We start from the raw sequence: 142,950 nt of genomic DNA, 5'->3' as shown, positions 1-142,950 counted from the left end.
AGTTAAGATGTGATTGACTTTAGCCATGTTAATACAGTTGATTCAGCCCCTGCACGCTCATTTCATTTGGGAAAGACGCAGAGGTGAATTCCCCCGCCGCACCCCTCCCCTTCCTGTTCTTCATAGACACACGGTGCACGTGAACGTTCTCAGTCAGCATGAGCGCCTGCAGCTGCAGGGGGCGCCAACTTGCTGTTTCCAATCCAGACACTGTCATATGACAGATAATAGAAAACCTCGGTGCGGCGCAGATTTCCTTTTTTTTTTTTTTTTACTCAGCGCTTGTGCGCCCCTTTTGTGTCATGAAAAAATGCCGCCCCGGGCAACTGCCCTGTCTGCCCGTGCCTAAAACCGCTACTGTTGTGCTTCATAATCAGAGTCAGTCATTACCAAAGTGATCAGTCAACAAAGACCAGACCTGCCGGCAATTATACGTTTTATCTAAAACTTGCGTTCTTCATGTAGCGCGCATCTCCTCCTCTTTCCGACTGGGACAGGGCTGGATTTAGCCAGCCCTACAAAGGGGGGCAGGTAGATTATCAGGGGGTGTGTCAGAGTCCAAGCCCCCAGGCCGGGCTCTCCCAGCTGACCGGCTTCTGTCTCAGACCATTACCCAGCATGCCCCTCGCGGGGATTCCCTCCACGTTGCACCTGCGTCATCCATGTCTATATATGGAAGACGCCACACCGGCTCTTCACTCAGTCATCGTTCCACCGTGTTCCATGATCAGAGTATTCAGAAGCTAAGACAGTTAAACCTCCATCTTTCTAACTCAGACCTCATCCTTCCGTCAGCCTTTTCAGCACCGCTTGCAGCCAGCAGTCTCTAATAAAAGCTCTTACTCCCGAACCCAGTCTTCGAGTCTGACAGGATGACTGAGTCCATTAATCCAGCGGAGTTCCAGCAGATGAAGAGGAAGTTGGAGCAGGTTGTTAGCGAGAACGTTCAGCTCCACGCCCTGGTCGACCAGCTTAACACCAGGCTGAACTCCCAGACCGATCTCTCCCTGCAGATGTCTACTGCCGTCACGGCTCTCCAGCAGCAGGTTCATGCGCTCCAGTTGCAAGCCCTCACTCCACCAACGGGAGAGCCACACTTCAGTCTCCCGGAGAAGTGGAACGGAGAGACGGGGAGTCCAGACGGTCTGCTTGCTACCCTCGACATGCAGTTCGAGTGCCACCCAGGACGCTTCCCCACTGCGCGCTCTCGGGTGGCACAGCTCACCTCCCTACTCTCCGGACGCGCGGCAGAGTGGGCTGCTGCGCTCTACAACTCCAAATCACCGGAGTGCAGCGACTACGCTGCATTCGTGGCCGCTCTCAGAAAGACTTTTGTTCCACCCAGCAGCGAAATGGGGGCAGAGACACGACTCCTAAAACTCCGCCAGAAGGAGCGCTCTGTGTGCGCATATGCGTCGGAGTTCCGCACCATCTCCGCCAAGCTGCAGTGGGATGACTCTGCCCTCCGAGCCGTCTTCTTGGAGGGACTGGCAACCTACATCCGGGATGAGATGGCGGGAAAGGAGCTACCCCAGACCCTGGATGAAGTTGTGGATCTGGCGTTGCGCATGGATCAGCGGGTTTTGGTTCGGCCCAAGCCTCTCATTCGCCCATCCAGGGCGCCTGGACTTTTTCCTCGTCCCCCCACGCCTACTCCCGGACCCGTTGCCACTGAGGAGCCCATGCAACTGGGCCACCTTCCTCCGGAGGAGAGACAGCGAAGGTGGCGCGAGGGCCTCTGCGCCTATTGTGGTTCCCCCGACCACAGACGCATGAACTGCCCCCTCCGTTCGGGAAACGAAGGAACCCACTGAGTCTCGGGGTCGCTCAGCCTGGGTCACCTCCAACCCCTGCCCTTTCCAGTCGGCTCCTTCTGCACGTCACCCTCCAATATGGCGAGACCTCGCTCCAGATGCACGCGCTGGTGGACTCGGGGGCCGCTGACAATTTTATGGATGTGGATCTGGCTGAACGCCTACGGATCCCCACTACCCCCTTGGAGAGGGTTGTACCAGTGACCACGGTGGACGGCAGGCCCCTCCAGCCTTACCCTGTCAAAAACCGAACGCAGTCTCTCCAGATGACAGTCCAGGGCCACCGGGAGACCCTCCATTTCCTGATTATCCGTGCTCCCTCCTCTCCTCTAATCCTAGGGTTTCCCTGGCTCCGCCTCCACGACCCACGTATCTCCTGGTCCCAAGCTCGCCTTCTGGAATGGGGGGCCCAGTGCCGGACCCACCTCTCTCCTCCTCCACCTCGACCTGACTGCCCGGAAGGTGGCTCCGGTTCAGCGCCACCCAATCTGCCACCGCCCTATCGGGATCTGGCCGCAGTGTTCGATAAGCAGCGAGCCACCGCACTGCCGCCTCACCGTCCATACGACATGGAGATCAAGCTCCAGCCAGGAACCATTCCACCCCGGGGGCGCCTTTTTTCTCTCTCCCCCGCCGAGTCCAGAGCTATGGAGGACTATATCGACCAGGCCCTCCAGCAGGGTTTCATCCGACCCTCGTCATCCCCAGGTGCTGCAGGCTTCTTCTTTGTGAGGAAAAAGGAGGGTGATCTCCGCCCCTGTATTGACTACAGAGGACTGAACAAGATCACAGTCAGAGATCGCCATCCTCTGCCGCTCCTCACGTCCGCCCTGGATGCCATCTCCCAGGCGCGGATTTTCACCAAGCTGGACCTCCGGAGCGCCTACAACCTGGTCCGTATCAAAGCTGGAGATGAGTGGAAGACGGCGTTCATCACCCCCACCGGTCACTGGGAGTACCAGGTCATGCCCTTCGGACTGTGCAATAGCCCCGCCGTTTTCCAACGCTTCATCAATGATGTCCTCCGTGACATGTTGGGACGGTGGGTGTTTGCCTACCTGGACGACATCCTGATATACTCCAAGTCAGAGGCTGAACACCACCACCATGTTCGCGCGGTCCTGACCCGGCTCCTGGACAACAACCTGTTCTGCAAGCCCGAGAAGTGCTCCTTCCACCAGAGGTCAGTTTCATTCCTGGGCTACCTGATCTCAGATCAGGGTCTAACCATGGACCCTCAGAAAGTCCAGGCGGTTAAGGACTGGCCCCTACCTACCAGCCTAAAGCAACTGCAGAGTTTTCTGGGTTTCTGCAACTTCTACCGTCGATTTATCAAAGACTTTAGCACCATTGTAGCACCTCTCACTTCTCTCACCCGACCGAGCCCTCCTGGTCAACCGTTCCGGCTCACCCCAGACGCCGTTCGGGCCTTCCACTACCTAGTCGCTCGTTTCACATCGGCTCCTATCCTGCGCCACCCGGACCAGGCAGTCCCTTTTGTGGTCGAGGTCGACGCCTCGGATGTCGGCGCCGGTGCCATCCTGTCCCAAGGCGGCCCCGACGACAGGCTACATCCCTGCGCCTACTTCTCCAGGAAGTTTTCCACCACCCAGCAGAAGTACGGCGTGGGGGATCGTGAACTGCTAGCCATAAAATGGGCGTTGGAGGAATGGAGGCAGTGGCTTCTGGGCACCACTCAGCCGTTCACCATCTGGACTGACCACCAGAACCTAACCCACATACGGTCCGCCAAGCAGTTAAATCCTCGCCAGGCACGCTGGGCCCTCTTCTTCGAACCCTACGAGTTCCATCTCGCTTATCGCCCCGGGACAAAGAACCAGAAGGCGGACGCCCTCTCCCGCCAGTTCACCCATTCAGCGCCCACGTCCGAGCCGGCGCCCATCCTCCCGGAGCACCGTTTTGTGGCCCACCTTGGGTGGCCGTTGGAGGAGGCCATCCAAAACGCCCTCCAGGGTGACCCAGCGCCACCAGAGACCCCCGCCGGTCGGCTCTACGTCCCCTCGGCCTGTCGCAGTGAAGCGTTGTCCTGGGCCCACTCATCACGCCTGTCTGGTCACGCAGGCTTCTCTCGGACTCTCAGGTTCCTTAAACGGGCTCTCTGGTGGCCACGTATGGAGAGGGATGTTAAGGAATACACGAGCGCTTGTGACGTCTGCGCCCGCTCTAAGGCATCCACCCAGGCTCCGGTTGGCACCCTCAGACCTCTTCCGGTGCCCAGCCGCCCCTGGTCCCATGTGGGGCTGGACTTTGTCACGGGACTCCCGCCGGTCAACGACCTCGACACCATCCTGACGGTCACTGACCGGTTTTCCAAGGCTGTTCACTTCATCGCCCTCCCAGGCCTCTCCTCGGCCCGACGCACTGCAGAACTGTTTCTGGAGAACGTGGTGCGCCTCCACGGGTTCCCGGTAGACGTGGTCTTGGATCGTGGTCCCCAGTTCACGGCCCATTTCTGGAAAGCCTTCTGCCATCTAGTGGGAGCCTCTGTCAGTCTGTCTTCGGGCTACCACCCACAGACCAATGGTCAAACGGAGCGGGCAAACCAACAGTTGGGCCGGTACCTCCGCTGCTTTGTTTCGGCGCAGCCCTCGCAGTGGCCTAAGTACCTCCTCTGGGCGGAGCTGTCTCATAATCTCCACACCTCCTCGGCCACTAAGATGTCCCCTTTCGAGGTCTGCTATGGCTATCAGCCCCCGGTCTTTGCCCACCAGGAACCTGAAGTCGCGGTGCCGGCCGCTCAATCCCTGGTGAGGCGCTGCAAAAATGCATGGATCAAGGCGCGGGCCTCCATCACCCGGGCCAACGCCCGTTACTCCCACCAACACCTCCGCAGGCACCGCCCGGGCCCCTCCTATGCTCCAGGGGACAGGGTCTGGGTGTCCACGGCAGGCCTCCGGGTCCGCGCCGGTTCCAGGAAGCTCGCTCCCCGGTTCCTCGGACCCTACCCCGTGCAGAAGGTAATCAACCCAGACACGTACCGGCTGCGGCTGCCTACAAGCCTTCGCATACATCCCACCTTCCACACCTCCCGGCTCAAACCTTATGTGGAATCCTCACTCCTGCCGCCTCGGGCTCCGGCGCCTCCGCCGGCCCGCTTCCTTGACGGTGAGCCCATCTACACCGTCCGGCGCATTCTGGATGCTCGCCGCCGGGGTCGGGTTGGCAGTACCTTGTGGATTGGGCGGACTACGGCCCAGAGGAACGCTCCTGGGAGCCGGCCCGCTCCATCTTGGACCCTGGCCTCATCTCGGACTTCTGGGCTCACCGAGGTGGCCCGGGGACTTCTGGAGCCGTCCCTCGACCGGGGGGTCCTGTCAGAGTCCAAGCCCCCAGGCCGGGCTCTGACAGCTGACCGGCTTCTGTCTCGGACCATTACCCAGCATGCCCCTCGCGGGGATTCCCTCCACGTTGCACCTGCGTCATCCATGTCTATAATGGAAGACGCCACACCGGCTCTTCACTCAGTCATCGTTCCACCGTGTTCCATGATCAGAGTATTCAGAAGCTAAGACAGTTAAACCTCCATCTTTCTAACTCAGACCTCATCCTTCCGTCAGCCTTTTCAGCACCGCTTGCAGCCAGCAGTCTCTAATAAAAGCTCTTACTCCCGAACCCAGTCTTCGAGTCTGACAGGGTGCAGGTCTGGGAAATAATTTTTCAGAGTGTTACATACCCCCAAATCCCTAAAATGCACAGAAAACTATGCTATCATAATTGCAGTCCTTCTATCCATATATCTATCTTTTCCTTTGACCCATTCCTTACACTACCCTTTACATTTACCCAGGCTTGTTCCCTATTGGGGCTGCATTAATCTTTTTCTATCTATCTATCTATCTATCTATCTATCTATCTATCTATCTATCTATCTATCTATCTATCTATCTATCTATCTATCTATCTATCTATCTATCTATCTATCTATCTATCTATCTATCTATCTATCTATCTATCTATCTATCTATCTATCTATCTCTATCTATCTATCTATCTATCTCTATCTATCTATCTATCTATCTCTATCTATCTATCTATCTCTATCTATCTATCTCTATCTATCTATCTATCTATCTATCTATCGTCTGTCCGTCCGTCCATCTACCTTTTAATTTTTTTATGTTTTTTTTATCTTTTTTATGTCTTTAATCTATTTTATCTATCTTATCTGTCTATCTTTCCATTTTTGTTATTTTACTTATATATATATATATATATATATATATATATATATATATATATATATATATATATATATAATCTTATTTTTTATTTCTTTTTCAGAATTGTTGCTGTTTTGATTTCTTCATGGCTTTTACAGTTTTTCTCAGTTGCTTTGGTACATTTCTCACAACAGAATAGATCTCTGCACCACTACTAAGGCTATTCTCAAAACAGTTAGTGCAAACTGCAAAACATGGTGGATAACTTGCAAACGTGAGTCACTTCATCAAAAAAAAAAAGTCAGTTGTTCAAAATAAGTAGTCAATGCTTCAAAGGCAAGTCCCTTAATCAAAACAGATAATAAATTCATCAAAAGCAAGAACTTATATCAAAGTGTCAGGGCTGTCACAATTACAAGCCATTACACCGGCACCTTTGGTCACAAAATCAAATGGTTTGAACATATTCTCATTGTGACAGATTTCTTTGTCGCTGCTTCCCAATAACATGTCATGTCTGGACAGCATGCATGGCATGTTGAAAACCATAAATTGTAAAGGGAAATCAAGACACTTTGTCACGTTTTGCGGGTGGAGATGGTGGACCATGTGTGGTGGTGGGTTCCGGAGGCAGAAGAGCAGGCACGGATAACGTAAAAACGAATTTAATTACTGAATGGGAACGGCAGGAACAAACACAAAGGTGACAACAAACAACAATGATCTGACAAAGGACAGGGGCAAAACAGGTGGTATAAATACACAGGGGTAATTAGGAAAACATGGGCAGGTTAACGAGGGACAGGTGAGAACAATATGGACTAATCAGGGCAGGACAGAGACACAGTCAGGAGGGCAGGGGCAGATCGTGACAGTACCCCCCCCCCCCCCCCCCCTAAGGGGCGGATACCAGACGCCCACAAGGCCACACAACACTGGGGACAGGAAGACTTGACTGGGGACTCGAAGACTTGACTGGGGACACTTGACTTGACTCGGGACAGGGACTCGAAGACTTGACTGGAAAACTTGAGACTGGAACACTTGACTCTGGGACACACTCGAACACTTGACTCGGGACACACTCGACGCAGGAACACTTGAAGACTTGGGACAGGAACATGAAGACTTGGGACAGGAACATGAAGACTTGACTCGGGGACACACTCGAACTCGGGACACACTCGAACTCTTGACTCGGGACACACTCGAACTCTTGACTCGGGACACACTCAAACTCTTGACTCGGGACACACTCGAACTCTTGACACACTCAAACTCTTGACTCAGGACACACTCGAACTCTTGACTTGGGACACACTCGAACTCTTGACTCGGGACACACTCGAACTCTTGACACACTCGAACTCTTGACTCGGGACACATGAACTCTTGACTCTGGACACACTCAAACTCTTGACACACTCAAACTCTTGACTCGGGACACACTCGAACTCTTGACTTGGGACACACTCGAACTCTTGACTCGGGACACACTCGAACTCTTGACTCGGGACACACTCGAACTCTTGACACACTCGAACACCTGTCTCGGGACACACAGGAACTCTTGACTCGGGACACACTCGAACTCTTGACTCGGGACACACAGGTCCAGGTGTGGTCAGATCATTCTGTCACGTTTTGCGGGTGGAGATGGTGGACCATGTGTGGGTTCCGGAGGCAGAAGAGCAGGCACGGATAACGTAAAAACGAATTTAATTACTGAACGAGAACGGCAGGAACAAACACAAAGGTGACAACAAACAACAATGATCTGACAAAGGACAGGAGCAAGACAGGTGGTATAAATACACAAGGCTAATTAGGAAAACATGGGCAGGTTAACGAGGGACAGGTGAGAACAATAAGGACTAATCAGGGCAGGAGAGAGACACATTCAGGAGGGCAGGGGCAGACCGTGACACACTTCATATGCACTCTTGAAAATATTTAATTTAAACTGTTCACAGCATTGTGCAACTGGAGAAATACAGTAAAACAAACATTTGACAGCAAACATAAACTCACTTAGACAGTAAACCTTACTGCAGTAGTTATGAAACAAACAAAAAAAAACCTGAAAAGACACTGCTGCATATCAGTCATTGATATCTACACGCTCCCGTCTGTCTGCCCACATATTTTCATCAACATCACAGGGAACGTCATCTCTATCGATGCATCGGGGAAAGTATCTTCCGGAGTGGCGAATCCACCCTCTGCAGGACTCTGCTGTGATGTCATCACAAGCTGCATCCATAGCTGCTAGCAGGGCCATTTGGGTATGTGGATGACTGTCATATACCTTCCAACTCCAGGAAGAGAAAAACCCCTCAATTGGATTTAGGAATGGAGTCTAAGGAGGAAGAAACTCCATTAGCATCCTGTCGTGTGCTGCAAACCACTGCCTGACTACAGCAGAGTGATGGAAGCTAACATTATCCCAAACCACTACATGCACTGTCTGATTGTCACCAGGACACACGCCAATTTTCATTAGTGTGAGATAAGGTTCATCTGAGAACAGTAATTTATGGAGATTTCCTTGGAAACTCCTTAAAAATAGGGTTTTCAAAATGGGTGTACACATTATTTGACAAGATGTTCAACAATTTTGAGTACAATGACACAAGCAATGAAATGAAGACTATTAGTTGTAAGGACCATGACTATTCAGCCGGTACAAGTATAAAGAATTGTGACATTCATGATAAAAGCAAGGAGATAGTGATGAATAGCAAGTCAAAAGTGACCATTCTTTAGACATTTGTACTTACTCAACTGCTTCATGTCCAAAGGCATTTGCCTTTAGATAAAATGAACATGAAACCGCCACTAGGTTGAGCCAAAATGACTACATGTTGTGGAGGTTGAACTAACTGTTGTGCAAAGTTTAATTCTGTTGTGAGAAATGCACCAAAGCAACTGAGAAAAATTGTATCAGTCATTACAGCATCAGCCGTCTGCTTTTCTGTGCAAAAGTCCTAACAAATCCATCCATGTCTAGGCCTGTTATGGCCTTCTCGTGAGCCAGAATGACTACATTTCTTTTCTCTCATGTAGCGTAGTTCAGCAGAACGGGGTAAGAACACGAGACAAAGTGGAGAAAGAGCTCTCGCATGATGCTGCTGATATTCCAATCACAAGGGAGGTCACATACATGCGATGGAGCTGAGGAAAGGCATTCTTATACCCATGGAGATATTTGCAAACGGTGAAGTCTACAAACTCTTCACTGTTATCATCATCAGTCTTTTTGAATTCTTTCTCCAACATTATTTTTGCAACAAGAATCTCATTGGAAAGTTTGTCACTGTCACTTCCTGTCATTTTCTGCAGAGGACTAAACATGTCAGGATCCAGAAGAGAGGGAGACTGAGGTTGAAGGCAGTTAACTGCTTTTGTGAGGTCAAGATTGCTTTTGGAGATTCTTGTCTCCATCTCTACAATGACTTTGTCCAAAATGTTGAGAAGAGCTCTCTTCAGAGCCTGGCTAGGAGTTGTGGAGTCTTCTGCGTGGCCCACAGTGGACATTACAACACTACCTGTTAGCAGTGAGCTTGTTTTGTTTTTCTGTCTTTTAGCAGCTGGTGCAGGTGTGCTGGTTAATGTCTCACTTTCCTCCTCTCTCATCTGCTTCAAAGCCTGCAGAGATGCACTGACTACTTCTGAAGCACAGCACAGGTCAACAGAGTGAGCCTGCAGCATAGAATTTGCAGACTTCAAGGAACCCAGAACTTTTAGGAGGAAATTTCCTATTTCAAAGAAATTGTGCCTCCTTAACATCATCAACAGCCCTGATGCCTCTGTACAGATATCAACAGCAGCAGCTCTGTCCTCTGTAACCTCTGACAGGATACTCATAATAGCATCCTGATTCTCCACAAGGCACTTGGTCACTTCATGGTGGCTTGTCCACCTGATCTCCAACATTCGTTTCAGGGAGGGAACGTCATAGTTCTGTGAAACATAATGACGGTGGAAAAATGAGTGTAGAGATCCTGATAGATCAAAAAAGGTTTTTGCACATGGCTCTGCCTGCATTGCATGGACCACTGCCAAGTGCAGCTGGTGGTTGTAGCAGTGGATGTGGGGAATATCCTTCCCTACCATCTTCTGCAGTAAGGCCTGAACCCCACCCCTGACCCCACTCATGACAGAAGCTCCATCATATCACTGACTGATCATTTCAGCTGCAAGCCTGAGTCAGAGATGCTCAAGAATTTGGGTGGTAATAAAATCAGCATCTAACTGACTGAGGTCAAGCAGACCGATCAGGTGTTCTTCTGGAATGCCATCACAGACAAATCTAACCATGACTGACTGATTCTCCACATCTGTCCCTAGTTCCATCAATTTTAATGCAAAACCCAGCAAAAGCTGCTTTGTCAAGATTATCTTTGATCTTTTTTAACACCATTTTGCCAGTTTTGCAATAATTTGTTTTGTATGTTGTGAGATGTGTATTTTGCATTTTCTGGGATGTGTTTGTTTATTTCATTAAATTTGGAGTCTTTGGACCAACAGACCCACTCTTTTATGGCCCCCAGCTCGCCTAGGAGATAATGTTATGAGAGGGCATAAAGAAAGATGTGTGAATGACCGGACAAACCAAGAATTACTCTCTTAAAGGAGTTTATTAACCAAAAATCACTGCTTTATGCAGGTAAAGACTAAAATGATACAAAACCAAAAGGATGTCCAACAGTGGGGAATTGACAATAATAATACTAAACACAAGGATCATCCAATACTGGGTAAACAACACTAAGTTCAATAAACACAAAACGCCGAGACTAAACCGGGAAAAAGGAAGGAATTGAATGAACACAAAAAGCTCCACCAAAAGGGTGAGCTGAACTCTTTAACAAGTATTTTAATCAAAACACAAAACGAGCTCTGGAAACTAGGAAGTGTTTTACAATACCACACAGGAAATCAAAACGAAGACTTTAACACCTGGGTCTCTAGGAGGGAAAAAGAGGAACACTCGCTCTAACACCAGGCCTCTTCTAAGTGTGGTCAACCATTTGTAAGAACTGAGCACATGTTCTTCCCAAAATGGTGCTTGGGGAAAACAAGAGCGGTGGGTTGGGACGGTGCCCTACTGTTCAGGCCTGTGTCACCCACAGCAACAGCTGGGTTGGTAGCGATGTGGGACAGCAGGAGGGACTGCGGTGCTTGTGCAACTGGTTGTTCCAATACTGCCCTGAACACGGGGGGTTGTGGCGAGTTGAGAAGCACCGGCCAGCTGGCTTCTGCCGCTAGTGCCCTAGCACTGTTGCAAGGTTTAGAAACCAGAAACCTACGCATGTCGACTCAGTTCTCTTCAAAAACCAATGAAAGAAGAGAACGAGGCAATCTAAAACCATGAGAAAGAGTAACCAAATTATTCCAGTGACCAACAGCAGAAGAAAACCAACCAGTGGCTGCTGAGCTCAGATAACAATGGTGCGCCTCTGTGTTCTGCTGCTGACTGTCTGGAAGCGTGTGAACTGTGAAGCAAGTGACACAACAGAGAACGAAGTGCAGTGGCTGGCCACACCCTCCCTTTGCATCTACCAATCAGATGCTACTTTGAATGAGAGAGATAGAGAGAGAGAGAGAGAGAGAGAGAGAGAGAGAGAGAGAGAGAGAGAGAGAGAGAGAGAGAGAGAGAGAGAGAGAGAGAGAGAGAGAGAGAGAAGAGAGAGAGATCTGACCCTTTCTCATCAAATCTTTTCAAATTTGGGATTTCTACATGTCATCGCATTTGGAGGGGCAGTCAGTAGTTTTAGGGGGGCATTGCCCCTCCTTGCCCATGCCTACATCCGGGCCGGTCTGGGAGAATCTCGGCGGGAGGCGTTTTTCAAGCGCGAAAAACTCCAAAACTTTGCTGAGCCTGAAGATTCCACATCTCCACTATCTTCTGATGTAAAGTAGTAACTTCATGAGGGATCATATTTGTAGATGAGACTTGTTAAAGTCAGCAATGAGGCTTTGGCGCTTTTAACGAGTAAGTCCCAACACTGACAATGATGTACAGAAACTGGAACCAACATGCATAAACAAACAGATCGGTCCCGCCTACTTACACTGTTGGTCTTTTTTAAATTCGCAGTAATTGTTGCTTGCTTTTTTCGCTTCATCCTGCATCCTAGCAGCAACCACTTTTGTGCCTCTGGAGTCGGTATTTGTTTACGCCATGCTGCATTCAATGTAAGTGGAAAAAGGAGCTTCAAGTGTTTATAACCTCCGATTTTGTTTTCTTTCTGGCCTTAGTGCGGGGGACGGATCGGGGTCGATCTGAATCTGGGGGGGACAAATTCCCACCGCCCCCCACCCTATCTGCGCGCCTGGGGTCAAGGCAACCTGCAGCCAGCAGGCGGTGCTGTTGGTAGAGAAGTTATGAACAAACAAAGATTATTTTCTTTTTTATACATTGTTTGTACATCTTTGAACCTTCATACATCTGTGGCGGCCTGGGTGCTTTCCATGTGTGCCTGGGTGGTGGTGGGGGTCTTTGCCCTCCCTGCCCTGGGCGCCCGGTGTCAGTGCCTCGGCTGCTGCTGTGGATCTGCTGCTGTCAGGGTGGATGGCTCTCCTGATGGTGTTTCCTTATCCTTATCTTAGCTGGTCTGGCTCATCTGATCTCAGCCAATCGTGTTTTTTTTTACCATGGGGAAGGGGGCGTGTGTGTGTGTGTGTGTGTGTGTGTGTGTGTGTGTGTGTGTGTGTGTGTGTGTGTGTGTGTGTGTGTGTGTGTGTGTGTGTGTGTGTCGGTGGAGGAGTGTTGTGAAGGGTTTTTTATTTTCAGACTGTTTTTAAAATTCTGGGGATGGGAGGGTATGTGGGGCCTTTTTAATTTGTTAAGCACTTTGAGTTGCATGTATTGTAGGATTAAGTGCTATATAAATAAAGTTGATTGATTGATTGATTGATTGATTGATTGATTGATTGATTGGTTGATTGATTGATTGATTGATGGGATAGATCCTGATTGGAGGTTAAAAAGGTTAGAGCAACGAAGACGGTTGATTCTCCAGGCAACTTCGATGGAACAAAACACGTTGGCTCAGATGGAAAAATATAACCAGTCAATTTATGAAAAATTGGCACAAAGTGAAGCTTTCTGTGAACGATTAACAGATAAGCTAGAACAGCTCAATACAGCTTTAGCAGATACAAAACAATTGTTATCTTATTATAAGCAGGAAGCTCCAAATCAGGACAAGGATGAGAGAATGGCAACCTTAGTGGAGGGGCTAAGTATAAAACGTTCTCAGCATCCATTTCCCTGGGGTCAAAATTCTGAAGTAAGTTATAATGAGCCAGAAATTAGTCAAGACTTACAAACAGCAGGGGAAACCTAACTCTGCTCTGCCAGTGAGGCCCTTATTGTTCTCCACTGGAGGATTTGTTCTCTTTATTCTTATTTTTCAAAGGAATATGGCAGCACTAAGGGATGGCAACATCAGGAATAAGGAACACGAGAAACTAGATAAGTACCTGGGCCTCAAAGAACTTGAGAAACCTAGAGAGTGAAGACATCGGTGGTGCCTGTGGTCATCGGGGCACTCAGAGCAGTAACCCCCAAACTGGAGGAGTGGCTAACGCAGATCAGTGAACACATCAGACATCTCAAACAAGAAAAGTGAAGTTCTAGGGACAGCTAAGATACTGTGCAGAATGTTCAAGCTCCCAGGACTCTGGTAGAGGACCCAAGCTTGTAAAGGATAAGATCACCCATGGAGGGCGAGGTGGGAATCTTTTAGGTATGTATTTATTATTAAGAAAAAAATATATAAATAAATTATATATATATGTTTTTTTAAATAATATATATCTAAATGTCAAAAATGCTTTTATTTTAAAAATTATACATATAATATGTCGCCGTCGTCTTCCTCCGCTTATCCGGGTCCGGGTCGCGGGGGCAGCATCCCAACTAGGGAGCTCCAGACCGTCCTCTCCCCAGCCTTCTCCACCAGCTCCTACGGCAGGACCCCAAGACGTTCCCGGACCAGATTGGAGATGTAACCTCTCCAACGTGTCCTGGGTCGACCCGGGGGCCTCCTGCCGGCAGGACATGCCCGAAACACCTCCCCGGGGAGGCGTCCAGGAGGCATCCTGACCAGATGCCCAAACCACCTCAACTGGCTCCTTTCGATCCGGAGGAGCAGCGGTTCTACTCCGAGTCCCTCCTGATTGTCCGAGCTCCTCACCCTATCTCTAAGGCTGAGCCCGGCCACCCTACGGAGGAAACTCTATTCTGACTCAGCTCCCTCTTCACCACGACAGATCGGCTCAGCGTCCGCATCACTGCAGATGCTGAACCAATCCGCCTGTCGATCTCCCGATCCCTCCTACCCTCACTCAATTCAATTCAATTCAAGTTTATTTATATAGCGCCAAATCACGACAAGAGTCGTCTCAAGGCACTTCACACAATAAACATTCCAATTCACAGTTCATTAAGCCAATCAGAAATAATGTTTCCTATATAAGGAACCCAGCAAATTGCATCAAGTCACTGACTAGTGTCAGTGACTATACAGCAATCCTCATACTAAGCAAGCATGCAGTGACAGTGGAGAGGAAAACTCCCTTTTAACAGGAAAAAACCTCCAGAGAATCCTGGCTCAGTATAAGCAGCCATCCACCACGACTCACTGGGGATCGAGAAGACAGAGCAGGCAGGCACACACACGCACGCGCACACACACACACACACACACACACACACACACACACACACACACACACACACACACACACACACACACACACACACACACACACACACACACACACACGAAATGTGTCTATAGTTATATTGTGATGTCCTAGTAAATATTGTATTGGGTGAAAGATAAACTTTATTGTATTTATTCTAGTGGATCTACAATTAAACGGATAAACTAGTACTAGCACATCAAAAGTCAATGAAAACAAAAAGTTATTATCAGGAGAGAGAGAATGTATTAGTGGTTAGCAGCAGTGTGCTAGACGATGGCCCCCTCCATGAGGCCACCACAGCTCAGCAGAACGTCATTGTAGCTTCTTCTGGGGAGAGAAACACTTACAGAGAAAATAAAGTTAACAGCTGAAATTGCACAAAATAGTACATTTAAAGAGCAGACAGTAAAAGAAAGCAGTAGAGTGTGAAAAGTGGTCAGTGTGTCCTCCAGCAGTCTAAGCCTATAGCAGCATAACTACAGAGATAACTCTGGATAATCTATCCTATTTAGATGTAGGCATGTTGGAGGCAGGGCAAGGGAGAGCCGTCTTTACCGACTGTACACTCCACCTCCCTGTAATCCCCCACTTATCCAGATTTAGGCTAACATTAGATTTTAACCATAGGCCCTATCAAATAAAAATGTTTTAAGCCTATTCTTAAAAGTAGACAAATTGTCTGCCTCACGGATTAAAGCTGGGAGCTGGTTCCACAGGAGAGGAGCCTGATAACTAAAAGATCTGCCTCCCATCCTAAGTTTAGATATTCTTGGAACCACCAGTAGACCTGCAGTCTGAGAGCGAAGTGCTCGGTTAGGAACATATGGAACAATCAGATTACTGATGTATGATGGACCTTGATTATTAAGAGCTTTATATGTGAGAAGAAGAATCTTAAAATCTATTCTGAATTTAACAGGTAGCCAATGTAGGGAAGCTAAGACAGGAGAGATATGATCTCTCTTTTTAATTCTCATCAGAACTCTAGCTGCAGCATTTTGGACAAGCTGAAGACTTTTAACTACATTCTGTGGACTTCCTGAGAGTAATGAATTACAGTAATCCAGTCTTGATGTAATAAATGCATGAACTAGTTTTTCAGCATCACTCCTGGAAAGTATGCTTCTAATCTTAGCAATATTCCGAAGGTGGAAAAAGGAAATCCGACAAACTTGTGAAACCTGGGATTTGAATGACATGTCCTGGTCAAAGATAACACCAAGGTTCCTTGCTTTGTTCTCGGAGATTAATGTAATGCCATTAAGGTCAGGCGATTGGCTAAGCAATTTCCTTTTCTGGATTTCTGGTCCAAAGATGAGAACTTCCGTCTTGTCTTGATTTAAAAGCAAGAAGTTTAGAGTCATCCAATTTTTTATGTCCTCAAGACAAGCCTGTAATCTACCCAACCGATTAGGTTCATCAGGGTTAATGGATAAATATAACTGAGTATCGTCAGCATAACAGTGGAAGTTTATCCCATGCTGTCTAATGATTTTACCAATTGGGAGCATATATATAGTAAAAAGAATTGGTCCAAGCACTGAACCCTGTGGTACTCCGCAAGTAACCCTGGAGTATGAAGAAGATTTGTCATGTACATTTACAAAATGAAATCTGTCAGACAGGTAGGACTTAAACCAGCCTAACGCTGTTCCTTTGATCCCTACAACATGTTCAAGTCTTTCTAAAAGAACATTGTGATCAACTGTGTCAAAGGCAGCACTGAGATCTAACAAGACTAGAACAGACACAAGATTCTTATCTGAGGCTATGAGAATATCATTTGTAACTCTCACTAATGCAGTTTCAGTGCTGTGATACTCTCTAAAACCAGACTGAAATTCCTCAAACAGAGAATTAGTGTTTAAATGCTCACATACTTGGATGGCCACTATTTTCTCCAGGACTTTGGATAAAAATGGAAGGTTAGATATTGGTCTATAATTCATTAGGTCATCTGGATCCAGAGAAGACTTCTTAAGTGAAGGTTTGATTACAGCAACCTTAAAATCTTGTGGTACATACCCATTTACTAAGGATAGATTGATTATATCTAGAATGGGGGCAGTAACCAAAGGAAATGCATCTTTAAATAATTTGGTTGGGATTGGATCCAAAATGCAAGTTGAAGGTTTAGATGAAGCTAATATTTTTGATAACTCTGAAAGCTCAACTGGATCAAAACGGTTCAAGCACAGATGAGGTTCTACAGTCACCTCTGAAGCTGCCTCACTTACCGAGGAAGAAGAAATTGCATTAGGGAGGATGCTAAAGATTTTGTTTCTAATAGAATTAATTTTACTTGTAAAAAATCCCATGAAGTCATTGCTGCTGAGGGCTAAGGGAATAGATGGCTCAGAGCTATGATTCCGCGTAAGTTTAGCAACTGTAGTGAAAAGAAATTTAGGATTATGCTTATTCTCCTCAATTAATGCTGAAAAATAAGCAGTTCTAGTTTGTTGAAGCTTATTTTTATAAAGGATCACAAGGATACTTGTGAACAAGACCCCGAGATACTTAAACTCCTCCACTTGAGGTAGGACCGCTCCCCCGACCCGGAGTTGGCAAGCCACCCTTTTCCGGTCGAGAACCATGGTCTCAGATTTGGAGGTGCTGATCCTCATCCCAGCCGCTTCACACTCGGCCGCGAACCTACCCAGCAAGAGCTGAAGGTCAGAGCTGGATGAAGCTAGGAGGACCACATCATCCATTAAAAGCAGAGACGAGATTCTCCTGCCACCAAACTCACACACTCCACACCACGGCTGCGCCTAGAAATTCTGTCTATAAAGGTAGTGAACAGAACCGGTGACAAAGGGCAGCCCTGGCGGAGTCCAACCCTCACCGGGAACAGGTCCGACTTACTACTGGCTATGCGGACCAAACTCACGCTCCTCTGGTAAAGGGACTGAGTGGCCCTTAACAGAAAGCCACCCACCCCATACTCCTGGAGCGTCCCCCACAGGGTGCCCCTGGGGACACGGTCATAAGCCTTCTCCAAATCCACAAAACACATGTGGATTGGTTGGGCAAACTCCCATGCCCCCTCCATCACCCTTGCAAGGGTATAGAGCTGGTCCACAGTTCCACGGCCAGGACGAAAACCACATTGCTCCACCTCAATCTGAGATTCAACTATCGATCGGACTCTCCTCTCCAGTACCTTGGAGTAGAGGCTGAGGAGTGTGATCCCCCTATAGTTGGAACACACCCTCAGGTCACCCTTCTTAAAGATGGGGACCACCACCCCGGTCTGCCACTCCACAGGAACTGCCCCCGAAGACCACGCAATGTTGCAGAGACGTGTCAACCATGACAGCCCTACAACATCCATAGCCTTGAGATACCCATGACGAATGTCATCCGCCCCCGGGGCTCCGCCGCTGTGTAGTTGTTTGACTACCTCAGCAACTTCTGCCCCCAAGATTGGACAGTCCATCCCCAGGTCTCCCGGCTCTGGTTCCTCCTCAGAATGCGCATAGGTGGGATTGAGGAGCTCCTCAAAGTATTCCTTCCACCGTCCAACTATAGCCTCAGTTTACGTCAGCAGCTCCCCATCCCCACTGTAAACAGTGTGCGCGAGTTGCTGGCTTCCTCTCCTGAGGCGCCGGACAGTTTGCCAGAACCTCTTAGGAGCCGATCGATAGTCTTTCTCCATGGCCTCACCAAACTCCTCCCATGCCCGAGATTTTGCCTCAGCAACTGCCACTGCTGCACCCCGCTAGGTCATCCGGTACCTGTCTGCTGCCTCCGGAGACCCACAGACCAGCCACGCCTTGTAGGCCTCCTCCTTCAGCCTGACGGCTCCCCGAACCTCTGGTGTCCACCAGCGGGTACGGGGGTTGCCACCACGACTGGTACCGGCCACCTTGTGACCTCAGCTAGCAACAGCCGCCTCAACAATTGCAGAGTGGAACAAGGCCCACTCGGAGTCAATGTCCCCCACTGCTCTCGGGACGCGGTCAAAGCTCTGCCGGAGGTGGGAGTTGAAGGCCGTCTTAACAGGTTCTTCTGCCAGGCGTTCCCAGCAGACCCTCACTATGCGTTTGGGTCTGCCAGGTCTACGCGGCATCTTCCCCTGCCATCTGATCCACCTCACCACCAGGTGGTGATCAGTTGACAGCTCCGCTCCTCTCTTCACTCGGGTGTCCAAAACATACGGCCCCAGGTCAGATGATACGACTACAAAGTCCATCATTGACCTGCGACCTAGGCTGCCCTGGTACCAAGTGTACCGATGGGCATCCTTATGTTCAAACATGGTGTTCGTTATGGCCAAACTGCGGCTTGCACAGAAGTCCAATAACGAAACACCACTCGAGTTCAGATCCGGCGGGCCATTCCTCCCAATCACACCCCTCCAGGTCAAGCTGTCATTGCCCACGTGAGCATTTAAGTCCCCCAGCAGGACAATGGAGTCCCCTGATGGAGTACTATCTAGCACTCATCCCAGGTACTCCAAAAAGGGTGGGTTCTCTGAACTGATATTTGGCCCATAAGCACAAACAACAGTCAGGACCAGTTCCCCGACCCGAAGGCGCAGGGAAGCTACCCTCCCGTCCCCCGGGGTAAACCCCAACACACAGGCAGAGAGTCTTGGGGCTAACAAAAAGCCAACCCCAGCCCTCCGCCTCTCACCCGGAGCAACTCCAGCAAAGGAGAGTGTCCAACCCCTCTCAAGGACTTGGGTTCCAGAACCAATGCTGTGTGTCGAGGTGAGTCCGACTATATCTAGCCGGTACCGCTCAACCTCTGCCACAAGCTCCTGCTCCTTCCCCGCCAGCGAGGTGACGTTCCATGTCCCAAAAACCAGTTTTCTTGTCTGGTGATCGGACCGCCAAGGCTCTCGCCTTGGCCTGCCACCCGATCCACACTGCACCGGACCCTTCATAATCCTCCTGCGGGTGGTGGGTCCATAGTTGGATGAGCCCATGTATCCAGTTCGGGCTGGGCCCAGCCGGGCCCCATGGGCGAAAGCCCGGCCACCAGGCGCTCGCTCAAGGGCCCCAACCCCAGGCATGGCTCCAGGGTGGGACCTCGGTAACCCTCCGGGCTGGGTACTCCGACTCTTTGACTTTACCTCCATGAAAGATCCTGTGAACCGTTCTTTGTCTCGCCCTTCACCTACGACCAATTTGTCATGGGAGACCCTACCAGGGGCACAAAGTGCCCCAGACAACATAGCTCCTAAGATCATTAGGGCACTCAAACTCCTCCACCACGATAAGGTGACAGTTCAAGGAGGAGTATATAATATGTATATATAAAAATGTATATATATATATATATATATATATATATATATATATATATATATATATATATATATATATATATATATATACATAATTATACATGTCAAATAAATGTGTATAAAATATAAATATGTGTGTTATATGTATATATAAAAATTTTAATAAAAAAAAATACATATATTTCACCGACTATTTTCTATAAACAGCTAGTGCTGTAGAAATGTGTAGTCAATAATTTGGCACTTTAGCGCATCTTAGTTAAAATTTTAATTGTCTGCATAAAACTGTCATTGTGCCGTTTTCAAGTAAAAACTCTGTACTGCATTTGAGCAGCACTAACTGAACAGAATCCCTGTTTAGGTAGTTGTAGTCAGTGCTTCTGCCTACTGTTCCTATTCTAGAAGCTTCTTGCACCTACCCTAAGAACACACTGTTAGCACTGATCAGCCCTTTGTGTTTGTCCCTTTAATGACATCATGAATGGCTTTGTTGTGTCATTGAGAAGACATCTTCAACTCTAGTACCAGTAACATCAGACTAGTCACTCAGTCCACACGTTTACAGCGAGACAAACAGACCTACACTTTACTTTCAACATGTCATCACCTTTTAGAATGGATTTAGTTCATCTGAACAGAAAATTAAATATGGAGAGGTTTAAACTACAAAAGAAATATGAAGATTTAGGAAAGCAAATTCTGAGAGAGCAAGAAGACATTTCTGCAGAGAAACTCAGGTTAAAAGAAGCATTCTGCAGAACTGTCGTGGTCTGCGTCTGCCCTTTCCTGCATGTGTCTCCTGGTGTTTCTCCATCCCAAGGGCGTCAGTTTGTTTTCAGAATTGCTGGGGACAATAACCATACACTTGAGTGGGGTTTAAAAATTGCTGGGGACAATAAAGTAGGCTAGCACAGGGGTCGGCAACCCGCGGCTCCTCCATCCATCTGATGCGGCTCTCTGTGCTTGTAAAATAATGAATGGATATTTAAATAAAATGCTTTATATTTTACTGCATTAATTTTACATCTGTAAGCTAATTCTAAATGTAAAGATTGTCTGCGTAAACCTGAACAGTTCCAACCTGGTCTTACTGTGAGACCGGGTTGACGCGTCACGCTTGTGCGTAATCATATGCGCTTCTGAGCTGCTTTCTGACCTTCCCCACCTACAAATTTTAATTACAACAATCAAACGTGACAGAGCCTGGCTTTGTATTCTGAACAGTCTGAACATGTTTTAAAAAGAAACGTGTGACAAAAGGGGCACCTGCTCAGTAAAACCACCAACAGGGTGAAAAATATCAAAATATAGAAGCAGAGACGGGCTACAACTTCTGGATCCACTTTATATAAATCGTTTTATTGATTATCGTCTTATGAAAGATAACTTTGACGTACATGAGCGATCAGGCACGTTGCAATCTTTTCAAAAGTGTGGGGGATGTTGTCTGTGCCTAAAATAATTTCATGTTATTCATCTTGTTAGTTTAATTTGCATAATAGCCGAGCAGGTGCGAATTTTAGACGCGTCACGCATGTCTCCGTTTTAAACATGTTTGAACTGTTCAGAATACAAATCCAGGCTCTGTCTCGTTAGATTGGTGTAACTAAAGTTTGTACTGAATGAAACTACATTAAACGATGTTGAAAAGAAAAAGATCCGATTAAATCGTGTCCCCCTCATTTACAGTCACGAAGTACAGTGCAGTGCGCACGGCTCTGGGATTAATCAAGTTTAATTGTAACATTAATATGTTACTGGACACGCTGGTCTGGTTGGTTAGACCAGTGTTTGAAGTGGAAAACACACACACACACACACACACACACACACACACACACACACACACACACACCAATTAAAATAATGCTGATAGCGTGGACTAGAAGACAGGTGATGGTTTACGTATTTAAATGATGATCAGGCTGATGTAAAATGTAATCTCCATCCACATCCAGACACAATTATTCTCTATTCTGTCTCTATTTGCTCTGCTCTTGTCTGGGCTGACGTAGCTGATGGTGCGCGCGACGTGCCTAACTAGCGGCTGATGCACATTTTACGCATTTGGAGAGGTGGGCTGGATGCTTTGCTTTTACTGAAAGATGGTCCACTTAACGCACGGGTGTAGACTAAATATTAATGACAAATGAATGAAAATTAAATTGGGAGTTTTTACTTCATATTTTAGAAATAAAAATGATGGGGGAACACATTTATGACGTCTTTTTAAACTAAATTTTCTAGCGCAACCTGCCTGCTTCACTTAAGTCACTGCTTATTAAGGTCCGTCCAAAATTACCGTGGCCCACCCAAAAATGTAAACCTGGCACCGCGCCTGTTATAAACCTCTGCAAATAGTTGTTCTTCACTTTATCAAACTCAGACTTTGTACAGTAATGTCAAGATGTAAAATTATGAATTCAGTCGAGCTCTTCCGTCCCTCTCCTGTTTCTCCTTGAACCCGACATCAGCTGTCAGAAGCGGGAGGTGAAGAAGGAGATGAGGCAAACAGAGCGAGTGCGACCTAAAAAAACCACAGTGGTGTGGAGGTGAGCAAAACATTTGGAAAAGTGTGGGTGTTGAATCCCCCACGGGTGCGACGCCCATGCGAGCGACCGGTACCGGCTGCTGTCACCTGTTGTGAGCAGCTCTCTGCTGTCTGAGGGTAGGCCCCGCCCACAACGCTGCGGCTGCTGCGGTGTTTTCTTTACTGTGGGAAATGGGTAATAATGGCTGTTTGATGGGAACAGGTTGCCGACCCCTGGTATAAGATCTGAGCTGGTAAAACAAAAATCCTCATCAGCAGGCTTTTTTGAAAGTGGGTGGGGACACAGCTGCCAATCACAAATTTTGCCGGGGACATGTCCCCGGCGTCCCCGGTTAAAATGACGCCTATGCTCCATCCTCTCTGGGTGCTCCTTTTGTGTCTTCTAGCGCCCTCATGTGTCATGTCTGCGTCTTCCTCATGTGTCTCCTGGTGTTCCACATTTGCCCTTTAGGTTTTCCCCCTCAGACATCCCTTTCCCAGGTCCTGTACTCTCTTGGCCCCCTCTTAGCCACGCCCCTGTTGTTTCTTTCTATAGTGTTTTCCTTTAGTGTCAGCTTCCCCTTAGAATATTAGTCATGGTTCATGCTTTCTGGTCTTTTGTTTTTCTCTTAGGTAATTTTTCTTTGTTCTTCTTCTTCTTCTTTTGGAGTTTTAATGGCGGTTGGCAAACAACCAATGGTGTATTACCGCCACCAACTAGTGTGGAGTGTGGTCTGGAACAGCAGCCTCAAAACAAAACCAAACAGGGAAAGAAAGAAAGAAAAAGAAAAAACCTCAAAGTCTCCCAAACACCCTTGTCTCTCTCAAAAACCGAAATAAAATCTGAAAACAGTCACTCCCTGAATTTTGTCCCAATAAATCAACAAGATCCAGTCTCACTTTCAGCTGACCAAGAGTGTGAACCATTGTCCTCCTTTCCGCCTGCTATTTCTGGCATTGTAATATAACATGACCTATTGTTTTGTCTTCTCCACAATAATCACATTTCCCTGTATCATGTTTCCCAATCATGAATTATGTTTTATTTAACCCAGAATGTCCAAACCTCAGCCTAGCAATGATCACCTCCTCTCTCCTACTCCGTCCAGTGTTTCTCATTTCTCCCAATCTTTTTTGAATGTCATACAACCATCTTCCCCTCCTTTCCTCCTCCCAATGTTTTTGCCATTTCATCTTCATTTCTTGCCTTATTATGCTCTTGACCTCTCTTTGACAACAGTGAGTATCCAACTGAACCATGGTTGCTTCCTTAGCCAACCCATCGACCTCTTCATTACCTCCGACTCCACAATGAGCCGGAATCCATAAAAAATGTATTACAAGTCCCATCATGCTTATCCTATAAAGTGTGAGCTGAATCTCTAGTAGTATGTCTGGTCTGCTTTCTGAATGGCAGTACTTTAAACTGGTCAATGATGAGCTGGAGTCTGAACAAATAACTGAGAATAATGGTCTGTTCTCTTCCACCCATTGAACAGCTAACAGTATCGCGAGCATTTCACCTGTGTATACCGATAATCCATCACTCACCCTCTTTTTTACTCTAACATGAAACTCAGGAACAATAAAAGCTATGCCAATATGATCTGCAGTATTCTTTGATGCATCTGTATGTATTTTTACAAAGTTATAATAGTGATCGATATAATCCTGTGCTGTATGTGAGTTTAGTATGAACGACCCATCCTTATTTTTTCTCCCCAACAAAGTTAAATCAACAGACGCCTCAGGAAGAATCCATGGTGGAACAGCAGGTAATGGAACTCTTTGACTGATTTTAAACTGATCTAATTTAAGTTCTACTGGTTTTTTGATCATCATCCATCCAAAACTTGTTGTTTCCTTCTTTTCTTTCTCCCAGCAAGGTTTCAGTATGACTCGAGTTGGATGATCATCCTTCTGACCCTGAAGATTTGCCCAATAATTTAAAGCTATTTGTTCTCGTCTGATTTCTATTGGCATCTCACCCATCTCTACCTGTAACGCTGCTACTGGGATTGTTTTAAATGCTCCTGTACAGAGTCTCAGTGCCTGATTCTGGATAGAATTTAATTTCAAAAGAGTAGTCTGTGCTGCTGAATTATATGCTACACACCCATAATCTAATACTGATCTGATCAATCCATTATATATGGCCTTCATAGACTTCCTGTCAGCACCCCAGTCTCACCCAACTAAACACCTCATTATATTCAGAACCGTTTTACTCTTATCTATTATACTCTGAATATGAACACCCCAAGTCAACCTTTCATCAAACCAAACACCTATGTTTATGTTTATGTGCTTAGCAGACGCTTTTACCCAAAGCGACTTACAATTTATTTTTATTTTTTTAACCTATAGGGCATGTTGTGACCTGTGGGGGAAACCGGAGTACCCGGAGAAAACCCACGCATGCATGGGGAGAACACGCAACTCCACGCAGAAAGGCGAGTTTTGAACCTGCGACCTTCGTGCTGCGAGGCAACAGTGCTAACCACTGCGCCACCATTGAAGAATTTAAATTTATTTACCCTTTCTAACTCTTGACTATATAATTTAAGTTTAAGATCCTCTCTTACTTTTTTCCTAGTAAAGAACATCGTCTTAGTTTTATCTACATAGAATTTAGAACCCCATTTGTACGACCACTCCTCCACCTTGCCTATTGCTTCTTGAAGTTTCTTTACAATAAACTCTACATTTTTCCCTCTTTTCCATATTGCCCCATCATCTGCAAAAAGAGAAAACCCCATCCCATCTTTCACACCATTAAAAACATCATTTATCATTAGAGAAAACAACAACGGGCTCACAATACTACCTTGCGGTGTACCATTTTCCACAGGAAACTTTTCCGACAAAACCTTCCCAATCCTCACTTGAATTTGTCCTCCCATTAAAAAGTTCTTGATCCATTCAAACATTCGTCCAGTAATACCCATTTTTCTGATTTTAATTAAAAGGCCTTCTCTCCACAACGTATCATAAGCTTTTTCAATATCAAAAAAGACAACAACTACACTCTCTTTGTTTATTTGTGCTCTCCTAACTTCATGTTCTAAACATAAAACAGGATCCATTGTATTCCTTCCTCTTCTAAAACCACTTTGATAGTTACACAAGTAACCCTTACTTTCAATGTAGTACATTAATCTTTCATTTATCATGCACTCCATAATCTTACAAACATTAGATGTTAACGCTATAGGTCTATAGTTTCCTGGATCGGTACTATCTGTTCCTGGTCTTCTTATGGGTACAACCACTGCTTCCTTCCAGCTTTGTGGCAATATCCCACCCTCCCAAACTCTATTATATAATTCTAACAAAATTTCTTTAGCTTGATCACTAAAATGGCTTATCATAATATAACAAATCTGATCCTTACCTGGAGCTGATACCTTGGATTTTTGTAAAACCCGATTTAATTCTGCTTTTGCAAATAAAACATTTAACAAGATATCGTTATCTTCACCCTGTTCCAATAACTCTATATTCCAGAAATGTACGCTCTCTGCCTCTTTGATCTTCTACACTAACATTATCTAAACTATGAATTTTAACAAATGTCTTAGCTAACAAATTTGCCTTCTCGTCGTCTTTTACTGCTGTTACTTCACCATCATTTAATATCGGATAACCATACTCTTTTCTTATGCCATTCATTCTCTTAATCATTGACCAAACATTTTGTATTTTTGTCTCCCTCCCCACTGAAGTACAAAAGCCCCTCCAATACTCCTTCTTTGCATTTTAACAGTTCTTCTTACCTTAGCCTGTAATTTCTTATATTCCATATGATTAACAAAACTTTGATTCCTCTTTAAAATCTTAAAGCTTTATTTCGATCTTTAATAATTTCATCACAATCCTTCGTCCACCAGGGTACTATCTTCCTTTTTCCCTTACCTACCTTCTTCCTTATTGCCTGGTCAGCTGCCTTCGAAACTGCAGTACAAACAGAAAAATTTAATGCATCAACATCAACATTCATATCTATTTTTCCACTTCCTGGTCACAAATAATTTTAAATTTTTCCCAATCTGCCTTACTAAAACACCAACTTTGTACATTCCCTGTATCATATTGTTCTAAATTCATCTTGAGTTCAGTCAGTATAGGATAATGGTCTCTATCAATAGTTGTTTCTTTAATTACCTGCCACGAACAAAAACCCGCTAATGAATCCGACACTAATGTGAGGTCAATTGCTGATTCTGTACCAGCTCTAATATTTAATCTTGTACCACTTCCATCATTCAAACATACATCATTTTTCGTTTCCATCAGTTCCTCAATAACTTCCCCATTCCTATCATTGCTATTGCCCCATAAGGAACTGTGCGCATTGAAGTCCCCACACCAAATTACTTTTCCATCTAAACGTGTATCTAGTTCATCCATATTTAATATTCTGTTGCCTGGACTATAAAAATTGATTACTTCAATTTCTTGACCAGATTTCAATTACTATGAACTCTAACTGTGATCCTATATGTACAGTTCTATACTGAGTTCCTCGTTTCACAAATGTCATACATCCTCCTCCATTACCTTCCTTTCTGTCTCTACGGATACCATCATAACCTGCAATAACAAAATCTAAATTAGGTTTTAGCCATGTCTCCTGAATACATACTATATCTGGTTTTATTTTGCATTTATTGATAAATCCCTTAAATTCCTGTCCATTTGCAATCAAACTTCTGGCATTCCATTGTAATATAGTCATGCTGTCCTGTCACCAGGACCTCCCGCTTTCCCTTCCTCCCCAAGTCTTTTACTGATACGTTCCCATGAAATGTCTTTAATGCCAAAAAATCTCTCTGCTCCTTTCACAATTATTTTTATCTTCTCTGTTCTGTGTTTCACTTGATCTGTACATTTTATGACATACGCCATAAACAAAATCATCTTCTCCACTGTCAATCCTGCGTGAGTTTCCTGTATTTGCACAAAATCTGATGGCGACTCTGTATGAACTTTTCTAGCCTCATCCTTTCCATTCTGTGCCCTTTTCAGAGCCTCTGCGTAGCTGATGTTATGAACCACCTTTATTTGTTCAACCTGCACTGCCTTCTTTCTGACCTCACAGCCCCCTTAACTCACTCTGTGCTGCCCCCCACAGTTGCAGCATTTGTCTTGTACATGTTCTCCACATTCCTCATGCCTATGTTCACCTCCACACTTAGGGCACCTCTGTTTCCCTTTGCACACTGCTGCAATATGTCCATACCTCTGGCATTTATAACATCTGATGGGTGGAGGGATATAAGCTCTAACAGGGAAGCTCATGCACCCTATTCTAACCCTCTCCGGAAGGACATCCTCCTGAAACTCCAAAAGTATGGATAAACTCTCCTTCCCTCCATCTATTGTCTTTAACAGTCTTTTCACCCTGCTCACTTCACCACCCCGAATACTCAGCTTAAGTTTTTCCAGATCTTCCTCCACTGGTATACTAGTAATCACCCCCCGTGTCACTTTATTTTCTCCGAGTACCCTTTTTTCACTAACTATCTTCTTACAAATACTTTCAACGTCCAGTACTTTCTTTTTCTGTTCTTCAGTCTTCACTTCTATCAGCAGGTTCCCATCCCTTAGAATTTTAGCCAGCTGAACCTCCCCAAACTTTTTTTTCAATTCTCTTGACAAAGCAATTGGGCTCAACTGAACTTTCTCATCTTCCTTTCTGACCCTCACGATTATTTTGAATCCTTCTCTAACAATCTTTTTCCGGACAACACTTGTACCTTCATCAGAACTGATCTAATCTAAACCCTGTTTACTGGTCTGTAATCCAAACACACTTTCCCCACCACTCCTGTTTCCCCCTCTACCTGATCTCCCGCCATTAGAAACTCGCGTCCATGCACCAAAATCCATTTCGTCCTCATCCTCTTCCTGAGACGCCATTCCAGCCATTCACACACCAGCGAATGCCAACCGCCAAAGTCCGTGATCCAAAATCCTTCTCCAAAATCCAGAAACAAATCGCAATCTTTCAAATTTCGCTCCACTCGTTTTCCTTCCGCCTCCGATAACCCACGTTTTCCGGCCGACAGACCGACCCATTTTTCTTTGTTCCAGCCTTTCAGTATTTAGTGTGTTTCTCCCACCAGTGTTTTCTTCCTCCTCCCTGATTAGTCATTGCCTTCACCTGGTCCTCCTCCCACACCCCACACACCTGCAGCTCATCTCCCTCTCATTGTCCATGTGTATTTAAGCCCTGTCTTGTCTCTGTGTCTTGTCGGCCCATTGTGTTTGTATTCTGTCAGCGTTTGTTCGTGCTCTTGGTGAGCTTTGTTTCTCCACCGTTGGAGTTTTGGACTTTAGGCTCGCTGCCTGGATTTATTTTGTTCATCCTTCAAAAATAGGAAAGAAAGGATTTTACCTTACATCATCTCCTGCCTCATGTCATCCTGGGTTGCTGCATATTTGGGTCCTAAATATCCCCAAAACGTGACAGGAACAGAAAAAGCAACATCTTGATCTAATTCTTAAATTAAGACGCGAAAAAGACGCGGTTTCTGCTAATGATAAAACAATATCTGAACAGGATTTTTTAATTACGGAGCTCCAAGATTAGATCAAAACCCTAAAGGATTATAAATTAGGGTGTGATAAGCAGGTAGTCAATATGTGGTCTGTCTAAATTGTCCTTAGCTGTGAGTGTGTGTGTGCATGGTTGCTTGCCCTGTCCTGACAAGCGGGTTCAGAAAATGGATGGATGATTTAAACCTGTAAATTTAAGGGGTTAATAATCCCCGCCTCTTTATTAATCATCCATATCGTTAGTTATCCTACAGCTCTAAGTTGTGCTACAAATAAATCCTTTCTCTCATCCAGGAGGACTAACCCTCCTCTGTTTTTGTAGATCAAAGCATCCTAAATATAATTCTGGGTTTTGTTTTGCCAGATAAAGCGTAATATGTTTTGTCTAATGCTTCTGAGATTTCTTCTTCTCGTTTGGTTAACGCGAGGGACATTGGTCTATGAAACCAAATTGGTTATCACTAAATTTCTTCTTTCGTTCTATGGACTCAGCTCGTTTTTTTAAACATATCTTTGTGATTTTCTTCAGTCACGTAAAAGGGGCCTCTAAGTAACAAGTGTGTGGTTAAATAGCTAAAGAGAATAGTTAGTTTCTACTAGTTGAGACGGTCTTTGCTGTTCAATGCTAAACTGACAACAGCCGTCTGCGAAAGTCAAGATGGGTAAGTCCTTTACCGTTAAGCGAACTGTGACGTAGATCCGTCAGGCTTTTCTAATCCTAGAGTTTCACCGTCTATTGTCTATCAAAAGCTAATGCAGGAGATAGGTGTAGGAGACTATTTTCAGTCTCTAACCTGCATGAAATCTTTAGAGTTCCTGATTATATTCAGAAATAAGCAGGTCCCTTAAACATTTTGTCAGTAAGTGTGCCTGACAAACCTAGAAGTGTTCTTACGGAGGATGTGTCTACATCGATTTAAAGTCTTTGAGATCCTCTTGTAAGTGGTTCTCACCAGTAAACTGAACTTGACAACTGGATTAGCTTTAATGAGTTGATTTGTTTTCAAATACTCACATAAAGCTGAAGAAAACTTAGTAGTCCCTGGTGTAGTTGCAGATAGTAACATTATTTTAGGTCTGTGGAATTTCTGGCACAAATCTTTCACCATTTTATCAATGTAGACTTTCATGTCTTCATCGTCCAGTATGACGGAGATGTGTTTAAAATAAGGCAAAACCTTCTTTTTCAGGCTGTCCATAACCTTATTTAGTCTTTCTTTGTCCAATGTTCCTACGTAGTCGTCTGGAGATTTCAATAAAAGCGTCACAAATAGAGATACGATGAAGGTGTCGGCCATTTTCTCGGGGATCGAGGTGGGTTTACGTAACTTGTAGTCCGTTGCTTTATTGTACGTGACTTTGATCGGGTCCTCGGACTGGACTTTGTTCTGGTCACCAGAATCTGCTGGCAATTCTAAAACAATTTCTTCATTGCTTTGCAAATTACAATGTACATTTTCTGATATGCTGACAGTAGATACGTTTTCTGTCAGACAACGTTGAGTCAAATCTTCCTCGACAGGATTTTTATTAGAGAATGTGATCTGTACATCCTCAGGTTTAAGAGACAATAACGGTTCATCAAATATTTGTCCGATGTCCGGTTTAGGCAACCTATAATTCGTCGTCACCTCCTTAACTCCATCCACAGCGACGTTCCAATTAAAACATTTGTCCTGTGGTATTTCCCAACAGGGAACAAATGGTTCTTTCATTTTCAGAGCATATTTTCGAAGAACCATATATAGAAGAAGCGCCATGAATCGTAGCGTGCCAGAACAGAGCGTGGAGTCTCTGACATAATCTGTTGGCACTGTTGGAACTGTCTTGCTCTTCAAAATAGACAATACAATCTTATTTACATTTTGAGAGACTTCTTTATCCAGAACTCCTTTCAAAGTCGTACCACTGCTGGATTTTTCATACGGCATTCTTAAAACATTTGCTATACACTCACTTAAAACGTCTTCTATCCTAGCAGACACTATGCACTTATAATCTCCTACGATGTGCATATATGCACAAAGTTTAGGCAGTATGATGCATAAAACCTGTGCTGAAGCTACCCGATACATTTCTGTAGCCATTGTTTTAAAGATGCCTTCAAGTTCTGTGCCTGCCACACCAGAAATCAGTATTTGCCACTGATCTGCTGTGATGTCAGATATATATTCTAGCAGTATTGGTGTGAAAACATTCCTCCCGAGGGAAACTGTTTTTTCAAAAACAACTTTCTTCAACGAGTTCATTTTCGGTTTCTAAAACAGCTCCTAGTCCTTAAGGTGTTAACAGCTGTTGCTCTTAAGGCCGCCTCTTTGATTATGACGTCACAAAGGAACGCGGTTCTATTCATACGCAGCAACGCAGACGGCAGCCTCTTTGATTATGACGTCACAAAGGAAGCGTTCCAGATAAAGTACACTAGCAGTGGTCGTGTTGGTATCGTGGTTGTTATCATCTCACGCACGCAGGCACGCTCTCACGCAGCAACGCAGATCTCACGTACGCAGACATCTCAATAAATTCAAAAAAAGGTTTTCCTGTTGTTGCCTCGTGCTCGGTCTACCGTGCACGCGCAGCGCAGATGGCCCAGGTTAAGAGCAGAAGACGTTTATTTTTTTTCCTTCTTCAATAATTCTTTAACTCACACAAACATTTAACAAAAACACTAAAATGCAGCTAAATGCAGGCCATTAGAGCAACATGATTAGTACACTGCTGTTTTGATTTTTGCAAAAAAAAAGTATTAGTAAAAAAATCATCGATTTTTTTTCATTTTGAGTGTGTGCCACTGTAAAATTGCATGACATTTGAATAATAATCAATTAAATATGTACAGGTTCTCTAAAGAGTCCTTTTTTACATATGCATGATCATTTTATTGTGCCAGGTGGCAGGTCCCAAATTTCTTCAGGAATTTTATAGTTATTATTATTATTGTGATGCGATGTGGGGCGGGGCTTGCAGCCCCGGTGTGCAGTTGGACCCAGGTGCAGACAATGATTGCAGCGATGAGGACACGGTGGAGCTTAAAATGGGTTGTGAGTCAGTCTTTGGATGACAGAGGGAGTGACTGTCTCGAGCTGCTGGACGTGGTACACAGGTGACGGGGGTCGATCGCAGCTGGTTAGGGCCGCCGGTGTTATGCCGAGAACAGCCTGCCTGCCGAGGATTTGCATCCCCTGCCGCGGGAGCGCGCGTTGTTGTAAACTCGCTGATAACGATGAGGAAACAGCTTAAAATATCAGCAACGCGACGGCTATAAGATATACTCCTGCTATTACCATGCTACTTATGCATGTGCATCCTGAAAACGTAATATGCTGTCACAGCTTGTGTGTGTGTGTGTGTGTGTGTGTGTGTGTGTGTGTGTGTGTGTGTGTGTGTGTGTCAATATTTGTGATGATTTATGCAAAATGTGGAATTCAAGCAAATTTTATCTAAAGTTAAAAAGAGAGGGTTAGACAAATGTTTATGTTGTTACTTATACATTTTTGTAAAACAGTCCTACCGTAAATCCTCGAATACAGGCCCGGGCCTGTATTTGACTCAAGCTCATCAAGCTCCAGGCCTTTATTGGAAGGAGGGCCAGAATTAGAGGCAGGCCTCTATTTCTATTTGAGCAAAATGAACTAATGGTTCGCTGGAGTTTTTGACAATTAAAATTGCACCCACATTTTCAAAGTTAAACACATTTCTTTTAACAACGGTAGTTTCTGCTTCAACCCTCTCCCCCCTCCCCCTGCGCAGCGGCTGCAAACTCACTGATGCGCCTGCAGCCTCTCAGAGTTCCTGCTGCTCTAAACATTAAAATAATTATTTCATTTTCTGTTCCTCACTTCTGATTACCTTCAGTGGTGTCTGTTTGTTGCAACCACCAGGTACAAAAACTAACTTGTTTTTATTTGACTATTTTTCTGTCCTGCCTGTTTATTATCTTCCTGCATCTCCTCTCAATCCTAAAGAAAAACTGCTACCTGGGTTCATTCATATTCACCTTATGAGTTACCTTTGAACTGCAGTTCTAAAAGATCTACCGACCACAAAAACAGCGGAGTGCTCGCTGCTTGCCGGCCGCATCAGTGAAACGCATCAGGCGCAAATAAAAGGCAGAAAACATTAAAGGAAATGAACCGACATGAACGATCAGGTGTTAAATTAGTTTTTGAGGTGGCGACACCTGATTTGATAATGTTACAGTGGCCGTGCTCAGGACGCAGATCTACCGACCGCAAAAACGGCGGAGTGCTCCGTGCTTGGCGGCTGCATCAGTGATCGGTGCATCACTGGAGGACAAGGTGATGTGCCCCACTCCACAGCAGCAAAACACATCAGGCGCAAATAAAAGACAGAAAACATTAAAGGAAATGAACTGACATGAACGATCGCGTGTCAGTACTGACGCTCTGGCACAGCGCGTTGCCCCCCCCCCCCCCCCCCCGAGCGCAGGAGCTTGTTACCTGCTGATAGCAGGCTGCTGTCTTTTCCGAGGGCTGCATCTTGCCGGTAATTATCACGTGACAGCGACTAGTCGATGACAGGCATAAAAAGTCACTATAGTGAAGTCGACTAGTTCATACAACCCCTATTGCTCCCCAGTGTTCTGCAGCGCACGCTCTCTTTGAACTTGATATCAAATTTTCGCCTCCTCTTCGTCTCCGCTCGGTTAAAGTTACCCTCGCGGTCTGTCACTGTCAAATCAAACGTGAGACGATGACACAGCCGCCCCCCGTACTTGCTTGTTACCACATTCCACCCGGTCACAATAAGAGACCGGCCATTATTCACCTCCGCCGACTCCGACACCGGCCAAAATATGAGACCCGGCCGTTAATTGAATACAGGCCTGTATTAGAGGATTTATGGTATTTTGAAACTAATTGAAAAGCACTTGTATCTAAAGTAACTGTAGCTGAATTGTTGTTGCCTAAAGAGCTGATAACTCATTTCCCAGCATTCTACGCTCCATCTACTTAGTTGTTCATCCTTTTATCAAAACTTATTTTGAGCCTGAGCGGGTTAAAGAAAAGTGGCTGTGCACGGTTTTTAAGTCATCTGCTCTAAATATTTGGGGGAGGAACAAATGTCTCAATTATAAATGACGATGGGGACATGACCCGGTTGTTGTTGGGGATGCTGTCTAATCTTTTTGACAATAGCAAATGTTCTTGAAGATTAGGTCAGGAGAGTTTCCTGGTCAACCAACACAACAATCCCAGGGTCATTAGATTAGGTCCTTTCTGCAGTGTGGCCAGTAAAATTAAATCAATATCTCAGCGGAGGGAAGTTTCTAAGTGCTCCAAAAGTTCCTGGTTGACAGCTGTGCTGACTTTGGACTTGATAAAACACGGTGGACAAACACCAGCAGATAATATGGCTCATTAAATCATTGGTGACTGTGGAAACTTTACTGAACCTTAAGCATCTTGTAACCCATGCCTCTCCGCTCTTCCCCTTGATTTCCTTGCTGTCATTAGCAATAATCATCAAAGTATAGATAAATGTAAACATAACCAAAAGGTGTTGTTGTGCACTAAGTGCCATGCAGAGTCATTCATTTCAGTGATGGCTCTTGTGTAAAAGCTGTTTAAACAGCCTGTCGGTGCGTGTTTTTATGGTTCTGTGCCATCAGCCAGTTGGAAGAACCTTAAAGAGATGGTTAGACGAGCGGGCTGAATCCTTCAGCATGTTTTTGGTTTTCAGCGAGAGGTGAAGATGTCAGCCAGGGCAGGCAGGTGTGTGTTTGCTTTGATCACTCTCTGCAGGGCCTTCCTGCGAGCTGCAGAGATGCTTCTGCACCACACCAGGATGTTGTTTGTCAGGATATTCATTATGAAGCAGTGACTAAATGACACCAGCAGTTTATGTGGCAGGTTGATCTTCCTGAGAGCTGAGAGGAGTGTAGCCGTTGTTGTGCCTTTTTTATCAGACATTTGGTGTTGCGGGTCCTCTGATATGTTTGTGTGACACCCTCTCCACATGCTCCCCATTTATTGTGAGTGACTGGCAGTCCACCGTATTTCTTCCTGGGTCGATGATGTTTTCTTTGGTTTTGTTGGTGTTTAAAGTCAGGTTGTTCGTTGTGCAACAATCTGCCAACCTCTACACCTCTTCTCTGTATGCCGACTCATTTACATGGCTGATTGGGCCTTCCACAGTGGTGTCATTGACAAATTTAACAATGTTGATGTTGTGGGTGGGCTTACAGTCGTGTGTCTAGATATAGTACAGGAGAGGACTCAGGATGGAGCCTTGTGGGGCTCCTGTGCAGAGGAACAAGGTGGCCTTGATGTACACCAAAATGGGCAAAAGGTCATTTGAGTTTGCACCAGTACAGGTTAAAGCTTGGTGATCTAAGGAAGCCCATTTCTGCCACTCTGATTAAAAATAATCATTTGTATCTCATAATTAGGATTTAGATAGCTTTGTCCTGATCATGAGATTGTATTTCAGCTTAGTAACTATTACGAGTTGGTTTGTCATAAAAATGAGTCATGATGATGAAAAAATGACTTGTGATTATATTAGATGTCATAATAATGAGATAGCTATCTCGTAATGATGAGATAGCTAAGTCATATATTTAATCATTTTGAGTGGTGGGAATGGGCTTCCATTTTCCTCCTCACTTTGTTTATGCAACACTCAGACAAACTGCTGTTAAAGCAGAAAGTTGTTTTGGCTATTCCAGGACATGTTTACGTTGGCTCTTTTTCTAAGTGGGTATTTTTTTAGATAATATTCTACAAATGTGGTAATACATACAATATTTCCAAATAGTTTTGAATAAGAAAAATTGACATTGTTGGGCTTGAAATGTTTCTTGCTCTTTATTTCCTTTAGATAAAAGATTGTCACAATGCAGCATGGACACAGTCAGAGCTAGCTTTACTTCCTCCGTCTACTACATGAAACCTGTCAGACATTCAGCTATTCACCAAATTCATCAAATACAAACTGCTTTTTTAAAATTGCATTAATAGAATATAAAATTCCTTTGTTGTAGTTTACTAATGTTGTTAAGGTCTGCAGAAACTTGTCTGTTCCTCCACATCATAAAGTACTTTACTGTGTGACCTTGAGCATGTGTCCTATAGCTGAGTTAAACTAAACAACAGGTTATTATCAAGATGATCCAGAATCATAATCATTTTCATTTTAGCACAGTGAATGTGTGTTCACATTAGCTTTAGTTTTACTGGAGTCCTGAATGAGTTTAGAAAGAAAACTTGAAATGACGTGTACACGATACCTCGCTGAGGCCTCAGAGACTTAAAAAACTTCATAAAATTGGCCTTCCTCTTTGATTTACTGTTAAATTATAAGATGTGTTTATAAAGTAATACCAGTAGCAATATTCAACAAGAACAGAAGAGACTTTAGATCAGCAGTTCCCAAACTTATTTAGCCGCGCACCCCCTTCTATGTCCTGACCATGTCGACGCCCCCCCAGCCCCCACATCAGGGCATGGCTATGTGTGTATATATATAATCAGACGCCAAGCTAAACAGACAGGGTTAAAAAATATGATCGACCTTTTTCCCCATCACTTTCATTTTTTAAATAGTAATTAATAAACATTCGATACCATTACAATGTCCTTTGATTTAATTTTAAATAATTATTTAGAGTGCCCAGGTGGCACATAAAAAATTCAGTTTAACGGTTTTCTTAAAGTAGGAACATTTAACCTGTGTCCAGAGCTCTCTCCTTCCTTCTGCTCTGCGTAAACCTGAGCTGATCACCTACTTGTGCGTAATCAAATGTCTATAGGGGAAAAGATGGAAAAGCTATAGCCATGAGGTTCACTTTTGCCTCAGACCGACTTATTGCAGTTTTATGGTGTGGCTGAATCTGCGATCCGCTGCCACGCGGACTGGAACAACAAATGCTGCAGTAACATGAGTTGTAGTCAGGTTCAGGTTCGGAGTCACTGGCTGGAGCGGACCCGACTTTAATACGTCATCCCAAAATAGAAGCTAATATCTTAATTTGACCTGGAATGAAAAATGTTGTTATAAAACCTCTTAAAAGTTTTTATCACAGAGGAGGCAGCGCTCATTTCTGTCTTCAGTCTGACGGCGCGCCGGAGTTTGCGCAGCGTGCGCGCTTATTGAATCTGTGTGTGTATGTGTGTGTGTGTGTGTGCGCAGCACAGCTCCATGAGCCGCTCCAGTCACCGCGTCTTGTTATTGGCGCTATTTAAGCCAATGTTGTAAAATTACTTCTGCCCAGCCCAGATGTGCTCACTTGTGCACCCGTGAGCCGTGGTTCCGCTGGCACGCGTCTGACTTCTGACAGATGCACTCTGAACTCCAGATCTTCAGCGCGCTGTTTATAGCCTGAATGGGAATCATTTCTTGATTTATTTAGTTACATCCACAATGTTCTGTGTGTGAGGTTTACAATGTCAGAACACCTGCATGAGACAGGTGTAAATTACAATCTGCCAGAATGACTCGCCACCTTCAGATTTCTCCAACATCGATAAAAATGGTCAAATACTGAACATATCTTGCTATTGACAGCGTGCGCAGGCCAGAGTAATGAAGCTCGGAGTGCATCATTATTATGAAGCAGGGCACATGCGGAGGACACACACACACACACACACGCTAAATATACTTGTTTTCAATTACATTTATTGGGCCCACTTACTTTTTCTTAGGCCCACCCACAAATGAGTTTCTGGCTACGCTAATGGTGACATATGACAGACTTCTCTGAGCTCTGCAGCCATTACACTTTTCACCTCGCGCACCCCCTAGCGGCAGCTCACGCACCCCCAGGGTGAATTTAGATGACACATTTTATCATCATTAGAAGTGTGAAATGAGGCTTTGTCTTTGTTACAGCAACATGATTCAACTAAACCGAATGCAAACTTATTCATACAACCCCCAAGATGCTTCACAACACTCTCAGTCATCCTCCCTTACACGCAGGTGATGATGAGCTACAATGCAGCCACAGCTGCCCTGGGGTGCGCTGACAGAGGTGAGGCCTGCCGAGCACTGGCGCCACCAGTCCCTCTGACCACCACCAGCAGGCAAGGTGGGTTAGGTGTCTTGCCCAAGGACACAATAGCTGCATTTTCTGGTTGAAGCCAGGATTGGACCTGCAACCTTCTGATAACTGGACTACCCACTCTACCCTCTGAGCTACTGCTTAGAGCCCTGCACGGGCCTAAAATCTGAGCCCGTGTCCGGCCCGGCCGGAGGGGGTGGAGCCCCAGCCCGACCAGGTCCGAAAAGGTTTTCAGGATTCTCTGGCCCGACCTGAGCCCGACTTTTTTTTACCACCTAAATGAAAACAAAGTGTGTCAATCCTGACCAATGTGTTAAAAGACGTGCAGGATCCGATCAATTTGTTTTTCCCTCGTTTACCATCATGGAGATAACGGCGCACTGGCTCTGGTGATAATCAAGTTAAATTTTATCTCTTTCCAACAATTTTCACAAGAAAACAGAACAGTCAAAAGCAGGGCTTGTGTTGTGTTGATCGGATAGTTCCCGTATTTGACCGTTTATTTTGACGGAGAAAGAATAGAAAGTATTACCCTGACACACGCAGATGAACTGACATTTTATTCGTTACGCACAGCGCAGGGATCGTGATGAGTATTATGGAGTCGGCAACTGATGTTGAAAAGAAGCTGAAACAAGGTCTTTATTATGACACAAAAACCAAAGCAAGGCAAGTCAGACATTTGGAGGAGTTTCTCCGATCAGGGCTCTCTTAGAAAAACGACCTTGATCACTGCCTGATTACAGAGGAGAATAGAATATGAAATGGCCTTAATTTCATTACCCCTTTAAGCACCACATATTAGCTCCTTTATGTATTTTTTAAGAATTTTATAGTTCAAGTAGCAAGGAGTTATTTGAAATCACAAGCGCCGATGCGTCACCGGTGATCCAGGTGACGCATCGGCGTTAAAGGGTTAAAAACTAAATGAAAACCAAGTGCGTCAACCCTGACCAATGTGTTAAAAGACGTGCAGGATCCGATCAATTTGTTTTTCCCTCATTTACCGTCACAGAAAAACAGTTGAAAGCAGGGCTTGTGTTGTGTTGACCGGACAGTTCCCGTATTTGACCGTTTATTTTGACGGAGAAAGAATAGAAAGAATTACCCCGACGCATGCAGACGAACTGACATTTTATTCATTATGCACATCGCAGATGTAGCTAAATCACCCAAGAAAAGATTCCCATCTGAACATCTGAGCCGGACCTTAAAACTCCGGTTTTGTCCGTCCACACGCAGACACCCAAAACGGAGAAAACGCAGATCTTCACTTTGGCCGGAGTTTTTAAAAAGATCCGTTTTCGTGTGAAAAAACTCCATTTTCGTGTGGATGACAGGCCAAAACGTAGAAAAATATCTACGTTTTGGCAGATCCCCGGCTACGTGTGAACAGGGCCTTAGAAAATGTTCCCTGATTATGAAACTTTGGCTGAATAGTGCTTGTTCCTGTCTCCAAAGTGGCGACGAATCCAAGAGCCTGTTTGAGGAGAAGCCCAGAATCTCACATCCTCTTCAGCTCAGAAGGCGCATTTGATTGCTCAAGCGTGACCCGTCAACCCGGTCTCACAGTAAGACCGGGTTGGACCTGTTCAGGTTTACGCAGACAATCTTTACATAGAATTGACTTACAGATATAAAATTAATGCAGTAAAATATAAAGCATTTTATTTAAATATCCATTTATTATTTTACAAGCACAGAGAGCCGCATCAGATTGATGGAAGAGCCGCGGGTTGCCGACCCCTGGTATAGTCTATAAAATGACATGTTGAGGACGCAAACTCAATACATTTCTTTTATTGTGAGGTAGTAATTATGTCTCCGAGTTTTGCTGTTGCGGGCGGGAGTAGACATGCACGCTGCGGGTGCGGGCGGGAGTGTAACACACACGTTGCAGTTGCGGGCGGTAATTGTCAGAAATTCAGCAGGAGCGGGATGAAGAAAACAGTCCCGCGCAGGGCTCTACTGTTGCGTTTAAGTGTTTCAATTTTTTTCATGAATTCGATTAAAAATAAAGGCGCCCGGCCCGGCCCGTGTCCGAGGTAATTACACAGTCGTTGGCCCGAAGCCCGGCCCGAGGGCCGTCGGGCCGGGCCGACCCGAGGGCCTAGGGCTTCAGTGCAGGGTGTGGAAACAGACTCAGAAAGGTCTAATTGTGACTTTTATCATTAGTTGTGTGAAGTTATTCTGTCTCACTACAAAATGGTTTAGTCATTTTTTTATTAACTCCTAAAATTGTTTTTATAAAGATTAAGCAAACATTTTTATTATAATTGTCGCACCAAAAGGTAAGACAGTAGTGTCCAGAATTTGCAAGAGGCAGGCCAAAATGTATTTGGTGGTTATTACCAGTAATTTGCAGGACACAACATTTTTTTTATTTTATTTTTCTTTAATAAAATCAGATTTTTAATAACTACCTGCTCAACAATGTATTATGCACATAATATTTTGATAAAAAGAGTATTTCTAAGGATCTGAAAATCTTTGGAAAGAAGGGGCTTGTGGGTTTGCACTAATAAATGCAACAAATTTCCAAGATTTGATGGGTTTATTGCTTTTTACTGTTTTAGTCTTTGACACCCTAAGGTAAGATTAAATAACTACTTTGGTTAGTATAAAAATGAATTGTAAATAAACAAAGTTAATGAACCTTAAATAGCATTTTCCACTTAAGGGACTGTTTTGTCATATTTGCTAAAGAAAATGTGTTTCCAGCCACTTAAATTCTTTCTTTGCTGACCACAGTCTATGCCAAAGTACAATCTGGTATAAAATATATAAGGTAAAAAATAAACCTGCAACAAACACTCAAAAATTTAAATATTTTATACAATAATATTTAATGTTTACATTTTGAACACAAAATGTTAGCATTACTCAGGTAATGACATTTCTGCAAAGATTGCAACTTTTTCAACTTTCGTTTGCAAGAGTTTCACTTTTAATTTTGAATGACCAAGATATTTGCATCTAGTAGAAGCTCAACAAAAATTATACAGTCATTTATTATTTCTTCTTTTGTACTCCCATTTTCCTTCACAATGTTTAAGTTTTTTTCATATGTAGCCATAATGTTGTACAGAAAATTATAACAATAGCTGCCAAAGTCTAAAGAAAAACTTTGACAGATGAAACAAAAACCTGTGGAATCCAGTCAACCTTGTGTGTGTAGGTAGAGACAAACAGCTTCTGTGTCAGGGAGGGGTCCTCAAGGCTCCAAATGTGACGCTTATTTTTAAACGTATGGTCAATACAACTAATTTACATGATGTTCTACCTCATTTCAGTAAAAAATAATGTAGCTGCCAGCTGAGCAGCTGATGGTGATGACCCTTAATTGGCTCACAGAGTTCATAAATAAGCCACACCCTTCCAGAGGGGAAAAAATGTACCTGGGTTAATTTGTTTGTCGGAGAAGACAACATTGTTTGAAGTTTGACATCATGTCTTCAGTCTAAATTTACCTCAGCTGCACATTGCCCACTGCATCTCCATGTAAGTTTTGTTGTATTGATGCTTTGAGTAGGTAATTTGTTTATAATAATAATAATAACAATACATTTTCATTTGAGGGTGCCTTTCTCAAACCCAAGGTCACCTTACAAAGATTAAAACAAAAAACAACAGAGGTTAGATCGGGCAATAAGAACAAACAAGATGCATAAAAATTTGAAACAATTCTAAAAGGGAATAAACTTGTTTGAATAAGTGTGTTTTGAGGTGTGCCTTGAATAATGGAAAAGAGTCCGTATTTCTAATGGCAGAGGGAAGTGAGTTCCAGAGCCGTGGAGCAGAGCAACTGAAAGCTCTGCTCCCCATGGTGGTAAGGCGAGCTCGAGGTTGAACCAGATGAAGTGCAGATGAGGATCTAAGAGATCAGGAAGTGGTTGCAATAGTTAGTAAGTTACATAGATAAAGTGGAGCCATGCTACGTATAGATTTAAATGTAAGTAGTAGGATCTTGTAAATGATCTTGGTTTCTATTGGCAACCAGTGTAGGTTTTAAAGAATAGGAGTGATGTGATCTCTTGAGGGGGTCCCAGTAATGATGCGTGCTGCAGAGTTCTGGAGAAGTTGGAATTTATGAAGGGATTTAGTTCGGAGACCAAATAGAAGGGAATTATGCAGCAGCATGAGGCGTGAGGAAAGAACTGAGTCTATTGATATTGCAAAGATGGTAATATGTGACCCGAGTAACATGGTTAATGTGAGATTGGAATGAAAGTGTACCATCTAGTATGACACCAAGACTTTTTACCTGTAAAGATGGGTGAACTGTGGAGTCGTCAATATTGATAGAGAAATTGGGAGAATTTTTTAAAACAGAAGCGGTGCCAATGAGTAGGAGTTCCGTTTTATTGCTGTTTAGTTTAAGTAGATTCTGAGAGAGCCAAGATCTAATTTCAGATGGACAGAGAGGGAGATTGGTGGAAGAGATGCATTTGGATTGGAGGAAATGTACAGCTGGGTGTCATCAGCATAACAGTGAAAATCAACGTTGTATTTGCGGAAAATGTAACCAAAGGGGAGCAAATAGATGATAAATAAGAGAGGGCCTAGAACTGAGCCTTGGGGGACTCCTGCAGTAACCGGGGAAGGACTAGAAGAGTGAGATTGAAGTTGAATGAACTGAGTACGATCCGATATGTGGTGAACCAGGCTAGGGATGTGTGACTAATGCCGATAGATGCTAATCTTTTGAGAAGTATGCTGTGAGAAATGGTGTCAAATGCAGCACTTAGATCTAGTAAAACCAGAATGGAGAGATGGCCTGAGTCTGCTGCCATTAGATCATTTGTGATTTTTACTAGTGCTGTCTCCGTGCTGTGTTGTGGTCTGAAACCAGATTGGAATTGTTCATATAGATCAGGGGTCTGCAATCTTTCTGGTGATGAGTGCCATTTAAAATTTCATTTGAAGTCAGTTTGCCATTTCAACTGTTGCATAAAGCATACATTTAATAACACTCATCACTTCTATCTTTATAATGATACATACAATAATGAGCATTCTGTAAATTGTGATGTTTTCAAGATAGATAGTTCATTTTATACTGGATTTATTTACAGGGGTGGACCGTTAAAGCGCCCGAGAGCCAATGGCGCTAAATTTTCTCGTCGGGCGGTAAATACTTGACGACTTACCGCCCGGGTGGCGCCCAAGCTTTATTTGTCATTTACACACCGGCTTTCACCTACATCATGGCCCCGCCCAGTAGGAAGCTGCCGTTTTCGTTTCGCGCGCGTGAACCTGCGCGCCTCCAGCCACGTACTGCACTTGTACGATTCGTGCACGTCCTGCATGATTCTAGTTATTGTCACGTGAACCATAAGTTCACTATTAAAGACGAAGTGGAACCACGCTAGAAACACACAAGCACGCAGGAAGATCGCGCCACCACAGGGATTGGATTTCTTGATGAAATATCCGGCAAAACGCTTTAAAACTGGTGAGGAGAAGCTAGACAGTTCGAAACGGTATGAAGCAGAGAAGCGTGTAGGTAAGTGGAATGATTCTTGGAGGATTAAAGAAGACGGGAGGCGCGGAGAATGGCCGTATTTGAGTTGAGTAGCGGCTCGCCTGGAAAACAGACGAGAGCAGACGGAAGCAGCAGGGGGAGTGGCTGAAAGCCGGCGTTTAACGCCGGGGACACACCGGCCGCGAAAGCGCCCGAAGCGAATCGCTCACGAAGTCCGGCCGCTGCTCGCCGCTCCTCAGTTCAGATCAGACGCGCCCCATTCGAGGCGCGCCTCGGCTCAGCTGTAGTTTTTCTTTTAATTAGTTGGTGTCCTCCATTTCCTCAGCTCTTTTCCTCTGTGTGTGTGTGTGTGTGTGTGTGCGTGCGTGCGTGCGTGCGTGCGTGCGTGCGTGAGTGAGTGAGTGAGTGAGTGAGTGAGTGAGTGAGTGAGCGAGTGAGTGAGCGAGTGAGAGATGTGAACCAGTTGTTTCTGCCAGTTGAATCTCTTGGACTTCCCTACATGTGTAGCTCGGGGGTGACGATGGATGAAGATATCGCGTTAGCAATCACACTTGTTCAATTTTCAGTTTTAATTCTGGTGCCTGTTAGCAGCAGAAACACATCCTCACGTGCTTGTGGATATCATATATTCTATATGAAAACATGACTGTAATAATAAGTAAAGGTTATCAGCTGTTCAGTGTGCTCATAGGAAACGTGACAAAAGAACACAAAACACATTTCTCCTTATGGCCTATATTGTTGTTATCATCAACGTAACATGATTTACAGAATACATGTGACCAACTAACATTTCATGTTCTATCACCGGATGTTTGGATCAAAATATGAACCAATCAAATCTTAGATCAGGTGAGAGCCAGGTGTTTCCCGTCATCCCCTAGGTTTTGCAGCCGAGGGAGAACAACTGCAGCGCCTTGCTCCAAAATCTGCGGCCGCCTTGATCTCACAAGGTTATCGTTGCCTACGTATGCATGACGTCAGAGCAAGTCGGCGTCAATTCGGACACAAATCTAACCGGCATGCACTGCTCGCCGATCACTGCTGGTCTAATCTGCGCAGAACTGGCTCATCTCGAACACAGTCAATGGCTCGAATACAGCAAAGCGGAGTTGGTGATGTACTGAGTTGTATGCCGGAAGTATGCGACGACAAAATCGTGTTTTGTTGAGGGAACAAACAAATTCAAACTTGAATACATTATTATGTTTGTGAATGTGTACAAAAAAAAAGGTTTATTACATTTAAAACGGTTCAGTTGTTATTTTGACTCGTTTTGGCGGCTGACCAGCGGGGCCGGTAGATATTCAGACTTACCGGCCCCGCTGGCCGGTTGGTTTTGAAGTTAATGTCCACCCCTGCACTGCATAACAACAATTACACATTATATACTGTGAATTTTACAGTCAGATCCAGTATTGGGCAGCATAACATCTGTTTTCCACTTCATCCTAAAACTGAATTTTACGGCCCCCAGCTCGTCTAGGAGATAATGGTATTGAGGGCGTAAAGAAAGATATGTGAAATACCGGACCAAACCAAGGTTCACTCTCTTAGAGGAGTTTATTAACTAAAAATCATTGCTTTATGCAGGCAAAGACAAAATGAATACAAAACTAAAAGGACATCCACACTGGGGAATTAACAATACTAAACAGAAGGATCATCCAATACTGGGAAAACAACACTAATATCTATAAACACAAAACGCCGGTACCAATCCGGGAAACTAAAGGAATGAAACAAACACAAAAAGCTCCACCAAAAGGGTGAGCTGAACTCTTTAACGAGTATTCTAACAAAACAAGAATCGAGCTCTATAACGAGGAAGAATAACTAAACCACACAGGTTACACAAACGAGACTATTCAGTCAGAGCTAGGAGGGAAACGAGGATCGCTAGCTTTAACGCACAGGCCTCTGCTAAGCTTCCCTCCTCGAATGACAGAGGGAGCTGGCTTTTAACACAGAAGATCACTGATTGATTGATTAGCAACACCTGGCTCAGCTGGAGCCAGGAGAACAGGAGGAGCGCTGAGGCCATTTTGTGGCCACAAAACGGACAGCGTCCGTAACACTGAACTTCATAGAACTATATTTGTTGACCGGTGTTGGCAAAGGGTAGATCAGGTATTTTGAAAAACCCTATTCATAACAAGAACATCAAAAGACATACACCACAGAAAATACAATATTTAAGGTGTCACAACAAAGATAAGAAACTAAACTTGGCCAATATATGTTATTGTAAGGATAAACATGCTAATGAGATTTCTGCCCCTGCTTTGCATTTGCTAGTTCAGTTATCTGGGGTTCACACTTAGTAACTTTCAGGAGCACACAGGTCTCTGAATGTCCAGCAGTTAGACAGCTACGGGAGGCACTGAGGACACTCTTCATATGACAGAAAATCTGCTCACACAGATATGTAGAACCAAATACTGTCAATAAAGCCTGTGCAATGTTCTTGAGACAGTTAAACCTGTCTGGTAGTGATGTCCAGCAACTGAAAATGCAAGCTCCATGATCATGCACAGCTGTGGATTCCAGCTGCTGCCGTAGTTCTGCAAACTTTGTCCCCCACAGAGTTGAGCTTTTCAGTTCAATCAGCTGCATTTCCATGTCGTCTGTATCCAGAAAGTTAAAGATAGACAAATCCAGCTGATTACCAAAGCTCTCTGGTCTGATCAGAAAAGAAAACATTGGTCCATACAACTGAAAGTCCTGAAAACGCGTTATGAATTCTGTCTGGAGTCTTCGGATGCATTCATGTATTGCTGTGGTGCTGATGCTGCACTGAGCAGACAGCTCCCTGAGGTGTTTGAAGTGGAGGAATGTGGAAGTTTCAACATCCTTTAAAAAAACTTCCAGCTTTCCAACAAAAGCTTCCCAAGTGTCACGCATGTCCAAAACAGTTTGACCTGCTCCCTGCAGTTTGAGATGAAGCTCGTTCAGGTGTCCAGTTACATCTGCGAGGAAAAAGTTTTTCAACCCACCTCTCATCTTCAAGTTCAGGATATCTTTGCCCCTTTTCATCCAGAAATGTTTTTACCACATCAAAACAATCCACAAATCGTTCCAGAACCTTTCCACAGCTAAGCCATCTAACAGCACAGTGGAGCGGGATGTCTTTGCATGAGCTTTCCATCTCCTCGAGCAGAGACTGGAATTGGCGGTGAGTCAAAGCAGATCGCTTAACTATGAAGTTCACAGTTTTTGCCACTGTGGCCATGACATCATTAAGATCTGAATTTGACATCTTGGCGCAGAGGTTTTCTTGGTGTATTATACAATGCAATTTCATGATGGGATGGCCTATTTGTTCCTCAATTAAAGTAACAGCCCCCCTGTGTTTCCCAACCATAGCTGGTGCACCATCAGTTGTCACAGCAAAAATCTTTGCAATGTCAATGCCTCGTTCCTCAAAACGCTCCATAAAAACGTTGGCAATATCCTCACCTCGTGTTGTTTCAGGCATCGGGGTAAGGCAGAACAGTTCCTCTTGCACTGTCACATCACAGTATCTTACCATTACAGCCAAACGTGGCACATCATTGATATCAATGCTTTCATCCAAAGCCACACTTAACACCTGGGCATCTTTCAAACCAGCTGTTTGTTGGGCCCTGACATTGTCACCCATTTCCTGGATGCATCTTTCCATAGTTCTGGCTGATGCAGGTATGTCTTGAATCTTTGCTTTAATAGTATCTTTGTTTGGAAGCCCATCAAATAACACGTCTGAGGTACAGAGAAATGCCTCTTTAATAAAGTTACCATCAGTAAATGGCTTTCCATGTTTAGCAATACAGTGTGCGATACGAAAACTTGCTTCAGTTCCACGATGTTTAGTAGCTGTAAAAACTTTCAGAGTACTTGCTTGCTTCTCATATCTTGACACAGCACGTGCAATTGATTCAGCCTTCTCTTCCTCGTCCTTGAAATCTTTTTGATGTTTCGTCTCAAAATGCCGCTTAACACTGGAGGTACGGCAAACAACACTCTCGAGGTAAAAAGCACACACAGCACGATCCCTTTGCTCATGGACGTAATTTTGGGGGGGGGGGGGGGACAGGGGGGACATGTCCCCCCCCCCCCCCCCCCCCCACACTTTTTCCAAAGTCAAGTTTTGACCCCTGCACTTTTTACCATCCAAAAACAACGTTACGCTATATTAAATTGACACTGGTTGAGCTCTAGGACCAAGCGGAAAACAACCGTTTGTGTTGAAGCCGGTTTCCCATTAGAACGTACTGTAAAGACCCCCCCCCCCCCCCACACACACACACACACACACTTCTAAAGTGAAAATCACATCCATGCCTTTGCTGCACAAAACCCCAGTCTTCTGTCCAAGTTGTCATAAAAGACCTGGAATTATCTTTATTTGCTCGCTTAGATGCCATATTTTACAGGGCTAACTAGCTAGAAACATCCTCCTCACTGTACCGGCAGGTAGATTAACGTCATCGAGAAGCGGCCTGAATGACGTCTTTTCGCGCTAATTTGGGATTTGGACCGGCGGGCCGTGGCGTTTTATTACTAATAATAGGCAGTTATTTCCGTCTTTCCGTTTATTTTTAACTTCCAAATATCACAGTGACTGCATCAACAACTGAGATAATCCCTGAACAACAAGACAAAAACTAAAAATATCCACCCGAACCTCCTCTTATGCTCTGCCACGTCTTTGCTCCGACACACACGCACATGCGTTGCCAAGGCAACCAGCCGACAGAGCGCTTCGCCAGGCGGGAAAATTGAGAGATCACATTTCAACTTTTTAACGCATTTAATGACCAAACAAGAAAACAAAAACAATTGACAGAAAATTCAGTCCGTTAACACTTATTTTTCAACACATCTTCTCAGATTAATGCGCTGTGCCATTAGTTAACCCGTTGCGTGCCAACAGTGGCACGAGTGCCCAGGGTTGCTGACCCCTAACAGATTATGAGAATCAAGAAGAGTGAAGCTGAGAAGCAACAACTTTTTCAAGGATTTTGGAAATAAATGGTAATTTAGATATTGGACAAAGATTATCAAAGTTGGTGGGATCCGCACCGGGCTTTTTGAGAATCGGAGTGATACAGGCCGTTTTTAATGCTGCAGGAACAACTCCGGTACTGAGGGAATAAGTAAATGATGGTGGATATGAGAGGAACCAGTGATGGAAGACAGGCTTTAAGTGTCACTGTGGGGAGAGGGTCAAGCAGACAGGTGGATGATTTGGATTCCCTAATTAAATCTGATATCTCAGTTGCAGAGGGGAGACTGACACTTGAGAATAAATGACTTGGAGTTGTCAGGATGGGTTCAACTTCTGAAAGAGGATCTTTAGTAGCGTGGAGTTGTTGGTGAATATTTGAGATTTTGGATGTGAAGAAGGACATGAGGGAGTTGCAATAGTCGGAGGAAACCATACGGTTAAGCAATAAATCAGGAGGCTTTGTTTAAATTAGAATAGTAAACCGATTTAGCTGTGTGAATGGAGCCTTTATAATACAATAAGTGATTCTTATATAGATCTTTATGGATTGTGAGGCCGGTTTTCTTGAACAAACGTTCCAGTCTGCGTCCTTCGGATTTAAGACTGTGAAGGTCGTGGTTAAACCAAGGTGCTGAGCGGTTAAATGACAGATCTTTGCTTAATTGGGGCAAAAGTATTGAGAATGTTATTTAGATTAAAATTATAGTTAAAAACAAGATCCTCAGGTGATGAGATCATGTGAGCAGGCTGTAGGTCAGATATTGCAGAGGAGAATGCATCAAGATTTATATTGTTGTTTGATACTCTATAGCAGGGATTCCCAAAGTGTGGTGCGCGAGCTGCCGCTAGGTGGTGCGCGAGGTGAAAAGTGTAATGGATGCGGAGCTCAGAGAAGTCTGTCATATGTCACCATTAGCGTAGAAACTCATTTGTGGGTGGGCCAAAGAAAAAGTAAGTGGGCACAATAAATGTAATTGAAAACAAGTATATTTTTGCGCGCGCGCACGTGTCCTCCACATGTGCCCTAACTTCATAATAACAATGCGCCAAGCTTCAGCACTCTGGCCTGCGCACGCCGATATGTTCCGTATTTGATCATTTTTAACGGTGTTGGAGGAATCTGAAGGTGGCGAGTCATTCTGGCAGATTTTAATTAACACCTGTCTCATGCAGGTGTTCTGACGTAAACCTCACACACAGAACATTGTGGATGTAACAAAATAACAAGAAATGATTCCCATTCAGGCTATTAACAGTGCGCTGAAGATCTGAAGTTCAGAGTGCGTCTGTCAGAGATCAGACACGTTCCGGCTGAACCACGGCTCACGGGTGCACATGTGAGCACATCTGGGCTGGGCATAAGTCATTTTACAACATTGGTTTGAATAGCGCGAGACGCGGTGACTTGAGCGGCTGTGCCGCGTGCGCGCGCACGTACACACAAATACACACACACACACACAGATTCAATAAGCGCACACGCTGCTTTAACTACGGCGCGCCGTCAGACTGAAGGCAGAAATGAACGCTGCCTCCACCGTGATAAAATCTTTTAAGAGGTTATTTTTCATTCAAGGTCAAATTAAGATATTAGCTTCTGGGATGCGTCGGGTCCGCTCCAGCCAGTGACTCCTCATGAACCTGACCACAACTCACGTTACTGCAGCATTTGTTATTCCAGTCAGCGTGGCAGCGGATCGCAGATTCATTCACACCATAAAACAGTAATAAGTCGGTCTGAGGCAAAAGTGAACATCATGGCTATATCTTGTCCCCTATTGACATTTGATTACGCACAAGTAGGTGATCCGTTCAGGTTTACGCAGAGCAGAAGGAAGGAGAGCGCTCTGGCCACAGGTTAAACGTTCCTACTTTAAGAAAACCGTTAAATTGCATTGTTTATGTGCTACTTGGGCACTCTAAATATTTATTTAAAATTAAATCAAAGGAAATTGTAATGGTATCGAATGCTTATTAATTACTATTTAAAAAAATGAAAGTGATGGGGAATTTTTTTAACCCTCTCTGTTTAGCTTGACATCTGATATATATATAGCCATGCCCCGATGTGGGGGCTGGGGGGGGGGGGGGGGGGTGCGTCGACATGGTCGGGACATAGAAGGGGGTGTGCGGCTAAATAAGTTTGGGAACCACTGCTCTATAGTCATTGTTTGTTTTTCTTGTGCATCTCTTAGTCAAATATACAGATAAAGCAGCTATTGTTTTGTTTAGCACCCTTGACCAGCGGAGCAAGGTAAATGTACGAATATAATCTTTTTTCTGTTATGACATTGAATTTGTGTTCACCTTCATTTATGTTTTGTATATCTTTAAACAGTTTTCATGGTGCAACTCATGGAGTGAAGTCTAAGGCATTGAACCAGAGAAACAAAAGTTTATGCACCCATCGAGGCTCTCCGTTCTTTTCTTCATGGTGCCAGGGGCAGCTACAGTGAAAACTTGACCAGTGTCCATTGACAACTCGTCACTACGCTCAGCATCCTGCATCAGTGGAAAACCTACCATCCAGCTTCTAGAAGGACCTGTTGACACAGCAGCTCAAGGCTTCACCAGTGCTCTGCGCCATTACATTGGTGTGTTCAACTTGGAGTTGGAGCTTAAAACAAAGGTAAAGGTTTTCTGATTGAGGAAGATGGACAAACAACCTCTCAGAGCAAGCTCAAGAGAACATAAGCTAACTGAAAAGTGTAGAGAAATGCAAGAGCAACAAAATAAGAAATTTCATAAAGCCTTTTATAAGGCATATGACTCATGGAGAGTTTACTAGAGAAACAAGGACAAAGCTAAAAACTTTCTGTACAACTGAGGGTCTTGATTAACTGCAGAATAATATCAAAACTAAACAAACTCTAGTGCACAACACATATAAATCTCTTGGTCAAGGTAATGCCACAACCTCAGATGCTGTCAAAAAAATGGATGCTTGTATCGCTTTGTCTGCAGAAACCTGTGATTTGATAAGCAAACGTTTAGAGGAAGTGGATACTGTCTTTAACAACCAACTAGAGAAGGAACGTGTGAGAATGGCGTTAAGTAAAAAGGAGTATGGCTTTATTCTTGGGAAAACAGAAACAGGAACTGTGGTCTCAGACTGTAAGGAAAGCAGAGTATCTTGTTCAACCTCTAGCTCAAAATCATCTAAACTGTTGCTGTGGCCAAATTAGCTGCTAAATTAGCCCAAGCAAAAGCATTGGAGCAAATTCAAGAACAATTCAAGTTGTCTAAACTAAAAGCTGAATGGAAAATTATGGAGGCAGAAATGGCTGAAAGTTGAAGAAAACGCCAAATTACAGCAAATGCAAGCAGCAAAAGCAATAGGTGGCAGCAGCTAGAGTTGAGGCCTACGTGTCATGACTCGAGGTAAGTGTCTAACCCAAGACATGCAGAATCAACACACGTAGTCCAAGCAGTAAAGTAAAACGTCTTTATTATAAAAACGGGAACTGAAACCGCACAGGGAAGTCCTGTGGGATGAGCAATACGGCTCGAGTCTCTGAAGTGCTCAGGTTGATGAGGAGATGAGAGGAAGCCAGGAAGGACGCTGGGCAGAGGGTGAGAGGTCCAGGAGAGGCGAGGTAGCAGAGGGAAGCCAAATAGGAGCAGCGGAGGAGGATGGGACGTGATGTGTGTTATCCAGGGAACGAAGACAGCGGAGGTGAGTAGATGAGGAGAGGATCCTGAGTGGAACAAAAACCAGGCGTGAGGGATAATCCAAATCGTAATCCAAAAACACAATCCGAGGTCATAAATCCAATGGTCAAACACGAGTCAAAACACAAACAAACTAGATCAAGGTCAAATGCTGGTGCTACCTAAACTGGTGCAATCATCCGGCAAAGTGATGTGTCTCCATCCTCCTTTTGAACCCGCGTCCCTGATTGGGAAATCTCCTGCAGCTGCCGCTCCCCCTGCTCCTCACCTGTGGAGAATTAGCTTAGAGTCTGGTGAGAGGAGATGGTGTGACTCACCTCTGCCCAGGAACATGACACTATGACCACCATGAAGAAAGCTGGGATTCATCTTGTGAAGAGGTCAGTCTTCATGAGGTATCAAATCTAGGTAATAAACTTTCCAACTTGTTGTAAATCGGTTACCTGTATCAGAAACACCAGTTTTTTCAGGAGATCCTTTAAAGTTCATTGATTAGAAAATACCTTTCATGGCGTTAGTAGGCTCAAGAGCTCTTCCCACGTATGAAAAAATTTTGTTTTTAAAGAGTTATGTTGCAGGAGAAGCACGTAAGGCAAAAGGGTTTTTCTACAGAGATTCTGAAGAAGCATATAAGGGGGCCTGGGATATGTTGCAAGAAAGCTGTGGTCCATTTGTCATTCAGAGGGCTTTCAGAGGAAAAACTGAGGAAATGGCCTAAGGCTGCTAATGATCTCTCTGCTCTCAGAATTTACAGATTTTCTTCAAGGTTGCGATGAAGCTTTTCCACATGTCAAAGGCTTAGCCATACTGAATGACTGTGAGGAGAACCACACACTTCTCCAGAAACTACCTGAACATATTGTACAGCGATGGAGTCGTATTGTTGTAGAAGAACTGGACAAATGTCAACAGTATCCTTCATTTTCCCATTTTTTAGAGTTTCTTCAGAAAGAGGCTAGAATAGTTTGTAACCCTATTGCTTCCCCCTTTCTGTTTAGCACAAAATGTCAAGAGGATAGGTGTCCTCCAAGAACCTGTGTTTCATACCACAACTCAGTCGAGTCCACCAGCTGCAAGGGATGCATCTCAGACATTTAAACCAAGGACCCCTTGTCTAGTCTGCACAAATGAGTTGCATGGTGTTGCAGAGTGTCCAGCCTTTAAGGCAAAACCCATAGATGAAAGGAAGGCTTTCATAAACCAGTATTTTCTTTGTATTGGTTTAAAAAATGAACACACTACCAAAAACTGTAGGAGACTTGTATGTAGTATATGCAACAAATATCACCCAACATGTATGCACACGGAGAGTAATGAGGAATCAACACCAAGGTTGAACACAAAGGTATCTATGGAGCCAGTAAAAGAGGAGGTACATCGTGTTATGTCTCACTCTGACATGGTGCACCTCTGCCACCTCAAGCATTGTTCCAGTTTTTGTATCTGCAGCAACCGAACCAGAAAGAGAGAGATCCTCACTTATGCCTTACTTGACACTCGGCAATTCCAGTTTCATTTTGGGAGATTTAATATCAATGAAATGTTAACTCTCAACCAGTACAGCTCAAGCTTAGCACAATGACAGCTAGAGACACAATGGTGGCAAGTAAAACCACTGAGGGCCTACAGGTTTGTGGTTTTAATCTCTCTACACTAGTCCAACTACCAAAGGGCTACACAAGGGATTCCATTCCGGCAGTTAAGGAAGTCCTAACACCCCCCCCCCCCCCCACACACACACACACACACACCCCACCCCCAGCTTCAGAGGTGTTGAAGGCCTTGGAAAAAGACTAATGATGAAACCTATCATGATAAAATAGTCTCTCAAGAGGATGTTAATTTTGTTCAGTTTGTTCTCTCAGTTAACATCACTCAGGACAGTGGACGCTCCCAGATGCCCCTGCCCTTTAAAGGTACAGGACCTGCCCTACCCAACAACAAAAGATTAGCTGTCATTCGCCTGCAACATCTTAAGAAATGTTTAAAATCGAGGGAAAGATGGCCGCGGGTAGGATGGCTGCTTGATAGCCGGGCTCTCACGTAGCTTCAGCCTTTTGATGCTTTTGGGTCACTATCAAGCCTTTTTTATTGCTCTCAGAGGAGTTTACAACATTTTTAAACAATATAAGTGTGGATAAGATGCCAAACTACAAGAAAAGCACCACAGGGGCGCCACTGCAGCAGATACTGTTTAAGGCTACCGCTAATGCTAGCCCCAAAACGGCCCAGCAGACGGGCTCGACAGACGACTTCACCACGGAACCGGATGCCAGAATAATGCAGCTCCTTGAGAAGCTGGCTGTGGACCAGTCAAAGATTTTGGAGGATCAAACGAAGAATTTCGCCGATATCGGGAGCCAACTGGTGGAGACGCGGAGAGCGGTCTCAGCCTTGGAAGGGAAGCTAGCTGATGTGCTAACACGGGTAAACGGGAGGCTCGCTTAGACGCGCTGGAGGAAACAGAGAAACAGCGGGGAGAATCCCCCCCCCCCCCGGTGACAGCCACTGATGCTGAAGCTCTAACGTTGAAGCTGGCTGCTATCTTCGGCTTTCCCGAGAAGGCAGAGGGCAAGGATGCTTTTTCCTTTCTTAAGAAAGTGCTTCCAGAGATTCTAAACAGCCAGTTTGAAGGGGGCCTGGAGATGGAGCAGGCACACAGATCGATCGCACCACTAAAGCCTGGAGCTCCCACGAGGCCCTTGGTGGTCCGCTTTTTGAGATTCCAGGAGAAGGAGTTGGTGAGGAGAATTGCTAGGGAGATGGGGGACGTGCGCTGGCAGGACTGCAAAATCATCTTCTACCAAGACTTCTCCAGGGCAACGCAGGCACGTCGTTAGTCCTTTGCGGAATGTAAGCGCTTGCTCCATCAGGCCAACATCCCATTCGGGATTGGATACCCGGCCTCGTTGTTCTTCACAGCTCCTAACGGGACTAAGCATCGTTTTGAAGACCCAAGGAAGGCAACACAATGCATCAAAAACCTGAAATGAGCATGGTCTAATGGGTAATGTGCAGACAATGGGAGGGTTGTTTCCTGTTTGTTTCCTATGCCTTAAATGAAGAAGTTTGCAGGCTATTTTGATTAAGAATCTAAAGAAATTCTGTTGTCTCATTTTGACATTGGGTGGGGTGATATTTGTAGGCTGATCTTGACACCAGTTTTGCATGTTGTATGGCGATGTGGGTGGCTCAGCTAGCTGTGGGTATTTGGGGTTTAGTTTTCCAGATTTTGGTCCAAATAGAGTTGATGGAGGTTACGGGTTGCCTCCACTTCTCTAAGTTTTGTTCACGTGGTTTAGATTTTGTTCTAAAAAGTTCAGCTGGGGTTATTTTTGGGGTCCGGAGCTTAAGCTTTTATTTAGGAAGTTATCACACAAAATTGTGGATAAGATGACAGGTCTCAACTGTATTTCCCTTAATGCCAGGGGTCTTAACATTCCGTATAAAAGGAATGACAAATTGCACACTCAGAAAATGTTAGTTAAAAAAGAGATCAATGATATTTTAAGGCGCCGATCTGAATTTACTATGCACAGGACAAGACAGGTATATTACTTTCAGTCAGCAAGGCCAAGCCACCTCTAGGCTCTCAAACTCAAATCTGATGAACACATCTGATATTCTTTGTGCAGAACAGCAGATGGTACCATCCAGACTGACGCTAAAGCTGTTAATTCCACATTTGCCTCCTTTAATCAATCATTATATTGCTCAGAAGAGTCTTTTGTTCAGCCTATGTGTGACAGCTTTCTTAATACAGAAAATTTACCCTGCCTTACAGAGGACAAATCTGCCGACGTGGAGCTGGCTATTAGCCTACAGTAGTGTGAATTAGCACTAAAGGCAAAGAACAGGGGTAAATCCCCCGGGCCTGACGGGATACTCCCAGAGGTCTATCGGACATTTTGGCCCCTTTTAGGCCCCCTAATGTTGAATATGATTCTGTTTTCAATCTCAGCAGGCAATTTTCACCATGATGTAAACGCTGCATTGATTTCGTTACAACTTAAGAAAGGTAAAGATCCGATGGAATGTTCCAGCTACAGACCCATCTCACTGTTGAACGCAGACATAAAAATTTATGCTAAAGTACTAGCCACACGAATGCAAAAGTGCGTAACAAAACTGGTGCAATGCGACCAAACAGGGTTTATTCCCTCAAGATTGGCCTCAGATAATGTGCGGAGGTTATTACATGTAATAGATAAAGTTTAAGACATGAACGGACATGCGGCTGTGTTACCTCTGGATGCTATGAAAGCATTTGACCGCCTTGAGTGGCCTTTCCTTTGGTCTTTGCTCAAGCATATGGGTTTTGGCCCCTCTACATCACTATGATTAAGGTTCTCTATAAAAGCCCGTCTTCTGCAGTAGTGACTGGCAGGACGTGCTCTTCTCCATTTCCGGTTTCAATGGGCTCCAGACAAGGATGTCCCTTAAGTCCTGTGCTGTTTGCTTTGTCTATGGAGCCCCTTGCTCAGGTTTTACGAATATCAAATTCTTTTTCACCGATTTCTATTAATAATACCCATCATCAAGTATCTTTATATGCTGATGACCTCCTATTGTATATTGATAACCCAGTCAGCTGCATGCACAATATTTTATCTATCTTTAGTAAATATGGTGAAGTCTCCGGCTTCAAAATCAACTAGCAAAAATTGGCCTTGATGTGGCTAAGTGGAGCCCCAGATGTTGCTCAGGCTCCCCTTGCAGTTCCAGTGGTGGAACCCTTCACTTAATCTGGGCATAGAGATTTATCCATCAATCTCAAACATCATAAAATACAACTCTGACAAAACATTAACGAAGGTGATCTTAGATTTGGAGAAATGGGCTAAATTTAAAAATTCACTGCACAGCCGAGTCTCAGTCATTAAAATGAATATCTTGCCATGGGTAAACTTCATCAGCTCGATGATCCCACTACCTCCTCCCCAGCAATATTGGGCCATACTACAAGCGGCTATCACTGAATTTGTATGGAACGGCAAAAGACCTCGGGTGAAGATTCAGACGATGCAGTGTGAAAGGAAAGATGGAGGACTATCTCTCCCAGACTTTAAATTATACAGTTGGGCTTTCACGCTTAGACAACTGTCGGTCTGGTTTCAACCGGATATTAAAGTGTCCTGGCGGGTGCTAGAAGAAAGCTTGGTGAGCCCCAATTCTCTCCATCAACTCCTACATTTGTACCCAATGGGCTCCCGATTAAACACTTATGGCCAGATTATCACACGTTTGCTAAAGGTCTGGGAGATTGCTAGGAAGCTTTGTGGTGGGCTGTTCCCATGGGACCCTGGGATCCCACTTTTTGGTAACAAAAGACTGCAAATAGATAAGCAACCACTGAGATGTATGGCTTGGGAGGAAAGGGGAATCTCTGTTCTTGGAGATATATTCGGAGCTGACGGGCTATTGTCTTTTGCTGAGCTCTGTGCTAAGTTCAATCTTCCTCGTACAACATTTTACTTTTATCTACAATTACAATCGGTTCTCAAAGCGCATGGGGCTCCCCTGCAGGGGTCATTGCCCTCTCTACCGGTCAAAAAACTACTATGCACACAAACAAAAGTGGTTGGCTATGCGTCCAAGCTCTACAAAGTTTTATTACATTCCCTCTACAGACCCTTGGCATTGGAATCCCTATGGAAGGCAGATTTTAGTGATCTTAATCCTGATTTAGATTGGTGCAGGCTATGGGAGAGTGTCGGCCTGTCCTCCAGAAATCCCGACCATCAACAAATCCACTACAATTTTATACACCGGCTTTATCTTACTCCTAAAACATTGCATGCAATGAAAATTATTAGAGATCCCAATAGGAAACTCTGTAATTTAGATAAAGTAGGCACGTTTAAACATGTTTTGGGAGTGCCCCCGGTCATGGATTTCTGGAGACAGGTCGCGGGTAGACTGTCTGCCTTGTTGGGTTGCTCAGTGCCACGCCTGGTGGGGGTACTCATCCTAAACGATTTTTCACAAATCAAGCTGAAAGTGGTGGTACAGAGAGTGCTGTTGGCTGGGCTTACAGCAGCAAAGAAAATGGTGGCAACACGCTGGAAACCACCACATTGCCTTTCTGTGTATACCTGGACGACATTGTTTTTGGACATAGCATATTTGGAACTTTCTGTAGCAAGAGTGCACAGGGCTGGGAGCACTACAGTGGAGGCCTGGAGAACTGTTATTGATCATCTCCGGACAAATTGTAAGAATCAGTGTGCAGCAACCGAGGCTCTGGACTGAAATTTTTTTGTGGGGGGGAGGAATGTGATGGGGACAGATAAATATATGTACGCATTATTGCTATCTTTGTTCTGTTGTTCTGATTTAAAAGAAAATTTAAAAAAAGTTGATAAAAATAAATGTTTAAAATCTAACAAACAGTACCGAGAGCAATACACGACCTTCATGGAATGGATGCAGCCATCACGAATGGGGTTGCAGAACCAGCTCCTCCTATTCAGGATGGTGAAAAAGTGTGGTACATCCTACATCATGGTGTATATCATCTCAAAAAGCCTACCAAGCTTAGAGTAATTTTTGACTGTTCAGCAGAAACTGGTAATTCTTGTTGAGAGTAATACCTGGTTCCATTAGGGTGAAAATATGTTGGAATTTGTCATTTTCTGATATATTTGAAAACATATCTGAAATGTTTCATGTAATCAGATATGATTATGGTGGGAGTGTAGCTGCCAGCTGAGCAGAGGATGATGATGACCATTAATTGACTCACAGAATTCACAAATAAGCTACACCCTTCCAGAGGAAAAAAAAACTACTTGGGTTAATTTGTTTGTAGGAGAAGACAACACTGTTTGAAGTTTGACATTATTTCTTCAGTCTAAATTTACCTCAGCTGCACGTTGCCCACTGCCTCTCCATGTAAGTTTTGTTGTATTGATCCTTTGTTTGGGTAATTTGTTTGACACTCTATAATCATTGTTTGTTGTTCTTGTGCATCTCCTAGTCAAAGCTACAGATAAAGCAGCTTTATGAGGAACTATTCTGTTTAGCACCCTTGGCCAGCAGAGCAAGGTAAATGTAAGAATATAATCTATTTTCTGTTATGACATTGAATTTGTGTTCACCTTTATTAATGCTTTGTATCTCTTTAAACAGTTTTCACGGTGCAACTCATGGAGTGAAATCCAAGGCATTGGACCAGAGAAACTAGGGATGCACCGATACCACTTTTTTCCAAACCAATACCATACTGATACTTGGATCTGAATATTCGCCGATACCGATTACCGATACATCTACCACACAAAAAAATGCAATGATTTGGAATACAGATTTTATTTTCTTCTCTGCTTTCAACAGGAAAAGACTGAGGTAGATAAAACGTAAAATATGAATAGAAATCATCACAAAACTAAAGTATTAGGTGAACAGAAATGACAAGTTACAATGAAGCCATTTTCAAACAACTGCGTTGGTATTGGTTCCTGGTATCGGTTAACTTTTACCGATACCAATAACAGTATCGGCATCGGTATCTGCCTAATGAGAAACAAAAAAGTTTATGCACCCATCGAGGCTCTCTAATCTTTTCTTCATGGTGCCAGGGGTAGCTACAAATAAAATAATAATAAAAAAGTCAAAATTGCTGTATGAGAAGTGTGGGGGAGACTTGCCCCCCCAACAAAAAACTCCAATTATGCCCCTGCTATGATCAGTTAAAATATTACAAGCAAGTCCGTCTCACTGGAACTAAATATAATGAACATTTTAAACAAAATTATAAGATAGTTCGTGTATGATCATTTAATCTGTCAAGAGACAACCCGATAAATTATTCATTGGAGTACTCTGGAAGTAAAATTCGCACGCCCTCACGTTTTCGTGTAAGTGATTGACCCATCCGCGGTGCCGTAGTTATGAAAGGCTAAGGCACTCCTCCTGAATGAACGTTGTAAAGATGGCGACGGCATACGCACAAGCGAAAGTCTGCTGTGCCGGCGGAAAGAAAGTGCTTTAAAGATACGAAATTTCACCTTAATTGCACAGATCAGTCTGTGCAAAGTGTGCAAGACTAGAATTAGACATGGTGTAGTCCATGCACGGCTAGGAAGAAGAGGCCGGTAATCTGCTATGGAGCCTCCGGATCGGAACCAACCCAGCAGGTATGCGGATTTGTTCCAACAGACGCCAACCATCAGGACCTCGCTTTGCTAAATAGGGACCTCCATTGAACTCTGTGGGAGCGCTTGCGTACCCTATTAGAACCCAACTTCCTGTCAAATAGTGCTCCGCTTGCAGTTAATGCATTTGCAACTGTGGAGTTGGAAACTTTTTTGCGCTAATATTTTCATGATGTTTTCCCGCAGTTATTTTGTTTTTTATTCGTCTCCACAGTAGAAGGCGACAGTGCTCTCGTCTAGTGGAGAGGTAGCACGATGAATAAATTGACCAAGCAGTGCAGCATGTTAAGCTAACACCTTGTAGCTGTCGCTTGTCTGTTGTTCGCCGACACAACCAGACCGAGCTGGAGTCTGAGCAGTTTGACAAACTCGTTTCTGTAAGCGGACTTTGAGGTGTGTTGTTTATTGGACATATTTCACATACCTGAAACTTCGCTGGCTTTAAGCTAGCATGTTGCTCTGTTACTGTTAATCCGTAGCTAGACTTTCGCTCCTGTTGTTCATCCACTCTGGACAGTTTGTGCATTTTTTTTCTAAACGTAGGCCATAATTGCTGCCTGCAGAGCTCTACTTAGTTGACGTGTTGCAAATATGTGCAGCGGCGAGTGTTTTGCTAGTCTGCAGGAGTTGTTGGAACATTTCTTGGTTCTTGCAGGTGACTGCGTGCAGATATTTGACATGTTTTGCATCAGATCGGTGCACATCGCGTGATCGAAATTCTGCAGCGTCTGTCCTGACCCTCAAGAATCTGCTGTTGTGTCTTCCTTTCTCCTCCCTTCTCCTTTTCGAGCAGTTGTTTGTGTGCAAAGCGAGGACCTCTTAGGGCATTTATCTCGCTGGATCAGGTCTTGTCATTCCTTATAATCCTGGTTTTCAGTAAATTCCAGGCCTTTTCCCTCTAATGATTAAGTAAGAGGCCAGTTGTGAGCACTCAGTCAAACTAGATACACAAACAGGTCGCATTGTTGTGCAATGCTTGTTGTTGTTATTGCTGACCGACCCAAGTTGCATAAAGAATAAATTGTTATACATTTGAAAAACACGCTGTGCTCTTCATATTTCATACCCACATTTGTTGTGTTGCCCATATTAGTGAGCAACTTGACCTCTGATTGCAAATCTTAATTTTTTATAATAATAGGAAGAAACATGATGTTTAAAGGGGTGTGTTTTTGCAGGGATTTGACATCTACGCTGCAGGGATCTGCAAATAAATGGCATTTCGATGCTGACATGGCGTGCATGCATCACTACATGCAAAAATCTGTTTTGTTATTTGCATTTCAGTGAGTGTGGACTCGAGCATATACGTCTGCACGCTACTGTGCTTACAAAGATGTGCTTGCATAGCAATTGAAAGCTATCTCTATCTTTGCAAGTACAGAGGTCCTTTGTCAATAATGCCTCATTCTCAGTCCGTCTAAAGACTTTGTGGTTCACAGGCATTCCAGAGATTTCAGGATGTGGTGCGCTGTGTGCTGTAGATTTCTGCTTGGAGTCCCAGTGGCTCTCTTTTAGCTAGAACTCATTAATGCCCACTTTTGCCAGCACACACAGGCTGCAGAATACAGATGGACTGTCCTCCAGCATTTCCTAACTACATCCTATCTCTGCCCACACCTGCTTTCGAGTGAGAAAAAAAATCATGCTCTCACATTCTCTCTCTCTCTCTCTCTCTCTCTCTCTCTCTCTCTCTCTCTCTCTCTCTCTCTCTCTCTCTCTCTCTCTCTCTCATCTGTTATTTCCTTTTGAGACACTAAAATCTTTGTAATAGCTACACCGCGGCGGCGGATGTTACCAAGATTGTGGAGGAGAGTAAATAATAAAAATGCAAAACGGCAGCGATTAAGTCCTGGAAATGAAAAGCTTGTCTGATTTGCTTTGACATTTGTAACGTGCGAAGCTGCAAAAGAAAGTGCAAGTTGAATCTGTTGCTTATGACGAAGGAGTTTCAGATTGACTTACAAATGTGGGGCATTTACAGTGCATGTGGTTAAAAAAAATTGAAGAATTCACCCCATTCATGCCACAACAAGTCTGAAATGGTAAACACAGTGTGCATTTACTGTAACATAATATCTTGTAGAAAAAGGCTTTTGTTGTGCACACACACATTCACTATTCTTTACATAGTTGAATGCCAGAGAGGGAGGTCCAATTCTGGCAATGTCACACTGTTCCAGTGAACGGGTGTGGTCAAGTACGTTGTGTTCATTGTTTCTGAATTCTGGAGAGCTATGATAAAAACTAATCTCTGCCTCCGTCCTGCTTGTTTTTCATAGAACACGTCAGAGATCCATATATTTTATTAGCCAGGAAACATATCTAGGATTCAAATTGCATGTACGTTTTTTTTTCTTTCATCGTTGTTGCATAACGGTTATGTTAAGGAAGTAGTGTAGCTGATGCATGCTTTTTACAGTGGGGGGTAATCAAAGTATGCATTTAGCCTGCAGAGCTTCAGTTATGCCTGCGTGACCCAATTAGAGCAAAGTGTGCTCTTACAAAACCCCAACCACCTTCTCCTCCTTTTCCTCTCTTTAAAAAAAATTCTTTTCGTTTGGACATTGTGCGCAAGTGTGCTCACTTACCAGCTGTGTGGCATTCAGCTGTGGGCCTCACGGGCCACGTGTCACAGCCATTCAACAGAGTGCCCCTTGCTTGTACAATAGTATAGATGGTGGGTGTCAAAGGTCAGCCCCCCCCCCCCCCCCCCCCCCCCCCCCCGACTCTGGCAGCCTTTAGTATCACTGCGTCTGTCTCTATTCAGGAAAGACTTTCGATTTTGTGCTGTTTACTATTCACTTAGTGTTTCTGCCGGGGGGCTGTAGCATTCCACCGGCCTTTATTGCAGATGAGCCATTGAGAGCAGCCAGACACCATCTGCAGTGATAATTCACTAGTGGCAGCCAGCAGGGGCAGCTTGAGGACCATGCAGGGTGGCGGTGGTGGTTAACTGCAGGACACACAGGCCAAGAACTTTCTCCGTGCCGTCTGTGCGTAGGTTTAGGGGAAATTAAAAAGGGGGGGAAATCTGAAGAATTTTCACTGCAGCTGCACAGTGTGCTTGGAATGCCCCATGGCAACCCTAACAAACAACCGGCAGTGATGGCGTCACTGGTTCTGCTTTCATTCCTGAGAGATTCAGTCATGCTGTTCTGCATAGACAAGTGTCTTTTTAAAAACATGGTTTCATTCTCTCTCTGTACTATTTTTAATCTTCAGTAAATGGCTCGTATGTCTTTAGATGCGGACGATCCCACTGCCTGATTTGTCTTTTGTGAAAGATGCAACAGAAAAGGTTTTTTAGAAGTTTTGTTGAGATTTGGTTCATAAACAGATTTCCGTTTTTGCTGAAACTATTCTCAGCATTGATGTAAATGCATTATTGTAAAAAACTAGCCAAAAATCCTGCAGTCATTTTTAGGCTTACAAATCAACTTTGAAGATCTGAAGGAAGGAGGCTGGAGCACTGGGGTGAGTGAGTATTATTTAGGTGCAAAAAAATTTGCTACTAACTTTTTGACAAAAAGCTCAAACCATTAGCGACTTTTTTTGTACCAAATAGTCACTCACCTGAGTGCACCCACCTCCTTACTCCAGATCATCTGTTCATAAGCTGTAGAGCATCGATTTGAGACTGGATGACGTGCTGGGAGCTCCATCCATCCATCCATCCATCCATCCATCCATCCAGTTTTGTCCACGTAGGGTCGCGGGGGCTTCATCCTACAAAGATTTAGTCTCACTGCACACGAGGCACTTACAGCTGCAATAGCAAATCTGCAAAACAAGCTAGCTTTTAAGCACAAACACGGTAACGGAACACTTACCCCTGCCGTCGTCTATATGTAATCATCTCTAGACCACGTCCACCTTAAACCTGCATTGTCCGGGAAAACGAGAGAGCACTAAACACCAGTCTCCGTTTTCTAGGTCCAGACGTCTTTTGTTGTCTTTGACTTCAAAAGATGTTTTTCTTTTGGGGACTCTGGTAGTTGTCCTAAAGTAGAAGTGGTAGCATCCGGCTGTTTTCCCTTCATTGACATTATCGAGTGGAGAACCTCTCACCAGTGGTGTTCCGTTGCTAAATGCATGAGCGTGCAATGAGTGGACGACCCAGGTAAATGCGAAGGTGTGGGGGTTCAGTGAGACGAGACAACCGGATGGTCAAATCATTGGTTTTGGACCAAGCCGTGTTATTGGCTGAGGTTTTTGATAAATGCGAAAAAACCACATCATTAACTTTTTCTTTTCTTTTAATCTCCACAAAATAGTTATAGCTATACTCTATGAGGCATGAAAATATATTTAGAGTTAGCTTGTTTAGCTGATTTGCGATTTTAACTTCAAACCAGAAAACCAGTGTTTTTACTTCGAGGGAACCATCTAGAGGCAGAAAAATATATTTCACCTTTAAGCCCTTCTTCAGCTATAAGCAACGCCTCTCATTCATAAACGTGCACCTCTACAATTACAATGTGTATGTATATAGCACCGCGTCTACTTCTGATCAATATGTGAGTGGAATGTGGAGATCCTTCCAACTTCAGGTTCAAGGTAAGTTCTTTGCCGGTCCTTGAGGCGCTTTTCGGCAAGTTTAGTCTGGGCTTTTTCTTCATTTTTGTCTGTCTTCTAGTTGAAGCAGGCAGTTGTGGAATTGTTATTTTCTGTGGCTGTGAAGCTGCTGCCCCATGGTTCTCTGTGTCTGCACAGCTTTGTAAACAAAGCAAAAACACAGCTTAGTCAGGTACTTCCGCAAACTCGTATGCTCTGTGCTTTACGTATATATGTAAGCAGATGCCCAATGCTATTGGCCAATGCTGAGTGGTGGTCAAGTAAAAATCGTATGGGGCTTTACGGAACAGCGGGCGTGCTTAGGAAAACAAATTCACTTATCACAAAAGAGTCAGACTCTTATGGATTTCTATAAAATCGTACATAATCCCTATAAAGGGGAATACTCAGCATTTCTGCCAGAATACGTTATTGTCACAAATATGATACATGTGGCCGAAAATTACTTTAATCGTACTAGAATGTTTCATACATGCACTTCGTATGCTGCTGCTGTGTTTTGCCCTCGTTCTGTCAGTTTTACTTGCGCTGCCTTTTTAAAAGCACCAGCACAATACGCATGGGAGTGTAGCCTTCTGAAGAGGAAAAGGTGTGTGCCGTTTGTCAGGCAAGACAAAATAAAAGCATGCTTGCAAAGCGGAAAGTGTCAAAAAAATTCATTATAATCATTTCTCACCGATTGCATTAGTGCTGTGACTGTTTTGGAGCTAAAACTGAAATTTTGCTGTTTACCCAAACATGCAGAATAAGCAGTAGGTGTCTGTCTGCCTTGGATGTCAGTCTGCAGCTGCTCAGGGGTTCATTGTTAGTTTTAGACAGGTTTTACTCTGGGCCAGATGGGCGATAGAATCTGGATCTTCTGTCTTTAAGCTCCCTCAAAAGCTTCAGCAACAGATTCCACCCACTCCCTTAACACCGTTTCTCCCCAGGGAACGTAGCCCTTTCTATTCCGTCCTCACAGGCACGTGTTGGGGAATGCCTGTCAGTCCGACAATTGATGGTGACCATTGTAGGTATCACTCATTTTAATTCTTCTCAACATCTTTTTCTTGTTCCTTTTCTTTGAGAAAAGAGAAGCTTCAAAATCTTCCTCTAATCCTGTTTTAGGAAAAAAGAAACACCCATTGAGAGGCATAAAGGCATCTGAGAACAAAGCTACTGACACCGTGATCCGGGAAGGCGTGCCATTTATTCTTTTTTTCCGAAAACAAAGTGTTTGAAGTCAATTTGAGTGTTTCCTTCCCGCAGGGTTGGAGCTAGCATATCTGACGTTTTATTAACAGGAATTCACAGTCGTTCCAAAATGTTTTTGAAGTAACCAGGATGTCTACATCGTTATTGCTGCTCTAGTTTCATGATAGTCTCATGAAATTACAGGTTGTTCGTCTTTGTCATTTTGGTTTAAGAGTATTGCACTCAGGACCTTTGTCGTGTTTGTCTGAAACTTTGGCTTTTGCGGCATGGTTGGTGACTAAGCAGATACAGCTAATACGCATGGTTGTGTATCTCCATCTGCTCAAGCTATCATGTTTACCACAGGTCATTGTCCTGCTCCCAGACGACTTTGGTAATGCAGAGTATTGTTATATATTTAGAAAGCAGCCAGACTCCAAGAGACAGTCTATCTGAGAACGTCTGCAGGAGCGGACCTTGAGTATAATTACAATTTAGCAACGTGTTTGTTTTGCCTCAGTGGCGATTTGCTGTGCACCCTTTAATGGGTGCAAGCAACCGGGAACAGCTTGTACTCATACAAGAACTTTTTAGGTTTTAGTTTTTGACGAGCCATCTCTCCTTGTTCATGATGCAAAATAACCCACCTTATGTCCAGTCTATAGATTTTTTAAATGTTGTTTGTTCTTCACAGGCAAGACAGAAAAGATGCATCCCAACAGAACTCTGAGATGGAATACTCCTGGGACTCTTCCAACGAGGAAGAAGACCCCGACTATGGCACCTCACCTCCTTGCACCTCGCGTCAGAAGAAGCGCATGTTTCCCAAGCATCCAAAACGTAGACAAACATCATAAAATCTGTCGAATCATTGTATGAAAACGATGCATGATGCTCACTGTAAGTCTGTTTGTGATCCATCAGATGTTAACCCCTCCATACAGAAAAAAAGTCCCAAGCCAGCAGATATCCCAGAGGAGCACAGGCACAAGATAGACGAGAAACAGAGGGCCACGCTACGTTCGACAGCAAGAGACCAGAAGAAGAAATTTGAAGGTGCTTTCATGCTAGATCCTAAGTCAAGTCACTTTGGGTCCATTAACATGGATCCCAGGAAGCATTACTTAAGCTTGGGCTGCAGCAGCGTCAAGCTGCCCGTGTCTATGCCTCATCTAGCCCGGACCCACCGGCAAACCTCCAGAACGGACTGTCCCGCTGACCGCCTCAAGTTCTTTGAAACTCTTCGGCTGTTACTTAAGCTCACGTCTATGTCCTCTAAGAGGAAGGAGAAGGAGCAGAGAGGCTTGGAGAACATGGGGTACAATGGTCACAACAACGAGGTCATCTGGTTGGAGCTGCAGGCGTGGCACGCACGGCGTTCCACCCCCGATCAGGACCTTTTTCTTTTCACTGCCCGCCAAGCTATCCCTGACATCATCAATGAAGTGCTGCAGTTTAAGGTCAACTATGACAACCTGAAAGGAGCTCAGGGTTCAGAGGCTCAAACAATCAAGGAGGACTGTCAGAGTGTCCCCGATATTCTCTCTGGAGAGGAGAGGGAAGGCTTTGTAGCAGAGACCAATCACTGTGGAGGAGATTCCTGGGGCTTTAGTGCGTGTCCCTCATCAGCATTAAATGCAGCAGAGCCGCTAGGTTCTGGCGTAGATTGCAAGGAACACCTTCAACGCCAACGACTTGCCTTTGAGCAGGTCAAGCGTGTTATGGAACTTTTAGAATCGGTTGAAGCTTTGTACCCCTCTTTGACGGCCCTACGAAGGGACTATGAAAAATATGCAGCTCGAGACTTCCAAGGCAGGGTGCAGGCACTCTGTCTGTGGCTCAACATTACCCAGGACCTCAATCAGAAGCTGCGCGTCATGGCCACTGTGCTGGGCCTCCACGATTTATCCCGCATCGGGTGGCCTGTCTTTGAGATCCCGTCACCTCGCTGCTCTCGTGGGAATGAAGAAGAAAATGACGAAGACGAGAATGACTCGACAGCCACTTTTACAGCTGAAAGTGATGAGGAGGACAGAGATGGTGAGGAAGAGGGGGATGACGAGCATGGTGCAGAGGAAGAGTTGTCCCCAACACTAACTCCTAAATTTGCCCGAATGCTGTCAGAGGAGGAGTTTCTCCCTGCTGCTACTTCTGGAGGTTCAGAAGTGACCGCAGGAGGAGAAGCTTTCTGCCCTACAGCCATTTACAGACCGTTTGTTGACAAAGCTTTGAAGCAGATGGGACTGCATAAACTGATTGTGAGACTGCACAAACTCATGGACCGCTCTCTTCAGAGGGCAAGAGCAGCGCTGCTTCGACACACCCCTGCAGTGGAGGTAAGACGATCCTTCCTTAAAGGTGTCTTTCATTGAGAAACTATAATACTTGTTCTTTTTGAAATACGATCAGTCACTCTGAGTTTCACACGCATGCTGAACATTAAAATAGTCTTCAAACCTTATTGCCGGAATTAGCCACGAAAAGGATATGGATGGGATCTTTCTTCTACGTCACAGAGAACATTAGTTCAAAGCCTAGCCCAACTTGGCGTGCGACTGCAGACAGGAAGGGTGTGTTTTTGTGGCAAGGAGAGAGTGGAGTGCATCAAGCAGGGAGGCATCGGGTCCCATTTTTAAAGTCTTTGGTATTACCCGACTGGGATTTGAACCTCGATCTTGCAGTCTCAGGGCGGACACTCTACCACTGAGAAGGTGCATCACATCCTTTTTCTAAATAAATTACTTATGTACCTCTATCTGCTCTTGACTCAAAAACCCCAGGTCAAAAAAGTCCAAAGTTGATGCCAAAGCTGTTTCAAACAAGCCGCTGCCATCTTTGTTGTTTTGCTCTGTCGTAGGAACATCCCACCCACCAATCTGCGCTGTGCTTGGCAAGGCACAAGGCCCACTGAGGATTTTATGGATTGTGGCTAGATCGGCCTGCAAAGCTAAATCATTTCACATAATGCTACAGTCGGTCTTGATTTCTAAGCTAAAGTTCTTCACCACATTTACAGAAAATGCACCATAATAGGACGTGAGTTGGTGTCAGGATATGGGACCATGGTTGTATCACACAGTTCTTTTCATGCTGGTGTTTCTGTCATTTCAGTATATATTTGGACTCCCTTGTTTTTTATTTAATTTTTTACATTATTTATTGTGCTTGTGATGCACCTTGTGATTTTTTATCTTGTAGGACCATAGACAAAAAAAAGTTCGTCTACTTATTACTACCAAACGGTTTTTGAAAAATCCTAGGGTTAGTTAGACCTGCAGACCCACTGCATCTTTTTCTTCCTCAGTTTGCTGACTTCCCAGACCCCATGATGGACAGCGAATACCTGCCTGAGCTGTCACGCCACTTGTCCTGCAGTGGTCCTACTGATCCAGAAACAGAAGCTGACCAAGTGTCCTGGGAGGATCTGCTGGGTATGGATCTCCCATCCTTCCAGCCGGCTTTTCTCGTGCTTTGCCGAGTCCTCCTCAATGTTATTCACGAATGCCTTAAACTAAGACTTGAACAGAGGCCGGCTGGAGACCCATCGCTGCTCAGCATTAAGCAGCTGGTTCGTGAATGTAAAGAAGTTCTTAAAGGAGGCCTTCTGATGAAGCAGTATTATCAGTTTATGCTGCGTGGGCTGGTGACCGATGCTCAAGGCTGGCAGACGAATGCGAATATTGATGAGTTTGAGGAGGATCTTCACAAGATGCTGGTGGTAAGAATCTTCCCTTCTTCGTTTACTCAAATTATAAATGGACAAAAACTGGATAGTTTTGTAATTTGGAACTGTAAAAATTCATAAACGGGGTTGTGTATATATAATATACGTATAATACGTTTGTTTTTGCAGGTTTACTTTGAATATATGCGCAGTTGGATCAGAATGTTGCAGCAGCTGCCTCAGGCCTCTCACAGTCTAAAGAACCTGTTGGAGGAGGAATGGCACTTCACTAAAGTCATCACTCCTTACATTCGTGGAGGCGAGGCCCAGTCCGGGGAGCTTTTCTGGTGAGTAAACCTGCAAGGGTTCAATCGTGCCATTCTCGGTGCTGTCTGGCAAAAAATGTTGAGTTCATATTATACAATGTGTATTATTTTATCGTTGGTGGTAAAAAGTAAAAAAAAAAAAAAAATACACACAACGTCTCCCTCAAACAGCATAATGATTAATTTCACCAGTGTAGGTGATAGAGGTGTGAATCTTCACTTGTCTCCCGATTCGATTCGATTACGATTACTGGGTCAACGATTCAATTCGATTCGATATCCCGATGCATCACGATGCATCACGATTATTTCATATTGATTTGTTTTCATCGATAAATAGAAGATGTCAGATAATTGCTTTTTATTTTTTTATCTATTTTTTTGATCCCCAGTGAGTCGTGGAGGATGGCTGCTTCTACTGAGCCAGGATTCTCTGGAGGTTTCTTCCTGTTAAAAGGGAGTTTTCCTCTCCACTGTCGCTGCATGCTTGCTTAGTATGAGGATTGCTGTATAGTCACTGACACTAGTCAGTGACTTGATGCAATTTGCTGGGTTCCTTATATAGGAAACATTATTTCTTATTGGCTTAATGAACTGTGAATTGGAATGTTTATTATGTGAATTGCCTTGAGACGACTCTTGTCGTGATTTGGCGCTATATAAAAAAACTTGAATTGATTTGAATCTAAAACGTAATTGACACAACCTGCCATTCCTCAAAAGCTCTCCATTCACAACAGGTTAGGACAAAACATTTTAAACATTTAAGATTTAACAAAGTAAAACATCTGTTTCCTCGTTCAACACCACGCCTCAGGCTGAGAAAAACACGCTTTGCAAAAACTCACAAAATCTAAAAAAGTACTGAAAACCTTCAGGACACATAATGTAATAATAAAATCCATAATGGGCTCATATATGAGTGTTTAATGTCTCTGAGCAGCTCTAGAGTCCAATATTTATGCCACAGTTGAAGGGTGTCAGAAATAACACCAAATGAAATGTTTGACTTAATTTCATTTGAACCCAGTGGTTCATTTCTGACATGTTGGAGAATGAATCAAGTTCTGTTTGATGCAGAAAATAATAAAACACAAAACAAATTCTACACTTCCAATAATATTTAAGATGTGTGTTTTATTCTTCCTGATAAGAACACCAGCTGAAGGCTGTGGGCTGGATTAGGATTAAATTACCCAGCTGATGGATCTCCTTCACTAACCAGCTAACTACAAACCTTTCCACTAACCTGTCCTGTGGGACCCTCACCATGTGACCCTCATGTCCATGCTGTCTCAGGAGGAGCAGATAGGAGACAAGACCTCCTGTAACTTAAAATGAACCAACGCTTCCTCCCAGCTTCTGTTGAAGCTGAATTTAACATCAGTTTATCATCATGAAACAAAAGAATAAAGTGGAACGAGAACTTCCATTTCCCTCTCCTTTTAACTTATCCGTCTCCCTAAATAAAAGAGACAGACGATCACGCTGCAGCCGCCGTCACTGACCCCGCCCCCTCCCCAAGACCGGATCTCCCTACATTACAACAAGCAGTCTGACTGAGCGCTTCCAGGAGAAATAATAATTAAATTATGAAAATAACGCGTGTTTGGAGCATCGGTGTGGAGGAGCGTCCTCCGATCGTCTCTCTTGTGTGAGCAGACAGTCTCTCTCTCTCTCTCTCTCTCTCTCTGTCGCTGATCGAGCGAGCGGAGCGCGCCGCACGACAACCCGCTCAATTAACATAATTCACGGCCCAAATCAAACAGAACCGGTTGGGCTGATTCGGTTCCGGTTTGGTCTCAGGTGACAACTCCAGCGCTCAGCCCTGCAGTACCACATTAAGGCGGAGGTAAATGTGGAGGACGCTCACTCTGACAGATTTGGATGCTGCGCTAGTGCCGCCGTTAAAAAAACAAAACTACATTCCACTATAATCGATTATGGCGTACTCTTCTACGATGAAGAATCGTTTATGTCCGCATCCCGATGCATCGATTATTTGATTATTTTCCTCAGCTCTAGTAGGTGACTAAAGCAAACCTTTAATAATTTTCTTTTCTTCTGGACAAGTAGGAGTTCTACTCGGCCTTTCCACCGGACGCGTAAGCTTCGCATAACTTTCGCAAAGCACAGTACGCAACAATTAGTTGCTGTTATAGCTGATGGGTGTGTTTTTACTTGCTGCAAATTGTCACATTTTGGACACATCCCAGAAGTGCTTAACTAGTAAAAAAAAAAAAATCTGCGTCATTTAGGGATGAGTACCGAATTCGGTACTTTTTAAGGTACCGACCGAATTCAACAGTACCGACTGAGCACCGATTCACGTCATTTCAAACGGTGCCTCGTTTCGGTACCCGTCCTTCATAACGAGAACTTGCCAAGACAGCTGCGCATGCGCAAGAGCGTTATGTTGTCGGTCCCTGCGAGCAAGTTGTAAACAGAGCAGCATGGGTAGAAAGAACGCACGCTAAAGCTTGGGTCCACTTCACTAAATGTGATGGGTAACTGGGTGATGATGAAACCAGTGACAACGATCTAAGACATCCTCATCTTAATCTGCTCCGGTAGGTAAATAAAATGTTTAAGATAACGTTAGCTTGATATGTTAGCTTCCGTTCCGCTAATGGTGCGTTCGCTTTCTCCTCGGAACTCCGAATTTCCGACTAGAACATGAACGCGCTCTAAAGTTTGGCTTCACTTTACTAAATGCGACGGGTGATTGGGTGAAGATGAAACCAGTGACAACGATCTAAGTGTGAGGCATCATCGTTTTAATCTGCTCCAGCAGTTAGATAAACTGTTTAAGATAACATTAGCTTGATATGTTAGCTTCCATTGCCACCGTTGTTATCAGCTAATGGTGCGTTCGCTTTCTCCTCTGAAATTCTAACTTCCCAGTAGGTAAAATCAAATGGCAAAAGTAATGAAGATAGACAGTAAATTTAGTTCACAGTAAAGATGTTTGCTTCAATTTAATTATCAGCTTATAAAACTACAAGGACGATGTTAAAATACAAACAGTTGAATGTTATTTATCGTGAAATTTATTATTTATTTATCAAATATTGTTATATATTGAGAAAAATATATATTTAATTATAAAAGAGAATTAAAATAATAAACACTCAAAAGTATCAAAAATTGGTACCGTTAAGTACCGGTATCGATTCCTAGGTACCGGGAATTAGTACCGAATCGATTCAAATGTCAAAGGTACCCATCCCTAGCATCATTATTTCTGGCGATATCGTGACCTTGCAAGACCAACTGCGTGGAACACTGTAACTGTTGTTTCGCATCAAAAACGATTCCAATGGGGAGGGACGCGTTGCTGAGCTCATGTGGAAAACATGTATTATGCAAAAGCAAGGCAGTTTTATTTGTAAAGCACATTTTATACACAAAAGCTATTCTATGTGCTTTCCGGGTGCAAGAACATAAAACACTAATATCAATGTGACAACATAAAACAGCAGATTTTAAAATCAAATTTAAACTACACAAATTAAATTTGATCAAATTTAAATACACAAATACATTCAAAGTAACAAAAAGGTAAAAAGGCAAAGTTAAAAGCTGAGCGGTTACAGTGCAGCATAAGAAACATTCATCCAAAGGCTGATGAATACATGAATGTTTCTAATATTTATTTAAAAGTTACTACAGTTGGGGAAGATTTGAGGTCCTGAGGAAGCTGATTCCATCTGTGAGCAGTATAACGGCTAAAAACAGCTTCACCCTGTTTGGTTCTGGCCCAGCTGACTGTTTCCTAAGGATCTCAGAGCTCTGCTGGAAAGAGATGCAACATGTATTTTGGCCCATTGACATTGAGTGATTTATAAACTAGTAGAAGCATTTTGAAATTGAATTTGTAGTTTAGCGGTATCCAGTGTAGAGATTTGAGAACAGGAGTGACGTGCTTGGTTCTTGTTGAGACTAGGGATGTCGCGATGCAACTTTTTCTCTTCCAATACGATATCGACATTGCAGCCTTCAGTATTGACTGATACCGATATCTATCTGATACGATATCTGCACCAGTCATACTTACTTTTACCTGTTTCATGGGTGTGGAATGTATGAAAGTCTTGATCAAGTGATATTACTCAATCTGAGAACAAGAACCAATAACAGACAGTATAAAAAATGACTTTTTCTTTCTTTACCATTGGTTGCAAAAATGTGAATCTTAAGGGCCTGCTTATATCGGAGATTTTTGATGCCGTCCGATATAATCAGATACACTGTTTTTGGGCCGATATCTATATCGGAACGGGACAACCCTTGTTAATACTCGAAGCTTACACGTCTGGTGGAAATACGAATACGAAAGTTAAGCCAAAAGATGGAAAACAATGGCAAACATATTACAGATTTCTACACAACCCAACTTTTTCTGTATCCTGTGATTTCACAAATTAAACATCACAGATGGTATGGTATACTTTTTTTTTTATCAAATTACTTTTGTATCAAAAAGTGTAAATCTGCCAAAGTCAGACTTGCAGCGTCACCTCATGTATTACACATTTTCCGTTGTTCTGCGAGTCATATTACAACAAAGCTGGTTATGGATATAAGAAAACATCGATATGGCAATCTATCGCGATGTTTGTTCCTGCGATTTTATATTGATAATCGATAGCTGGTTATTGAATTTTTGGAAGAATTTTCATGCAAACATTTGTGTGTTTTCTTTTCTGTTGGTGCAATTCAAACACCGACTGCTAGTTGGCAGCAGTGTGCAAAGGGTTTTGTTTCCACCATTTAAATGTAAACCCCTCTATTATGGTTCAAATACCTCATGTTAAACATGTTACGTATCAGTTTGGACTGTTTGTTGAATTTTCCTGCAGAAAATTCAGTCTAACATCGTCCGTCTGAATGTATCGTATCGTCTCCCCTGTATCGTGATACGTATCGTATTGCCAGAGTTTCACCAACATCCCTACAGCTGGCCATCATTGTGTACCTGCAGAAAGCCACTTGATGCAAAAGTTTACAGAAATTCACTTGACCTGTTGTAAAAATTGTTAAGATGAGAGTTCTTTTAAACATTAAGATTTTTTAGAAGCTTATTTTTAGAGAAAACGTTAGTTTGACACCTTCATGAGAAGTTCCCTCTGATTTTATAAACGTAAATAGCTCTGACTACTATCTGCTGCAGGTAAGACACTGGCCGTTCAGAAACACTTTAAACAGCTTAAACATTTAAACTGAGCTTGTTTGTGAAGTGAACCGAATGGATGCCTGTGATTTTCTGTGCAGTAACATTGCCGGGATGCTGCTCGAATCCACTGGAGAGTTTCTTGATGCCGGTCTGCTGAAAAGTGGCAATAAATTCTGGGAAAGTGCAGATGATAGCACAGCTTTGGACGAGATCAGGTATGCAAGATCAAAGGTTTCACTTTTTCAAAAACTTTAGCCCCTGTGTTGGTGTTTAGAACTGTTTGATTTGTGCAGGCGGTCGGTAATTGAAACTAGCCGCTCACTGAAGGAGCTGTTCTATGAGGCCCGGGAGCGAGCATCCAAGGCTCTGGGCTTTGCCAAGATGCTTCGCAAGGTGAGAACCAGCAGTCACTCTGCCTGAAACGAGAAAGTCACAGCCACATTCTGCCCACTGTGCTCTGACAAACTGTTGTCCTGTCTCCAGGATTTGGAAGTTGCTGCAGTTTTCAGCATCACCAGCGGGGTGACTTGTCTCTTAGAGGCACTGAAAAAGGGGAATTATGTCAAGGTGCGCTGATTTTCAATTATCTTTAAAGAAATTGAAATGTTTCTGTTTTTTTTTTTTTTTTTTTTTTTCGTCTTTGGGTAATTTATGTCTCTTCGAAAATCCACCTTCTGTCTCCAGGTTCAGATACCAGGCTTGGAAGAACTGCAGGTTTTCGTCCCCTGTGGCTTGATGGACCAGCGGCCTCTCATCCTGCAGCTCCTGAATGCCGCCGCTGGCAAAGACTGCTCCAAAGAGCCCGATGAAATAGCCGAGTATGAAGCCTACCTGCTCATGAGCAAACACGGAGCTGGGGATTCCACCACAGGTTCTGATTGGGCCCAGTGGGATGGAAAGCTCCTCAAACTGGTCCCGCAGATGGAAACGGTCGACACTTTAAGGGCCATGAAGGTTGGTGTGACTTATTGTTCAGCACTGTGGTGTTCAGAAGCAATTTACTGACGCTGCGTGTCTTCCAGGTGGAGAATTTGCTCTTGATCGTGATGCAGTCGGCTCACCTGGTGTCCCAGCGAAAGGCTTTTCAGCAGTCCATGGAGGATGTGCTCACTCTGAGCCGGGAGCAAACATCTAGTCAGCCTCTCATCGCTAGCGCCCTGGAAGATCTCAAGGTATTTGCTGGAGAGATAGTTATGTTTCACTGTCCTAATTTCACATCTGTTTCTGCTGCAGCTGCTATCACCTACCCTAAAAAGGGAACACGCTAACCCTTCATTGCTGTTCCATTAAATACCACACATCCTAAATCAGCAGAAGCAGTGTTCTGTTTTCACGATTGTTGTTTTGACGTCAGAACAAAGCCCTCCAACTATGCCTGAAGATAGATCAAGCCATCGACCAGGTGGAGTTCATGTTCACCTCCGAGTTTGAGGCGGAGATGGAGGAATCGGAGTCGGCCACTCTGAATCAGTACTACAGAGAAGCCATGATTCAGGGATACAACTTTGCCTTTGAGGTAAAAGCCTTTTAAGGATTTATAATCCTGACACTAGTGTGTGTTTTTAGTTTTTTAGTTGAATTGTTTACTTTTGTTTTATTCACAGTACCACAAGGAGGTGGTCCGCCTGATGTCAGGGGAGTTCAGACAGAGGATCGGGGAACGCTACATAGCTTTTGCACGCAAATGGATGACATATGTTCTAACCAAATGTGAGAGTGGTAGAGGCACCAAGCCCAGGTGAGACAAGACTTTCTTTTTACGTGTACTCACTGGTGTTTCAGTAGTTCACGTCTTTATTTTTGCCTGTGGTTGGGTGCGAGGTCTGTTAGCTGGTGTAACTTTGTTTTACAAATGGAAACTCTGTAAAGCATGTGAAACTTTGTTAGGGCTCAAAATAGCCCTGGAGCCCTGATAAATGGCCAACTAAACCTCATAATATATCCTTATAATGGAGATGCAGGTTAGTCCCGCCCACTCAGCTAAGACATGAATATTAAATGAGCTGTGTGCCGATAGCCCGGTTTACCTCATGTACAGTTTCCAGATAACTCAACAGAGCAGGCTATGGACCTATCTGGCATTCAACGTTGTAATATTCCTAGGACATCCTGGAACGACACATGTGCTCAAACATTCTTCTTTGTTTTCGTCTTGTCCAATAAGGATGTTAGCAGTAGCTCGAGCTAGCGTTAGCAGTAGCTTGGGCTAGTGTTAGCAGTAGCTCGGGCTAGTGTTAGCAGTAGCTTGGGCTAGTGTTTGCAGTAGATATTGATGCCGATATATTGTCCATCCCTACTTTCTAGGTTAATAAAAATGGTCAGAATGGGAATGTGGAATTCAGAAAAACCTGAGTTTGGCACAAAAAAAAAAAGATTTCATAGGGCCATAGTATTACTGCCAAAAAATTAAATAACAACAAATGTTTTTTATAATTTGTTAAATGGTCAGATTTATTGTTATCGTCGGAATACTCTGAAAAATCGTGACATTATGTTTCGGTCATATCATCCACCCCTGAGTTTTTGTAGACTGGTGGGCTATTCCTTTTTCCTTCCTAGTTGCTTTCATCAGATAAATGGAGAACAAAAGTTGAGAGTTGCTTCCAGCTGAGGTAATTACAATGTGGTTGTACGAGCTCTTCAGTGCAGGTCGTCTTTTAGCTATAAAAATAAAATAAACCCACTAAAGAGATAGCAGCCAGAGACATTAGGAGAGGCTAAATGTATGATTTGGTATGCTTGGGCTCAGGATTTCAACAAAAGCTAGTAGAGCAACAGAATTATGAGAAGAATCAAAATACTCAAATCCTGTTGAGAAACACTCACGTCTGGAGTTCAGTGTAACCTATACATCAGCATCACTACTAAACCTTTGGTGCAGTGGGAAGTGTGAACATACAAGGCTTCCTGTAGAACTGGGTCATAAGTGTTTATCGACAAACCACAGATCAGTCCTGGATTCTAAAGTCTGATTATCTGTATAGAAATGCAGCAAAGTCGATGAGAAACAGCAGCTCTCCCTCCCCAAGCAGGCTTTTACTATCCATGTGACATGTAAAGTCACACAATCTCACTCAGGTGTTCCTTTTCTACAGGTGGGCAACTCAGGGATTTGACTTCCTTCAGGCCATCGAACCCGCCTTTATATCTGCATTACCAGAAGAAGACTTCCTGGTAAGATTACCACCTTATTTCTTTTCTTTTATTTATTTATTTATTTATTTTTTCTGTTGTGTAGATTCTAAGGTTGGGCAATTGGACGAATTTATTGATTTTTGACGATAGACCAAGTCCTTCACCAATTTTTTTTAAAGCAATATTTTTTTAATGCCTACGAACTAGCCTCTTAGATGGGACATTATAAACTTCCATGTCCAACCAGTGTCTTTTATGCATTATTTTTCTATGTACATACTGTATACATATTATACATCACTAAAGCTGGGATTCCTGTGATTCAAATGATAAATGCCAATCATGAGACAACCATAACAGAAGACACAGTAAACACTTTTGTCAAGCTTCTCGATAATTCAAAAAAATGCACAACTCACTGTTTGAATTCTCAGATTATTGCCAGAACAGAGCTGTCTTGAACAAAAACGGTCTTTTTACATTTATATGAGTCCAATAAAAGTACTACGATAAAATAGTTAGTCCACAAAAAGTCTTATGTCCACAATCCAACTTCATGTACCAATAAAAACCTTCAATTTTTCCCTCAGATGCGTCACCCTCTCACCATAACTCTTGTTAGCTTTCACAAATTAGCTTCAAACCTTTGATCAACATCTTACTTGCATTAACAGGTGAAGGTTGCCCCCCTCTGCTGAGGCAACGTTTTCTACCATTGGCCGATGGGTCAAAAGTGCCTCTTCCTGTTAAGGTTGGGCAATCGGACGAACTATTCAACCATCAACAATAGGCCAAACCCTTCGCCAATCATTTTTTATGAGTGGTATCTTTTTTTAGTCCTGTGAATTAGTCTGGCAGATGGGACATTGAATACTTCTATGTGAAATCATAATCTTTTCTGCAACACTATCTCTATGCACATACATGCATCATTTAAAAGCTAAGATTAATATGATTCCAATGATATATGGCAATCAAGGATTCATCTATAACTGTAGATGGAAAACATTTTTATCAAACCACTCAGAACTTCAAAAAAATGTCTAACTCGCCATTCGAAGCCTCATACCACTGACAGAATGGTCTTTTTATATCCAGAAGTCCAAGAATAGTACTACAATTAAATAGTTAGTCCAAAATAAGTCTTAAGTTCACAATCCAACATGTCAGTAATCAATTAATAATTCTAAATTTCCCTCAGATGCATCTCTTTAACTCTCTTATTACCAACCTGTCGCCGCCGACAGGATTTGACATGCGCAATTCTCATTACCATAATTCCTGAACCCTTTAAGATATCAGGAAAAATTCCAAAAGTGCTGAAAAGATTAAAAATAGGGCTTTTCGTGCATATGTAATATATTACGGTAGCCACCGGGATTCCCTGTCTTGAGCTCAACAAATCACAAGACAGATTCAGAGACGTGCTGAGTTTGTCATCCAAAATGCTCCGTTATATAACTTTTGAATGGCTGATCAGATTCAAAAAATTCCAACGGTTCCTAAAAGTACATAAAAGCAGCTTTCCAACGATCTATAGCATAAAGCAATCAGAGTAATAAAATATCGCTACGAGGGGAAATCCTGCTTGCGGATAACGGAAGGGGGAAGCTAATTAGCATAAAAAGCCAGCATGAAATTATGGAAATGCCTCAAAGAAAATCAACACGATCTATTAGGTGTCCCAGAAGGCTTATATCTGAAGACAGTGACCATGAAGGACAGATCTCCAGTGAACCAGGGTATGGATGTTTGTTCGGTCTTTTTATTTATTTATTTATTTTATTTGAACAACCCGCAACATAAAAGAAATAAAACGTCTGAAAGTTTACAAAAATAAATGGTCTTAAAAACTGCCAAAAAAGATACCAAGCTTCTAACTTTAAGAATAGATGTTTTACAGTTCAAAGTTTAAATTGTTCATTCCAAAGTTTTTTTGCCAAAGTCATTTTGAAGTTCCTGTTCAGTAATAAATGTAAAACATTCAAATCCGTTTTTTTGCTTTTTCACTTTTAAGCTGATTTTTTAAAGGCTTTAATAGAAATAAATTCTAAATACAAACCATACACTGAAAGCTGAGGTTGTTCTGAAAAAAGGAGAAGAGTTACACACACTTTGCATTTTTTATTACAATGTTACAGCCATAAGATTAAAAAACATACCAGGCGGCCCTGCTTATAATTATGGTCATAAGAGGGTTAATGGCCTCCGTTAGCATCTCCATGCTTGCTTCTAATTTTTGAGTGACATCTTCCAGAACCAGCAGGCGATGGGGGGTGCCCATGCGTGCCCCTATTCTCACATTTGCAGCTTAAACCAGTTGAGCCGTTTGTTGAATGACGCATTAAATACTCAATAAAATAAAAAAAAACGACAATCTCACAAAGAACCTTTTGGGACTGCTCCTGCAAACCGATTAGAAATGATTGTCAATCAGTGTTGGACCTAGCCTGGCAAGCTATCCTATTTATGTGAAATTATGCATTCGACGTGCAAAGCCAATTCATTTTGCTTAGGCAACTGTCTGTCTAGATTTCTAGACTGTTGAACTGATAAAAATTGATTGCATATCGCCCGGCCTTAGAAGATTATGGGATCTTTGTGTTCATTCTCTCCCTCTGCAGAGCTTGCAGGCCTTGATGAATGAATGTATCGGACACGTGATCGGTAAACCTCACAGCCCAGTTACTGGCCTCTACATCGGTAAGATGCCTCAGGACTGTTTTTTGTTTTACATTCCCCTGTACCAGACTAGTCGCTGCACAAAGACCTTTTTATCTCTGGACAAATTAACACGAGCGATTAATTGAATTTTATTTAAAGATGTGTTTTCTCTGATGGAGTTTCAGTATTGTCCCTTTTGAATTGCCAGCTCCCAGGAATAGTCCTCGTCCCGTGAAGGTCCCTGCTCCTGTCCGCTGTCACAGCGACCCACCAAATCCTAATTTATTTATCCCAAATGCTGAAGGCTTCAGGTGGGTTGCCACAGCTCAAGTGTTTCTGAGAGCTTGTGTGCCTTTAATGTTTTAAATGGAACATTTCTGTGCTGCATGGCTTTGCTTTCTTGGTTTTTTCATTCCCTAACGACTTTACTTTTAATGCCAGTAAGCTTCCATGTGCATTTGCTTCTTTTTTAATTCTTTAAAAATGTTTATGCTGTTGAGAACAAGTGCGTCTATCTCACAGCCAGTCAAACATACACACACTTACAGCTCTGCACACGTCCCACCTCTAAAGGAAGCGCTCCTCGGTTTGTCTTTTCACCTCACAGCTCTCGAAGTCTTCCCTGCGACCTCCGGAACCAGCAGTTCCCCAACGGGCCTCGCCCCGCCCCTCAGGGCCCGGGGGAGCACAGCCACATGAAAGCAGCCAGCAGCAGCCCCAATGACATCAGGTAGCTTTGCCCTTAGCAGAAACGCTCAGAGAGACCGCTTCAGTGATGGATCACAGCCGTTGTAAAGCTCCCAGGCACGGGGACAGGGAAAGCTCATGTCTGGGTTTTTATTCAACTAGAGAACCTGGCCTTCTGCCAAACAGATTACTTCCAACATGCCAACATGTTGTTTAAATGTTAAATTTAAGTAGACAAAATAAAACATTCCAGTTTAATATTGTGACAGATATGGATTGTAATTCTAAAAAAAATCCCAATTCTTCACAAGTGTGTCATCTTTGGAATATAACTTCAAAAAATATATATTTTTTGCATGCTATTTTGAGACATTTTCCCAAAGATAAAAAGTCACTGATGCGGCCTCCATCTCATGGCGTTCTGACTCAAATTATCCTTAATTATCCTTCACAATGCTTTTAAAATACAATTTGCATGGAATTCAGCCTCTGAAATGTTTCAAGCTCCAAAAGCTTTCAAGCTGTGAGCAAAACACAGACAAGATGAAACCTTACACACGTCCTAATAGCTGGTCCTGGGAAGAGACTGTGACTGCATGAATGAACTGAAACCTCAGAGTGGTCTATAATGGTCTGCTTTTAGTTCTGTTTGCATCCATCTTGCTTTGATGCTGTGCTTTGCTGCTTTTAGACTCTGGTGTTCTAGCGCGTGGTGTTGAGATGAGAATCCTCACACTAGCAGTCTAACCTGGCAGGAATGACAGTGACGCATGATGAACTATTGATTAACTTCCAAAGGCAAATTCTAAATAAAATCTCTGTTTTGCTTCTATTCTTTAATTTTTTTTGTCGCAGCCTTCTGATGAAAGTATGAGTTAAAGCAGAAGGGTAGAATTTGTGTATCTATGAAGGCAAAAAAGCTATTTTAAGCAATCAGTTGGAAACAAATATGATGTTTTGTTGACTTTCTTGTTTTGTTAGGGGATCAAATTTCCACGAGAATGATCGTCTGTCTTCAGTTGCGGCAGAATTGCATTTTAAATCCCTGAGCCGCCACTCCAGCCCCACTGAGGAAAGAGAAGGTGGGAGTGTGTAGTGATCAGCATGGCTGTTAGTGCTACTGTGTGTGTGTGTGTGTGTGTAAACTGGTTTAAATTTTGCTACAGAGCCATCGTATCCAAAGGGAGATCCCAACGGTGCTGCACGCAGAAGCTGGGAGCTCCGTACCTTCATCAGCCAGTCCAAAGGTAATCATAACAAATGTCTGATGGGTTTATCCATCCATCTATAATCTTCCTACAATTTTCTTCCATTTATCCAGGGTTGGGTTGCGGGAAAAGCAGCTTAAACACTAAACACGCTTAGACTTCCCTCTCCCCAGCCACTTGGGCCAGTTCCTCCGAAGGCGTTCCCAGGAGGGCCGAGAAATGATAAATGACCCGCACTTGTAGAGCGTCATTCAGAATCGGAGGACTCTAAAAGAGCTTTAGTACTGCAGGTGTTCCCAACCTTGGTCCTCAAGGTCACCCATCCAGCAGGTTTTAGTGTTTTTCCTGTTTGAACACATCTGAATTGAATCAGTGCTGATTAACAGTCTTGATGAGCCACTAAACGGGTAATTTAGTTATTGAATCAGGTGTGTTGGACCAGGGAACCAACTAAAACATGCTGGATTGGAGCTCTCCGGGACCAGAGGCATCTAGGAGGCATCTTGGCTAGATGCCCGAGCCATCTTAACTGGCTGCTGCTACTTTGAGCCCCTCCCGGATGACCGAGCTTCTCATCCTATCTCTAAGGAAGAACCCCGACACTCGGCAGAGAAAACTTAATTTTAGCCGCTTGTATCTGCAATCTCATTCTTTCGGTCACTGCCCAAAGCTGGTGATTATAGATGAGGGTTAGAACGTAGATCGACCGGTAAATGGAGAGCTCTGACGTTCCGGCTCAGCTCTCTCTTAACCACGACAGGCCGGTACAACGCCTGCATCACTGCGGACGTAGCACCAATCCACCTATCGATCTCCCGCTCCGTCTTTCCCTCACTGGTTAACAAGACCTAGAGACACATAAACTCCTCCACTTGGGACAGGAATTCTACCTTTTCCTGTCTCAGGACAATAGTGTCAGATTTGTGGGTGCAGATTTTTGTATGATGGGTAATACAATCTAAAAAGCTTTGACTGACTTCCGCTTCCTGTTCCTCTTGACAGACATGGCTGCACGACAAAGCCCGATGGAGACCGTCCGCCGCTCTATACGCAAGTTTGAAGACAAACGATATGCCGTGATGAAACAGCGCAACATCATCGGCCAAGTTTGTCACACACCCAAGTCGTACGACAATGTCATGCACGTTGGTCTCAGGAAGGTGACCTTCAAGTGGCAGAGGGGCAACAAGATCGGTACGAACGTTCTGTCTTGGTTCGCCTCCTTTAACACCAGCAGATGGTGATGTTGTGTTTTGTGTTGGGTTAGGCGAGGGCCAGTACGGGAAGGTGTACACCTGCATCAACGTTGACACGGGAGAGCTGATGGCGATGAAGGAGGTATGCAGCACAAAGTATTCAGTTCAGTTTATTTAAATTAAAAAGTTTGTGAGATAAAACTTAATTGTTTTCAAATAGATCCGATTCCAGCCGAACGATCACAAAACCATCAAGGAGACTGCAGATGAGCTGAAAATATTCGAAGGCATCAAACACCCAAACCTGGTGCGATACTTCGGAGTAGAGCTCCATCGGGTAAGACGCTCGCATACAACCATGGAACCATGTCACGTGTGCCGGAGACTAAAGCCGACGATGTGAACGTGCTCACCTGTAGGAGGAGATGTACATCTTCATGGAGTACTGCGACGAGGGGACCCTGGAGGAGGTGTCCAGACTGGGGCTCCAGGAACACGTTATCAGGCTCTACAGTAAACAGATCACTATAGCCATCAACGTTCTGCACGAACACGGCATCGTTCATCGGGATATCAAAGGTCTGTGCTGGATGAGGATGAATCCACTCGTTCAGACACCATGTGATCGTAAAAGCTGTGTGACTGACCCAGAATCTAACTTATTTTACGCATTCATGGATTTAAAAGTGTTACCGTGGTAGCGGGGAGCTACGGTATCAGGGCAGCCCCATCTAGTGGACAACTTTTGTTTCTGCACATACCTGTAGCTATCTTCCATTTACCGTTCTCGAGGTGAAATCCGCAATATATCGTTATTTATGATTTTAGGCCTTATCGCCCGGCCCTACGTTAGCGTAAGTTATTTATGGGTGTGGCCATCTTTTAAAGAACAATTGTTGCTCTCTGCTCTCTTTTGCTCACTTTCTGTCCCTCAATCAGCATCACTCGTGTGTGAGGGAGGGACTGACAGGCTGATCCGCTGGGTTTCTGAAACGGCAGAAAAGACTTTACCGTAATAGGACTAGGCAGACTTGAAAGCACAACTTCTCGTCTTTCAGACATTTTATTTTTCCTGATGGCACAAACTGTTTTGCAGCTACCCTCTTTTTGTTTCTGCTCTTTCTACGCAATGTTGTCTTTCCCTGGATCCACTGATCGCCTTTCTTTTTCATTTTCTCTTTCCCTTTTACTCTTTTTTTTTTGTCCTTTTTTTATTATTATGAAGCGCCTTGTGATTTTTGTTATCTTGAGAGGCGCCATATAAAAGACTGTTTTCTTTCTTCACAGCAAATGTGTGTGTGCAGATAAAATGTGTCGGTGTTAGAGCGGTGCTTTTGTGTGGAAAAAAAAACATCCAATTCTAGTCTTAATCCTTGCATTAGAGTAATAGCTTTTAGTGTTTTGATAGTATGATGTCATTTCCTGTCATGTTTGTAAATGTAGTTTTATGAATAATGCGTTAAAGCTTGATTTGAAGAAACTCGTGAATCAAACTGAAAACCAAATTTCTGCCTGAAAAATCATAATTCTGTCTTTTCCCAACATCGGACCTCTTCAGCGATTGTCCTCATAAAACTGTCACTGAGTCTTGTTTATTTGCAACAGGAGCAAATATCTTCCTGACATCATCTGGTCTGATCAAACTGGGTGACTTCGGCTGCTCGGTCAAGTTGAGGAACAACACTCACACCATGCCGGGGGAGGTGAACAGCACGCTGGGAACAGCAGGTAGTTGGAGCCAGGTGCTCCACCTGGTGGTTCAGTCGTTATGTGCTTTTGTTGTCATGGTGCTAGTCCTTTCAGGTAGTTTTCAGCCTTGCTGTGTGTTTTTTTAGATAACCTTTTAAAGTGGGTTTGTACAAAAGTCAGTTGTTCTCCAGTCTTTGGGGATTTTTTTGTACATATTTTCTCTCCTTTTCATTCCAATCATTTATTATTTTGAAACGTTTTATCAAAAGCCATCATCATCAATATGAGAGTAAATAAATCCACCTAACTCAAGTGATGAAACACTTTTGTTTGTATATAAGAGAAAACTCCAAATAGAACCAGTTAAAAGGGTCTCTGTAGGTGTTTTGTACAGGCATTAGTTCCTATTTGTTTCAATGAACTCAGTTTATTTTAGGGATGGACAATATATCGGCGTCGATATGATGGTAGTCATTTTTTAGCATATCAGTATCGGTCCGATAAATAAAACCGGGCCAATATTAACAACCGATATTTTTTTCCATCTCGTCTCCATATGTTTATCTGTTTCAGAGGGTGAGGGGTGGTGATGTGTATTTGTTTAGTCATGTGACAGTGATTGTAATCATCTCAGAAGCATAAATGTGTGTGTTGTGTGTACATAATACGGTAAATTCAGCTTTAATAATTTTCTATACAAAATCTGCTGATTTGAGAAGCATTAATGTCAGTGTATCTGTATCGACAATAATTATCAGCCTTAACAGTGATCTTAATATCTGTATCGGCCCAAAATTTAATATCGGTGCATCACAATTTTATTTATATAGCGCCAAATCACGACAAGAGTCGTCTCAAGGCACTTCACATAGTAAACATTCCAATCCAGGACAGTTCATTAAGCCAATCAGAAAAAGGTTTCCTGTATAAGGAACCCAGCAGATTGCATCAAGTCACTGACTAGTGTCAGTGACTTGATGCAATCCTCATACTGAGCAAGCATTTACCGACAGTGGAGAGGAAAACTCCCTTTTAACAGGAAGAAACCTCCAGAGGATCCTGGCTCAGTATAAGCAGCCATCCACCACGACTCACTGGGGATCGAGAAGACAGAGCAGACACACACACACACACACAATTTCCATAGCTGCATCAACAAAAGATGATGAAAAATAATTATGTATCTTTTTATAAACAAGATATCGGCCAAAACATTCATAAATCTGCATGTTTTGCCATATTTCATGTAATATATGGGACTAAAGAAAACCCTAGATCTTAGAAGAAACCATCAGCAAAGACCCGACATCAAACCTGAGACTATTTACTAATCTTCATGCCAGCCATTCAGCAAACAGATCTCAGAGGGGGGGGGGGGGGGACACATTTAACCTAAAAATAATGTTTTTTCTTTTTGTTGTTTTTTTCCTCTCAGTGACTGATTAAAAATAATCTAATTGCATGAGCCTTGATCGGATACAGAGATTTCTGGTTCCTGTTATGTTTATTTTCAGTCTAATCTTATATTGAACAGACATTCTGACTCTGAGCAAGATAAACTCTGATGATTTCAGATCCACATGAAGTCATCGTGACCTCTTTTGGCTCTGCTTATTTAAATTTCACCTACCAGAGATTAGGAGAGCTCCTGGTTATCATTCTGACCTAGTTACATTTCAGTGTTGTTTAGAATTGTTCAGGCACAGATTCTCCCTGTGTGTGTTGATAAGGCTTATTTGTCTTTAAATTTGTCAGCATACATGGCACCTGAAGTCATCACAAGAGCGAAGGGGGAAGGTCACGGACGAGCAGCAGACATCTGGAGTTTAGGCTGCGTCCTTATTGAGATGGTGACTGGAAAGGTGAGAAGTGATCAGAGATATTTCCTGATAGCAGATAAAGATGATTTGTCTTAAAGGTGCAATAGATGTTTTTCTTGCCGTTAAAGCAAGCTACTTTTTGAATACAAGTCAAAGGTCCAATCCCCTTTTCCCCTCAAGCCACGCCTTCAGAATACAGGAACACGCAATGCTTGTTCCTGAGGGTTCCGTTTTACATCTTCGACCCGTTGTTGGCACCTATACTCCTATAATTCTTAACATGATGCACCTTCATAACCGTATAACACGTTAATGTGCTAGCTAACAGCATGTGTTGTTTTTATGATGAGAAACTAAGCAGTTTTAGCTTTCTGAGTTTATTCAAAATCAAAGCAGCTCAGCGCCAGCAGCAATCTGGGGTCAACACTTCCAGAACCCACCCTGAACCTCCTACCACTAGTTCTCTCTTTTTGAAAGGCCACACACACACACACACACACACACACACACACACACACACACACACACACACACACACACACACACACACACACACACACACACACACACACACACACACACACACACACACACACACACACACACACACACACACACACACACACACACACACACACACACACACACACACACACACACACACACACTCTATTAAGGCATCAAACTGTTTACAAACAGCTCTGCCAGCCGACAGAGGACAGGCTGCGTTCACTTACAACAGGTCCGTCACATAAGTGTTTTCCAACAAGAACAGAACTGGACTCTAAACTCCTCATAGCCTTTTTTAGAAGACACACCTGTTTGCAAACCAGCATAATACTGCCGCCACGGTGTGTTTTATGAATGTTGCATGGTGATGCGGGAATTTTGATGGCATTTGTGCCAACACGCTGCATGTTTAGGCCTTGGCGCAACGGGGGGGGTGTCATGATCACGTGGGGAGTTGATGCCAAACTCCGGCCGGCAACTACATTGAAAATTAAAGTAAACACGGGCTTTAAGTTTCTTTTTCTAAACAGAACCAGCTGAGATGATAAACTGGAGCAAAGCAGAGCTCCATGAGCTTCCTTCCGTTAAGGCTGGAGATCAGATTACCAGAGATGCACAGGGACTGTGGAGGACAGACACCTTTAGGAGCGGCTTGTTAAAAAATGATGAGCGTGGCTTCAATCGCAATAAAAAGCAAGTTATGTTCATGCTGAATAGAAGTCTGCAGTAGCACAGAGATTGCCCCATACCCCTTCATACCAACATCGCATATTCTTTCATGAAAAGGAAACAATTGTTCCACATTGCCGCCACGGTTTGACCACTTATGAGCGACCTAAGGCTCCCAGATGCCGGCTCAGCTTTTCAGCAAACTGGCGTCGATGTTTTCTAAAAGAGGCTCATGTGAAACAACTCCTTAAATTAAATCTGCAAACTGAATGGAACATTGCACCAGTTACGCTAGCTAGACCGGCTCTCACTTCACTTCCTGTTCAGCTGCTCCAAGACGAGAAAAGGTGATTCGAGCACAACGAGGAGTACACGCAGAGGGGTGGTCAGAGGGCAGTTTGATTGATGGATCATGGTCAAATCATTAAGAACGGGACGTTCACAATGACTGGATGAGGTTTTCCAGGGTTTGTACTTCTCAGAGGCGATTAAAATTTCTATTTTCTAATAAAATCTTGAATTAATTGATTACCATCATTCTGTGAAGAACATTAGAAGCAATATGGCAAACATGCTCCCAACAATCATCTCTTACTATATCTGAAATCACAAATCAAGAAATGGAGGGGTCAGTCAGAACTTCAGTTATCACCTTTTTCTGATACAGACCAGATCAAAAGAGTGTAAATGAAACTTCCACTTGATGAATACAAGTTTCTTTTCAAACCTTTTCTTTAAAACTTCCAGTAAAGTTTGCTCACGCCTTATAATGCTTAAATCCCCCCTTTCACTGCCCCAACATGTTCACTTCCTCCATTCTTCTCCCTAAAGGAAGCTGAAATAAAAAAAAAAACCTACAAGGAAATACCTCACTGATTTCTTCTTATCTCAATCTGCAGAGGCCCTGGCACGAGTACGAGCACAACTTTCAGATCATGTACAAAGTGGGCATGGGCCACAAACCCCCCATCCCCGAGAAGCTCAGCACAGAGGGGAAGGACTTCCTTGGCCACTGCCTCGAGAGCGAACCCAAACGGCGCTGGACGGCCAGCATGCTCCTCGATCACACGTTTGTCAAGGTGAGAAGACTTACCATTCTGATGACAACCTTTCTTTCACGATTCACTCATCTGATCTCCTTGTTCGTTTTAGGTTTGCACAGATGAAGAGTGAACGACGGCTCCTCTTTGGCTTTTTCGTTTACAAACCGAAGCACTACTGTACACGCTGTTGGCAAAAGGACAAATAAACTGCAGACAGGAAGAAGGATGGAGATCTGGCTGAAGGCACATGGATTTAAGCTGAGGAACTATTACAAAATCATTTCAGAAGACCTCTAGATCTATGAACCATAAAATTTGATGTGTCTTTATGTATTCATGGTTAGGGGTGGGACTGTACATACTGTAAAAATAGGATTGGCCTTAATTCTTGTATAAAAAAATATTGTAAAGTTAAAGCAGTTATTGCCACATTTGTTTGTTCTCACTGGCGAAGACTTCTGAAAAGGCATTGTTTGTATTTTCAGAATGAGACGGGGGAGGGAGAGTATCTTTAGCACTTTTAAACCGTTTACCCAGGAGAGTTAAAGAGAAGAGGGAATCTGGACTCTGTCGACGTTTGAGGCCGAGACGGGTGTGGTTAGCCTCAGTGAATGGAAGAAAACAAAGTTCACAAATACCCTCCAATTATTTAAATATTTTTGATCACTTGTCGCTCAGCAAGTTTTCGGACAAATGATTTATTTTTTATTATTTTTTTGCAATCGCTGAGGAGAAAATATCAGTTTGGAGCAATTTACAAGTCTGCTGGTTACTGGTGAAGAGAGAGAAAGAGAATCAGGGCCTGCTCCCCCTCCCTGCTTCTGAACACTTCTACACACACACACACACCACACACACACACACCAACTATCTGGCCCTCTGCTGCTCCTACAGTGTTTGCTTTGTATAAATGATATTAATAAACAATTTTTTTAATAATCTGCCTATTTTGTGAAAACCTGCATTTAAAAAGTTTTGTTTTCTAAACCATTAAAATTTTCAGATTGGTCAGGTTGAGGGTGAGACAACCATACAGTCTTCTTTTTTTCTTAAAGGGCACCTAGGTAATTTTGGCTTGCTTTTAGCACCCCCTAGTGTCCGCTTATAGAACCAAAAACAAAACCTATCTCCTTCCTGTGCGTTCGTCTTTTTAACACCTTAATCTAACAGCTGAAACATCTCCCCAGCCTTCATTAATGTCTACAAGAGTGATTCGTCACTAAAATTAAATCAGCTGTGTTCCTGATCTAAAGCGTGCTAGAACCAGACTGCAGCACCAGGCATGTCAGCTTCATTTTTTCCCCCAACAGAGCTGCATGCCTGTCTGGAGTTGCAAATGGAATACTCTGGCCACAGGGGGCGATAAGGGCTGTGTGGCCTTTCATTAACGCTGTAAAAATTTCAAAGTGTCATTTTAAAGCAGCAATCTGGAATTTCCTCGTTTCTTGTTAGCCTGGCAAGCCATCCAATATATTTGGATATAAAATCTGGTCATGAGCCGTGGGGCAGAATCTACAATTGTCTTTGTCTCCCCGTGCTATTAGACGACGAACAACGTGGCGTGCTCACCGCGACGGATGTCAGTCAACGAGGCAGTCTGCCATACACTGTTGAAGATGCAAATACAAGTATCTCGATCTGCTCCTGGCTCAAAGGAAAGTAAGTAGTCTAAAGTTAATGCCAAAGCGGTTTCAAACAAGCCGCCACCATTTTTGTTTTGCTTTTTCAGTTTCACTAACTTCCCGCCCATAGTAATTACATTACATAATGGTGTTACATAGTAATATTGCTATAATTACAGCAATTTAACCTTATTTAAACATCCCCATGGTTTACTTCAGTAGGCCTGTTTCCAGAGTTCAAAGTATCTGAGATTTAGGGACCAAAATTTTCTTCATCTGCCAACTGAGGCCTGTAAATTCATGTGATTTGGTGGTATTTCCTCACTTTAAGACCTGCTAAGGATCAGAATATTTAGTTTATAAATGTTCCAACACAAATATTTCATTATGTGTAAACATTTAAATAACTTACTTTATCACATTAGCCGCAATGAGGAAATAAAATTTTGAGGTTTATAAACGTATTTGATCATGACAACGCTGCTGTAGACACAGATTTGTTTTATGCTAGCTTAAATATTCTAATTAGGTTTAAAAAGGACACGAGATAGTTCCAATCTAATAAGTTTTATTATTCGCATAAGTTCAGTAAAGGTTTCCCCTCCCACTGCCTGTTATCAGGTGCATGTTGACACACGGCAGTCCATTTGAGCTTACAGCCATTTGACTGACTCATCCTTAAAGCACTCAAATGAGCGGTTTCTTCTCAGAGTATATTTAGAAATCAACCACCAGCATTACCTCTGCACCCCACGTGGCATTTATAGAAACAGAAAACAGGACCTTACAGCAGCTCACCAGGAGGCACAGGGCCTGGGATTTTAGCCGCTGCTGCAGGGCTGTTGTGTCATAAAGGTTTTACAGCTGAACGGTTTTAAACACAACAGCTTTGTTTGTTTTCTAAGGTGCGGCGTCAGTTCAGCCCACTCAGGCACAAAGGTGAACTTCTAAAGTCGAAAATCCAGTGAAACCGAAGTGATATTTAATGTATAAAATGGTTTTTGTAGATTTAATCTTTAAAAGCAGCTGCAGTGGACTTCTCCGTGCTTCTAAACGTGGACTGAGGCTTGATGCAACTTTACCGACAGGTCAAGGGTTGATGATCCTGGCCGTCCTACTGAATGAGCCTCGGTATCAATAAAACTACATGGCACTACGTGAACATTTAAAGGTGTGTGTGTGTGTGTGTCACACACCAGAAATGGCCAAAAATCAGATCTTTTGTGGACTGGACTGAGATCCGGTGACTGTGGCGTCTGTGGAAAACAACATTCAAGAAACCAGTTCAGAGCTTTGTGACCTGGTCCATTATCCTGCTGGAAGTAGCCATCATTACGTGAACATAGGATGCGTGGTGGCACAGTTGTTAGCACTGTTGCCTCGCAGCAAGAAGGTTGCAGGTTGAAACTCAGCTATCTCTAGCATTTTAATTTCCCCTTTGTAGCTTCATATATTCATGCAGCAACAGTACTCGGTTCCCTTAAAGGTGTGGGATAACCGTTTAACCAATACATTTGCAGTGGTCTCTTATTCAGAATGAATGCCTTGTAAGTCATATTCTGGGGAAACAAAGCTCTGGTGCACCATTTTCAGGAACCAAAGTGAGCCACATCAGAGGACTTCAGGCCCAGTCTCAATGCTTGCACCTTCACCCTTTTCCACCCTTGTGCCCTTCCAACCAGTCCAGGTGTGCAAAGAGTGTCCCAATCCTCAAGTGCAGATGTTGACCACGCCCCTTTTGCACCCTTCATCCACACTTTGCCCAAGTCTGCATCTTCAGCAGAGGGTTTTACCCACAATCAATTGCTGCTTGGAAAATTTGAGAAAGCGAAACAATGGCTCAAGAGCCCTCTCTGAAAAATATGTATTTTCAGATAAAATTATCTAAATATTGAGTATTTTATTATTGTGTACATATGATTACAATCAAATGTTTGTCTTTTGGAAAGAGGCATTACATGTCCGTGGGAATATATTGTTAACCGACGGTGAGTATTTTTGGACAAGACATGCCAGTAGGGTTGTTTTAACTTCATTCAGGACAATTTTACAGACTGATTTAAGTATAAAATGTTGAATTAAAAATGAGAATTTTTTACCTTCCTGATCAGAAAAAAAACATTTGGAATGTTTTTGGAAAATAAAATCTTCAATATTTTTTCATTTCCTCTTACACCCAGAATGAAAAAAGTTCATTATAAGACAACAAATTATATTTTTGATCATCCAAGGTTTTATTGTGGACAGCCACAAATACAAACATTGTCAAATAATTGCTAGTTTGAAAGTTGTGAATAAAGATTTTTATTTAAGTAGCACAAACGGCGACCGACATCTTGGCCCGTGTCGGTCGATGACGCAATGCTTACTGTCCCAAGTGCACTTCGCTGAGGGTCATAGGGCACAGCGTGAGTATTGGGTCTCAGATGACAAGATTTGGAGTCTTATTTCCTGTTATCTCGCCTCAGATTGGATAACAGCAACACGAATGTTTTTGTTTAAATCCTAGAGTTTCACGGTTTTATTTTCTATCAGAAGTTAATGCAGGAGTTAGGTGTAGGAGACTATTTTCATGTTCAGCCTGCATGAAAAACTTAAGAGACAGATTATAATCAGCTGGTTCATCAGTGTTCCACACCTTTACCCATCACACGTCGCCTGAGGAGATTACAAAGAAGCCTCGTTTTTAGCAAAATATCTGCTTTTTCTCTCCATTTATTGTGATTTGCTTCTACAAAGAGGGTTTTTACAGTGGTGTGAAAAACTATTTGCCCCCTTCCTGATTTCTTATTATTTTGCATGTTTGTCACACAAAATGTTTCTGATCAACAAGTAAACAAAATGCAGTTTTGAAATGATGATTTTTATTATTTTGGGAGAGAACAAAATCCAAACCTACATTGCCCTGTGTGAAAAAGTAATTGCCCCCTGAACCTAATAACTGGTTGGGCCTCCCTTAGCAGCAATAACTGCAATCAAGCGTTTGCGATAACTTGCTACGAGTCTTTTACAGCGCTCTGGAGGAATTTTACCCCACTCATCTTTGCAGAATTGTTGTTATTCAGCTTTATTTGAGGGTTTTCTAGCACAAACCGCCTTTTTAAGGTCATGCCATAGCATCTCAATAGGATTCAGGTCAGGACTTTGACTAGGCCACTCCAAAGTCTTCATTTTGTTGTTCTTCAGCCATTCAGAGGTGGATTTGCTGGTGTGTTTTGGGTCATTGTCCTGCTGCAGCACCCAAGATGGCTTCAGCTTTAGTTGACGAACAGATGGCCGGACATTCTCCTTCAGGATGTTTTGGTAGACCGTAGAATTCATGGTTCCATTTATCACAGCAAGCCTTCCAGTTCCTGAAGCAGCAAAACAACCCCAGACCATCACACTACCACCACCATATACTGTTGGTATGATGTTCTTTGTCTGAAATGCTACGCCAGATGTAACGGGACATTTGCCTTCCAAAAAGCTCAACTTTTGTCTCATCAGTCCACAAGGTATTTTCCCAAAAGTCTTGGCAATCATTGAGATGTTTCTTAGCAAAATTGAGACGAGCCCTGATGTTCTTTTTGCTTAACAGTGGTTTGTGTCTTGGAAATCTGCCATGCAGGCTATTCTTGCCCAGTCTCTTTCTTATGGTGGAGTCGTGAACACTGACCTTAATGGAGGCAAGTGAGGCCTGCAGTTCTTTAGAAGTTGTCCTGGGGTCTTTTGTGACCTCTCGGATGAGTTGTCTCTGCGCTCTTGGGGTAATTTTGGTCGGTCGCCCACTCCTGGGAAGGTTCACCACTGTTCCATGTTGTTGCCGATTGTGGACGATGGCTCTCACTGTGGTTCGCTGGAGTCCCAAAGCTTTAGAAATGGCTTTATAACCTTTACCAGACTGACAGCTCTCAATTACTTTTGTTCTCATTTGTTCTTGAATTTCTTTGGATCTTGGCATGATGTCTAGCTTCTGAGGTGCTTTTGGTCTACTTCTGTGTCAGGCAGCTCATATTTAAGTGATTTCTTGATTGAAACAGGTGTGGCAGTAATCAGGCTTGGGGGTGGCTACAGAAATTGAACTCAGGTGTGAAACACCACAGTTGTTTTGAGGCTGCTGTTCCAGACCACACTCTGCACTAGTTGGTGGCAGTAATGCACCATTTGATGTTTGCCAACCGCCAATAAAACTCCAAAAGAAGAAGAACACCACAGTTGGGTTATTTTTTAACAAGGGGGGCAATTACTTTTTCACACAAGGCAATGTAGGTTTGGATATTGTTCTCTTCCTAAATAATAAAAACAATTTCTAAACTGCATTTTGTGTTTACTTGTGTTATCTTTGTGTGACAAACATGCAAAAGAATAAGAAATCAGGAAGGGGGCAAATAGTTTTTCACACCACTGTATATTCACACCTTTGCACACTAAAACAACCGAGTCACAACTACTTCTGTTTTTACTGATCCACTGCAAGGTTCATGAGAAGATTGTGAAGCACGCTTACTTTTCTCCCCCACCCTTAGCAGAGGCATGAGAACAGCTTTTGTTTGTTGTTCAGTAAAGTCAAAATGCAAATGATCCTTCTGCATTAGCACAAAGATTCCCATTTGTGTGGTCGAATGCTCGTGTTTGCTGATGCTGAGGAGTGAAATGTCAACTTCAAGCCTTCAGGAGCTCTTGGAACAAACCTTGTTTTAGGACCAGTTAACTGGAATGCAGCCAAGACCCACGAGTGTTTTTAACTGTAATTTACACAAAAAAACGTCTAAAATCAGTTTTTTAAGTGAAATATTTATTATTTTTCATCACAATCAAACAAATCTTTCACTTGCTTGATTTGAAAACATAACTTCCCCTCATTTCTGTTAAAAACATTCCCAATCAAACCACAAGACAACGCTACATGTGCGCTGCGTTGGGCTGATCACCACGCTCTCCGTTTCTCCACCATAGCACAAACGTGCCTCAAACTGGTCTGCATTGTGTTTAGAAGCAAGTCTGAACACGAACATTTACATATTCTTCCGGATTAGTGACTCTGCATCAAACGAGTAATTCAGAACTCCTTAGTTGTTTAGGGGGGCCTCCTTAATCCCGTAGTTTGAGCTCCTCTTAATTTCAGTCTGGCCAATCATCCACCGAAATCCCACAGAAACTACAAAAGAAAAATATCGTATTTAGAATACTGTTGCAGCAAATCTAACGAGTGTTGTACAGGACATGGTCATTTCCACAGTAAATTTTACTTTGAATTTGATGGAATTTCCCCTTAAAGAACCAAGTCATCAAATAAGAATTTAGAGTGTAAGCAACGTCACTGCTGAGCGTTTGTGGCTAAACCTGTAAATGAAATGCTAAAGTTGTCATCCTCGTGCCAGTCGTTCTTATTTTGACAGCAAACATGGGGTTATGAATTTATTGTGGAAACTTTGCAACATGCTCGTCATGAGCTCATGCCGTAACAGAAATTATTTACACCCCGACTCAGACAGCTAGATGAACGTCTGACTGCTAAGTAAAAACATGCCTCAACAGCCGTTTCTAACAGAGAAATCACATCTTCCAAAAAGAAGGGAACTTACATCGAAGACGTCATGTCTGCTGCTTAATGAAACGTTTGGACAGAAAGGAGCCAGTTATATGGAGAGATGGATTAGTACGCCCATACCAAGGCGTGACAACATACAGAACCAACCTGCAGAGCAGACGGCGACAGCAGCTGTGATGGTGAGCACTGATCCGGAGCTGATCAGCTGAGTGAGTAGAAGGCCTAGAGGGTAGAGAAGCAAGCAGGACCAGAAGAGCCAGTTGATCAGGGACCACGGTCGGCGCGGAGGGCTCTTGACAGGGCCGGGGAATCGCCCCGTCTGAGCGTACTGCTCCTGGAAACTATCCTGTTCACACAGAGGATTAAAAAAAATCTCCTGAAAAATCGAGTCTGTTCCTACAGCCTTCCAAGGATCTGCGAGCATCACGTTGCCCATGGCAACGACTTTTATTAGGGCGTTTTATTAAGAATGCACTGATATGAAAATGTGGGCCGATTTGATATCCGCTATTAACAGAGGTGTGACCAAGTCACTGCTTTACAAGTCACAAGTCTTTCCAGTCTAGACTCAAGTCAAGTCCAACCAAGTCGAGTCCAAAGTCAATGATGTGGAAGTCCGAGTCAAGTCCAAGTCTTTAACTTTGAATTTTCAAGTCATATTCCAGTCATCTGTCCAACTTCAATTTAATGACGATGTAATGAATAAATAACCTAGCTCCACCGTACTTCTCAGACCTCCTTCATCCTCCAACCTCCACCCGTTCCCTCAGGTCCTCCTCCTCCATCCACCTCTCTGTCCCACCTTTCCGTCTGGTCACTATGGGGAGCAGAGCCTTCAGTCACTCTGCTCCCCAGCTCTGGAACTCCCTCCCTCCTGACCTCCGTAACATCGATTCCCACACTCTCTTTAAAACCAGACTCAAAACCCACATGTTCCGTCTAGCATTCCAATAGTTAATCTCTTTGCTCCAATCTGTCTGTTTGTTTTATGCTGTTTTATCTTTTATTGTTGTGTATTTTATCCCTGTAAAGTGTCCTCGAGTGTTCAGAAAGGCGCTGTTGAAATAAAATAAATGTATTATTATAAATTCCAGAAATAAAGTTTCTTAAAGCTTCATTTATTTTCTTAAACAAGCAGAAAGATGAACTGAAACTGATTATAAACAAAGTGCTGCTGCATTTAGCAGAACAAGATCAAACCCAGAACCAAGAATGATTTATGATTTTTGTCCATGTCGTGCCACTTTTGTGTTAAAATATCAAATATGCTCAAGTCTCATGTCGCTTCCTGGGCACCACCATCACCCAGGACCTCAAATGGGAGCCCACCATCACCACCATCAGAAAAAAGGCCCAGCAGAGGTTGTACTTCCTGAAGAAATTCAACCTATCAGCACAGTCGATGAGGCAGTTCTACACCGCTATCATCGAGTCCATCCTCACTTCCTCCATCACTGTGTGGTACGCTGGAGCTACCACCAGGGACAAGAGGCTGCAGCGTGTTGTGCGCTCTGCAGAGAATGTCATTGGCTGCAAACTCCCCTCCATTCAAGATCTGTACACCTCTAGTACATTGAGGCGTGCAGGTCGGATAATAGCTGACTCGTGTCACCCTGGACACAGTCTCTTTGACTCGCTCCCATCTGGCAGAAGGCTCAGATCCATTCAGATCAGAACCTCTCGCCACAAAAACTGTTTCTTCCCCTCTGCAGTTGGACTTTTGAACGAAGATCCTAGGGCAGCCCACTCAAGTTGATTGGTCCCAGTCACATGAACTGATGCTGTGCTTGAAAAACACTCAGATTAGTACCTACACGGGGTAGATAGCTGCTTCTCTAATTCTTGCCACTTTTTACATGAATAATTTTATCATGGGTGTTTTATTACTTCCTATAAAATTAACTTCTGCACCAAATACCGCAGCAATTTCCTAATGTGACTTGGGACACATATGGCAATAAAACCTTCCGATTCTGATTTTGATTCTGAAGTCATCATCAAGTCAACAGATACAAGTCAATTCAAGTCGCAAGTGATTGGCGTTCAAGTCCAAGTCAAGTCATCTTTATAGATTTTTATCAAGTCATGTCAGAAGTCATTAAAAATAATGACTCAAGTCTGACTTGAGTCCAAATCATGTGACTTGAGTCCACACCTCTGGCTATTAAGATTGCCATCATGGCCGATAACCAATTTTATTCATGAGATGATTACCATCGCTGCCACATGGTGCATCTCAAAACAGATACATGAACGGAAAATAGTTGGAAACACATTTTTGGCAATAACATTGCTCCAGTTTTACTTATCGTACCAATACCGATACCATAACTCATACCCCATACCCTGTAACAGGGTTAGGCAATCCTCAAATGCTTCTGTCCAGCATGTTTTAGTAGTTTCCCTGCTCCAACACACCCACTTTTAATCAGTCAGTGATTAACAGGCTTCTGCAGAGCTTGATAACCCGGTCAACAGATGATTCAATCACTGAGTTAGGTGTGTTGGAGCAGAGGAACAACTAAAACCTGCTTGATACACCTCCCCACCCCTTATCCCAAACCGTTCCACACCATACCCTGCACCAAAGATTTCCGACCTTTCTCTTAGTGGTCCCCCTTCTTGTATTCAAGACTAGGTAGAGCAACACCCAACCTTGACTCCTGACTGCATAAACACGTTAAAGATGATTAATTACAAACTTTACAGACATACAGAGGTATAACTCTTACACAGAGTTCGGATTATACTATTGGGTGTGTTGTTGGGATTTCTTGGTAACCTTACAACCTCAGGGTAGACAAAATGTTGGGGACCCCCTGCAACCTTCTGGGACACTCTTGGGAGGGTCGCAGACTCCAGGCTGGAAACTACTGCCCTATACCATAAATCACACCATCATTTAAACTGCATTTTTAGAAACAAAGAAATGCCATTCAATGTGCTTTACAAACACAAAAACATGACTAACATTTGTCGATGCTGACATATCGTGCATCCATAGTATTTACAGAGCTCAGAAAATTAGCATTAGTTGACTTTACTCTGACGTCACCATGGTAAATATTCAAAACTAAAGTCAATGATTAAGCAAATCCTGATAAAGGACCTATCAGAGGTTTGGCTCCAACTGGTTCTTTACTGATGCACGAAAACAGTGATTAAGATTATAAACCGTCTTTATGATTACTTTACTTAGCGACATCATCACTGACATGTCAAACGTGCGTCCTTTCAGGAGTTACCTCGGACTTTTGAAATAATCAAGAACCTGTTGTTTTTATTTTTATCTCTGTGTTGCCACTTATGTCTCTACCCCCTCCTCCTCCCCCCAAAAAACCCAATAAAGTGCGATTGATGCTAATGGAAAAGTGGAACACCTGCAGAGGCACAAATAGGACACGCCATCGTCTACATCTACATCAGAAACAAAGGTGACTCATTCCAGAATAGATTCAGTGCTTATTAAAAGCTGTTAATCCCTTTAGGCATTAAACATTAAGCTTTAATGGAAAAAGAGAAATGGTGATGCTTTATAAGCTACATTTGACTGCTACAAATGTAATGAGAACAGCTCCTGATGACGCTGTCGTGTTCTGGGTGGTTTACCGCCCCTAATAATCCCCCGAGGGAAACTTTGCATCAGTCACAGATTTCATTAACCATCCAGACTCACCTTTTCCTGGTAAAGCTTGTGGAGCCATGCGGAACACTCCGCCTCGTCTTCAGGAATCGACTCTAGGGGAATTCTCCTAAGAGACACAAGAAGGGCTAAAATGACACAAAGTAGGTATTGAAAGCCAGTGATGGAATGCAACAAATACTTTTATGGACCGTAAATCCTCTAATACAGGCCCGGGCCTGTATTTGACTCAAGCTCATCAAGCTCCAGGCCTTTATTGGAAGGAGGGCCAGGATTAGAGGCAGGCCTCAATTTCTATTTGAGTTTGGTTGGTTCGCTGGAGTTTTTGACAATTAAAATTGCGCCCACATTTTCAAAGTTAAACACATTTCTTTTAACAACGGTAGTTTCTGCTTCAGCCCTCTCCCCCCTCCCCCTGCGCAGCGGCCGCAAACTCACTGATGCACCTGCAGCCTCTCGGAGATCCTGCTGATCTAAACATTAAAATAATTATTTCATTTTCTGTTCCTCACTTCTGATTACCTTCAATGGTGTCTGTTTGTTGCAACCACCAGGTACAAAAACTAACTTGTTTTTATTTGACTATTTTTCAGTCCTGTATCTGTTTATTATCTTCCTGCATCTCCTCTCAGTCCTAAAGAAAAACTGCTACCTGGGTTCATATATATTCACCTTATGAGTTACTTTTGAACTGCAGTTCTAAAAGATCTACCGACCGCAAAAACAGTGGAGTGCTCGCTGCTCGCCGGCCGCACCGGTGAGGTGTGTCACCGGAGGACAAGGTGATGCGCCCCGCTCCACAGCAGTGAAACGCATCAGGCGCAAATAAAAGACAGAAAACATTAAAGGAAATGAGCCGACATGAACGATCGCATGTTGAATTAGTTTTTGAGGTGGCGACACCTGATTTGATGTTACTGTGGCCGTGCTCAGGACGCAGATGTCTGGAACACTTCAAAAATCAGAGCTTTGCATGCGCAAGCTGGTTAAGGTTAGGATGGGGGTGAGGGGAAGGTTAAATTGCAAGAGGGTAAACGTCACAATTTGGTTAAATGTCCGTTTTACGGCGGGTGTCAGTACCGACACTCTGGTACAGCGCGTTGCCCCTCCCGACGCGCAGGAGCTCGTCACCTGCCAACAGCAGGCTGCTGTCTTTTCCGAGGACTGCATCTTGCCGGTCATTATCACGTGACAGCGACTAGTCGATGACAGGCATAAAAAGTCACTATAGTGAAGTCGACTAGTGACTAGTTCATACAACCCCTGCTACTGCTCCCCAGAGTGTTCTGCAGCATAATCAGAACGTTCTTTTTGAACTTGATATCAAATTTTCGCCTCCTCTTCGTCTCCGCACGGTTAAAGTTACCCTCGCGGTCTATCGCTGGCAAATCAAAAGTTAGACTGATGACACAACCGCCCCCCCGTACTTGCTTGTTACCACATTCCACCCGGCCACAATTAAAAAACGGCCATTATTCACCTCCGCCGACTCCGACACCGGCCAAAATATGATACCCGGCCGTTAATTGAATACAGGCCTGTATTAGAGGATTTACGGTATCTGTACTTTACTAAAGTAATTATCTTGAGGCCTACTTTTTACTTTCACCCCACTACATATTAAAGCAGTTATTTGTACTTTCTACTCCACTACATCTTCCAAAAATTTTAAAAAGTAAAAGTACTTTACTTTGCATTTAATCCGACTCACAGTCCAATGGAGACTGGCAACACACCCCCTTGTCTGTGCTGGACTGCAGGTCCATATATAATAGTACTCTATTTGCACTGATCTTACCTCACATACAAATCTGCATGATATTTTTTTCCGTTGAGAACTCCGAGCAGAGTCGGAACTTCGTTGTCCCTGAAGTTTAGTGTTGAATCATAAACAGCTGCAGCTGCAAAGCAAAACACAACAGTCAGCTGGATGAGCTAATGCTACGCTATAATGTCTAAAATCTGTTCAGTTACTGACCAGTGCCTCTCAGGTTTTGGACAGTTACCCAGAATCCTTTGGTTCTGGGAAGAAGATGGTACTTTAGCTTTGGCAGACCTTTGCTCTGGGCCACTTGCATGCTGATCTGGTGCTTCTTTGGTGTGAAGCGCGTTCCTTCACAAAAAAGCAGGAACTTGTGGCAAAAATATCAGCATTTTAATTGTGACAGTTTTTTTTAAATAGGCCTAATTTTAAATTGAAATGACAAGGACCACACTAAACTCACCCAAAAGTGTTCAGGGTAATCCTTTAGGTTCTGAAGACTCTGCGTCACAGTTGTTCGGTCTTCCTCCCACTTCCTTTTGCAAAAAACTATCTCCAGGAAGTACCACATCCAGCCGATCACTGGCACATAAGCCAGCTCTTTTTTGGCTAACACCTTTGAGCTCTGGAGGGAGGAAAAAAGTAATGAAACGTTCACCTGATTGAGGTAAATAAAGTGTTGTGATTCTCAGTTTTCTCACCCCAAGAACTCCAAATCTGTCGCAGAAGGTCCAGCCACACAGAAAGTCAATTTCAAAGCTGTGGTTAAGAACCACAATTGCATTTTCCTTTCCATAAAGCGGATAGCTTTTTGGGTCTGTGTAGAGAGTGCATTCTGTCCCGGACCACCACTCCAGGGTTGCTACCAACTCTGTAGCCAGGTAAATAATCATTTGTTTACTCCTGACCTTAATTTACTACAACAATACCACCTTTTTTATTAGCTCTAAGCTACAAATGCAGCAAATTCCAACAGAAAAGAGATTACAATGTGATTTGTACGTACGACTAGCAATGCAGTAGCACAGTCTGATGTTGATCCTTCGAGCCAGCTGCTTACTGACCAGCCACAGAGGTAGAGTACAGAGCTGCAACAGGTTGACGATGAGGCCGCTCAACAGGAACACGTAGCAGATGAACAGGTGGGACAGGAACTGGGATTTCAGCAGCTGCAGGAACCCCATTCTGCCCATAAATGAGTTTAGAATTAAATCATTTATGTCACAACTTTTGATATTCAGCTTTTTCAGGGAAGATGGTCAGCTAATTTAGCAGAGGAGCGTCTCCCCAGCACCCGGAACGTAAGGGTTCCTTTGACCAGCCTGTCTTGATTCTTTCAATCAAAGGAACCTTTGAGCTCAGCTGTGTTACAACCAACCAATTACAGAGCAGCGATTAAAGCTCAGGAGATCACGTGATGGTGGTGTTCAGATGAAATCTGTGATGCGACTTTTTATCCCCAAAAGTAGTCAAATTCTTGGTTTAGCAGCTGTTTCACCCAAATGCGAGGCAGTCGTTTTTAATTGTACAGTTTACCTCAAACCGGTTTTCTGAGCTCCACGAATGAATCTTGACCTCCGGAACACTAGAACAGAATTCTCAGGAGTCCATCGCGCCACACGAACAGTTCCACTTCCGACTTAAGCCATGATTCATTCAACAAGACCCGTGTCTACCGCCCTGCTAACTATTTGTGTGTGTGTGCGTGCGTGCGTGTGTGTGTGTGTTTGTGCGTGCGTGTGTGTGTGTGTGTGTGTGTGAGACTTCCCACACGAGGGGCCACACCCATCTGAAAACTCCGCCTGTACTGGTGTGTGTGTGTGTGTGTGTGTGTGACACCTTCTAGAAATCATGGACGCAACGACCAGCCTCGCTGCAAAGATCGTTTATGTACCAAAAAGGAGAGTGTCCTGTAGCGCGCGCCTATCGAAGCCTTCGTACACGTCCATAACGGCACATATATGTTTTAGCTTTATGCTATGACAATTTAATGGAAGTTTCTGCTAGTCACGATCGCCCTCTTTGTTTTGCTACAGGAAAAGCACGGGGATGCGTGAAAACAATAGATAGGCGCATGCGCAGAGGCATTTTCTTTCTTTCTTTGAATGAATGAAAACGAAAAGGAAAAAAACAGGTTTGTGTGACAATAAGAAACACAAAAATTCCTTCTTCCTTTAGACTCTAAAGGAATTTTAGAGATAAAAATAAAGAAATAAAAGAAAAAAACAACCTACACCAATAATTAAGTTATGTTTTAGTTTAATTCCACTCATAAGGTAATTTCATCTTGCTGACACTAGAGGGAAATAAAGAATCACCAAAAACATTTTCCACAGTCAAGTATACAATTAGTGACGCTTTTGTAAAGTTTGAACACCTGTACTTTTCTTTTGCCCTGAAAAAGAAAGTTATAAGCGTGTAGCGTCCTATTCACTACAATAAAACTGATTTTAGAAACAATAACATCACACATTAGTAATGTTAAACAGAGGTTTGATCTGAACAAAAATTCAAGAAGTTTACATACAACAAAAATCACATTATTTGAAAATGGACAATGAACGGTAAAATACAGTAGGTAATGTAGCTTACTGAGTTTTCTAGGTGTTATGTTGGATCATAAAATTTATTGGGGACCACGTCCAAATAAAGCCAAATACTAACTAATTTTTCAGTTAAATATTTAAAAAATCACACAGTCTCTTTGACTCGCTCCCATCTGGCAGAAGGCTCAGATCCATTCAGATCAGAACCTCTCGCCACAAAAACTGTTTCTTCCCCTCTGCAGTTGGACTTTTGAACGAAGATCCTAGGGCAGCCCACTCAAGTTGATTGGTCCCAGTCACATGAACTGATGCTGTGCTTGAAAAACACTCAGATTAGTACCTACACGGGGTAGATAGCTGCTTCTCTAATTCTTGCCACTTTTTACATGAATAATTTTATCATGGGTGTTTTATTACTTCCTATAAAATTAACTTCTGCACCAAATACCGCAGCAATTTCCTAATGTGACTTGGGACACATATGGCAATAAAACCTTCCGATTCTGATTTTGATTCTGAAGTCATCATCAAGTCAACAGATACAAGTCAATTCAAGTCGCAAGTGATTGGCGTTCAAGTCCAAGTCAAGTCATCTTTATAGATTTTTATCAAGTCATGTCAGAAGTCATTAAAAATAATGACTCAAGTCTGACTTGAGTCCAAATCATGTGACTTGAGTCCACACCTCTGGCTATTAAGATTGCCATCATGGCCGATAACCAATTTTATTCATGAGATGATTACCATCGCTGCCACATGGTGCATCTCAAAACAGATACATGAACGGAAAATAGTTGGAAACACATTTTTGGCAATAACATTGCTCCAGTTTTACTTATCGTACCAATACCGATACCATAACTCATACCCCATACCCTGTAACAGGGTTAGGCAATCCTCAAATGCTTCTGTCCAGCATGTTTTAGTAGTTTCCCTGCTCCAACACACCCACTTTTAATCAGTCAGTGATTAACAGGCTTCTGCAGAGCTTGATAACCCGGTCAACAGATGATTCAATCACTGAGTTAGGTGTGTTGGAGCAGAGGAACAACTAAAACCTGCTTGATACACCTCCCCACCCCTTATCCCAAACCGTTCCACACCATACCCTGCACCAAAGATTTCCGACCTTTCTCTTAGTGGTCCCCCTTCTTGTATTCAAGACTAGGTAGAGCAACACCCAACCTTGACTCCTGACTGCATAAACACGTTAAAGATGATTAATTACAAACTTTACAGACATACAGAGGTATAACTCTTACACAGAGTTCGGATTATACTATTGGGTGTGTTGTTGGGATTTCTTGGTAACCTTACAACCTCAGGGTAGACAAAATGTTGGGGACCCCCTGCAACCTTCTGGGACACTCTTGGGAGGGTCGCAGACTCCAGGCTGGAAACTACTGCCCTATACCATAAATCACACCATCATTTAAACTGCATTTTTAGAAACAAAGAAATGCCATTCAATGTGCTTTACAAACACAAAAACATGACTAACATTTGTCGATGCTGACATATCGTGCATCCATAGTATTTACAGAGCTCAGAAAATTAGCATTAGTTGACTTTACTCTGACGTCACCATGGTAAATATTCAAAACTAAAGTCAATGATTAAGCAAATCCTGATAAAGGACCTATCAGAGGTTTGGCTCCAACTGGTTCTTTACTGATGCACGAAAACAGTGATTAAGATTATAAACCGTCTTTATGATTACTTTACTTAGCGACATCATCACTGACATGTCAAACGTGCGTCCTTTCAGGAGTTACCTCGGACTTTTGAAATAATCAAGAACCTGTTGTTTTTATTTTTATCTCTGTGTTGCCACTTATGTCTCTACCCCCTCCTCCTCCCCCCAAAAAACCCAATAAAGTGCGATTGATGCTAATGGAAAAGTGGAACACCTGCAGAGGCACAAATAGGACACGCCATCGTCTACATCTACATCAGAAACAAAGGTGACTCATTCCAGAATAGATTCAGTGCTTATTAAAAGCTGTTAATCCCTTTAGGCATTAAACATTAAGCTTTAATGGAAAAAGAGAAATGGTGATGCTTTATAAGCTACATTTGACTGCTACAAATGTAATGAGAACAGCTCCTGATGACGCTGTCGTGTTCTGGGTGGTTTACCGCCCCTAATAATCCCCCGAGGGAAACTTTGCATCAGTCACAGATTTCATTAACCATCCAGACTCACCTTTTCCTGGTAAAGCTTGTGGAGCCATGCGGAACACTCCGCCTCGTCTTCAGGAATCGACTCTAGGGGAATTCTCCTAAGAGACACAAGAAGGGCTAAAATGACACAAAGTAGGTATTGAAAGCCAGTGATGGAATGCAACAAATACTTTTATGGACCGTAAATCCTCTAATACAGGCCCGGGCCTGTATTTGACTCAAGCTCATCAAGCTCCAGGCCTTTATTGGAAGGAGGGCCAGGATTAGAGGCAGGCCTCAATTTCTATTTGAGTTTGGTTGGTTCGCTGGAGTTTTTGACAATTAAAATTGCGCCCACATTTTCAAAGTTAAACACATTTCTTTTAACAACGGTAGTTTCTGCTTCAGCCCTCTCCCCCCTCCCCCTGCGCAGCGGCCGCAAACTCACTGATGCACCTGCAGCCTCTCGGAGATCCTGCTGATCTAAACATTAAAATAATTATTTCATTTTCTGTTCCTCACTTCTGATTACCTTCAATGGTGTCTGTTTGTTGCAACCACCAGGTACAAAAACTAACTTGTTTTTATTTGACTATTTTTCAGTCCTGTATCTGTTTATTATCTTCCTGCATCTCCTCTCAGTCCTAAAGAAAAACTGCTACCTGGGTTCATATATATTCACCTTATGAGTTACTTTTGAACTGCAGTTCTAAAAGATCTACCGACCGCAAAAACAGTGGAGTGCTCGCTGCTCGCCGGCCGCACCGGTGAGGTGTGTCACCGGAGGACAAGGTGATGCGCCCCGCTCCACAGCAGTGAAACGCATCAGGCGCAAATAAAAGACAGAAAACATTAAAGGAAATGAGCCGACATGAACGATCGCATGTTGAATTAGTTTTTGAGGTGGCGACACCTGATTTGATGTTACTGTGGCCGTGCTCAGGACGCAGATGTCTGGAACACTTCAAAAATCAGAGCTTTGCATGCGCAAGCTGGTTAAGGTTAGGATGGGGGTGAGGGGAAGGTTAAATTGCAAGAGGGTAAACGTCACAATTTGGTTAAATGTCCGTTTTACGGCGGGTGTCAGTACCGACACTCTGGTACAGCGCGTTGCCCCTCCCGACGCGCAGGAGCTCGTCACCTGCCAACAGCAGGCTGCTGTCTTTTCCGAGGACTGCATCTTGCCGGTCATTATCACGTGACAGCGACTAGTCGATGACAGGCATAAAAAGTCACTATAGTGAAGTCGACTAGTGACTAGTTCATACAACCCCTGCTACTGCTCCCCAGAGTGTTCTGCAGCATAATCAGAACGTTCTTTTTGAACTTGATATCAAATTTTCGCCTCCTCTTCGTCTCCGCACGGTTAAAGTTACCCTCGCGGTCTATCGCTGGCAAATCAAAAGTTAGACTGATGACACAACCGCCCCCCCGTACTTGCTTGTTACCACATTCCACCCGGCCACAATTAAAAAACGGCCATTATTCACCTCCGCCGACTCCGACACCGGCCAAAATATGATACCCGGCCGTTAATTGAATACAGGCCTGTATTAGAGGATTTACGGTATCTGTACTTTACTAAAGTAATTATCTTGAGGCCTACTTTTTACTTTCACCCCACTACATATTAAAGCAGTTATTTGTACTTTCTACTCCACTACATCTTCCAAAAATTTTAAAAAGTAAAAGTACTTTACTTTGCATTTAATCCGACTCACAGTCCAATGGAGACTGGCAACACACCCCCTTGTCTGTGCTGGACTGCAGGTCCATATATAATAGTACTCTATTTGCACTGATCTTACCTCACATACAAATCTGCATGATATTTTTTTCCGTTGAGAACTCCGAGCAGAGTCGGAACTTCGTTGTCCCTGAAGTTTAGTGTTGAATCATAAACAGCTGCAGCTGCAAAGCAAAACACAACAGTCAGCTGGATGAGCTAATGCTACGCTATAATGTCTAAAATCTGTTCAGTTACTGACCAGTGCCTCTCAGGTTTTGGACAGTTACCCAGAATCCTTTGGTTCTGGGAAGAAGATGGTACTTTAGCTTTGGCAGACCTTTGCTCTGGGCCACTTGCATGCTGATCTGGTGCTTCTTTGGTGTGAAGCGCGTTCCTTCACAAAAAAGCAGGAACTTGTGGCAAAAATATCAGCATTTTAATTGTGACAGTTTTTTTTAAATAGGCCTAATTTTAAATTGAAATGACAAGGACCACACTAAACTCACCCAAAAGTGTTCAGGGTAATCCTTTAGGTTCTGAAGACTCTGCGTCACAGTTGTTCGGTCTTCCTCCCACTTCCTTTTGCAAAAAACTATCTCCAGGAAGTACCACATCCAGCCGATCACTGGCACATAAGCCAGCTCTTTTTTGGCTAACACCTTTGAGCTCTGGAGGGAGGAAAAAAGTAATGAAACGTTCACCTGATTGAGGTAAATAAAGTGTTGTGATTCTCAGTTTTCTCACCCCAAGAACTCCAAATCTGTCGCAGAAGGTCCAGCCACACAGAAAGTCAATTTCAAAGCTGTGGTTAAGAACCACAATTGCATTTTCCTTTCCATAAAGCGGATAGCTTTTTGGGTCTGTGTAGAGAGTGCATTCTGTCCCGGACCACCACTCCAGGGTTGCTACCAACTCTGTAGCCAGGTAAATAATCATTTGTTTACTCCTGACCTTAATTTACTACAACAATACCACCTTTTTTATTAGCTCTAAGCTACAAATGCAGCAAATTCCAACAGAAAAGAGATTACAATGTGATTTGTACGTACGACTAGCAATGCAGTAGCACAGTCTGATGTTGATCCTTCGAGCCAGCTGCTTACTGACCAGCCACAGAGGTAGAGTACAGAGCTGCAACAGGTTGACGATGAGGCCGCTCAACAGGAACACGTAGCAGATGAACAGGTGGGACAGGAACTGGGATTTCAGCAGCTGCAGGAACCCCATTCTGCCCATAAATGAGTTTAGAATTAAATCATTTATGTCACAACTTTTGATATTCAGCTTTTTCAGGGAAGATGGTCAGCTAATTTAGCAGAGGAGCGTCTCCCCAGCACCCGGAACGTAAGGGTTCCTTTGACCAGCCTGTCTTGATTCTTTCAATCAAAGGAACCTTTGAGCTCAGCTGTGTTACAACCAACCAATTACAGAGCAGCGATTAAAGCTCAGGAGATCACGTGATGGTGGTGTTCAGATGAAATCTGTGATGCGACTTTTTATCCCCAAAAGTAGTCAAATTCTTGGTTTAGCAGCTGTTTCACCCAAATGCGAGGCAGTCGTTTTTAATTGTACAGTTTACCTCAAACCGGTTTTCTGAGCTCCACGAATGAATCTTGACCTCCGGAACACTAGAACAGAATTCTCAGGAGTCCATCGCGCCACACGAACAGTTCCACTTCCGACTTAAGCCATGATTCATTCAACAAGACCCGTGTCTACCGCCCTGCTAACTATTTGTGTGTGTGTGCGTGCGTGCGTGTGTGTGTGTGTTTGTGCGTGCGTGTGTGTGTGTGTGTGTGTGTGAGACTTCCCACACGAGGGGCCACACCCATCTGAAAACTCCGCCTGTACTGGTGTGTGTGTGTGTGTGTGTGTGTGACACCTTCTAGAAATCATGGACGCAACGACCAGCCTCGCTGCAAAGATCGTTTATGTACCAAAAAGGAGAGTGTCCTGTAGCGCGCGCCTATCGAAGCCTTCGTACACGTCCATAACGGCACATATATGTTTTAGCTTTATGCTATGACAATTTAATGGAAGTTTCTGCTAGTCACGATCGCCCTCTTTGTTTTGCTACAGGAAAAGCACGGGGATGCGTGAAAACAATAGATAGGCGCATGCGCAGAGGCATTTTCTTTCTTTCTTTGAATGAATGAAAACGAAAAGGAAAAAAACAGGTTTGTGTGACAATAAGAAACACAAAAATTCCTTCTTCCTTTAGACTCTAAAGGAATTTTAGAGATAAAAATAAAGAAATAAAAGAAAAAAACAACCTACACCAATAATTAAGTTATGTTTTAGTTTAATTCCACTCATAAGGTAATTTCATCTTGCTGACACTAGAGGGAAATAAAGAATCACCAAAAACATTTTCCACAGTCAAGTATACAATTAGTGACGCTTTTGTAAAGTTTGAACACCTGTACTTTTCTTTTGCCCTGAAAAAGAAAGTTATAAGCGTGTAGCGTCCTATTCACTACAATAAAACTGATTTTAGAAACAATAACATCACACATTAGTAATGTTAAACAGAGGTTTGATCTGAACAAAAATTCAAGAAGTTTACATACAACAAAAATCACATTATTTGAAAATGGACAATGAACGGTAAAATACAGTAGGTAATGTAGCTTACTGAGTTTTCTAGGTGTTATGTTGGATCATAAAATTTATTGGGGACCACGTCCAAATAAAGCCAAATACTAACTAATTTTTCAGTTAAATATTTAAAAAATCACACAGTCTCTTTGACTCGCTCCCATCTGGCAGAAGGCTCAGATCCATTCAGATCAGAACCTCTCGCCACAAAAACTGTTTCTTCCCCTCTGCAGTTGGACTTTTGAACGAAGATCCTAGGGCAGCCCACTCAAGTTGATTGGTCCCAGTCACATGAACTGATGCTGTGCTTGAAAAACACTCAGATTAGTACCTACACGGGGTAGATAGCTGCTTCTCTAATTCTTGCCACTTTTTACATGAATAATTTTATCATGGGTGTTTTATTACTTCCTATAAAATTAACTTCTGCACCAAATACCGCAGCAATTTCCTAATGTGACTTGGGACACATATGGCAATAAAACCTTCCGATTCTGATTTTGATTCTGAAGTCATCATCAAGTCAACAGATACAAGTCAATTCAAGTCGCAAGTGATTGGCGTTCAAGTCCAAGTCAAGTCATCTTTATAGATTTTTATCAAGTCATGTCAGAAGTCATTAAAAATAATGACTCAAGTCTGACTTGAGTCCAAATCATGTGACTTGAGTCCACACCTCTGGCTATTAAGATTGCCATCATGGCCGATAACCAATTTTATTCATGAGATGATTACCATCGCTGCCACATGGTGCATCTCAAAACAGATACATGAACGGAAAATAGTTGGAAACACATTTTTGGCAATAACATTGCTCCAGTTTTACTTATCGTACCAATACCGATACCATAACTCATACCCCATACCCTGTAACAGGGTTAGGCAATCCTCAAATGCTTCTGTCCAGCATGTTTTAGTAGTTTCCCTGCTCCAACACACCCACTTTTAATCAGTCAGTGATTAACAGGCTTCTGCAGAGCTTGATAACCCGGTCAACAGATGATTCAATCACTGAGTTAGGTGTGTTGGAGCAGAGGAACAACTAAAACCTGCTTGATACACCTCCCCACCCCTTATCCCAAACCGTTCCACACCATACCCTGCACCAAAGATTTCCGACCTTTCTCTTAGTGGTCCCCCTTCTTGTATTCAAGACTAGGTAGAGCAACACCCAACCTTGACTCCTGACTGCATAAACACGTTAAAGATGATTAATTACAAACTTTACAGACATACAGAGGTATAACTCTTACACAGAGTTCGGATTATACTATTGGGTGTGTTGTTGGGATTTCTTGGTAACCTTACAACCTCAGGGTAGACAAAATGTTGGGGACCCCCTGCAACCTTCTGGGACACTCTTGGGAGGGTCGCAGACTCCAGGCTGGAAACTACTGCCCTATACCATAAATCACACCATCATTTAAACTGCATTTTTAGAAACAAAGAAATGCCATTCAATGTGCTTTACAAACACAAAAACATGACTAACATTTGTCGATGCTGACATATCGTGCATCCATAGTATTTACAGAGCTCAGAAAATTAGCATTAGTTGACTTTACTCTGACGTCACCATGGTAAATATTCAAAACTAAAGTCAATGATTAAGCAAATCCTGATAAAGGACCTATCAGAGGTTTGGCTCCAACTGGTTCTTTACTGATGCACGAAAACAGTGATTAAGATTATAAACCGTCTTTATGATTACTTTACTTAGCGACATCATCACTGACATGTCAAACGTGCGTCCTTTCAGGAGTTACCTCGGACTTTTGAAATAATCAAGAACCTGTTGTTTTTATTTTTATCTCTGTGTTGCCACTTATGTCTCTACCCCCTCCTCCTCCCCCCAAAAAACCCAATAAAGTGCGATTGATGCTAATGGAAAAGTGGAACACCTGCAGAGGCACAAATAGGACACGCCATCGTCTACATCTACATCAGAAACAAAGGTGACTCATTCCAGAATAGATTCAGTGCTTATTAAAAGCTGTTAATCCCTTTAGGCATTAAACATTAAGCTTTAATGGAAAAAGAGAAATGGTGATGCTTTATAAGCTACATTTGACTGCTACAAATGTAATGAGAACAGCTCCTGATGACGCTGTCGTGTTCTGGGTGGTTTACCGCCCCTAATAATCCCCCGAGGGAAACTTTGCATCAGTCACAGATTTCATTAACCATCCAGACTCACCTTTTCCTGGTAAAGCTTGTGGAGCCATGCGGAACACTCCGCCTCGTCTTCAGGAATCGACTCTAGGGGAATTCTCCTAAGAGACACAAGAAGGGCTAAAATGACACAAAGTAGGTATTGAAAGCCAGTGATGGAATGCAACAAATACTTTTATGGACCGTAAATCCTCTAATACAGGCCCGGGCCTGTATTTGACTCAAGCTCATCAAGCTCCAGGCCTTTATTGGAAGGAGGGCCAGGATTAGAGGCAGGCCTCAATTTCTATTTGAGTTTGGTTGGTTCGCTGGAGTTTTTGACAATTAAAATTGCGCCCACATTTTCAAAGTTAAACACATTTCTTTTAACAACGGTAGTTTCTGCTTCAGCCCTCTCCCCCCTCCCCCTGCGCAGCGGCCGCAAACTCACTGATGCACCTGCAGCCTCTCGGAGATCCTGCTGATCTAAACATTAAAATAATTATTTCATTTTCTGTTCCTCACTTCTGATTACCTTCAATGGTGTCTGTTTGTTGCAACCACCAGGTACAAAAACTAACTTGTTTTTATTTGACTATTTTTCAGTCCTGTATCTGTTTATTATCTTCCTGCATCTCCTCTCAGTCCTAAAGAAAAACTGCTACCTGGGTTCATATATATTCACCTTATGAGTTACTTTTGAACTGCAGTTCTAAAAGATCTACCGACCGCAAAAACAGTGGAGTGCTCGCTGCTCGCCGGCCGCACCGGTGAGGTGTGTCACCGGAGGACAAGGTGATGCGCCCCGCTCCACAGCAGTGAAACGCATCAGGCGCAAATAAAAGACAGAAAACATTAAAGGAAATGAGCCGACATGAACGATCGCATGTTGAATTAGTTTTTGAGGTGGCGACACCTGATTTGATGTTACTGTGGCCGTGCTCAGGACGCAGATGTCTGGAACACTTCAAAAATCAGAGCTTTGCATGCGCAAGCTGGTTAAGGTTAGGATGGGGGTGAGGGGAAGGTTAAATTGCAAGAGGGTAAACGTCACAATTTGGTTAAATGTCCGTTTTACGGCGGGTGTCAGTACCGACACTCTGGTACAGCGCGTTGCCCCTCCCGACGCGCAGGAGCTCGTCACCTGCCAACAGCAGGCTGCTGTCTTTTCCGAGGACTGCATCTTGCCGGTCATTATCACGTGACAGCGACTAGTCGATGACAGGCATAAAAAGTCACTATAGTGAAGTCGACTAGTGACTAGTTCATACAACCCCTGCTACTGCTCCCCAGAGTGTTCTGCAGCATAATCAGAACGTTCTTTTTGAACTTGATATCAAATTTTCGCCTCCTCTTCGTCTCCGCACGGTTAAAGTTACCCTCGCGGTCTATCGCTGGCAAATCAAAAGTTAGACTGATGACACAACCGCCCCCCCGTACTTGCTTGTTACCACATTCCACCCGGCCACAATTAAAAAACGGCCATTATTCACCTCCGCCGACTCCGACACCGGCCAAAATATGATACCCGGCCGTTAATTGAATACAGGCCTGTATTAGAGGATTTACGGTATCTGTACTTTACTAAAGTAATTATCTTGAGGCCTACTTTTTACTTTCACCCCACTACATATTAAAGCAGTTATTTGTACTTTCTACTCCACTACATCTTCCAAAAATTTTAAAAAGTAAAAGTACTTTACTTTGCATTTAATCCGACTCACAGTCCAATGGAGACTGGCAACACACCCCCTTGTCTGTGCTGGACTGCAGGTCCATATATAATAGTACTCTATTTGCACTGATCTTACCTCACATACAAATCTGCATGATATTTTTTTCCGTTGAGAACTCCGAGCAGAGTCGGAACTTCGTTGTCCCTGAAGTTTAGTGTTGAATCATAAACAGCTGCAGCTGCAAAGCAAAACACAACAGTCAGCTGGATGAGCTAATGCTACGCTATAATGTCTAAAATCTGTTCAGTTACTGACCAGTGCCTCTCAGGTTTTGGACAGTTACCCAGAATCCTTTGGTTCTGGGAAGAAGATGGTACTTTAGCTTTGGCAGACCTTTGCTCTGGGCCACTTGCATGCTGATCTGGTGCTTCTTTGGTGTGAAGCGCGTTCCTTCACAAAAAAGCAGGAACTTGTGGCAAAAATATCAGCATTTTAATTGTGACAGTTTTTTTTAAATAGGCCTAATTTTAAATTGAAATGACAAGGACCACACTAAACTCACCCAAAAGTGTTCAGGGTAATCCTTTAGGTTCTGAAGACTCTGCGTCACAGTTGTTCGGTCTTCCTCCCACTTCCTTTTGCAAAAAACTATCTCCAGGAAGTACCACATCCAGCCGATCACTGGCACATAAGCCAGCTCTTTTTTGGCTAACACCTTTGAGCTCTGGAGGGAGGAAAAAAGTAATGAAACGTTCACCTGATTGAGGTAAATAAAGTGTTGTGATTCTCAGTTTTCTCACCCCAAGAACTCCAAATCTGTCGCAGAAGGTCCAGCCACACAGAAAGTCAATTTCAAAGCTGTGGTTAAGAACCACAATTGCATTTTCCTTTCCATAAAGCGGATAGCTTTTTGGGTCTGTGTAGAGAGTGCATTCTGTCCCGGACCACCACTCCAGGGTTGCTACCAACTCTGTAGCCAGGTAAATAATCATTTGTTTACTCCTGACCTTAATTTACTACAACAATACCACCTTTTTTATTAGCTCTAAGCTACAAATGCAGCAAATTCCAACAGAAAAGAGATTACAATGTGATTTGTACGTACGACTAGCAATGCAGTAGCACAGTCTGATGTTGATCCTTCGAGCCAGCTGCTTACTGACCAGCCACAGAGGTAGAGTACAGAGCTGCAACAGGTTGACGATGAGGCCGCTCAACAGGAACACGTAGCAGATGAACAGGTGGGACAGGAACTGGGATTTCAGCAGCTGCAGGAACCCCATTCTGCCCATAAATGAGTTTAGAATTAAATCATTTATGTCACAACTTTTGATATTCAGCTTTTTCAGGGAAGATGGTCAGCTAATTTAGCAGAGGAGCGTCTCCCCAGCACCCGGAACGTAAGGGTTCCTTTGACCAGCCTGTCTTGATTCTTTCAATCAAAGGAACCTTTGAGCTCAGCTGTGTTACAACCAACCAATTACAGAGCAGCGATTAAAGCTCAGGAGATCACGTGATGGTGGTGTTCAGATGAAATCTGTGATGCGACTTTTTATCCCCAAAAGTAGTCAAATTCTTGGTTTAGCAGCTGTTTCACCCAAATGCGAGGCAGTCGTTTTTAATTGTACAGTTTACCTCAAACCGGTTTTCTGAGCTCCACGAATGAATCTTGACCTCCGGAACACTAGAACAGAATTCTCAGGAGTCCATCGCGCCACACGAACAGTTCCACTTCCGACTTAAGCCATGATTCATTCAACAAGACCCGTGTCTACCGCCCTGCTAACTATTTGTGTGTGTGTGCGTGCGTGCGTGTGTGTGTGTGTTTGTGCGTGCGTGTGTGTGTGTGTGTGTGTGTGAGACTTCCCACACGAGGGGCCACACCCATCTGAAAACTCCGCCTGTACTGGTGTGTGTGTGTGTGTGTGTGTGTGACACCTTCTAGAAATCATGGACGCAACGACCAGCCTCGCTGCAAAGATCGTTTATGTACCAAAAAGGAGAGTGTCCTGTAGCGCGCGCCTATCGAAGCCTTCGTACACGTCCATAACGGCACATATATGTTTTAGCTTTATGCTATGACAATTTAATGGAAGTTTCTGCTAGTCACGATCGCCCTCTTTGTTTTGCTACAGGAAAAGCACGGGGATGCGTGAAAACAATAGATAGGCGCATGCGCAGAGGCATTTTCTTTCTTTCTTTGAATGAATGAAAACGAAAAGGAAAAAAACAGGTTTGTGTGACAATAAGAAACACAAAAATTCCTTCTTCCTTTAGACTCTAAAGGAATTTTAGAGATAAAAATAAAGAAATAAAAGAAAAAAACAACCTACACCAATAATTAAGTTATGTTTTAGTTTAATTCCACTCATAAGGTAATTTCATCTTGCTGACACTAGAGGGAAATAAAGAATCACCAAAAACATTTTCCACAGTCAAGTATACAATTAGTGACGCTTTTGTAAAGTTTGAACACCTGTACTTTTCTTTTGCCCTGAAAAAGAAAGTTATAAGCGTGTAGCGTCCTATTCACTACAATAAAACTGATTTTAGAAACAATAACATCACACATTAGTAATGTTAAACAGAGGTTTGATCTGAACAAAAATTCAAGAAGTTTACATACAACAAAAATCACATTATTTGAAAATGGACAATGAACGGTAAAATACAGTAGGTAATGTAGCTTACTGAGTTTTCTAGGTGTTATGTTGGATCATAAAATTTATTGGGGACCACGTCCAAATAAAGCCAAATACTAACTAATTTTTCAGTTAAATATTTAAAAAATCACACAGTCTCTTTGACTCGCTCCCATCTGGCAGAAGGCTCAGATCCATTCAGATCAGAACCTCTCGCCACAAAAACTGTTTCTTCCCCTCTGCAGTTGGACTTTTGAACGAAGATCCTAGGGCAGCCCACTCAAGTTGATTGGTCCCAGTCACATGAACTGATGCTGTGCTTGAAAAACACTCAGATTAGTACCTACACGGGGTAGATAGCTGCTTCTCTAATTCTTGCCACTTTTTACATGAATAATTTTATCATGGGTGTTTTATTACTTCCTATAAAATTAACTTCTGCACCAAATACCGCAGCAATTTCCTAATGTGACTTGGGACACATATGGCAATAAAACCTTCCGATTCTGATTTTGATTCTGAAGTCATCATCAAGTCAACAGATACAAGTCAATTCAAGTCGCAAGTGATTGGCGTTCAAGTCCAAGTCAAGTCATCTTTATAGATTTTTATCAAGTCATGTCAGAAGTCATTAAAAATAATGACTCAAGTCTGACTTGAGTCCAAATCATGTGACTTGAGTCCACACCTCTGGCTATTAAGATTGCCATCATGGCCGATAACCAATTTTATTCATGAGATGATTACCATCGCTGCCACATGGTGCATCTCAAAACAGATACATGAACGGAAAATAGTTGGAAACACATTTTTGGCAATAACATTGCTCCAGTTTTACTTATCGTACCAATACCGATACCATAACTCATACCCCATACCCTGTAACAGGGTTAGGCAATCCTCAAATGCTTCTGTCCAGCATGTTTTAGTAGTTTCCCTGCTCCAACACACCCACTTTTAATCAGTCAGTGATTAACAGGCTTCTGCAGAGCTTGATAACCCGGTCAACAGATGATTCAATCACTGAGTTAGGTGTGTTGGAGCAGAGGAACAACTAAAACCTGCTTGATACACCTCCCCACCCCTTATCCCAAACCGTTCCACACCATACCCTGCACCAAAGATTTCCGACCTTTCTCTTAGTGGTCCCCCTTCTTGTATTCAAGACTAGGTAGAGCAACACCCAACCTTGACTCCTGACTGCATAAACACGTTAAAGATGATTAATTACAAACTTTACAGACATACAGAGGTATAACTCTTACACAGAGTTCGGATTATACTATTGGGTGTGTTGTTGGGATTTCTTGGTAACCTTACAACCTCAGGGTAGACAAAATGTTGGGGACCCCCTGCAACCTTCTGGGACACTCTTGGGAGGGTCGCAGACTCCAGGCTGGAAACTACTGCCCTATACCATAAATCACACCATCATTTAAACTGCATTTTTAGAAACAAAGAAATGCCATTCAATGTGCTTTACAAACACAAAAACATGACTAACATTTGTCGATGCTGACATATCGTGCATCCATAGTATTTACAGAGCTCAGAAAATTAGCATTAGTTGACTTTACTCTGACGTCACCATGGTAAATATTCAAAACTAAAGTCAATGATTAAGCAAATCCTGATAAAGGACCTATCAGAGGTTTGGCTCCAACTGGTTCTTTACTGATGCACGAAAACAGTGATTAAGATTATAAACCGTCTTTATGATTACTTTACTTAGCGACATCATCACTGACATGTCAAACGTGCGTCCTTTCAGGAGTTACCTCGGACTTTTGAAATAATCAAGAACCTGTTGTTTTTATTTTTATCTCTGTGTTGCCACTTATGTCTCTACCCCCTCCTCCTCCCCCCAAAAAACCCAATAAAGTGCGATTGATGCTAATGGAAAAGTGGAACACCTGCAGAGGCACAAATAGGACACGCCATCGTCTACATCTACATCAGAAACAAAGGTGACTCATTCCAGAATAGATTCAGTGCTTATTAAAAGCTGTTAATCCCTTTAGGCATTAAACATTAAGCTTTAATGGAAAAAGAGAAATGGTGATGCTTTATAAGCTACATTTGACTGCTACAAATGTAATGAGAACAGCTCCTGATGACGCTGTCGTGTTCTGGGTGGTTTACCGCCCCTAATAATCCCCCGAGGGAAACTTTGCATCAGTCACAGATTTCATTAACCATCCAGACTCACCTTTTCCTGGTAAAGCTTGTGGAGCCATGCGGAACACTCCGCCTCGTCTTCAGGAATCGACTCTAGGGGAATTCTCCTAAGAGACACAAGAAGGGCTAAAATGACACAAAGTAGGTATTGAAAGCCAGTGATGGAATGCAACAAATACTTTTATGGACCGTAAATCCTCTAATACAGGCCCGGGCCTGTATTTGACTCAAGCTCATCAAGCTCCAGGCCTTTATTGGAAGGAGGGCCAGGATTAGAGGCAGGCCTCAATTTCTATTTGAGTTTGGTTGGTTCGCTGGAGTTTTTGACAATTAAAATTGCGCCCACATTTTCAAAGTTAAACACATTTCTTTTAACAACGGTAGTTTCTGCTTCAGCCCTCTCCCCCCTCCCCCTGCGCAGCGGCCGCAAACTCACTGATGCACCTGCAGCCTCTCGGAGATCCTGCTGATCTAAACATTAAAATAATTATTTCATTTTCTGTTCCTCACTTCTGATTACCTTCAATGGTGTCTGTTTGTTGCAACCACCAGGTACAAAAACTAACTTGTTTTTATTTGACTATTTTTCAGTCCTGTATCTGTTTATTATCTTCCTGCATCTCCTCTCAGTCCTAAAGAAAAACTGCTACCTGGGTTCATATATATTCACCTTATGAGTTACTTTTGAACTGCAGTTCTAAAAGATCTACCGACCGCAAAAACAGTGGAGTGCTCGCTGCTCGCCGGCCGCACCGGTGAGGTGTGTCACCGGAGGACAAGGTGATGCGCCCCGCTCCACAGCAGTGAAACGCATCAGGCGCAAATAAAAGACAGAAAACATTAAAGGAAATGAGCCGACATGAACGATCGCATGTTGAATTAGTTTTTGAGGTGGCGACACCTGATTTGATGTTACTGTGGCCGTGCTCAGGACGCAGATGTCTGGAACACTTCAAAAATCAGAGCTTTGCATGCGCAAGCTGGTTAAGGTTAGGATGGGGGTGAGGGGAAGGTTAAATTGCAAGAGGGTAAACGTCACAATTTGGTTAAATGTCCGTTTTACGGCGGGTGTCAGTACCGACACTCTGGTACAGCGCGTTGCCCCTCCCGACGCGCAGGAGCTCGTCACCTGCCAACAGCAGGCTGCTGTCTTTTCCGAGGACTGCATCTTGCCGGTCATTATCACGTGACAGCGACTAGTCGATGACAGGCATAAAAAGTCACTATAGTGAAGTCGACTAGTGACTAGTTCATACAACCCCTGCTACTGCTCCCCAGAGTGTTCTGCAGCATAATCAGAACGTTCTTTTTGAACTTGATATCAAATTTTCGCCTCCTCTTCGTCTCCGCACGGTTAAAGTTACCCTCGCGGTCTATCGCTGGCAAATCAAAAGTTAGACTGATGACACAACCGCCCCCCCGTACTTGCTTGTTACCACATTCCACCCGGCCACAATTAAAAAACGGCCATTATTCACCTCCGCCGACTCCGACACCGGCCAAAATATGATACCCGGCCGTTAATTGAATACAGGCCTGTATTAGAGGATTTACGGTATCTGTACTTTACTAAAGTAATTATCTTGAGGCCTACTTTTTACTTTCACCCCACTACATATTAAAGCAGTTATTTGTACTTTCTACTCCACTACATCTTCCAAAAATTTTAAAAAGTAAAAGTACTTTACTTTGCATTTAATCCGACTCACAGTCCAATGGAGACTGGCAACACACCCCCTTGTCTGTGCTGGACTGCAGGTCCATATATAATAGTACTCTATTTGCACTGATCTTACCTCACATACAAATCTGCATGATATTTTTTTCCGTTGAGAACTCCGAGCAGAGTCGGAACTTCGTTGTCCCTGAAGTTTAGTGTTGAATCATAAACAGCTGCAGCTGCAAAGCAAAACACAACAGTCAGCTGGATGAGCTAATGCTACGCTATAATGTCTAAAATCTGTTCAGTTACTGACCAGTGCCTCTCAGGTTTTGGACAGTTACCCAGAATCCTTTGGTTCTGGGAAGAAGATGGTACTTTAGCTTTGGCAGACCTTTGCTCTGGGCCACTTGCATGCTGATCTGGTGCTTCTTTGGTGTGAAGCGCGTTCCTTCACAAAAAAGCAGGAACTTGTGGCAAAAATATCAGCATTTTAATTGTGACAGTTTTTTTTAAATAGGCCTAATTTTAAATTGAAATGACAAGGACCACACTAAACTCACCCAAAAGTGTTCAGGGTAATCCTTTAGGTTCTGAAGACTCTGCGTCACAGTTGTTCGGTCTTCCTCCCACTTCCTTTTGCAAAAAACTATCTCCAGGAAGTACCACATCCAGCCGATCACTGGCACATAAGCCAGCTCTTTTTTGGCTAACACCTTTGAGCTCTGGAGGGAGGAAAAAAGTAATGAAACGTTCACCTGATTGAGGTAAATAAAGTGTTGTGATTCTCAGTTTTCTCACCCCAAGAACTCCAAATCTGTCGCAGAAGGTCCAGCCACACAGAAAGTCAATTTCAAAGCTGTGGTTAAGAACCACAATTGCATTTTCCTTTCCATAAAGCGGATAGCTTTTTGGGTCTGTGTAGAGAGTGCATTCTGTCCCGGACCACCACTCCAGGGTTGCTACCAACTCTGTAGCCAGGTAAATAATCATTTGTTTACTCCTGACCTTAATTTACTACAACAATACCACCTTTTTTATTAGCTCTAAGCTACAAATGCAGCAAATTCCAACAGAAAAGAGATTACAATGTGATTTGTACGTACGACTAGCAATGCAGTAGCACAGTCTGATGTTGATCCTTCGAGCCAGCTGCTTACTGACCAGCCACAGAGGTAGAGTACAGAGCTGCAACAGGTTGACGATGAGGCCGCTCAACAGGAACACGTAGCAGATGAACAGGTGGGACAGGAACTGGGATTTCAGCAGCTGCAGGAACCCCATTCTGCCCATAAATGAGTTTAGAATTAAATCATTTATGTCACAACTTTTGATATTCAGCTTTTTCAGGGAAGATGGTCAGCTAATTTAGCAGAGGAGCGTCTCCCCAGCACCCGGAACGTAAGGGTTCCTTTGACCAGCCTGTCTTGATTCTTTCAATCAAAGGAACCTTTGAGCTCAGCTGTGTTACAACCAACCAATTACAGAGCAGCGATTAAAGCTCAGGAGATCACGTGATGGTGGTGTTCAGATGAAATCTGTGATGCGACTTTTTATCCCCAAAAGTAGTCAAATTCTTGGTTTAGCAGCTGTTTCACCCAAATGCGAGGCAGTCGTTTTTAATTGTACAGTTTACCTCAAACCGGTTTTCTGAGCTCCACGAATGAATCTTGACCTCCGGAACACTAGAACAGAATTCTCAGGAGTCCATCGCGCCACACGAACAGTTCCACTTCCGACTTAAGCCATGATTCATTCAACAAGACCCGTGTCTACCGCCCTGCTAACTATTTGTGTGTGTGTGCGTGCGTGCGTGTGTGTGTTTGTGCGTGCGTGTGTGTGTGTGTGTGTGTGTGAGACTTCCCACACGAGGGGCCACACCCATCTGAAAACTCCGCCTGTACTGGTGTGTGTGTGTGTGTGTGTGTGTGACACCTTCTAGAAATCATGGACGCAACGACCAGCCTCGCTGCAAAGATCGTTTATGTACCAAAAAGGAGAGTGTCCTGTAGCGCGCGCCTATCGAAGCCTTCGTACACGTCCATAACGGCACATATATGTTTTAGCTTTATGCTATGACAATTTAATGGAAGTTTCTGCTAGTCACGATCGCCCTCTTTGTTTTGCTACAGGAAAAGCACGGGGATGCGTGAAAACAATAGATAGGCGCATGCGCAGAGGCATTTTCTTTCTTTCTTTGAATGAATGAAAACGAAAAGGAAAAAAACAGGTTTGTGTGACAATAAGAAACACAAAAATTCCTTCTTCCTTTAGACTCTAAAGGAATTTTAGAGATAAAAATAAAGAAATAAAAGAAAAAAACAACCTACACCAATAATTAAGTTATGTTTTAGTTTAATTCCACTCATAAGGTAATTTCATCTTGCTGACACTAGAGGGAAATAAAGAATCACCAAAAACATTTTCCACAGTCAAGTATACAATTAGTGACGCTTTTGTAAAGTTTGAACACCTGTACTTTTCTTTTGCCCTGAAAAAGAAAGTTATAAGCGTGTAGCGTCCTATTCACTACAATAAAACTGATTTTAGAAACAATAACATCACACATTAGTAATGTTAAACAGAGGTTTGATCTGAACAAAAATTCAAGAAGTTTACATACAACAAAAATCACATTATTTGAAAATGGACAATGAACGGTAAAATACAGTAGGTAATGTAGCTTACTGAGTTTTCTAGGTGTTATGTTGGATCATAAAATTTATTGGGGACCACGTCCAAATAAAGCCAAATACTAACTAATTTTTCAGTTAAATATTTAAAAAATCATTGATTTTGGGCTCACGCAGCCGGCACCTGGCTCTGGTAGCTGCAGTCTGAGGGTTAGGGAGACCACAGAAATGCTACAGCTCGGCGAGGTGCTTCACTTTCGAGTTGCTCAGCTGCATTTTCCGGGTGAAAAGCACCCACAAATGTTTGTTAGCTTTGGTTAGCTCAGTTAGCTTGTAGCTGCAAGCAAAATCGTCAAATTCTGCTCCCAGCTCCACCTCTGTCCATTTTTGTATTGCCTTGGAGTTTTAAGACTTTTGACGCAGCCAAGATGGCGGTGATCGAAACCGCCCACTAGGTTTCAAATCGAAGCCTCATAAACCTATGAGTGACATCACGAAGGGTTTGTCCATTATTTTAACAGTCATTGCGGTCTTCAGTGTTTCCCCTACAAATAGTTTTGCTTCTGCGCGTTGTCCATGAGATTGGAGGTGGGGGCACAGCTGAGCCTCAGTCTTGAAAAAACTCAGCTATCCATTTTCTGCCAGTGTTTAGTTTTAGGAATTATGTGCCTAAAAGAAGCCTTTTCAAAATCCCCACTTATGACATCCCAGATAAGAAAATTAAAATACAACCACCTCTCATGTGCAAGAGAGAGCTGCTGGAGAAGCAGTGGCTCGAGCTTCCCAGAGCTTCTCAGCTTATAGTAGTTTGAGGGGTGGATGGGTGGGTGTGGCCAGCTCCAGTTTGTTTTCTTAAAGTGACAGAGCCCTGAAATGGCTCATTCTGGATGGTATTGAAAATGTCAAAATAAATCTGCTGAAATCACTACATGTGAAAGAGATTTAGTAAAAAGGACTTCCTTAACATGTTTTTATAGGCAATAGAATTATTGTAACTTAAAAAGAAAAACTGGTCAAATTATGTTCAGAGGAAGAAATAAAAAGATCTTATCTGACAACATAGGGAAATAAAATTTAAGGTTGGAACTAAACCTCAGAAAATAATGACCACATACAACAATAAGGAGAAAGAGGTGGATTTGTGGAACAGTGTGAGACATTAAAACAATGTATGCATATAGAAAAATACAAAAAAAAGATAAAAATTAACTCATGCATACTTTTAAAGATGCAAAATAGATAGATCACACGTTGGTGAAAAAGTGGTGTGCCGTTGGGTGTTTATCTGTGTCAAAGAGGACCCCTGAGTGCATGTGTCTTAAGTTTATTCCACCTGGGAGCCTAGTTTCTGAGAAGTTTTTCTAAGCTCTCTTTTTACAAGTCCCACCGTGTTTTACTCCTCATGCCATTTACCACCAAATAATGTCAGAAGAGGTCCAAACATACCATGAAACAGCTCATGAACTTAGTTCCTTGTGTTCAAAAAACTCTAAATACAAAAAATGAGCATGAAAGGGCTCTAGAGTGGTGCAAGTTAACGTGTTTGTACGTACATGTTCAGCAGGTTTTACTATGATCTTCACAGAGGGAAATATTTAAAGAGACCTCCATTATCTTAACTTCTTTCTAGCAAAGCAGCCAAAATCAACATTTGTGTGCAGCCGAGGTCTGAATCACGGCGCTATTAAAGCACACTTAGAATATCTTTTTTTTGTAATCTTTCCACAGATTTTGTTACCAAGAGAGTTAGAACAGCTAGCATGACTCTTCTGACTTTTCATCAGGTTAAAGACACTCTATGAAAGATAAACATTATGTATCTAGTAAAATGTAATAGGACCAAAAAGATGCTGGTATCACGAAGAAAGACTAAACCCGTTGTGTCCCTCTTTTTTCCTGATAAATGATGTTTTTTGGTAGCTTATAATTCTAGACAGCCCGAAGAAGAAGCAGAATGACTTTTACTCTGCATGTCGGTTTAGCCACGCTCCATTGGAACCTGCAGCACCGGCCAGTCTGGGGGCTGACCAATCACAGCACTCGGGATGTTACTGCAACCAAGCAAAGCTAAGATGGGGTCAGCTCGTTTGAAAACATTTTGTCATCAACTTTGGACTATTTAGACTTGGGCTTTTCTTTGAGTTTAAAATTGATAATACACCAAAACAATCTTCTTTAGGATTGAAAATTTAAAAAAAAAAGGATTTAAAAAAGAATTTTAGTCTATTTGAAATACATTCATCAGACTAGATCAGACTTTTAGCCACCTCATTCGGATGTGCTTTTAATGGATGTGAAATATTTAGAAGCTTTTCTTTATTTGACTGTTCTCAGTTAGAGATAAATGACACTTTGAAGACACGTTTTTCCACTCAGCTTTGAAACATCTGCTTCAATTTTATAATAATCCCTGTTTTTCACCTTGTGGATGCAAAACATTTAAATTCTTGATGCTTGAAATATTTATTTCTAACGAATCTTGTGAGTTTAATGATTTAGTCAGTCAACAAGTCAGTGGCTGCAGCTGACTTTTTTTTTTTTTTTTTTTTTGTCATCGCGACGAGCAAGCCGGCCGGCCAAAGCAAACAACTTTCAGCCAGGACGAGCTATACTTTTTGGCTCAGCAACACAAGAGCGTTTTTGGATGAATGTCCAGCATAAAGAATGTGCCAAGGATTAACTGAAATTGCTGCGTGAGTGTGATTTAAAAGCCATTTTGCGTCATTTGACTGTGACAGGTTTTGACAAATGAGCCCTCCTTCAGTCGCTCTCCTCTCAAAGGCAACGGGTTTCCTAGCAGATGTTTCTCCACATCTGCATGTTGGGTGTGAGAAAACCTTTGTTCGTGCTCATCACGCTAATGCTTGTTGCAATCTAATGTGTGGTTTTATAACAGGCATGTAGTTTATGGTAAAAAAAAAAGAGATTAAATCTGAAAGCTAGCGTAATTGTGAATGAAATGGGAATTATCTGAATGTACAGGAATGTATAGGAAAAAGCACAACTCAGAAACAGTGACAACATCGCTCAGGCCCTAAACTTCGTTTGACTTTCTGAATGTGCACTGAACCTGTAATGAAATCCCGATGCAGCCAGTGCTTGTTTCATCTGGGACTCAGCAGAACTGATCATCAGACGAAGTGACTGCAGGCCCCACGAACACATCCGACAGTCGGTGGAACACTGGGAGGTTTTCCGGAGACACCTGCTTGGCAGCTCTCCGGGGCCCATGCATGAGGTCTGAACCAAGTGCCAAAGAGTAAAAGCCTCAGTGAAGGTATTTGATGTAATGCCATTACCAAGGTGAGTAAAAAAGAAAATCCTGCATGATTGTGCAATTACATGACCTCTTCTTCAACTTTCCTCCTGCTTCATGTGACAGATGTCAGATCTGGGATTTAGATGCTTAGGGAATGAGAAAAGAATTCAAACTGCGGTCACAGGCAGAACTCTAAATGTTGATCATAAAGCCTTTAGAAATGCAGCTGCGATTTACTCAAATCACCCAGTCCTCATGTAAACCCCTCTGATCTCTATTAAGGTAGCGCGGCTCGGGGTGCGAATGACCACAGTCACCAATTCTTGTTGTGTCTTTGCCCATTTATATCGATCTCAAATTGTGTGTACTGAAACTCTAATTTCCCTCTGGGATTAATAAAGTATCTTTGAATTTGATTTGAAATATAAGATTCTTAAAGATCAACTTTACTAAAATTTTTAATGCATTTGTGGTCTCGTAGAAATGATTACCTTTCAAGTTGTACTCAGGGGATTAGAAGCAGATGCTCCTGTTTGAGGACGGAGAAGACTGTTGGAGAAGAAAGCAGCTTCAGACGACAGGATTTGGAGTCTTATTTCCTGATAATTGGACATCTTGCTTCTGATTGGCTAACAGCAACGTAACTCTACCACTGACTCTGTTTGCTCTGCAACGTTGATGCTTTATCTTTGCAAAAAACACAAGCCTGAAGGAGTTCTGCCGTGTGGTGGAGTTGATGCTAAGGGCCGTGATATACTTGCTGTTTAACCACACGTTTTGCTCACGTGCTTGCTGCTACATACACTGCACTGCATGTAGTATTAGTGTTCTGCTAGGGGTGCACTAGATTATTCAGACCGGATAGAGAGAGCCGGGTTTGTGGGTACAACCAAAACAACCATGGCGCCAATAACTGGTTGATTTTGAAATCACAACATAAAAAAAGACAGCGGTAGTATCGTAGATGGTGTGAAAGACCTATAAACCAGAGACAGAGTCGCAATCAGTCTGTCTTGCTCGATTTGTCAACTCCACCTACTGGTTACTCGTAAATGGCAGCAGTCGGACGTGCCACGTTAATTTCAGGAAATGCGCACAAATGACGCTTCAAATCAGAGCAAGTAACGCTCGGCAGCCATTTTAACCCTTTGATGCATAATGGTCACTACAGTGGACAGGTACCCAAATTGTTTTTATTTTATTTATTTTTTTGCTATTAAGCACAGCTGTTGAAGACTTTACTGCATTTGAGCCCCTCCATTTGGACTTCAGTAAGTCAAACCAACATATTTCATGTTCAGAATGCACACTGTCCACTGAGGTGGACATGTAATAAATTATTTGCAAATTTACAAAATGATGCAGACACTGAGCAGATCTTTCGTGATGATGAGGGAGCTGAGCAAGAAAGCCAGGCTCTCGATTTACCGGTCGATCTACGTCCCAATCCTCACCTATGGTCATGAGCTTTGGGTAATGACCGAAAGAACGAGATCGCGGATACAAGCGGCCGAAATGAGTTTCCTCCGTAGGGTGGCCGGTCTCAGCCTTAGAGATAGGGCGAGGAGCTCGGACATTCGGGAGGGACTCGGAGTAGAACCGCTGCTCCTCCGGTTCGAAAGGAGTCAGTTGAGGTGGTTTGGGCATCTGGTCAGGATGCCTCCTGGACGCCTCCCTGGGGAGGTGTTTCAGGCATGTCCTGCCGGCAGGAGGCCCCCGGGTCGACCCAGGACACGTTGGAGAGGTTACATCTCCAATCTGGTCCGGGAACGCCTTGGGGTCCTGCCGGAGGAGCTGGTGGAGGTGGCTGGGGAGAGGACAGTCTGGAGATCCCTAGTTGGGATGCTGCCCCCGCGACCCGGACCCGGGTAATCGGAGGAAGACGACGACGATTAACAAAATGTTACAGATAATTTCTGTTGAAATTTGTTTCATTCACACCTAAAGATGAATGAAAAAAATTGTTCAGAAAATCATGGTTGAAGATTTCATAATTCATGCATCAAAGGGTTAAGTGGAATCGGTAAGTCGCACTGTTTACCAGGTCGCTCTAAATAATAATGACAATGAAATTACATGAAATTGTAAAAGTAATTCATGTTTATTAATTAGTATTTAAAAAAGAAAACAATGGGAAAAAAGTTGATAATTACAAGTTTTTTAACCCTGACAGTCAGAATAATGAACAAAAAATTTGAGCGAAACCTCTGAGTAAATGATGGCCTAAATGGACAACTCTCCAAAATAAAATAAATTTACATAATTTTTTGAGGAAGCCATTTCACTGGGTGGGCCCTGCCATCATTCTGGTAAATATATTTGTAATATTAACACGTTTCTTATCCATGTGCTTTCTGAAATTGTGATTTTTTTGTTGTTGTTTTTGGACATATACATTTAAAAATAAACATTTTTAAGATGTTTTACTTGAAAAATGTTTAAGACAACTGTTTTAAAGTCAGTCTGTTATTTTTTCTGCTATTTCCTTTAAAGAGCAAGTCACCCCCAAATTAACTTTTTTTTGCTGATAAACAAAATAAACGAGTGTCTAATCGTGCTGCAGACACGCATAGTCAATAATTTGGCACTTCAGTGCATCGTAGTTAAAATTTAAATATTCTGCCTAAAACTGGCAGTGTTATGCTGTTGTCAGGTAAAAACTCTGCACTGTATTTTAATTTAAATCTGCCACCGCTATTGGCTAAGAGGTATGCTATGATGTAAACTGGTACATTATGATGTCACAATGCTGTCGTGAGCCTGTGTGTGTGTGCGTGTGTGTATTTGTTAGCAGCTCTATGGCGTTTAAAGCGTGCCACAACTCGTGCACGCGCATTGGGTCCACAGCGCGCGTGTGAACGGGACTCGCGAGCGAAATTTACATGGCGAGAGGTCATTTGTGCACTGAGAGGGAGCAAACTGTGTCTGTGAGCGCACAAGGATGTGCACAAGTGACAAACCTGCGTGCGCGCGTTGCCAACGAGCACACGGCAGAGGAAAACGTGCGCGCGCGGCAGCCTCTCTGCGCGCTCGGCAGCCTCTGCGCGCTCGGTTTCTAATTCCGCTCGCTCGGCTGTGAGGGCTTTTGGCACTCTGGAGGCGTGGCCTGTGGCAGATCTTCCCTGTCCTCTGATTGGTTAGTTTACCCCGCACTTTACTCTACCTATCTATATAAAAAAATCTGAGGTTCAGCAGTTGCTGTCATAGCTCAGCTGCGAGAGCGGGTGACTCTCACTCTTGAGGATCCAGGTTCGAGTCCGGCCAAGGAACATAGAAATGATGTCATTATTCTTTCCTAATTCCTGTGATATTATTTTACAGTTGTGACCGTTCAACTGTCATTAAACGTCCGAATGTTTGCTGGGCAGTGTTTTAAAAAGTGCACATAAGCTAGATGGTTTTAACCAGGTAAAAATAGACTTGTGGGTGTAGGTATGTTCAAGTTTTAAAAGTTCTTGCCTCAATAATGTATTGTTTATTTTTTTCAGCATTTAATTGACAAATTATCCTCTCAAATAATTAATTGATGAGTTACATAATTGTCCATTTAGAATTGTTGAATGGACTGAGTCAAGTTTGGTGCACTTTATATATTTCAAAACATGTTTTTTTATTTTAATTATGCATATAAATAATTTTAATGTTAATTTATTGAAATATTTCTATTTTTTCATTACCTCACCCTTGTTTTGACAAAAACGGGACCTTGCTGGATAATATCACGGAGAAACTATTTGTTCACAGTACATGGCTCAGTGAGGATCTGTATACCAAAGGAGGAGATACTCAGAAATCTGTCTGCAGATTGTTACAACCCAGACTGGAAGTGGTGGGCTGTAATAAGAAAGGAGACCAAACAGAGGAGTGGGGGGTTCAACAACTGATTTATTTAACCAAAGTAAGGATTTACTAAAGCAAGTTAGTGAACAGAAAATGGCCATCTCAAGGTTTTACTCGGATGTCCCTCAGCAGGGTGCAGCACTGTTGAAGGTCATCTGAATGAAAGCTTGATATGCAGCTTCTTTATGAAAGTGTGTAAATATACAGTGTGGTTGCCGTACATATGTTGAGGTTCTCAGACATCAGGCTTCTTTGCCCAGGCCTTCACTAGTGGGCTATTTTAAAAGTTGGTAAGGAGAGAAACCACAGCATATAGCTGATTGTTTACAAATGCAAGGAGGGGAATAACAATCAAAAACCTAGTGTTCTTGGACCAGATGAATGGAGCGCTCCACATGCACTCAGAGATGTTATGGCTTCTGTTTCTATAACTTTACATGCAGACATTTGAGGTTTGCCAGAAAGAAAAGCTGGCCTGTACACTTTGCAGGGCACAATGTCATCAATGAAGAAACCCCTGTCTACCATGATGACCATCTCTAGTTGTTGCATTTTCAACACACCAGATTCCCAGGTTGGTCGCTGATAGTTCCAGCATACAGTGCTGAGACAAAGGTCACTGGCCTATGTGGCACAATCCAAATGAGCCTCTTCAGAGTGCAGTTGAACTTGAGGAAAATATATGACTGTTGAAGAGAGGGGAATATGGCCATTGACACCTCAGATCAGTGCAGTCAAGAATTACTGGTGTTTGGGTAGTCCTGAACGTGTTGTGATGCCCCCACCGTCTCATTGGGTTTTCATTTGTGTTTAATTGTGTTTTTCTTCTGTTGTAGGCAGCTCGTTAAGCAGCCTTGGAGGCACCTGGGCTCAGGGTGTGGTGCTGCCTACAAAGCCTACTGTTTTTCTGCTTTCACTGGGTCTCTCCTGTGTGGTGGAGAGTCCTCACTGGCCATTTTCTGTTCACTAACTTGAACAGCTCTGAAAGATACTCGTCTCTCTTTAGTATTTTTATTCTCCCAAAACCTGAATACACGAGTGGAGACTGTTATTCGTAGCTCTAAAGAATATTTCTAATCTTTTATTATATACAAGATCCATAAGTGTTACTATAGACTATTAATCATTTGATGGTTGGCTCACAGGTGCCTTTTTTAGCAGGCATCTTAGTTTTAGTCGTAATCTTTTGGACGAAAATGCTTTTTAGCTTTAGTCAGTTTTAGTCGACGAAAAATCAAAAATGTTTTAGACAACAAAGATTTTGGTTTATAGTTCAAGAAAAATAAATAGAGCATTCGTCTTTAACAGGTTATTGTATTTTAGTTTTATACCAACATCCTTTAGTTTAGGGCTAAAGGAGATAGCTGCCCCAGATAGCGTCCAGTAAAACATTAATCCCCAAACTGATTACTGATTACTAGATTTTAAACTTAAAGGATCTGTGTTTTGAAGGATTCCTTTTATTAACGCTGTCTCCACAAATGAAGCTTTCTATTCTAATCTACCAAAACTATCACAGAAAAATACGAACATAAAACAAAACTGCAGAATACTAAAGGTTTTCCCTCTCTCTCTACTAACTTTTTAATTTCTTTAACACAGGAACTAGTCCGACTCTAGATAGTCTGTTCATACTTTTCTATCTGCTCTCTCTTCTCAAACCCCCAGTCGGTCACGGCGGATGGCCGCTTGTCCTGAGCCAGGTTCTGCTGGAGGTTTCTTCCTGTTAAAGGGGAGTTTTTCTCTTCACTGTCGCTATATGCTTGCTCAGGATGGGGATTGCTGTAAAGTCACTGGCTCAACAAGTCAGTGACTCGATGCAATCAGCTGGGTTTCCTTAGATAGAAAACTTTTGACTAATTGGAATAATGAACTAAATAAGCTCAAGGCACAGTTTAATAATTTGATTCAATTGGATTGTTTGCTAAAGTACCTTCAGATGAAAAAAATAATTCAGTTGACATTACATCTCCCAAGTGGAGGAGTTTAAGCATCTCGGGGTCTTGTTCTTAAGTGAGGGAAAGCTGGAACACGAGATTGATAGGGGGATTGGTGCTGCGTCTGCAGTGATGCTGGCGTTGTACCGGTCCGTCGTGGTGAAGAGAGAGCTGAGCCAGAAGGCAAAGCTCTCGATTTACTGGTCGATCTACATTCCTACTCTCACCTTCGGTCATGTGCTTTGGGTGGTGACCGAAAGAATGAGATTGCGGACAAAATGAGTTTTCTCCACAGGGTGTCTGGGCTCTCCCTTACAGATAGGGCTCGGAGCTCCATCATTCAGGAGGGGCTCGGAGTAGTCGCGCTGCTCCTCCACATAAAGAAGAGCCACACATTCTCACACCCGAGTGACTAAAAATGATGAAGGGTGACCAAGCGTTTGTTTCTGATGCGTTGGGAGCCCCAACGTGTCACCTCTCAACGTGCTGTGGCAGAGCGTTGCTTTCCGACGCCCGTGGTAAAAGGGACATTTTAGCGACATTTAACCTCTAGTAATTTAACCTTCCCTCACCTTCAACTTAACCTTAACCCAGTTTGTCTTTCTAAATTCCCCGTTAACCGTGTTGGAGAGGAACGATACAACTAGAAACAAAGTTTTGCATGCGCAAGTGGGTTTAGGTTAGGATGGGGGTGAGGGGAAGGTAAAATCGCTAGAGGTTACAGGTTAAATGTCGGTGAAATGTCAGTTTTACCGCGGACGTTGGAAAAGAGACGCTCTGACACTGCGTGTTGCCTCCTAACGCGTCGGAAACAAATTATTGGTCACCCTTCGTCCTTTTTAGCCACTTCGGGTGTGAGAATGTGTTGAGAGGAGCCAGTTGAGGTGGCTCAAGCGTCTCTTTGGTCAGGATTTCCAAGCATGTGAAATTGGGAGGAGACCTTAAGGTAGACCCAGGACACGGTGGAGGGACTATGTCTCTCGGCTGGCCAGGAAACACCTTGGGATTCTCCCGGAGCACTGGCCCAAGTGACTGGGGAGAGGGAAGTCTGGGCCTACACTCAGGCTGCTACCCCTCAATCTGACTCCAGATAAGTGGAAGAAAATTGATATATAGAGTGACAATTAAACCAAATTAATTTTAATTTAACTAAACTGAAAAAAAAAAACTAACTCCGCCAGATGGACCCTTGTGGGTCATTTCTGCCGGTCCCAAGCCCAGATAAAGGAGGAGGGGTTGAACTAATTTAGGCTCCACCTTGATTGTAACTATCTTAAATATAGTAAAGACAATAGGTTCATAACTTCAATCAGGGTTTAATAAAAGCTTTTCTCATTTACATTTCAATCTGCCTAGCTAATTAAAACTCTGACATGCGTGTGCAGCCAATTACTCTTAGAAGAAAATGATCCCTTGATTAGGAGTGTGCATCCCCACAAATGATACATCAAAATGACCGGCTCCGCCGTGGGAAGAGTGGTGTGTCGTGATTTTACCTCAATATCATGACCGGGCATGTCCAACCGAGAGGAGGCCTAAAGGTAGACCCAGGACACGGTGGAGGGACTATGTCTATCACCTGGCCAGGGAACGCCTTGGGATTCCCCCAGAGGAGCTGGCCCAAGTGGCTGGGGAGAGGGAAGTCTGGGCCTCTCGCCTTAGGCTACTGCCCCCGCGACCCGACTCCAGATATGCGGATGAAAATGGATGGATGGATGGATCATGACTCTGAGGTGCTCACTCCACCATCACCCAAATATCATGGTTTTGGAGTGTCTACCCTAAAATCACACAAATATGAGTTTGGGTTGTTCACCCCACAGTCACCCAACTATCATGATTTTTGGGGAGGGTTATTACCCAAAAGCCACCCAAATGTCATGATTTTCGATTGTTCACCCCAACGTTTCTCAGATATCATAATTTTTGGGTCCTCACCCCACAGTCACCCAAATATCATGATTTTGGGTTGTTCACCTGAACATCACTCAAATGTAATCATTTTGGGGGTTTTCCAACCCAGCATCACCCAGATATCATGTTTTCTGTGTGATAACCCAAAAGCCAGGATTTTTCAGGGAGAAAAGCCACAAGACAATTTTACTAATGTTGTTTTCTATCTCTTGTTTTTGTTTGTGTGTGTGTGTTTTGCATTTGTATAGTGCAAAAACAGAATGTTTGCACCAGCTGTCATTTCAAAGATACTTTATCAATCCCAGAGGGAAATTAGAGTTTCAGTACACACAATTCTGAGGACAAGAATTGGTGACTGTGGTCATTCGCAACCCGAGTTGCATTACCTTTCTATGCAAGATAAACATAAAAGTTAATGACAGCGGCATGAATCATGCTTGTGGCTGTCTCTGACCCAGACATATTTTAAATGTCTGATAGAAACCTGCAGTCGAAGTGACCAGGTCACAAATAATCCAACAGGAAAAAGCTTGCAATATGAAATAATAAAACATTTTATTATTACAACATGTTTTAACATGGCTCTATCACAGGTTTAGCATGTTTCCAAAATTGCTAAACCTGGTTTGTGAATGACCGAGGCTTAAATGAAGCGAGATCCACCAGCAGAGTTAGTTCTTTTGCTACTGCCGTGGTTTCTCTAGACTGGACCATTCTACTTCTGTAAACCCCTTTAGCAAACTCCAGCCAAACCACGGCCCACGGGTGCACAAGAGTGCATGTGGGAGTGAATGATTTTAAAATTTGGGAGAAGTAATGCCAGTGATGGGACACAGTGACAGGAACAGCCTTCGCTCTCATGGATGCCACACACACTAACTGATTCAGGCAGTGTGCATGTTGCGCTGACTCCGACGCTGCGCCGTCAAACTGAACGCAAAGATGAGCGCTGCCTCCTCCATGATTAAAGCATAATTAAGAGATTTAAAGGGGAACCATCTAGTTTGGGCTTGCCTTTAGCACCCCTTAGTGTTCGTTTGTAGAACAGAAAGCAAAGCCTCGCTGTGCGTTCACCTAACACGTTAATCTAACAGATGAAATGTCTCCTCAGCCTTCCTTAGTGTCTACAGGAGTGATTCATCAGTGAATTAAACAAATCTGCTGTGTTCATGATCCAAAACATGCAGGAAGCGTGCTGGAACCAGACTGCGGCACCAGGTGAGTCAACTCAATTTTTTTCTAAGTCCCAACAAAGCGGCCCATCAGTCTGAAGCTGCAAGTGAAATGTTCTGGCCACAGTGCAAGAGGGGCTTAGTGGCCTATCATTAACCATGTAAAGGGTCATTAAAGCACATACTGGCTCAAGAAAATGATTTTAAAATATGAAAAAGTTGCAAAGTCTTTCTTTAAAAACACTTTTCATTCAAAGTCAAAATTAAAATATGAGCTTCTATTTTGGGATAATATGTTTAAAGTTGCTCCAGAGCAGTCAGTTCTTCGCCACCAAGTCACCACACCTTACTGTAGTTATTACTGGAGCAGCCAGAACAGCCGTGAGTCTGAGGCAAAAGTCCAGAACCTCATGATTACAGCCTTTTCAGCATTCCCTCCTAGAGAATTGTGATCACGCACAAGTAGGTGACCAGTTCAGGTTCACGCAGAGCAGAAGAAAGTCAAGAGCCACAGGTTAAACGTTCCTACTTTAAACACGTGTTTGCGACTGAATGTGTGATCATTGCCCCTGAGAGCATGGTTCCCCTGATTAGTCTAAAACTTGGTCATTTATCCTCTGCCGTCAAGACAAACTTAAGGAATTTGGGTGTTGTTTTTGACCTATCAATGTCTCTTGAAGGCTACTCAAAAACGTTGGTCCGAAACTGTTTTTATCATTTAAGAAATATCTCCAAACTGCGAAGGTTGGTGTCAAAACATGAACTTAAAATGTTTATCCATGCCTTTATCTCCTCCCGTCTAGATTACTGTAACATACTTCTCACATGTTTTAACAAAAAAGCCCTTGGCCACCTTCAGTTGGTCCAGAACTCTGCAGCGAGGCTCCTAACTGGAGCAAACAGAAGAGCACACATCACTCCTATTCTAATGCTTCTGCACTGGTTACCCGTTAACTTTAGAGTTCATTTTCGAATCCTGATTATAAAGTTCAATGCTCTACATGCTCAAGCTCCTCCCTATATTACTGAACTGTTAAAGCCTTATGCTCCAACCCGAGCCCTCAGGTCCACACACCAGAACCTTCTAGAAGTTCCTAAGACCAGATACAAAAGTCGAGGTGATCGCTCCTTCCAGACTGTTGCACCCCGACTTTGGAATGATCTTCCTTTATCCTTACGTAGTACTGACAGTCTGCACACTCTTAACCCTCTGGAGGCAGACGTTGCAGATTTGCAACAGTTAAAACCTACCTGGTTACTCCACATACAATTTCATGAGCATTTTTTAACTCAGAAGTACCCCTGAAGGACTTAGTTGTTCGTCCTTTTATCAAAACTTATTTTGAGCCTGAGAGGGTTAACAGAAAGCTAAAGTCTCTTTTATTTAAAGTTGCTTTCACAAAAATATTTTGTTTTCTTATTTTTAACTCAAATTTGGAATCGTCTTCCATCTGTTTATGAATTTTTGACTTTATATTTTCTGATTTTAATCTATTTCTGTTCTGAGATCAATACGATTTTATCACTGTTTTATTATGTTTTGATCTATCTGAAGCACTTTGTGAGTCTATGTCTGTGATAAGTGCTGTATAAATAAAATTTATTTACTTACTTAGTTCTGATTCAAGTGTTTTCTTGTCTATTTTCTTTTAGAAGCTAATGCAGGAGGTAGGGGTAGAAGACCATTTTCACGTGCAGCCTGCATGTGATCATTTAAAAAAATAAAGCAAAGTAAAATAAAGTAAGTAAAAAATGGTTTCTCTGGTAATCAGCTCTTTTTTTTCTTCCTTCCTGTGTCCTGTCTGGCTGTGAAGCAAACAGAATTGATGTCTGAATGCTGGTGACAAGCCTTACAGATTTACTCTCAGGTGGAGCATCAAAGCATCTGCTTTAATTTCATGCCTGGTACTTAAAACTTTATTTTAATTGTTATAATTCTGATCAGACACGGAGACGGAGGTGAAAGACAAAGGAAGAGACAAAAGATGGGGGGGGGGGGGGGGGGGGGCTCCACAAACATAAACGATCAATGATGAACAAGAGTCTGCTTCTAGACCTGCAGAAAAAGAAACACAAACAAAAATAAATAAATAAAACGGACAAACAATAATACAACTAGAGCAAACTATCACTGCGTCAACCTGATGAGAAAATATAAAATCAACATTGTTTTGCTGAACAATCATGATAATAAATCACAGTGCATTTAGTGCCAACCACAGCCTTAAGACATGTGTTGAACGTGCCCAAATCCATACGTATGAGAGCACCATGTGAGCACCTGTGTGTGTACACGCGCTTGTATATGTAAGGTTTCTCTATAGGAGCATCCAATAGAGAGTGTGAGGAACCACAGATCTGCCCCCCAAAGATGTGTAGGAGCTCCAAGTCCCAGAGATCCAGGAGCTGCCCCAGAGCGCAGGGACCCCAGGGAGTCTGTAACCGGAGAAGCCCCAGCCCCCTCTCGAGAGGCGCAGAGGATTACCCCCGGGGGTCACAACCAGCATCCGGCAGAGTCCCGCGAGATATCAGCGGCAAGCCCACAGGCTCGCCCGCAGCCTCCCACCCCCAAGCCGGCTGAGCCCGAAACCCAGGGACCCAGGACCCAGGGGCTGTCACGTTTCGAGGATGTTTAGGACCCAAATATGCAGATACCCAGGAGGACACGAGGCAGGAGTAGATATAAAGAAAAAATCCTTTATTTTGAGGATGAACAAAAATAAATCCAAAGGCAGCAAGCCTAAAGTCCAAAACTCCAAAGCAGGTGAAACAAAGCTCACCAAGAGCACGAACAAATGCTGACAGAATACAAACAATGGACCGATAACAACACAGAGACAAGACAGGGCTTAAATAGTCTGGGAAGATGAGAAGGAGATAATTGCAGGTGTGTGGGGAGAGGGACCAGGTGAATACAATTACTAAATCAGGGAGGAGGAAGAAAACACTGGGGGGAAAACACACTAAATACTGAAAGGCTGTAACAAAGGAAAATGACCTAAGAGAAAAACAAAAGACCAGAAAGCATGAACCATGACTAATATACTAAGGGGAAGCTGACACTAAAGGAAAACACTATAGAAAGAAACAACAGGGGTGTGGCTAAGAGGGGGCCAAGAGAGCACAGGACCTGGGAGAGGGATGTCTGAGGGGGGAAACCTAAAGGGCAAATGGGGAACACCAGGAGACACATGAGGAAGACGCAGACATGGCCCATGAGGGTGCAAGAAGACACAAAAGGAGCACCTAGAGAGGATGGAGAAACACCAGGAGGCACATGCAGGAAAGGGCAGACGCAGACCATGACAGGGGCAAGCAGCCCCGCCGGGGACCCAACAGAGCCCAGGGACTCAGATCCCACCACTAAGCCACCGGGATCGTTCAGGCAGAGTCCAAAAATCTTAAACCCCCCTGAACCGGGAGCCGCGAACATTCAGGCATACACACCTTATTCACTCTGGTCCCAGTACTGCTGCACAAGGGGTACAACCATCGTCCCAGAGTTCGCCCCTTTCTGCTGGGGTGATGATGAGCTGGCACCCCAACGCTGAGCAAAGCATCCCTCCACCCCAGACCCCAACAAGACGGCCAGCTCCCCCTCCTAGCCTCCAGCCCCAAAGCCAAGCGACAACAGAGGTGTGCTAAGACCCCTAGTCTCCTTCCGCTTGCTCCAATACAGTATTAGTGTGTGTTGATGAGGTGTATTCCTTGGCTGTGGTGAGCGGGCAGTGCAGGCATCATCTGGCCTACACCAGCTGATGCAACCACACAACCCCACTTCCCCCGACAGCCCTCTGTGTCTAAGTGCAGTTTAAAATTGGAAGTGGGCACCGGCGCTCGGGATGAGGCTGAAAGATCCCCTTGCCAAATGCCACTGAGTGTGCTCACTCCCAAAACCCTAAGTGTGTGTTCATGTGGAATGTCAATGGTGGAAGTGTTTATTGCGCAAATAAAATTGGGGTGCAGGCTGCCACAGGGATGTGGAAATGGGATCCATACCCGCACCCCTGACTTGCCCACCCCCATGGCCGCCGCTGAGACCCCCCAAGGGGCCCCTTGGGTTGCCAGTAGTCCCGAGGCAACCCAAGCACCTCCAGAGGGGGGAAGCAGCACCCCACCCCCAGACACCCCCAGTGAACCCACCTCCAGGGAATGTATGGATACTCCAAACTCAGACCCTTCGCCCCATCACCCACATCATCCCGCAGGACAATATCAATGACCCCCTATCATCGCTCCTTCATATTTGTGAGGTGAATTAGCTCTTTCAATTTGTGCAAAACAGTTAACCTGGCTTGGTAATCAAATGCGCTTTGAAGCTGTCCTCTGATGGACTGATTGCGACTTGGTCATGACTGGTTAGGTTATGGGTCCAGCCTCCTTCACCCTCAGTGTCAGAGGTTTCAAACTCAAAACTAAAATTGACTGAATTATTTTAGCAGTTTGTTTATGGAGTTATATGCTAAGGAAACTGGGCATCACCATTCTTTGCCTTCAGTGTGCCATACTTTGACTCAATCTGGACGTTTGTAGGTCCTCTTTCCTCATTAGCCTCAAACAAATTACTGTAAAGTTCAAGCTTAATTTTTTTTTTTTTTGAGGGTCCAAAGTGGCTAAATCCCAGAGTGGACTTGGCAGCAACATTCTCTGTGTTTCAGCAAATATACACTTGGAGACAGAGCGCCCCGGTCTGTGATGAATTAACAGCCTGAAAAGTGACCAAAGTTTCTTTACAGCATCTGTGTCTCCCACATGTGCAGCTGGGCTGTAAAAGGCCTCACCGCAGCATGTCGGTGATCACACAGTCCAGCCTGGGAAGCTGCAGGTTGAGTGTAGAAACCTTAACCGTCACTTTTCGTCCTCTGTGATTTCTCTCTCTCTCTCTCTCTCTCTCTCTCTCTCTCTCTCTCTCTCTCTCTCTCTCTCTCTCTCTCTCCCTCTCCCTCTCTCTTTTTCAAAGACTGACAATTTTCTCATTAGCACTTTTTACATTTATATCACACGCTTTAATAAACTTTTCCTCTGAAAATGACTAAGCTACTTTTTTTCCTTTGCTTAAAAATGTTGCTTTAGCAAAAAATTATTAATTAATTAACATAATTCCTGCATTAGCCATCAAATATCAACAAAAGGAAAATGCTCAGGTCAGAAAAAGCCACACACATCTACATCACACCGTATATTTGCAATCATGGACTCACCCACCTTGGCTCATGACGGAGGAAAGCTGTTGTTGAGGGAGCATCTCGGCTAGTAGAAGCTAACTGTTAGCATTCACAACTCCGTAATATGGCGGAAACACATGTAGGTTTGTGTTACTTGTGGAGATTAAACATCAGCATTGCATTTTTACCATGAAAGGATGAGCGAACGGAGGCAAGAAAGAAAAAAGAATAATCTTTTACATAACAACAGAAGAGTCATGTTGCTGATAGCCAATCAGAGGTGAGTAAAACATAATCCTGTCACTTTTCACCCCCCACTACTCCAACTAACTTTTACTTCCTGAAACAGGTGCACCAGAGCTTTTATCCTTAGAAAAGTATTCACAAAGGCATTAATTTGTACTAAAGACAACAGTAAATGTATTTAAATGAGTATGACTTCTTTAAAGAGACAATGTAAAGTTTTTTTTTTTACCATTAATCTCTGCAAAAATGTATCAAAATCTTGTTGAAAATAAGTTAAATGATGCCCAGTTTTTGAAAAATATTGGCGGCTTCGTAACATAAACATAAAAATCTGTAAGTCTCTGCACAATGCCATATTAGATGCAATGCCTCCTTCCATGGGAGCCTGTGAGGACAAAACAAATTTACTGATTTTGCAACAAGTGGTTACAAAACTTTCACCATTCATAAACATTGTTGTTTAAACATTCACCTCTTTGCTCGTTGCCGGTGATTAAAGGGAGTCTGATGAGCTTGTCATTTTGCTGGAGGTTGAACTATCTGAAAGAGTATTAATTTGAAAATTGCCCTCCCAGGGATTTTCGACCCTAATGGACATCTGTTGGTAAGATCGTACTTGAACACAAAATACTGCTTGCTTGCAATGACTTAGATATGTACTGCCGCCTATTGTCAGTGAAAATACATACTGCCACTTTAAAAGGGACCTTTAATGCAAATCTGACTTTTTGTATCTTTTAGTGTCCTCAAGTGTGTCTCTGGCGTGAGCCGGCCAATCAGTCCGTAGTTTCACCTCGGTCCCAGTCGGACCTCTGAGGAAGAGATCTGACAAAAAAAAGTCACCTCAGAATTAAAAACGCATATCTGACCCAAGTGGGAAACCAAATTTCGGTCCCGAACCCGACCGTACCAACCCAGATGTGAAAGGCCAAAACCTAACAAGTTAATGGA

The 142,950-nt window shown here is 43.2% G+C and overlaps 6 protein-coding genes across 14 annotated transcripts; 1 reads left to right on the top strand and 5 right to left on the bottom strand.

Moving 5' to 3' along the window:
• Positions 1–45,836: 45,836 nt before the first annotated feature.
• Positions 45,837–48,997, bottom strand: LOC129154708 (SCAN domain-containing protein 3-like). The gene is made up of 3 exons (XM_070543114.1): positions 48,639–48,997; positions 46,571–47,554; positions 45,837–46,386 (listed from the first exon to the last, which is right to left on the bottom strand). The coding sequence occupies exons 1-3, from the start codon at positions 48,995–48,997 to the stop codon at positions 45,837–45,839; spliced, it is 1,893 nt and encodes a 630-aa protein (XP_070399215.1).
• A 3,563-nt stretch (positions 48,998–52,560) lies between these two features.
• Positions 52,561–90,346, top strand: map3k4 (mitogen-activated protein kinase kinase kinase 4). 2 transcript variants are annotated; one of them, XM_054734759.2, is made up of 26 exons: positions 52,561–52,616; positions 66,838–66,983; positions 67,068–68,479; positions 69,448–69,861; positions 69,997–70,154; positions 75,408–75,524; positions 75,603–75,702; positions 75,793–75,876; positions 75,994–76,263; positions 76,332–76,481; positions 76,664–76,825; positions 76,914–77,047; positions 78,405–78,483; positions 81,069–81,147; positions 81,317–81,419; positions 81,716–81,838; positions 82,777–82,877; positions 82,962–83,042; positions 84,006–84,197; positions 84,271–84,341; positions 84,420–84,536; positions 84,619–84,778; positions 85,805–85,927; positions 87,644–87,750; positions 89,787–89,966; positions 90,040–90,346. In XM_054734759.2, the coding sequence occupies exons 1-26, from the start codon at positions 52,576–52,578 to the stop codon at positions 90,058–90,060; spliced, it is 4,725 nt and encodes a 1,574-aa protein (XP_054590734.2). In that variant the 5' UTR covers positions 52,561–52,575; the 3' UTR covers positions 90,061–90,346. The 2 variants fall into 2 exon arrangements, with proteins under 2 accessions (XP_054590734.2, XP_015797283.1); XM_015941797.3 differs by lacking the exon at positions 52,561–52,616 and adding an exon at positions 60,174–60,374.
• A 5,962-nt stretch (positions 90,347–96,308) lies between these two features.
• Positions 96,309–109,067, bottom strand: LOC107373468 (1-acyl-sn-glycerol-3-phosphate acyltransferase delta). Of its 5 annotated transcripts, XM_070541933.1 has the most exons (10): positions 109,008–109,067; positions 107,243–107,318; positions 103,497–103,675; positions 103,192–103,361; positions 102,954–103,115; positions 102,707–102,860; positions 102,527–102,629; positions 100,762–100,837; positions 97,233–97,431; positions 96,309–96,692 (listed from the first exon to the last, which is right to left on the bottom strand). In XM_070541933.1, exons 3-10 carry the CDS (start codon positions 103,672–103,674, stop codon positions 96,604–96,606), a joined length of 1,131 nt encoding a protein of 376 aa, XP_070398034.1. In that variant the 5' UTR covers position 103,675; positions 107,243–107,318; positions 109,008–109,067; the 3' UTR covers positions 96,309–96,603. The 5 variants fall into 5 exon arrangements, with proteins under 5 accessions (XP_070398034.1, XP_054590736.1, XP_054590735.1 ...); XM_054734761.2 differs by lacking the exons at positions 107,243–107,318; positions 109,008–109,067 and adding an exon at positions 104,027–104,172; XM_054734762.2 differs by lacking the exons at positions 107,243–107,318; positions 109,008–109,067 and adding an exon at positions 97,120–97,138 and having other exon boundaries at positions 96,380–96,692; positions 103,497–103,901.
• Positions 105,189–110,382, bottom strand: LOC139061964 (1-acyl-sn-glycerol-3-phosphate acyltransferase delta-like). Of its 2 annotated transcripts, none has more exons than XM_070541937.1 (7): positions 109,978–110,382; positions 109,673–109,842; positions 109,435–109,596; positions 109,188–109,341; positions 109,008–109,110; positions 107,243–107,318; positions 105,189–105,347 (listed from the first exon to the last, which is right to left on the bottom strand). In XM_070541937.1, the coding sequence occupies exons 1-7, from the start codon at positions 110,162–110,164 to the stop codon at positions 105,333–105,335; spliced, it is 867 nt and encodes a 288-aa protein (XP_070398038.1). In that variant the 5' UTR covers positions 110,165–110,382; the 3' UTR covers positions 105,189–105,332. The 2 variants fall into 2 exon arrangements, with proteins under 2 accessions (XP_070398038.1, XP_070398037.1); XM_070541936.1 differs by lacking the exon at positions 105,189–105,347 and adding an exon at positions 106,148–106,444.
• A 1,287-nt stretch (positions 110,383–111,669) lies between these two features.
• On the bottom strand, positions 111,670–116,863 carry LOC139061963 (1-acyl-sn-glycerol-3-phosphate acyltransferase delta-like). Of its 2 annotated transcripts, none has more exons than XM_070541935.1 (7): positions 116,459–116,863; positions 116,154–116,323; positions 115,916–116,077; positions 115,669–115,822; positions 115,489–115,591; positions 113,724–113,799; positions 111,670–111,828 (listed from the first exon to the last, which is right to left on the bottom strand). In XM_070541935.1, exons 1-7 carry the CDS (start codon positions 116,643–116,645, stop codon positions 111,814–111,816), a joined length of 867 nt encoding a protein of 288 aa, XP_070398036.1. In that variant the 5' UTR covers positions 116,646–116,863; the 3' UTR covers positions 111,670–111,813. The 2 variants fall into 2 exon arrangements, with proteins under 2 accessions (XP_070398036.1, XP_070398035.1); XM_070541934.1 differs by lacking the exon at positions 111,670–111,828 and adding an exon at positions 112,629–112,925.
• Positions 116,864–118,152: 1,289 nt separating this feature from the next.
• LOC139061965 (1-acyl-sn-glycerol-3-phosphate acyltransferase delta-like) lies at positions 118,153–123,344 on the bottom strand. 2 transcript variants are annotated; one of them, XM_070541939.1, is made up of 7 exons: positions 122,940–123,344; positions 122,635–122,804; positions 122,397–122,558; positions 122,150–122,303; positions 121,970–122,072; positions 120,205–120,280; positions 118,153–118,309 (listed from the first exon to the last, which is right to left on the bottom strand). In XM_070541939.1, exons 1-7 carry the CDS (start codon positions 123,124–123,126, stop codon positions 118,295–118,297), a joined length of 867 nt encoding a protein of 288 aa, XP_070398040.1. In that variant the 5' UTR covers positions 123,127–123,344; the 3' UTR covers positions 118,153–118,294. The 2 variants fall into 2 exon arrangements, with proteins under 2 accessions (XP_070398040.1, XP_070398039.1); XM_070541938.1 differs by lacking the exon at positions 118,153–118,309 and adding an exon at positions 119,110–119,406.
• Positions 123,345–142,950: the final 19,606 nt, after the last annotated feature.

Source organism: Nothobranchius furzeri, chromosome 12, assembly GCF_043380555.1.
Source record: "Nothobranchius furzeri strain GRZ-AD chromosome 12, NfurGRZ-RIMD1, whole genome shotgun sequence".
NCBI lineage: Eukaryota > Metazoa > Chordata > Actinopteri > Cyprinodontiformes > Nothobranchiidae > Nothobranchius > Nothobranchius furzeri.
The sequence above is the reverse complement of the archived record's forward strand: the minus strand, read 5'-3'. Positions and strand labels throughout refer to the sequence as shown.

Coding starts and splice junctions, on each gene's coding strand:
- LOC107373468 (XM_054734760.2), bottom strand. CDS start 103,683: ATGGGCAGAATGGGGTTCCTGCAGCTGCTGAAATCCCAGTTCCTGTCC. Junction 102,630..102,706: donor CCAAAACCTGAGAGGCACTG/GTCAGTAACTGA, acceptor TTTGCTTTGCAG/CTGCAGCTGTTTATGATTCA. Junction 96,693..97,232: donor TGTCGCCGTCTGCTCTGCAG/GTTGGTTCTGTA, acceptor TTTCTTTTGTAG/TTTCTGTGGGATTTCGGTGG.
- LOC129154708 (XM_070543114.1), bottom strand. CDS start 48,997: ATGGTTTCCTCCGACTATTGCAACTCCCTCATGTCCTTCTTCACATCC. Junction 47,555..48,638: donor TCCGATTCTCAAAAAGCCCG/GTGCGGATCCCA, acceptor CCGTACCTCCAG/TGTTAAGCGGCATTTTGAGA. Junction 46,387..46,570: donor CCTGAACTTGAAGATGAGAG/GTGGGTTGAAAA, acceptor CAAACACCTCAG/GGAGCTGTCTGCTCAGTGCA.
- LOC139061963 (XM_070541934.1), bottom strand. CDS start 116,645: ATGGGCAGAATGGGGTTCCTGCAGCTGCTGAAATCCCAGTTCCTGTCC. Junction 116,078..116,153: donor ACAGATTTGGAGTTCTTGGG/GTGAGAAAACTG, acceptor TCCTCCCTCCAG/AGCTCAAAGGTGTTAGCCAA. Junction 113,800..115,488: donor CATGCAGATTTGTATGTGAG/GTAAGATCAGTG, acceptor TGTGTCTCTTAG/GAGAATTCCCCTAGAGTCGA.
- map3k4 (XM_054734759.2), top strand. CDS start 52,576: ATGACCACCATGAAGAAAGCTGGGATTCATCTTGTGAAGAG. Junction 76,482..76,663: donor GCGCCCTGGAAGATCTCAAG/GTATTTGCTGGA, acceptor TTTTGACGTCAG/AACAAAGCCCTCCAACTATG. Junction 78,484..81,068: donor TACCAGAAGAAGACTTCCTG/GTAAGATTACCA, acceptor CTCCCTCTGCAG/AGCTTGCAGGCCTTGATGAA.
- LOC139061965 (XM_070541938.1), bottom strand. CDS start 123,126: ATGGGCAGAATGGGGTTCCTGCAGCTGCTGAAATCCCAGTTCCTGTCC. Junction 122,805..122,939: donor GTGCTACTGCATTGCTAGTC/GTACGTACAAAT, acceptor ACCTGGCTACAG/AGTTGGTAGCAACCCTGGAG. Junction 122,073..122,149: donor CCAAAACCTGAGAGGCACTG/GTCAGTAACTGA, acceptor TTTGCTTTGCAG/CTGCAGCTGTTTATGATTCA.
- LOC139061964 (XM_070541936.1), bottom strand. CDS start 110,164: ATGGGCAGAATGGGGTTCCTGCAGCTGCTGAAATCCCAGTTCCTGTCC. Junction 109,342..109,434: donor ATTACCCTGAACACTTTTGG/GTGAGTTTAGTG, acceptor TTTTGCCACAAG/TTCCTGCTTTTTTGTGAAGG. Junction 106,445..107,242: donor ACAAGCTTTACCAGGAAAAG/GTGAGTCTGGAT, acceptor TTTATGGTATAG/GGCAGTAGTTTCCAGCCTGG.